Here is a 144,179-nt window from a genome sequence, read left to right on the forward strand (position 1 = left end):
ATATTAGCTCGACACTGATAAGTGTGCGGCAGTATCGGATACGTAATGACATGGGATTGCCAGCTTGTTACCATTGAGCGGTTTGGCATCTGGCGGCCCCCATACACTGTCAGTCACAACGCTTCTTACACACCTGATTTTGCTCCCTCTCTGCAATTAGGTAGTAACATGGCACTTACCTCAGCCTTCCTTTTGCATGATTCACTTATACCTCGGGCTTATCGCTTGTAATTGCACAATGTACCTTTGATGAGAGATGGTCTTTGTCGAATGATCATCTGTCAGTTGGAACAGAATGCATTAATATGCCAGGTGGTGGCTAGCTACCGTCTGACATTTTTACCAGTCGAAGAGACTGTATCTCCAGGATTGTGGCCGACCGTGAAGAAGTGGTCACTGGTACCTGCCTACACCACAGTAGAGATCCCTCGCTCTCCACCAGAGATAATAACACAATTCTTCACTCACAGCTCGAAGAAGATCGTAGCGTACGTTGTATTCAAGGACCAATATGAAGCAGTAACAAACAATCAATAATTCTACCAAGACCACGTGCTCTGAGATACACTGGGCAAAAAGATGAATAACGCATTTGTTTCTTTTAATGTATGTGGTACTCTATTAACTCACTTTCTTTCATTTAACGTTTTCCCAACACCACATACCTGATCGTTGTTAATTTACCTTCAGTGATCTGGCGTCCAGCAATTATTAACAACGGCTGATAGGAGAGGTGAGATACAGTATAAATAGTCCATGAAGTGGGACTATGCAAGTTGCTATCTACAAGATGAAGCTAATAAAATGGATTGAGGAAACCATTGGACTTGTGTAATATAAATTGTCACGATGCTGAGTTCTGTCTGGGAAAGTAATGAAAGCAATTTGATTGTTTTCAAAATTATGCAAACATTGTTGGGAAATTCGGTTTTGCATTTGATTTTGGTAATCATTCAAAATATGTGGCAACCTTTTGTGTTAATAATAAAATGGTGAAACCCTCATGTCTCTCTGTTTCTCCATTTAAACACGCTAATCTCCAAAACTATTAGACGAATTTTCGTAGGGTTTTCACAGGTAACACGAAAGTAGCTTGGTCCAATGCAAAGACTTTATTTCATCCATATCAGATAACGGAAAAAATATAGTGTGATTTAAAGTTTTATCTAAAACTGTCGTGTATGTATGTTTGTTTGTACATGCTAATTTTCAAAACTACTACACGAATTGTCATGGGGTTTTCACAGGTAACTTGAGCGTGACCTTTGGCAACATGTCGGCTTTATTTCATTAAAATCGGATCACGGAAAAAAGATATCGGAATTTAAAGTTTTATCCAAAATCGTCTGCTCACCTAAAAGGAGAGGAGGAGCAAACAATTGTTTAATGTACCATCGACAACCACACTCATGCTCATAAATTAAGGATAATTGCAGAATGTGGTGCCACACAACGTGGCACTACACAAAACTGCCGCTAACAGCATAGGCACATAGGGAACACACACGACACAGATCTGTAAGTCCACGGTATTGGTGATAAGTTGAGAAAACCGTCCCGAAACACATGTGCTACAAAACGTCACTGTTTCCTGCACGTGTACCCCTACATCAATATTGGATATGATCACCAACCACATGTACACAGGCCGCACAACGGGTTGACATACTCTGGATCAGGTGGTCTAGCAGCTGCTGGGATATAGCCTCTCATTCTTGCACCAGTGGCTGTTGGAGCTCCTGGGATGTCGCAGGGGTTTGAAGACGTGCAGCGATAAGTCGACCGAGAGCATCCCAGACGTGCTCGGTGGGGTTTAGGTCTGGAGAAAAGGCAGGCCACTCCATTCGCCTGATATCTTCTGTTTCAAGGTACTCTTCCATGATAGCAGCTCGGTGGGGCCATCCATTAGGAGGGAGGTGGGGCCCACTGCACCTCTGAAAAGGCGGACATACTGGTGCAATATGACGTCCCGATACACCTGACCTGTTACAGTTTCTCTGTCAAAGACACGCAGGAGTGTACGTGCACCAATCATAATCGCACCCCACACCATCAAACCACAATCTCCATACAGGTCCCTTTCAAGGACATTAAGGGGTTGGTATCTGGTTCCTGCTTCACGCCAGATGAAAACCTGGCGAGAATCACTATTCAGACTATACCTGGACTCCTCTGTGTTGGGACCACTGTTCCAATGACCATGTAATGTGTTCTTGACACCAGGCTTTACGGGCGCTCCTGCGACCGGAGGTCAGTGGAATGCACCTTGCAGGTCTCCAGCCGAATAAACCATGTCCGTTCAGTCGTCTGTAGACTGTGTGTCTGAAGACAACTGTTCCAGTGGCTGCGGTAAGGTCCTGAGCAAGGCTACCTGCAGTACTCCGTGGCCGTCTGCGGGCACTGATGGTGAGATATCGGTATTCTTGTGGTGTTGTACACTGTGGACGTCCCGTACTGTAGCGCCTGGACACGTTTCCTGTCTGCTGGAATCGTTGCCATAATCTTGAGATCACACTTTGTGGCACACGGAGGGCCTGTGCTACGATCTGCTGTGTTTGACCAGCCTCCAGTCGCCCTAGTATACTACCCCTCATAACGCCATCAATATGTGTTCTTTGAGCCATTTTCAACAACAGTCACCATTAGCGCGTCTGGAAACGTCTGCACAATTACTCACTGCACCGTACTCTGACATGCACCAACACACCTCTGTGTATGTGGACTGCTGCCAGCACCACCGTGCGACGACGGCAGGTCAAATGCAGACTGCCCAACAGAGCGTTGTTTCACCATGTATCAGCATTATCCTTAATTTATGAGCATGAGTGTAGATCACCAGAGACGGAGCAAGAATGGGGAAGGAAATCGGCTGTGCCGTTTCAAAGGAACTAGCGTGGCATTTTCTTGAAGCAATTTAGAGAAATCATGGAAAACTTAAACCAGGAAGGCTGGATGCGTGTTTGAACCGTCATCCTCCCGAATGTGAGGCCAGTGTGCTAACTGCTGCGCCACCTCGCTTGGTCCCACCCAGAGATCTCAATAAAAACAAGATACACAACTGCTGTGCTTTGGACCCTTGAAAATAGTGACGATCAATTTGTATCAGATTGGCAACTCTGTACGTACGGGTGTAGGTCGTGTTGTTTTGTGCTTTCTGTTGTTTGATAATCATTCATTCGAGAGCGATTTATTAAGTTTGTGAAGCTATAATGGTGAAATATTGAGTAGCTTATGGTTGTAAAGAACTCTAGAGGAAAGACAGCGGAGTTCATTTTCATAGGTAAGTTATGTTTTTGTTTAGAACTAGTGTTCCTGCCGCACTGTATTTCATGTATAAATTGCACTACTGAAGACGATATTTCTTGGATTTAGTTCTGTATTTGCCTCTTGTTTATACAGGTTTCCATTTTCGCGTTCGGAAATGCAGAAATTGTGGGCGCAAGCAATTCGTAGAGACAAGTGCTCACCTACTGCGTACAGTACAATATGCAGCAGACACGTTACCGAAAATTGCTATAAAGTGAGGCCAGGAGCATCATTAAGACTGTTAAAAGAAGATGCCGTCCCATCCATCTTTGATTTTCCGAAACATATTCAGAGAAAGATGACTGCAAGGCGACAATTGGTTCGTAAAGAACCTGCTAGTACTCAAGTAAGTGGAATATATTACAAGCTTTTATTTATAATAGTATAGGCCTGAACAAAATAAACGTCAATAGGCCTATATTTATAATTGTTGTTTTAAGCTTGCTTATGAAGGTTTTATAATTTTGAACTGTTGTGATGAATGCAAAATTACAATGACCTCCTTTCTTGCAGGATGTAAATCACACAGGTGTACAACTGGAAAAGTCTCCTGAAGCAGTTGCTGAAAATAAAGGAATTCAGGCAAACCTCCCTTCACTATCGAAAACAAATTTAAGAAAGAAGATAAGAAGATTGCAAATGACTGTAGGCCGACGAAACAAAAACATTTCGACAATGGCACAGCTGATTAATGAACTTAAAAAAAAGGACACCTGAACAATGATATAGAGAATCATTTAAATTTTAGATTTAGTGGTTTTCCTTTGCACTTCATCGTTAACGAATTGGAAAACTCCATGTGTGACAAACAAGTAAGAAGATACTGAGATATTATAAAACAGTTCGCTCCGACACTACATTTTTATTCACCTAAAGCATATAGATACGTTAGATCATTATTTAGTTTGCCCCATCCAAATTGCATCAGATCTTTGATCTCATCTGTCAGCTGTGAGCCTGCTTTCATCAGTGAAGTGTTCAGTTTCTTAAAAGAAAATATAGAGAAAAAACCCTGCTTAAAAGAATGTGCTTTAATTTTTGACAATATGATGATTCATAAACAATTCTTATGGGACAATATTAAAAAAGTTAACAGTGGTTATGTAAATTTTGGTGGCATTAAGCCAGTAGATTTGAATGAACTAGCTATAGAAGCATTAGTATTCCAAATTGTTTCGTACAGAAAAAATTTAAATGTCCAGTTGCATATTTTTTTGTAAATAGTATTCGAGCTGAACTTTCAGCTGAATTAATCCATACATGCCTCCTAAAATTACATGAAGTTGGTGTAGTCGTATGGTCCGTTACTTGTGACGGCCTAGTTGTAAACCTGCAAGCTTTGAAAAACATGGGCTGCAACGATGAACCTGATAATATTATTTAGTATTTTAAGCACCCTTAAGCTGAATGCAATGTTTATGTAGTTTTGGACCATTGCCACATGCGTAAATCAACAAGAAAGGCTGAGAAACAGATTTTGCAGATAGTTGATGGTGAAGCACAGTGGAGCTACATAGTTAATTTAAATGAACTACAGGAGAGTGAAGGCTTGAAGTTTGCTAATTGAGTCACCAACTAGCATGTTAAGTTCCACAATAAGACGATGAATGTCTCTCTTGCTGCTCAAACCCTGAGTTCAAGTGTAGCAGATGTACTGAATTTCTTGAGTCACATCAACATACAGGTTTTCGAGGATCAACTGCAACTGTTACTTTTATCTGAAAAGTAGACAAACTTGTTGAGTTGTTAAATAGCAGAAATATTTTTGCTAAAGGCTTAAAACCACCTTTACATAAGTTCAACATTAATTTCTGCCATAATTATTGCGAAGAGATGGAATATATTTTGAAGTCTATCTCCATTGAAGGTTTATCCATTCTACGGCATCCCCGTAAGATATTTGCTCTGGGTTTCTTGCTGTCTATTAAAAGTGTAGGAATGTTTGCTACAGTATGTCTTTCCCATGACACAGACCCATTTCAGCATTTTTTAACGTATAAAGTGTCTCAAGATCAACTGGAATTACTATTTTCATGTATTAGAGGTAAAAGAGGCTGGAACAATAATCCAAAATTTATTCAGTTCCAGTCAGTTCTCAAAGCCATTAAAAAATAGCATAAACTCTGGATGTAAGACTAATGTACTTGATTTTGAATCAAACAGTGTGTTTTCAATTGCTCACTTTAGGTACCGCCATGTTCAAACAGAAAATTTAGTGTAAAAGATGCTTCATTGAGACAGTGTTTAGATTATTGTAGTAGACTGAATGACATAAACCTCAGTAATTATGTTAATAATATTTTGTATTACGTAGAAGGATTTGTAGTTAAAAATGTTAAAAAATTTGAAGTGTTGTGAGTGTGCTAGTTTGTTAATTTTTGGTAATGACAAAGTAAGTGACCAGACATATTGTAGGAAGCCTTTGTCTGACCCAACTGCTTTCACTCAGCAGGTTTCTAGGAGAGGAATTAAGTTTGCAATTTACAAAATTATTGTTTATTGTGAGAAGAAGTTTCGTGTGTTTGCAAATGTGGAAGATTTCGGTAAAGTTTATTCCCAGTTCGTAAATTCGGTGTCTCACCATTTTTCTATTAATGAAAAAAATATTTTGGGACCTAATGCACATTCTGTAAATTCTGTATTTGACCTAGACGACATGCACGAAACAAAACTTATTAAAGAAATTGCGTCAGTATATATTGGAGTTAGATTAAGAGCAAATGCAAAAAAATGTAACAAATAAGGTCAATGGGAAAAACTGTTCTGTTCGACAGAAGCTGACAAAAATTATTTTGTTTTCAAATGTCTAACGTAAATGAAACATATAAATTAATGTTGAACTGAAAATTATTTACTTTTAAGTTTTTTTCACCCTTTCCACAAAAGCGAGATCAAAGTATCAGAGGTTTTATCATTCCAAAACTTTTGTTTAAATAGAGGAGAATGGGGATGGTAAAAGTGGACACAAAATAATTTTAATTAAGTGATCTTTTTGTTTTGGGAAAACTGGTCTTATTTATATATATAAAAACGGTATCAACTTTTACCCTATGCCATTTCAGTTAATGTCAACACTTTACAATGGAGTAAATGTGGACAGATTGCATTTGTTTAGGTTTTTCCATTTGGTGATCAAACTATTGAAGAAACATAGAATCACTTTAATGATTCTTTTAGTATGAAAACTGGTTAATCGAAATACATTAAATCTTAAAAATCTGCCTCAAATTGTTTCGAGATAAATCGTGAAATATAAAAACTATCTGTACTAGCCCCACCAACTCCCTACATAGTGCATTTTTTTTCGTATGAAGGTCGTCAGACTTTAACGAAACATGTAATAATAGTTACAATCAAATTAAAGAATTGCTGTGACTTCAAGGAAGTTTTGCTTTACAGTTTTTCAGCTGATAATGTGAAGAGGATATTTTTAAACAGTAGGCTACGGTTCTTTATTTTCTGTAGGTATTTAATGCTTCCTGGTCAATTAATTGCCAGACCCAGCAATCAGGGATGTCAAAAATACTTAATTCAGATAAAATGCGATGTTTTGTGCACATAATGATGGCAAAATAAAATTTTACTCGTTTACTTGCGGGACAGCTGTATACTGACAGTTGGATAGGGAGAGACAGATATACGTTCAGCAAAATGGCGGCTAAAGATGTCGAGCGTCAAGATTTCGTAACACATATAGTCCAGTAGAACTGTCAGAAAAAAGCCTGTTCCTTGCAAAAGGTGGGGTAGAAGATTTTATTTTTTTAACTCGTTCAAATTGTTAGAAAGGTTACAAAACTAAGTTTTGCCAACAAAATTTCTCGTGGGAAAACTTTCTGCAGTTAAAAAACTTCGAAAATTTCATACTTTTTCAGTTTTTTCAAAATACCTCAGTTTCATTTGCTCCTATCGCTTTAACGTCTATTTTCTTTTTTAAAGAGCACAAAATTCTCTACAAATTTGGTTCTTACCATTTTTTTCTACTCCCAGTATCTAAGGCGCTACAGCGCGTCAAAAATTACCAATTTTTCAAATTTTGAGCAAAGTGGCAAATTACCTAATTTTTGAACACTGTTATTTCAGTTTCTATATGTGTAGTATAAACATATTACTCATCATGTTATTCATTGGAATTTACCATCTCACTCTGCTGCAGGGCCAGGACAAACAGCATCATATTCAGTAACTACGAACACATTCACGTCGGATTGCGTGAAGTTTATTTATGTTACAATATGTAATACGATTGCATGCAGGTGCCGTACATTTTCTACAGTTGATTGACGTTAATGATCAGTTATAAGAAAAAGTATGTAGGAATTGTTCTTTAGCGGGCAAAAGCGTATTTATTCTTTGGCGGGCGGAAGGCAATTATCTCTGGTGATTGTTCACAGCGCGCTGACAGCTATTAGCATACAACAATAAGGGTCTTACAGTTTAGAGTCGCTTCCATTCAGTATATGTTGTGGTGCTGAAAATGAGTATGTCTGACATGAATTTGTGTTTCATTTGCGAAAAAACTGTGGTGAGTGGTGGACGCAATGTGAAAAAGAAGCCGGCCGGTGTGGCCGTGCGGTTCTAGGCGCTTCAGTCTGGAACCGCGCGACCGCTACGGTCGCAGGTTCGAATCATGCCTCGGGCATGGATGTGTGTGATGTCCTTAGGTTAGTTAGGTTTTAGTAGTTCTAAGTTCTAGGGGACTGATGTTAAGTCTCATAGTGCTCAGAGCCATTTGAACCATTTGTGAAAAAGAAAGGACTGAGCACACTTATCGATTGTAGTGCTAAACGCAGAGAGTCTGCCCACACCCGTTTTTGAAAACGCTCAGTGAAGTGATGTTGCGTGAAGCATGCTACAAGAAGTACATTAATGAGAGAATGATAGCAGCTAGCCTTCTACATCCTCAGGAACCAACAGGCGTGCTACGTCAGTCGCAGGAAAAAGGTCAGTTCAATTTCTAAGAGAAATGCTTCTTATTTGCAAAAGGCAATTCTGATGACTTTTTAACCAAGCAGTTAAGATTGCCATATGCCAAACGAAATTTTGTTTACAAAGTAATGAAATTGGAAGTGCAATCGACAGTATTAGAACAGGCTAAACGACGTGGTGATGAATTTGGTCAACAAGTGATAGAGCGGATTGAAAATGTAAATGATTTGGTTGCTGCAGATGGGCGAGACCACAGATTTTGCTACAGAAACTTCTTTCACCGTGTTTCAGCTACTGGACGGAATCGAGGTAACCGACCTGCAACACAAGTAGATGAAGGCATGGAGGCTATATTTGCCTACCTGGAAACCAGTACGGAAGAATGTCAGTTTTCTATGGACGATCTGTTAGAGCAAATACCCACATCATCTCGTCCTGATATTCGAACTGTCAAGGCTCGCCTTTTCCAGAAATATGGTGACGATTTGGTGATGGCTGAAACAGCTTCAAAGCCAGGCACAAGAAGATGCTGACGTTATGATTGTAACATCTGGCATTTCAAGAACCAAAGATTTTGGAAGTGTTGTCATTGTAGGAGATGATGTTGATCTGCTTTTGCTCATGACCGGTTTGGGGCAAGGCATTGAAAACTTATTTTTCTTAAAGCCCGGAAGAGGAAATGCAGAAGACAAGTGGTTTTCCACGGAATCTTACAAGTTTGACAGTGAATATATTCTGTTCACTCACGCCTTTAGCGGATGTGGTGCAACATCCGCTTTTTTTGGTCAAGGACAAATTCAGTGCTGCAATATTGTAGCGAAAAATGAACACCTAACCTCAGCACTTTGCACGTTCAATAAACCACATGCTACCAGTGAAGAAATAATAACAGCAGGAGAACAGGTTACTATCGCATTGTATAGTGGAGGTGTCAGCAGTTCCGACACACTAGACCATTTGCGGTACCAGCTATTCGCCAAGTCTGCCACAAAAAGCAAACTGAATCTTGCACGGTTGCCATCTACACAAGATGCTGCACAACATCATTCGTTGCGGACTTACCAACAAGTCCAAAGTTGGATGGGAAACTGGAAACCTCCTGAGAAATGGGGCTGGAATCACAGTGACCACGGTCCAATATTCGTTATAATGAGCCAAGATCCAGCACCTGAAGCACTTCTTCACATTGTTTCATGCTCATGCAAGCTGAACTGTGGCGAAGCGCGCTCCTGTAGAAAAGCGGGTTTGAAATGTTCTTCAATTTGCAAGAAGTGTATTGGGGTCCACTGCGAAAACGTGCCAAAATTTTTATATGAAGACAGTGAAGAAGATGTTGAGGATGTTGAGGAAACCGCTGACGAAATCAACGAACTTGCTGAGGCTGACTCGCTGTTTAAAGAAGAGGTCAATCTGGGATCAACTCTATGTACAGACCCTGAATCCGTAACTCAAAGTATTTCTGGTGACACTGAGGAACCTGGCCCATCAAAACGTTGGAAGTGATGCTCATACATGTGTTAAGTGCGTTAAAGTGCGATATTACAAGTATTACAAACCCAGAATTGTCAACATTTTTTAGTAACTGACAATGTATTTTAATTGTAATAAAGCTACTTATTTTTAATGTCAACTGTGTGGCCTTTATACAAAAGAATAATTACCTACCTAATTAGGTTGCCTATTGCACTAATAATAGTTCAGTTTCCTGAGACAATTTATTTTGTGTGTGTGTGTGTGTGTGTGTGTGTGTCTTTAATGATGCACATTTATATTTATAGTTTTACAAATACCAGGGCTGAGGTGGCCCATAGTGAACTTCAGGTAGTGATGTAAGAATCACAATAGTTGGTTGCCCAGCAATCCTCATGTTGCATACAGAGAAATTGAATACCTGAAAGTGAGGTGGTAAATTCCAACGTATAGCACGATGTATCGTGTATTTATACTACACAAACAGAAACTGAAAAAATAGTGTTCAAAAATAAGGTATGTTGGCACTATGCTCAAAATTTGAAAAGTTGGTATTTTTTGACGCGCTGTAGCGCCTTAGATACTGGGAGTAGAAAAAAATGGTAAGAATCAAATTTGTAGAGAATTTTGTGCTCTTTAAAAAAGAAAATAGACGTTAAAGCGATAGGAGCAAATGAAACTGAGATATTTTGAAAAAACTGAAAAAAGTCTGAAATTTTCGAAGTTTTTTGACTGCAGAAAGCTTTCCCAAGAGTAATTTTGTTGGCAACACTTGGTTTTGTAACCTTTCCAACAATATGAAGGAGTTAAAAAAATAAAATCTTTTACCCCACCTTTTGCAAGGTATATCTGCAATTTGACTGGATTAATTGTGCTGCCTCTAGATTTTTCTTCTTTGAGCTCACTTGTCTCACCTTAGGAGTTCGGATGTTAAATCATCACGGTTTAGTACACCACACAACAAATAGACTGCGCTGTTAGTTTGGTTGTACACCAAAGAACCAATAGATGGTGCTGTCAGTTTTTTTCTTTCTTTTTAACTGCGCGTAAAAATGCATGTAAGTTCTCGATGGCACACGACAAAATTAGGACTATAGTAGGTATCTTTTCAATTAAATATTGATTTCCCGTGGGCCCTGCACGGAGCCGAGTGTCGCGAAGTTTGGCAAGCAAGACTACTAGTGTGATGCCCAAGTTCGTTGCACGGCCCGTATATCTCGCTGGCTTTGATTTTCAGAAGTTCAGGTCAGTGACAGAGTTACGCGATACAGTCTCATCTTTACAAATACAAATCAACAGCGAATTTACTACGTATATATGGATTTACTGGTTTCCGTTTGTGAATTTAAAACTGAACGATATTGCTTTGCTTCTTTCGATAGGTTTGACTTACGTTCTTTGCTAGGAAAGACGAATTTATTAAATTTGCTATGTGATTTGGGTACTCATTACATTTTGCCGGCCGCGGTGGTCTGGCGGTTCTGGCGCTGCAGTCCGGAACCGCGGGACTGCTACGGTCGCAGGTTCGAATCCTGCCTCGGGCATGGGTGTGTGTGATGTCCTTAGGTTAGTTAGGTTTAAGTAGTTCTAAGTTCTAGGGGACTTATGACCTAAGGTGTTGAGTCCCATAGTGCTCAGAGTAATTTGAACCATTACATTTTGATTTCGTTTTGTTTACGAAAACGGTCGAGTCTTTCTGAAAACGGTCTCAAGAATCCAGTGAAGATTACGAAATGGGACTTGCTGCAGGATCTAGATTTTTCTTCTTTGAGCTCACTGGTCTCACCTTAGGGCCCCTCCCATCGGAGGTTCGAGTCCTCCCTCGGGCATGCGCGCACGCGCTCGCGCCCGCGCACGCGCGCGCGCGCGCGCGCGCGCCTGTGTGTGTGTGTGTGTGTGTATTTGAACATCATACTGTAACTCGTTCTCTGGAAGCTACTCTGCAGGTGAAGTGCAACATAACTCTGATGGAGAGCGTCATGCATTATCATCTCGCTCCTCAGAACTTTTCACTCGCAGAGGGTTAAAGTTACTTTTCTTCAACGTAACATTATAGAAGCGGAAATTTTGACGGGAAATAACACAGGCGAGTGAGTGTTCATACCCTGAATCTCACTTATTCCTGTCAATTCACGATTTCGCTTTAAACATGTACAATTCTTCGTAAGCTTATGTTATGCCATGACCGTAAACAAAGTACGAGGCCAGACGCTGTGTGTTGTGGGTATTGACCTTATTGTCAGCTGCTTTTTCATTGGCAACTCTATGTGACTCTCTCCTGTATTAGTCAAGTAAACAACCTCTCCGTTCATGTCTCGTATCATATTACTTCAAACAGTGTATACATCGAAGTCCTGCCGCGCGGAAAGGCCGCGTGGTTTAAGGCGCCATGCACAGATTGTGCGGCCCCTCCCGTCGGAGGTTCGAGTCCTCCCTCGGGCATGTGTGTGTGTGTGTGTGTGTGTGTGTGTGTGTGTGTGTGTGTGTGTGTGTGTGTGTGTATATTTGAACATCGAAACCTTATGCGACAAAAAATTCCGCACGTACGAAGTCTCGGGCACAGGTGTAAATGAATACCCAAGAAATGCTGGGTTTCTCAGCTAGCATTACATAAAGGTTGTCACAGTTTTCCACTGAAACTATAATCTCCACTTTTACACCATATACATATGAGGTAAAATATTTCATTCACCTTTCATTGCCAGTCTTCAAATTACACGTTATATGGATGTTTTCAACTGTGGTTCAGTTTCGATACATTAGATAATCTTTAGAAGTAGTATGGTCACGTTTGAATTCAGTCGTTTACTCCTGATCCCTTGAAAATGAAGAAACTCAGTCCTTATAAGCCTTCATCAATCTTAGACGAATTGCCACTGCCGAATTCTAAAATAGTAGGAAAGATTAACCCTATAATATTTACGGTGAACCAGTATTCCATTTCAACAACTGCAACAAAACATGTACGACTGCTATAAAAAGCTGCACAAAGAACAATTCTGCATATCAAGTTCATATTCAACTTACACGTATTAACATAAGAAATACAAAATGTCATTGATATGTAAGTCGTATTTGTGGTAGGCCGAGAAAATTTCACCTGTGATCACAGAGTAGAATGTCAGTTCACACAGCTGTACTTTAGCTCTGTTTAATGTAGTGTAGCCTAGATCTTAGAGCAGTGCAATAGAATTACAAGAAAATACCAGTCCAGGAAACATTTTGGCTGCAAATCTGGATCCCGTCTGCGAAGGGAGGCTACCCACTAGTCGGCTGGCATTCTATTGAACCCAGATGGCGCTTCACTTTTCTGTGTAGAGGTGTTTGAAGTATGACCTGTTTGAAGTCAAAGTACACCAACAAAGGACTTGTAATGAATTGTTACATAAACATATAATAGAGTTATGTTCTATGCAAATCAGAAAATTACAATACTTTCATTTAAACAGTGGTCCTGTTACTTTATTTATTAAATACTAGGGACGTTCAGTAAGTAAAGCAACTTATTTTTTTCTGAAAGCAGGTTGGTTTTATTCGGGATTCCAATACACCATATTATTTCTCCACTCTCTTGGCTATATAACCCTATTTTTTTAACATAATCTCCTTTCAATGCGGTAATCTTACGCCACCCTACTGGGAGGGCCTGTAAGCTCCCATGGTAGCACTCCACTGGTGTAAGTTAGGACCAACGTCTTGCTGTGTCATAACCTCCACATCACCCACGTATTGCTTCCTGTGGAGTGCATCCATCATTAGCCATAGATGGAAGCTCTTTATGGTCTTCTATTAGGTGACGCGAAACCCTGTGGGCACAAACCTCTGAGTACCCCAGATGGTGGACAACTGTGTCAGCACTACCAACAGAGACGTTCAGTTGAGTAGCGAAGTGTTTGTGATCCGTCGATAACCTCGAATGAGAATGTCTGCGTGTTCCAGTATTGTAGGAGTCACAGATGTGTGCGGTTAGCCGGTACGGATGAGATGAAACAGCTTTGCACGACCTCGTTGCGATGATGACAGATGCCTAGCTTAACAAGTCACCGTGCCTTAGTCACAGCCAGGTCTCCGTAGGCATACTGCAAGCACCTATGAGCATCTGCGATGCTCTGGTTTTCCGCCAAAAGAAACTCAGTGACAGCTTTCTGCTTAGAACGCGACTCACCAGGAAAGTACTTGGGCCCGAACAAACACAAATACACCAAAATCGTGTGAGAAATAATGTAAAGGTCTGTTGTTGCACTAGTGATACTCCCGCATCTGCAAAACTCTGCAGTCGTCCGTTAGAGGCCTCTGCGTATGCCATGCCGCATTGCACACTGACCTGCCGGTACGCCAGTCGGGACCAGTAGGGACGGTGCGGTGTACCTCTGAAGTTGCGTTTTGTGACATTATTTGTGTATTGAAGCGTCAGATGGCTCGGCGATTGGTAATCAATCCTGCTAATGTATTGCGATTGGTTGAGATGAAGTTACGAAGAACCCTTTTTCGTGAAGATGGTACTGGTGTAGAAGACGAATCAAATGGTTCAAATGGCTCTGAGCACTATGCGACTTAACTTCTGAGGTCATCAGTCCCCTAGAACTTAGAACTACTTAAACCCAACTAATCTAAGGACATCACACACATCCATGCCCGAGGCAGGATTCGAACCTGCGACCGTAGCGGTCGCGCGGTTCCAGACCGTAGCGCCTATAACCGCTCGGCTACCCCGGCCGGCAGAAGACGATCATTCGCATGTTTTCTGGTATCTGTTATAGTGCAGAAATATGAGCATAAGTTAAAAACAGATACTGTTGTAACACTAACACATAATGATGATGATAGGAATGATAATGACGAACAACTCATTGCAAACGGTAGTGCTACGGCAAGTGCGGGAAGAGGCGATGGAAGCAGTGACAGTGAATACCAACTGTCTCCCAAGCAGAAGGTTAAAGTTGCAAGTATCATCACGGCGTTTGATGACAACACACTGGAGAACATATACGATGATTATTACGTAAGAGCTTTCGACACATACGACAAGCTTCTGAAAAGATACCCTAAACTGAAGTCTAAAAGCAATATTAAAAACATACTGGATTACGTGGCAAAGAAAAGAGAAGGAAATACAGTTTTCAAAGGAAATCGTACACTGCTGTTCAAGACCATCAAGGAGCGTGTAATGGCGAAATTCGATGAAGCGCGAGAATGCGTTTCCGCCGTTCACTATTGGCATTTACAACATTGGGCATTGGACGTAGCCCGAAATCTCGGGTGTAGAAACTTTACAGTTTCACTAGGATTTATTACTAATTTGAAAAAGGAGTTTAGGATAACATCACGCCGTATCACTGTGCTCCAAGCACGAAAAGATAAGGATGACGAAGAAGAGCTGATTGAAAGAGCTCAAACGTTTGTTGCTGACGTCAATGAGCATATCACGAGAGAAAATATCGATATTAGTTCTGTATGGAACTGTGATCAGAGTCAGCTCAGCTATGAACTTTCTTGTGACAGAACACTATCCATGAAAGGGGAGAGAAACACTGTCGCGATGTTGCAATCAGTTAACTGTGCAACACATAGTTACACGATCGATATTGCTATATCAATGGACGGACGATTGGCAGACAAACTCTATATTTCCTTCCACGAATCCAGTGGAAAGTTTGGACCCCGCGTGTCAAGGGAAATAGAAACGCGGTGCCCTCCAAATGTCGTCGTCGGTGCAAGTGTGACTGGGAATATGACGAAACAACATCTGAAGACGTTTTTTCTGTCAGCTTTGAATCCACATTTGTCGAGAAAGTCATTAGTACTTTGTGACTCCTGGTCTGGACATAAGGATGAACGAGTACTACTGGAAGCACCTGGTGGAAAACATGTAGATTTAAAAATCATTCCGCCTAAAACTACAAAATGTGCACAACCTCTGGATGTGTATTTCTTCAGGCAATATAAAACATATGCCAAGACAATAACAGACTACATTAAACTACGTTCCAGTAATATGCAGCCGAAATTGCACAGCAGATTCTTTATCATGAATATGCATTCTGTCATTTACAATAACTTATCTGCGGGAGTATACAGACCAAAGCTTCGTTACACGTGGCAGAACGCTGGCTACGATATTGGTGAACCATCCAACAACTTCAAAAGTGTCACTGACGTGGCCTTCAACACTGATATTATAGAATGTGCAAATACGCCATGCGATCAACTTGCATTTCTTCACTGTGCGTTTTGCAGTCATTCGTATTGCTCGGAGCATTTTATTGACATTCCGCATTTACATTTATAGTTAAGATTGCTGCACTGCGTATGGCGTCTACAATTACATCTACAGTGATATCTAGAGCATGACTGCAGAGTTTTGCAGAAAAACGACACCCACCAGCACATTCAGTGGTACATAATGGTCCTGTAACCAAACGTTCATACAGATCTGTTTGTTCGAGCCCAAGTACTTTCCTGGTCAGTTACCGATATAGTTTAGAAGGTTGCGTACAGGGGCACCATCTATCGGAACGTCATGAACTATATGGGCTGAAGCGGGAATATTCCACAATGTCCCACAACAAATTCCACATTTTTTCATCTGAAATTGGCCGAAAAAAGTGTCGTATTGCTTATCTAACACCCCTCTTATGTTACAACTTATTAAAATAAACAAAGAAAGAGAACAAGATTCCACTTAGAATGAACTTTTCTGTCTCACTACCTCAGAGTAGCTAGAGCGAAATAAGGAAGACGAATGAAACAAATATTGCCATAATTAAAAATTTGTACTCACCCCCCGCCCATTGCCGCGCCTCTATCACTGTATCCCTCCTTCTCTCCACCTCCACAGCCTCCATCTCCTTCATCAGGGCAATTTCCAGCGCCTCCCCCTCCCGGATGATGAACTTCGCCGTAACATCTACCCTTCCTTCCAACTATAACCTGGCCTTGCCCCCACCCCTCCCCAGGGCCCCCTTTTTCCTCTTCCCTCCTTCTCCCAGAGCGGATTTTCCTCCTTCCGCCCCCCCCCCCTGAGACCCTGCACCCCATACTTGCCTCTTTCCTTCCCACATCCCTCCCTACCTGGCCCTCTTCGGCGCGCCCCCGTCGATCTCCCCCCCTCTCTTCCCCTCCCACCCTCCCGGTCTCCCTCATCTCCTTGCGCCTGGCAGATCCACCGTTTTGATCATCTTCAGAGTACCACGTCAGTGTTGTGTTTAGTGCTGTTTCTCCTGTGCGTCGAGAGGTGTGATTTTAATTGTGTGCTGGCATTGTACTTCGTGTCACTGTCAGTGTTTGTTTGTGCTACGCCATCCGGCGATACTTTTATGCTCTGGTCATACTATGCCTTGTGTTCTTTTAACTGTCCCAGTGTGTAGTTTTTTGTGTGCACTACTTTTTTACAGTTTTTATCTCCATTTTACAGTCGCCCCTTTTTTGTCTATTGTCTTCCATGATGTTCCCCCTTTTTTAAATCTATGTTCATCATGTTTTCTCCTTTTTATATTTTTAAATGTCTTCTATTGTTTGTTCTATGTCTTTCGGCTGAAGAGCAGTGCATATGCTGCTGCCAGCCCACCCCGATGGGGAATTGAAATACAACAAAGGGGGAAAAAAATTTGTACTCATTTCTCTGTCACCTGTAGTACCTTTAATGCATCCTTATACTGAGCTGAAAATGTACATTTTCTGTCAAAATAAGTTCAGATTTGATTTCTCTCCGCTGTTGTATTTTCATACGTGCTTTGTAGGAAAAAATGACAGCCTTCCAGTTTTCCGAGAAATTGATTTGTATGTGACAGCCCTGCGGTAACTTATATGATAAGTAATTTTCTATATTTGAAGCTATCCACAGCAAAGTACTAGAATAGCAGGTCAGAAATTAGATGTAGGCATTTGCAGCATGTTAGTGCAAGAAAAAATGCACAATGGAGTGACAGCACTAGGTGACTTTCGTAACATTACCTAGAAACAGTATCAGCGTTTGTTTGTGTGGCCATCTTCCGCAGCAAACATATAAATACTTGTTTTGCAAACCAAACTGCCTTTTCCTGCTGCTCTGACGTGAAGTGAGCTACAGAAACAGCACGTTTGACATTGCTAACACTAGTGGAATCCAATTGGTAATTCGGTTCTAGGAGAGTAACTGCTCTCCCAAGTACTAGTACTATGAAAACCAAGGAAAAGAGACTGTGAACACAGTTTTGTCGAGAGACAAAACTGCAGTTCGCCGCACGGGATTAGCCGAGTGGTCTGAGGCACTGCAGTCATGGACTGTGCGGCTGGTCCCGGCAGAGGTTCGAGTCCTCCCTCGGGCATGGGTGTGTGTGTTTATCCTTAGGATAATTTAGGTTACGTAATGTGTAAGCTTAGGGACTGATGCCCTTAACAGTAAAGTCCTATAAGACTTCACACACATCCAAACATTTTTGAGAACTGCAGTTCTAGGGACTAAGACACACTTCCTGAAAATAAAACAACAGTATCGAAAAGAAGGCACAGTGGAGCAGCCTCAGAGAGAACAAGAAGCAAGGCTTAGAGTTTAACGACCCATTGACGTTAAAGCCGTTAGAGACAGCGCAGTAAATCATTTAGAAAAGAATGAGGGTGAGAAATGTGACCTACTTGAGAATCCTGTCTCGGCATTTACCTAAAGGGAAACCAGCTAAAACTTAGACTAGGATGGCTGGAAAGGGGCTTGAGTTAAGGTTACTCACTGCACCACATTACCCATTCAACATGCATTGAAAGGCAAAGATCAGTAGCTTCCTGTGACTCGTGATGGTTTTCCATGACTAAGAAATGTATAGAGGTAGCGATGTAACTAAGAAATGCCACGAAGAGTGGTAGTGTAATGATTTCCGAGGAGTACTTTTGATCCTTGCAGTTCTACAGTCAGAGGGTGAAATTCATTGTGTTGCAGTAACTCACAAGCTTGACTATGTTTGAAGCGGTGATAAGATGGTTCAAATGGTTCAAATGGCTCTGAGCACTATGGGACTCAACTGCTGAGGTCATTAGTCCCCTAGAACTTAGAACTAGTTAAACCTAACTAACCTAAGGACATCACAAACATCCATGCCCGAGGCAGGATTCGAACCTGCGACCATAGCGGTCTTGCGGTTCCAGACTGCAGTGCCTTTAACCGCACGGCCACTTCGGCCGGCTCGGTGATAAGACACAGAGGTAAGTATGTACACTGATAAGCCAAAACATTAAGACCATTTGTTTACTTGCGTGTTGGTCCACCTGTAGATCGCAATACACCGCCGATTCTGCGTGTCATGGTTCGACAAGACTTGGTAGGTGTCTTGATGCATGTATCGACAGACGTCTATCCACAGGTGACGCAGTTCCTACAAATAACGGGATGGTGGTTTTTGGGCGAGGAGCTGATGCTCGACTGCATCCCAGATATTTTCCATCAGGTTCAGAGCAAGCTAATTTGCCGGTCAAGTTGCGTTGCGACAAGGACAGTTACAGAGCTCGAAGGTATCGTCGCCGTCAGTGAAGACATCAAACAAGAAGGAATACAGGTTTTCCATAACAATGTTCACGCATACCATACCTGTCACCGTGTGTTCGACTACTATCACAGATCCCGTGGAAGCCCAGGTGAATGTCCCCCATAGGATAATACTGCCTGCGACCATGGCCCATTGCTTGCTTCGTGCATACTAGCTGCCACAAGATAGTATGAGTCATCCGACCGGTCGACACGTTTCCAACGATCCACGGTCTAATTTCGATGATAACTTGCCCACAGTAATCATAACTGACGATGTTGTTGGATCAACATGGGAAGACGTAGGAGTCGTCTGCTGCAGAACCCTATGTTCAGCAATGTGCGCTCAACAGTGTGTTCTGAAGAACTTGAGCCTGCATCATCACTGTACTCTGTACTCAGATCTTCCACATGTTGTTGTTGTTGTGGTCCTCAGTCCTGAGACTGGTTTGATGCAGCTCTCCATGCTACTCTATCCTGTGCAAGCTTCTTCATCTCCCAGTACCTACTGCAACCTACATCCTTCTGAATCTGCTTAGTGTATTCATCTCTTGGTCTCCCTCTACGATTTTTACCCTCCACGCTGCCCTCCAATGCTAAATTTGTGATCCCTTGATGCCTCAAAACATGTCCTACCAACCGATCCCTTCTTCTAGTCAAGTTGTGCCACAAACTTCTCTTCTCCCCAATCCTATTCAATACCTCCTCATTACTTACGTGATCTACCCACCTTATCTTCAGCATTCTTCTGTAGCACCACATTTCGAAAGTTTCTATTCTCTTCTTGTCCATACTAGTTATCGTCCATGTTTCAATTCCATACAAGGCTACACTCCATACAAATACTTTCAGAAACGACTTCCTGACACTTAAATCTATACTCGATGTTAACAAATTTCTCTTCTTCAGAAACGATTTCCTTGCCATTGCCAGTCTACATTTTATATCCTCTCTACTTCGACCATCATCAGTTATTTTACTCCCTAAATAGCAGAACTCCTTTACTACTTTAAGTGTCTCATTTCCTAATCTAATTCCCTCAGCATCACCCGATTTAATTTGACTAAATTCCATTATCATCGTTTTGCTTTTGTTGATGTTCGTCTTATATCCTCCTTTCAAGACACTGTCCATTCCGTTCAACTGCTCTTCCAAGTCCTTTGCTGTCTCTGACAGAATTACAATGTCATCGGCGAACCTCAAAGTTTTTACTTCTTCTCCATGAATGTTAATACCTACTCCGAATTATTCTTTTGTTTCCTTTACTGCTTGCTCAATATACAGATTGAATAACATCAGGGAGAGGCTACAACCCTGTCTCACTCCTTTCCCAACCACTGCTTCCCTTTCATGCCCCTCGACTCTTAAAACTGCCATCTGGTTTCTGTACAAATTGTAAATAGCCTTTCGCTCCCTGTATTTTACCCCTGCCACCTTTAGAATTTGAAAGAGAGTATTCCAGTCAACATTGTCAAAAGCTTTCTCTAAGTCTACAAATGCTAGAAACGTAGGTTTGCCTTTTCTTAATCTTTCTTCTAAGATAAGTCGTAAGGTTAGTATTGCCTCACGTGTTCCAACATATCGTCTGCCACATATCGTCGGATATCGTGACATACAGAGCGAGCACGCCTCCGGCCATCATGTTCTATGATGTGGCGTAGACTACCGACACCTCATCATCTACTCGTGGCTTCACCATTCTTCAACCACTTTTCATACGCATATGCTAATAACATACCATAGAACCTGGCGACTAGCTCCGTTGTTTCCAAGATGCTCGTTTCCAGGCGACTTTCCATAACAGTTTGCCCTTTGTCGAAATCACTTACGTCACTGCATTTCTCCTTGCGGCTCATATCGTCGCTAGAATGGTTCCTCATTCGTATTCGCTATAATTATACATCGTTATTCTAAAGTACATCCGGGTTTTCAGAAGACATACAGAAAGTAGACACATATGAGTGGAGAGAGCATTTTCCCAAGTTTTAAATTCACTTTACAGATGCTAAATATGGGCACAGTTTGTGGCAAGGCAAATGTCAATACGTGCGTGCAGTGCACTTAGGTTGCTGCTGCCGTTGCTACTTGGGAAGGTGCAACGGTAGCAGTCCTCTTTGGAGATCTGTTCAGTGGGTTGCGTATCTGCAGGCGTAAACAAATTCGATGCAACAATCCGGAGTGAATGGTTTACGAGTATCTACACTGATGGAGAAAAACCGCAACACGAAGGAGTTGTGCTACTTAAAAGCAAGTTGGCAGGCCTGCAGCCAATCTGTCTGCGTGCTAGACACGCTGGACCTATACCTGGAGTTGTGGTCTCGGGTGCGATTTCGTATGACAACAGGAGCACTCTCACGGTTATATTACGCACCCAGACTGCAAAACTGTACGTCAATCTACGTTCATTATGTTTTGATGTTGCGATTTTTTCCATCATTTTATGTTCTGATTTGCCTACCCCCTGATACTGCACTCTGCACTCTGCAACTACTTCACGGCATGTTTTACTGATCGAAATTTGGAGGGATATTCTGATGCGTCATTTTATTGTGATGTCTTGTAGAGGTACGGAACTGCTTGTGAATAACTCTATATACTTTCATTACTGCGTCACATGAATGCGTCATTCTACATCTGTATCTACACTTCGCAAAACACTGTGAAGCGCATTGCAGAGGGCACGTCCCATTGTACTAGCTATTACCGCTTTTTCCCTTTCCATTCATGCGTGGAGCGTAAGAAGAACGATTGCTTAAATGCCTGTGTACATGATGTAAAAAGTCTAACACTGTCTTCGCAATATGTACGGGAGATATACGTAGGGGGTTGTAACATACTCCTCGATTCATCACTTTAAGTTGGTTCTAGAAACTTTCCAGACGGGTTTTCACAGGATAGTTTGCGTCCATCGCAAACGTGTGCCAGTTCAGTCTCCTTTGTGGATTGAATGCATTTCCCTAGAATCCTACCAGTGAACAGCGCAGTATTACGCCTGCTATACCTAGCCTGTGTGATCGGTTCATTTCATACCCCTATATACTGTTACATCCAGCTATTTGCATGAGATGACCAATTCAAACTGTGACTCTTTTATATTATAGTCATAGAAAACTAACTTTTTTCGTTTTTTGAAGTGCACAGTGTTTAATTTCGCACACTTTGAAATCTTATCAGTATTTGACTGAATGTTTGTGCGGATTCTTTCAGGTAGTACTTTATTATATAACTGTCATCTGCGAGGTTACTGTTAATATTAACCGCAGTGTTATTAATAAACAATATAAATAACAAGGGTCAAAACCCACTTTCCCAGAGCACAGCCGAAGTTACTTCTACATCTGTTGATGACTCTGCTTCCAAGATAACTGCTCCGTGCTCCCTCCAAAACATCCTCAATCCAGTCACTAATTTTGCTTGATACACAATACCCTCGAACTTTTGCTAATAAACGTACATCTACGTCTACATCTACGTGATTACTCTGTTATAAAGTGCCTGGCAGAGGGTACAATGAAACACTTTCAAGCTGTCTCTCTACCGTTCCACTCTCGAACGGCTCGCGGGAAAAACGAGCACTTAAATTTTTCTGTGCAGGCCCTGATTTCTCTTATTTTATCGTGACGATCATTTCTCCATATGCAGGTGGGTGCCAACAGAATGTTTTCGTAATCGGAGAAGAAAACTGGTGATTCAAATTTCATGAGAAGATCCCGTCGCAACGAAAAACGCCTTTGTTTTAATGACTGCCTCTCCAATTCGCGTAACATGTCTGTGGCAATATCTCCCCTATTTCGCGATAGTACAAAACGAGCCGCCCTTCTTTGAACTTTTTCGATGACATCCGTCAGTCTCACCTGATGCGGATCCCACACCGCACAGCAATACACCAAAATAGGGCGCACAAGCGTGGTGTAAGCCGTCTCTTTAGTAGACCTGTTGCGCCTTCTAAGTGTTCTGTCAGTGAATCGCAGTCTTTGGTTTGCTCTACCCACAACATGATCTATGTGATCGTTCCAGTTAAGGCTATTTGCAATTGTAATCCCTAAGCATTTAGTTGAATTTACAGTCTTAAGATTTGTGTCTTATCGCGTAATCGAAATTTAGCGGATTTCTTTTAGTACTCACGTGAATAAATTCACACTTCTCTTTATTCAGGGTCAGTTGCAACTTTTCGCACCGTGCAGATATTTCATCTATATTTTGCAATTCGTTTTGGTCATCTGATGGCTTTGCAATACGGTAAATGACAGCATCATCCGCAAACAATCAAAGAGGGCTACTCAGATTGTCTCCTATGTCGTTAATATAGATCAGGAACAATAGAGAGCCTATAACACTATCTTGGGAAACGCTCGATATACTTCTGTGTTACTCTATGGCTTTCCATCTATTACTACGAACTGTGACCTTTCTGACAAGAAATCACGAATCCAGTCGCACGACTGAGGTGATGTTCCATAGGCACGCAGTTTGGTTAGACGACGCTTGTGAGGAACGGCGTCGAAAGCCTTCTGGAAATCTAACTATGTGGAATCAATTTGACGTCCCCTGTCGATGTGGACTGTGGTGTGTCCAAAGCGATTCCGGCATCAATATGGGGAGTCTGGGGAGGACTGAGTATCTTAAAGTGGCGTCGATATTTTCATCAGGACGGTTTCGCCGCCACCTCAACGGCCATCGCGGTCGACCCGATGCAATGCGTGGTTATGGATGGTCACTCTGTCAGTGTCGGTCATGCGCGGCTCAGAAAGGCACGCTACATCATTTCCGTTGCGACGAAGCAAGTGCTCCAATTCGTACTTCTTGTCAGAAACGCTAGTGGATATCCAGTTTAGGGTATGGAATGCCCTCAGTCTAATCTGAGCCATCACTGAAGACAGTTATGACAGCGTCAGCCACAATGACGACCTAGGAAAACTTGTCAGTGAGGGCCCGTAGTTTCGCGATGGTTTGCGTCGTAACTCGTGGATACTAAATTCTTTAAACAAATCTTTGATTTATTTCAGGGTTCCTGCGAATTCTGAGGGTATTTGCAGCTGGTAATGGGCCCCGGAGTTGTGTCGTTTTGATAACGGTGGGGTGGGGAAGCAATTTCGGCGTTAAATCCGCTGCGGACCCGTTCTGGCCGCTGCTGCTGACTGGTGACAGTTCATTAAAGCGGGAAACTGTTCGGGGGTTGAGGTGTACATGGTTAGGCGTGTTGCAGTGGTGAGTGTGTCTTGCACGGAGCTGCAGTACCGGTATGTCGTCAACTTTCCAATATTTTAACGTAATTTGGCACTGGCTATAATGTGCTCGATGTGCTTCACCACATGGCACTCACGTTTGCTGAGTTATTCCTCAGTGTGACACATTTTCGAGACAGGTGATTCCCAGCGTACGTTACGCACGCTGGTTTCACGTGACACTGCTGTGCGTCATGATAAAATACCTCAGAGCGTTAGTACTGCGTGGGACCTTCAAATTCCTCGTAGTTCGTAACTGTCACCTTAAGGTGCAATAAGTTGGTAGGTCGACAAGTTCTTGTGTTTGTTCAATTAGGTCGCCAGGAACCGGAGCTGCCTAATCCTGCCTTCATTTGGACGTTCAGTGGTGGACACTTGGTCATGACTTTCACGCTGTCTACGGTGAAGTTCTCGGGAAGCGCTGCCACTATGGCTCTGTTTTCAGATCTGTCAGGCCGGATGTCACGGACGACCACCTGAATCTTGTATTTCTGTCCAGTAGGATATATGTAGAATTAGAAACTTTGTTTCCCAAAACCTTGGAGAAGGAATATATTGTCTTTCAAGGTGTCTGCCGGAAACCTAAACGTTTTAGGTTTGAACGCTGTCTTCAGCTGACCAGTGAGACCAGTGGGTAGCTCACTGAGTTCCTCGTAGTTGCTGGTCGTGCATCGACAGGTGGGGGTAGCCTCCCAATGGCCGTCTTTTATCATATCTCTTCGTTAATTCACTCCTCAGCAAGCAGTGATAACTAGTTGCTGGTCGGAACGTTGTCAGTCATCTGAGGAATGTCCTATGCGCCCATGTTGTCGTCAGAGTCTTTTGAGTCAGACTCTTCTATTCCCTGGGTGCCAGCATATCGATTTCACTCCACCCTCTGTTACTGAATAATTTCGCGCGCTTTGTGCTTAATGTGCTCACTAGTCCTGTAACGAACGCGGTAAACAAAGTTTCGGTAGTGTTCAGCGAGTGATTCAGCATGGGCGCTAAGCAGTTACGAGACCAATAATTTATCACCAGTTACCCTTAGAGCTACTTCAAGGTAGGTTTCATGTGTTTAATACACGCATAGTTCATTCTTTCTCACATGTTATTCGAGAGAGGAATGATCGTATTCGGAGAAAACGGCATGGAGTGCATGGAACAAACACCGCATCTAAAAAAGAAAATAGCGACAGCTCAAGGAATAAAAGTTATTTTGTCATCCTGCTACTGGATTGTCTGCAAAGAAAGAGGGCGGTAATGACGTAGTTAAAAAAAAAAACATGCATCTATCATTGCTTTGTAGTCCATATTTAAAAAAAGAAAATCATGACTGACAGTAGAAAAAAGTTTTTTGTAAAAAAATATTACATTTCTTTCCAAACACTGGAGTCTGTGTCTATCATTAACCCCCGTCACTGTTCCATGTGTTGACCTGTGATCTTGCAATGTAAATCACTTAAATATGTTAGCCGGTCGGTGTGAAAAAATGGTTCAAATGGCTCTGAGCACTATGGGACTTAACATCTATGGTCATCAGGCCCCTAGAACTTAGAACTACTTAAACTTAACTAACGTAAGGACATCACACAACACCCAGCCATCACGAGGCAGAGAAAATCCCTGACCCCGCCGGGAATCGAACCCGGGAACCCGGGCGTGGGAAGCGAGAACGCTACCGCACGACCACGAGATGCGGGCGGTCGGTGTGACCGAGCAGTTCTAGGCGCTACAGTTTGGAACCGCACGACCGCTACGGAAACACAGTGGAGTTTGAGTCTGACGGAATAACTACATTTAATGGTAGTTCACTTGAAAACGTTGTAAACTTACAGTTGTACATCAAAAAATACGTGGAGTGCATTAACAATATTTACTTGCACATCTATATGAGCAGACATTAATAAAGAGTGGAAGCCATCTTAAATTAATTCGAAATAAATTCACTGTTTGCAAATATCTTGGCATTGGCTGTGTTAGGTATAGACTTACTATCTGTTAGTGAGATATAAGAACTTGTGCCGGACAAGGACTCGAACCTGCTTATCGCGAAAAGTCGCCTTAACCACTATGGCCATCCACCCACGCCTCCCGAACGGACCCATACTTCCATATGTCCGCTATCTATATCCCTATGACATTGTCCAGTATATTCATCACTTAATGCCTACAGCTTTACTCAGTATTCCCGCACCGGTGAGGACGAGACTGTGAGGAATCGAGACCCTTGCGATCACAGTGGCATGTAATATTTACTTTCGTGTCTGGATGAATAGACGTTAATGACGACTTACAGCCGTCCGAAATTAATTAGAAAGCCTACCATCAGCTGTGCCTCATAGACCGACTCAAACTTTCACTGTATAGGGATGCAGACAGTGTGACATATGGAAGTTTATGTCGGTCCGGGAAGTGTGCATTGATAGCTGAAGCTGTTAAGGCGACCGCTCGTCATCATTGGGAAATTCGAGTACGAGTGCCGGTCCAGCATAAATTCTCTTACAGGAAAAAAATTAGATACGTATTACAATTCGGGATCTGATTACTGGTTGGAAAAAGAATGAGAAGATTCTGATGCAGATTAAATTGTAATTTAAAATTAGCTAGAAATTATCAAAATTACGCCAAAAAGATGAAGGAAGAAATGTATCTTGCATGTAAATATGTATGCAACAATTAATAAAGATTTTGTACAAGAATATTTGTTTTCATATTCAATACACTATCAAGAATGGGTTGGTTTCTTTGACACCGAGTTGAGATTCGGATTTCCCCACCAAAGTTGTGTACCTACAAAATATTTGCAAGAACACTCCTTCTTCTTCACCATTATCATTTTCTTCCAAATAACTGCTCAGGAAAACTTTAGTCAACACAATGCTAGCTGTCAAAGCTACCCCTTGCACACAATAAAAGTGCACATTACATCCACACGAACTTCCTGTCGCATTATACATTCCATCATGTCACTGAATGCTGACCAGTTATCTGACATATTCTGTCTATGGCAAAATACAAAGCTTCATATACCCTTCCCAGGTCACACTAAATTTTATTTAATCATATACAACGTTGGGCGACATGCATGCGATCGTTTAGTTGGCGTCATGGATTTTCTAAACAAACTCCAATGGTAGACATTACAAGAGTGGCGTTGTGTTTCACAGAAAGGTTTACTGTAGAAAATCCGACAGAGTATGTTCGGAGAAAGATGTATTATTTCCTGCCACATACATCTCGTAGGATGTTCACAAAGAGGAAATCAGAGGATTCAAATTCAAATTGCTCTGAGCACTATGGGACTTAACTTCTGAGGTCATCAGTCCCCTAGAACTTAGAACTACTTAAACCTAACTAACCTAAGGACATCACACACGTCCATGCCCGATGCAGGATTCGAACCTGCGACCGTAGTGTTGGCGCGGTTCCAGACTGTAGCGCCTAGAACCGCTCGGCCACTTCGGCCGGCGGAATCAGAGGAATTAGAGATAATACTAAGGCTTACCTACAATCATTCTTTTCATGCACCATTCACAAATGGAACGGGGATGGGGTTAAATGATAGAGGTAGCAGAAGTTCCGTTTCTGGAACGAAATGTAAGTAATGGATTTGTTTCTAGAATAACTGTATTCTAAAGTCAGTCACGATTTTATTTTTTAAACACCGCCCGTGTTTCGACCTGTCAGTGGTGATTGTGATGCATTCCATGCTGTCTTCTTCAAATATAACCATTCCACTCTTGAACAGTACACGAGAACAAATTAACAATGCATGATGGAATTGCTCTGCATCTCATGATTGCTTACTGTTATGGTCCCCTGTAATATATAATTGTTTAACATGTGTTGCACATTATGTGTGTTCAGTAATGATAAATTGTAATCGAATTACACATGACAGTGACCAAAGTTGGAGTCACTATGGTTGAACGCAGTGCTTGGCAACGATGTCTTCAGCAGAACCACTTTTTCAGCATCACTCGCTCATCGTTTCATTGTAATAATTATTAATTATTAGGAGAGCAGGTTACCAGGTTTGGCTGTAGGAGTTGGCTGTGTATTTAGCTTCTGTGATCCAGGGACCGAGGGACATGATTGGGGCGGATATAATGCACAACTGGTTCAGGGAGTGGGGTGGGGGGTGGAGGCGCTTCATGTGTTAATTCAGGCTACAACCAGCAGCAGCTACCCCCGCGATGTGTTTCCGCCAGTGCGCTCTTAGCTGCATAATATACATCTGCTGTAGGTCCTTCACACAATCAGTGATAGTTAAATACCACTGCTTGCATGTCCAAGGAGGGAGTGGTAACTGTTAAATCTAGAACCAGGGGACTATCAGTGTAATACTGCTACATATATGTTGAAGGGACTCGGAGAAACATTACGAATGTTTTAAATAAATAGATTATTCAATATGAAAAGTATGTTTCTCCGATTTTTTAAAAATTTCCTGCCTTTTTTACAGGACTGGCGTGTTTTGAACGTATCACTGCTACACACATATCTGGAGGGACCTAGAAACAATAAACAGTCCGTTTCATATTGAAGCTATCCCACTCGTATTTGTTTAATCTTCCGCTGTTTTTACATTCGGTGACGTCCATTTTGATGTCAAAATGTCAGACTTTTCTTGGGCAGCTGTGTTTGAATCCTACAGCCATATTGGGTAAGAAATTGTCGTGATAAGGACGATAAATTATAGGAGCAAGAAATGCAGTAGTTCTAATAAGGTAATAAATTATAGCAACAGCCATAGTAGTCTGTGCAATAAATTAAATCCTAAGTATACACCAACATATGCAGTCCAACTCATAGGATAACACACCATATTCGTAAGTTAGATCCTCAATAAACGCAGGATAACAGCACAAGCAACCTACAGGGAAAAGGGGAAGAAGGTGGAGGGGGGCAGGGGGAATAAGAGGGAGGCAGATAGTAATGATACGAGGGGCGTTTGAAAAGTCCTTGCAAAATCCGAGAGATGGCACCACCGGTGTATATCGAGGTCATGTTTAGCTAGTAGCATCTTTGGAAAGAACGCACACCAAGTTTCAGCCATATTGGTCTATTTCTGTGTGTTTGGCATTCGTGTGAATCAAGGAATTCGAGCGATTGTCAATAAATGGACGAAAAAGAATTTCGTGTGGTGATTAAACATTACAAAACGACACAGGAGACTAAGGAGAAGCTTGATAAACATTACGGTGTCTCTGCACCTTCAATTAGAACAGTTTATAAGTGGTTTCAAAATTTTCGGAGTGGCCATATGGGCACAAGTGACGTTGAACGCTCTGAACGCCTCATGGAGGTTACGACTCCAGAAATCATTGATAAAATCCATGATATAGTGATGGATGACAAAAGAGTTAAGGTGCCTGAGATTGCTAGTGCTGTGGGCATCTCGAATGAACGGGTACATAATATTTTTCATAAGCATTTGGACATGAGAAAGCTATCCGCAAGATGAGTTCTGCGACTGCTCACGCTTGACCAAAAACGGAATCGTGTGAAGTGTTGCAAGGATGGTTTGCAGCTGTTCAGGAAGAATCCGCGGGACTTTAAGTATGGTTTCGACAGTGTGGATGAGACCTCGTACTCCAGAGACCAAACAACAATCCAAACATTGGGTTTACCAAGGGAGAATCTGCACCAAAAAAGGCGAAGACAATTCCTTCGGCCAGAAAGATTATGGCTACTGTCTTTTGGGATTCACAAGGGATAATCCTCATCGACTATCTGGAAAAGGGTAAAACTATTACAGGTGCATATTATTCGTCATAATTGGACCGTTTGAAAACCGAGCTGAAAGAAAAACGCAGGCGATTGGACCGCAAAAAGTCCTTTTCCATCATGACAATGCATCAGCACACACCTCAGCAGTTGTGGTCGCAAAATTAATGGAAATAGGATTCTAACTCGTTTCACATCCCCCCTATTCTCCAGACTTGGCTCCATTGGACTACTATTTGTTCCCCAATTTGAAGAAATAGCTGGCGGGACAAAGATTTTATTCTAATGAGGAGGTGATTGCAGCAACTAATAGCTATTTTGCAGACTTGGACAATTTATATTATTCGGAAGGGATCAACAAATTAGAACAGCGTTGGACGAAGTGTATAAGTCTAAAAGGAGACTATGTCGAAAAATAGAAAAGGTTTACCCCAAACACGTAAGTAGTTTTTATTTTTGCATGGACTTTTCAAACGCCCCTTGTAGGTCATAATCATTGCCCAGGACCCTCTCAGTCAAGTTTGATTGTGATGTCATAGTGTTGGCCGTACTGCATCCGCCATATTGAGTCACAAATTATCCCAATTGGGTAATAAATATCAGCGATAAGGTAATAAACTGTAGTGATAAGGATAATTAATTGGATAATATATTACATTCTAAATAAACACCAACATTTGTCCTTCAACCCATAAGATCCACTCCAGGGTAATAAATTAGGTCCGAAATAAACAATGGATAACAGCCCAAGTGGCATAGAGGGGTGGTGGCGGGGATTTGGAGTAGGGAAGGAGTGAACTAAGGACAATAGTTCATAAATCTTTGCCTCAATTACGGTGGCTAAGAGGGTATGTGGCCAGAGTCACCAGCTTCAAAAGTGGAGGGGTTTGCTGCCAGTGAACCTGGTTGCCCTTTCGTTAGTACCTGCAAGGAGGTTTCCAGAGCAGAGCCAGTCCCTCAGAACTAACGACACAAGCGGGTAACGAGGTAGTGCCACGGGCTGTGGTATGCTGGTTTCCTACACTCAAACCCCATTTTACACCAGCGACTTTCTCGCCACAAACGACTACTCATTGTTGGTGCGCATTCTGTGCTTGCGTGTAAATCAGCAGCCAGCTAAGTAGGGAGCGGAACAGTGACGTCAGTGACCGACTGCCTGTGCCTAGTGTGGAGCTATGAAATCTTGAGCATGTTTCAGACTTTGCATGCGCAGAACAGATTATGTCGTCGTCTGCTATCATCAGAAGTTAAGGGAGGTAGACCAGGGTGACGCTCGATTTGGAACCGATGTACACGTTCCTTTTTTTTCCAACTAAAAACAAACAAATTACCAAACTGACTTTAGACATTTATTGTACACCCTTAAGATTGTTTTCTGTTTTTTTAAGTAAAAGATTTGCGCCCAGAAGACACTACACGACATCGACGAAAAATCTTCACAGAGTGCGAAGGCAGCTGGTGGGAGCTCTGAACGCCACAATTTTCGACCTAGAATAAAATTTCAAAAACTGCTTTGAAACTGATGATATTGTCTATCGTAATACGTACGGATATTTTAAATGGTTTTTAACAAAATGGCTTCACTCTGAAGTACAAGTCAATGTTTTGGGAAAAGAATCGTTATAAAAATGCTGGTGCCCGATAGCGTCCCAGTTGGGTTTAATCTGATTCAGATAAGCCGAATTTTATGACCAAGACATCAACGTGAGCTCACAATCATGCTCCTCAAACCATTGCAGCACGATTCTGGCCTTCTGACACGGACTGTTATCCTGCTGGAAGATGCCATCGCTGTTGAGGAAGACATCTAGCATAAGGAGTTACAGGTGGTTCCCAATAATGTTCATGGAGTCCAGATGTGTCATGGTGCCTTCGATTACTTCCGCAGGTCCCATGGAAGCCCAGGCGAATCTCCCCCATGCCATAATACTACTCAGACTGGCCTGCGTCCGTGGTGCGCTGCATGTTTCGAGCAGCAGAGCGCCTGGATGACAGCGTATCTGGACACGACCATCGACTTGGTTTATCAATAAATGGGATTCATCCGACCAGGCGACACAGTTCCACTGACCCGCTGCCCAGTCACGGTGATCCCGTGCCCACTGTAATTATAACCGACGATGTTGTTGGGTTAACGTGGGAGCACGTAGGGGTCCTCTGCTGCGGAACGTCACTGTGCGCCGAATGGTGTGCTCCAAAACACTTGTGCCTGCACCAGCACTGTACTCTGTAGTTAGATATGCCACAGATCGCCACCTATCCTGCTTTAGAGAGCGGGCAAGCCTCCGTTCCCTATGTTCCGTGATGAGGTATGGACGTTTATTCATTTACGTTATTATTTACGCATTGTCTAGGCTTTTACTTTGTACACATATTGTAAAACGTATTGTCATCTGCTCCTGGTTTCATCATTCTTCAACCACTTTCCATAGACGGTCACGACAGTAGCAAGCGAAAAGCCGACTAGCTTCGCCGTTTACTAGATGCTCGCTTACAGCCACTGGGCCAAAACAATCTGGTTTTTGTCAAAGTCGCTTAAGTCAGCGGATTTCCGCATTTGCGCTACTTATCGTCGCTAGAATGATTCCCCATTCGTTACTGCTCTGCTCATATACACTATGTGATCAAAAGTATCCGGACACCCCCAAAAACATACGTTTTTCATATTAGGTGCATTGTGCTGCCACCTACTGGCAGGTACTCCATATCAGAGACCTCAGTAGCCATTAGACATCGCGAGAGCGGAGAATGGGGCGCTCCGCGGACCTCGCGGACTTCGAGCGTGGTCAGGTGATTGGATGTCAGTTGTGCCATACGTCTGTACGCGAGATTTCCACACTCCTAAACATCCCTAGGTCTACTTTTTCAGATGTGATAGTGAAGAGGAAACGTGAAGCGACACGTACAGCACAAAGCCGTGAAAATGATGGTCCCTCGCAAAGTCACTGTCACCTTGCAGGTGCCAAACTGCACAGCAGACAGCTCTGACAACGCACGAATTTTGGTGCTGCCGTGTAAACGAAAATGGTCACTCGTGACGGACGAGACAGAGTACAGGATAAAACGTCCGAGTTGTTGCAGTAGACTCACTTGCCACGAGTTCTCAACTGAGACAAGAAGTTGTTCGTGTAAAATGGGCTCAAGGTGAAACAAGAAGGTTGCCTCACAGGGGCAGTGGACGAAAGCAGGTCGGTAAGATCGGAGCCAGTTGGCACCCTTGGCCCTGCAAATTGCGCAAATGGAACTACACTCATCAGGAAACCGCCAGAGACCAAAATTACACAACTGACAATTTAGAAAAACGCAACAGGCAAATAAAACAACCACGAAAGCATGACAGTCGTGCTCGAAAAATGTTACACAGCGTGGCAAACAAGCCCTACGGCAGCAACAACGACATCAAGCTCGTGAGGCCTCACAACACACACGCTTTGTACCACAGATGATGGGTATCTGGCGGCGGAATGCGTGTCCGGCACTCCTTGTGAAGCCAAGCCAAGTCCGCTGAAGCGGGCAGTGGCGCTGCGGTGGTCGTGAGCAGTGCACTCTGCACTCGTGCCGACGAACGCTTATCCGGGCCGCCGGGCTCTAGATGAACCGGCGCGGCGTTTCAATCTATCGCGCGGTAGAACACAGCAATGAGCATGTTTCAAACCGGTCGACACTAAAATGGGCTAGGGGGAGATTAGCAGTCGGATGTGCACAGTCGTGAGATTACGATGGAATCTCAAATACCACATTCATCTTCAGTCATGCAATGTAGTATAAGGGGCAGTTGTATGAAAATGAGGCAGATGGATAAAAGTAAGTAAAGTGTTCATTATTTCAGATGTTTTCGCCATAACTGTTGACACTTTGCCGTCCGCCCGTCTCTTATAAATTTATTCGCTTGGTGCCGGCAGCGCTAATTCGGATTGGCTTGTCGCCGGCCGCTTGTCGCCTTTGGGTTAATGACAAGCTTCAAACACATTGATTTTTGTGAGCTTTAATTTTTCCGGAAATCCTCCATTTTGCTGTATCGTTCCACAAACTCGAATTTTCTTTTCAAGTAACTTCTCTGCAAGTTCTACACTGTTATAATAATTATCTATGCAGAGGTGATGCCACTTTCCATAAGAAGGTGTCAATAGTTCCATCATTGTTTTTGCTAAAGGTTGTCCAGCGCCGGAACATATCTCGAATGAGGAAATGTATCCCTTACTCGAATCACACAGCTCCGAAAGCCATATTTGGTAATTTTCGACGGATTGTAAACTTTAAAATTTAACTGTCCACGCCATGGTTTCATTCCTTCATCAACTGAGATGTTTTGACTTAGATTAAACGTTTCTTTAAACTTTATGAAAAAATAATCAGTTACGAATTGCACTTTGAAAAGCCGGTCGGCATTATTCGGTTTATTGTTGATGTCGGAAAAATGTAAAAATGATAATATTTGTCTGAATCGTTTTGCGAAATATCGGTGTGTCTATCAACGAAGTTCGGGCCCCATAACGTCGACAAATTTGGCATTTTTTAAAATCCAGTTCCCTTCTATTGAAATTTTGACTGTAATACTTATTGGTTTCGTTGCTAATATATTCAAACAGATCGTTCCCAATACATAATTCTACGATATCCACCACGCTCTGTGTATCTTTGGGAAACATGTGTGGACCCGGAGATCCTTCAAATTTGTTATTGGTCCTCAGTAAATTCTTCCGAATCAGATGGCAACCGTAGCGTTCGCCGAGTTCTTCTTGGACGTATTTCACTATCTATCCTCTGACGGTTTTGCATCAGTCCCCTATAACTTAGAACTACTTAAACATAACTAACCTATGAACATCACACACATCCAAGCCCGAGGATGGATTCGAACCTGCGACCGTAGCGGTCGCGTGGTTCCAGACTGAAGCGCCTAGAACCGCTCGGCCACTTCGGCCGGCGGTTCCAAAAATCTGGAAATCGCATGGGGAGGGATCGGGACTGTATGGGGTACGTGTAAGGGATTCCCAGCGAAACGACTGCAATGTAGCCAACACAACCTGTCAACAAAATGCCCGCCCTCACGTTTCGACTACGCTGCAGAAGTTTCACTCGGATGCCCTTACACATACTCCATGGAGTCCCATTCTCTCCCCATGCGATATCCATAATTTTGGTGCCCTGAAGTAAGATACTAGTGGCAGTCGATTTGCTTCGGACGAAGAGGTACAAGCCTGGGTAAAATCACGGTTCCGTAAGCAACCGCAAACTTTTTCCGTGAAGCCACTGACCGTCTTGTCTCACAGTGGGATAAATGTATTAACAATTATGGCGATTACTTTTGAAATAATGAAGACTTTTCTTCCTTTTTTCCCATCTGTCTAGTTTTCATTTGTCTGCGCCTTATACAAATGAAGGAATGTGGTCAAACCCAAAGTTCTGTCAAGAATCCAGGAAAACTGACAAATAGTAATATCTGAGTCGTTCAATGTATGTTGAAATCCGACAGGAGACTTGTAAGATTCGTGGCAAACGCAGGCCACAGATTTGTCATTTGGAAGCGGAGCCAGCACTCCCACCACCCAGCCTGGTGTAAGTCCTTTCAGCCTGACTCAATTTCGGCGGCTCATGTGTCAATGTTGACACTTACTGATTCACGCAGCATGTCACGCGCCTTGGACCCAATTGCAGACCTCTCAATTCAAGAATAGTTACCGGAAATGAAGCTCCTACCTAACTTTCTAGTAACAATCAGCAACACTAACTATTAGAGATAGACGGTGACAGCACATAAAATAAGGCTCGTCAAACTAAAGAACTGCCGTGCATCAAAACTATCTAAACCGTAGCCTACGGAGTAGGCTGCGACTGGATTCGTGATTTCCTGTCAGAAAGGTCACATTCGTAGTAATAGACGGAAAGTCATCGAGTAAAACAGAAGTATATCCGGCGTTCCCCAAGGAAGTGTTATAGGCCCTCTATTGTTCCTGGTCTATATTAACGACATAGGGGACAATCTGAGTAGCCGTCTTAGATTGTTTCCAGATGATGCTGTCATTTACCGTCTTGTAAAGTCATCAGATGATCAAAAATACAAGCAAAATAATTTACATAAGATATCTGTATGGTGCGAAAAGTGGCAATTGACCCTGAATAAAGAAAAGTGTGAAGTTATTCACATGAGTGCTAAAAGAAATCCGCTAAATTTCGATTACCCGGTAAGTCACACAAATCTTAAGGCTGTAAATTCAGACAAATACTTAGGGATTACAATTATAAATAACCTAAATTGGAACGATCACATAGATAATATTGTGGGTAGAGCAAACCAAAGACTGCGATTCATAGGCAGAACACTTTGAAGGTGCAACAGGTGTACTAAAGAGACTGCTTACAACACGCTTGTCCACCCTATTCTGCAGTATTGCTGTGCTGGGTGGGATCCGCATCAGGTGGGACTGACGGATGAAATCGAAAAAGTTCAAAGAAGGGCAGCTCGTTTTGTATAACCGCGAAATAAGGGAGATAGTTTCACAGACATGATACGTGAATTGAAGTGGTAATCATGAAAACAAAGGCGTTTTTCGTTGCGACGGGATTTTCTCATGAAATGTGAATCACCAGTTTTCTCCTCCGATTGCGAAAACATTCTGTTGCCACCCACCTACATAGGGAGAAATGATCATCACGATAAAATAAGAAAAATCAGGGCTCACACAGAAAAATTTAAGTGCTCGTTTTTCCCACGTGCCGTTCGCGAGTGGAACGGTAGAGAGACAGCTTGAAGGTGGTTCATTGAACCCTCTGCCAGGTACTTTATTGTGAATAGCAGAGTAATCACGTAGATGTAGATGTAAATGACGTCAATGAAGGAGTATGGATTTTTCAGCTAGTACCAGTCCAACGATGGTTTTTAGTCAAGTTAGTTCTAGCTACTGGAGTATCTTGTTCGCTGAAAGAAATATCGTAGTTGAGACACTATGGTATGTCAATGCGTTCTGGTTTTTTTTCAGCTGATGATAACCCCTCGGATCCTGAATTATGAAGATTTTGAAGTAATACGGAACAGCTGTCTGCTTCTCACACTGTGTAAACCAAGTGGAAGTGGCTGATGCCCTCTTCACTGGACTGGTGGGTCGGAGGATCGAGTTAAAAGTCTCAGCTCAGATTTAGATTTTCCGTGGTTTCGTCCTAGCAAGTGGGATAGATGCTTCACTACGGCCGGAACAGCATCCCCCTCATGATACTGCCACAATTTTTGTGGTATCGATAGCTACGATGCGACGGCTTAGGTACAAGTTCTTAGGTTGGCACTACGAGAGCGGACGAACAACTCCGACCACAGCGCCCTCTAGCCGACGATGTGGAGCTCGACGAGCGCCGCTCCACGTTCAGCCCATTTGATTACGAGCAGACGACCTAGCAAGATTGTTTCTATTGCATAGTGGACGAGCCACTACAGATTTTGCCTTTGAAACTTCTAGTCGATGTTAGCTTTGATTGATGTACGGCATCGCATGAACGCCAAAGTTAAGTAACAATTTAAGTATTCATATTCTTCCTATAGTAAAGGTGCTTTAAATTTACACGCAGTACCGAAGTACTTCACCCTTTCCTGCTCCTACTCGCGTCCTTTACTCTCGGCCTTTTTTGCAGAAGCGGTTCACAGGAGCAGATCCACGCGCTGGAGCAGATACAAAATTTTTAATGAACTCGAAGACGGGGGATCACAAGCGCTCACCCTCTTCTCTTTTATTCCAGCATACTATCATTCATAGAGCGAAGGCTGTGACTGGAGATTTCATGAAAAATGTTCCAGGGAAAGCAAATGGCCAACTCATAGCTGTAGTATCAACATTCACTATTTGAGCAGAAGTATACGGTTACCCTTATATAATACGGAACTGACCACTGGATGTCACGTGAGGCGGATCCGCCAATAGAAACGGAGGTGTGGAGTGTGTTGTCAGTAGAGGAGTAGTAACGGCAGAATGGGTCGGTCAGGAGAGCTTAGTGACTTCGAACATGGACTGTATAGTCACTGCATGTCACCTAAGTAATGAATCCATCACGGATATTTCGGCCGTTCTAAAGCTTCACAAGTCGACTGGTGATGCGATTGTGAAGTGGAAATGCAAAGGAACAACAACAGCTAAACCAAGCACGTGAGGTGAATCCGCCAGTGGAAACGGAGTGTGTTGTCAGTAGAGGAGTAGTAACGGCAGAATGGGTCGGTCAGGAGAGCTTAGTGACTTCGAACATGGACTGTATAGTCACTGCATGTCACCTAAGTAATGAATCCATCACGGATATTTCGGCCGTTCTAAAGCTTCACAAGTCGACTGGTGATGCGATTGTGAAGTGGAAATGCAAAGGAACAACAACAGCTAAACCAAGACCATGCAGACTCAATGTATCGACCAACAGGGACCGTCGAGCACTGGGGTAGGCTGATTGTAAAAAGTCGTATGAAATCAGCGGTAAAAATTACTCATGAATCTCAGTCCATCTAGCATAATGACTGCATAAGGAGTCGAAAAGAATGGCGTACTCTTATGGAATAATTCCTGTTAAGTCACAAATTTCTGTAGTCAGCGCAAAGAGACACTTGTAGTGATGTAAAGTGCGACGCCACTGAAGAGTGAGTTGTTGGAAACGAGTGATTTTGAGTGATGAATCACGCTACACCCATCGAGAATCCGATAGAGAGGTTTTAGTTTGTTGAGTGCCTACAGAACGTTGCTTGCCATGATATATAGTGCCTACGGTGAAATACGGTTACAGATGGCCGTATGGGTGCATTTTTCGTGGCTAGGATGTGGTTTCCTTACTGCACTTAAGAAAGCGCTGTACTGCGTACAGCAGGGGAACACTTCGGGGACAATCCTGGTTTATACCAGCGGGACAATGTTCCCTGTCGTAAAGCAGCATCTGTGAGATAATGTTTTGTGGCCAATAATATGCCTAAAATGGAGTGGCCTGCTTAGAGTGCCGGCATGAACGCAAAGAAAAACCTTTAGCGTGAGTCAGAACGTCAACTTTACTCCAGACCCCAGCATCCAACATCACTACCATCTCTGGTTTCGACTCTCGAGGAAGAATGCCATTCCTCCACAGTCATTGAGACACGTCATTGAACGTGTCCCCAGCAGAACTGAAGTCGTTATAAAGGCGAAGGAAGCACGCACCCCTTATTAACGTCCACTAATAGGTGTCTGGATACTTTTGATCATATAGTGTATGTAAATATTGTACGGTACCCGTTGACAAACCGCCACAGCCACAAAGTGAGGGTAGGCGGTTTGCGAGCGACTGACCTGTGGCGGGTGACTTGTTCCTGTGCAGGCGGGCGCGTGGGCGGTGAGCGGGCTGCGGGTGCTGCTTGGCGGCTGTCCGGCGCTGTGGCTGCGGGGGCGGCGCGTGCGACTGCCAGCGCGTCGTCGTCATCTTGGTGAAGGCGAACGGCTCCAGCAGCGTCATCGCGTCCATCATCCGCGTCACCTGGTGCAGCACAGAGTGCGACGACCTCGGGCTGCAACACAGCACGCAGTCGGCTAAATGCGTTCTGCCGATCTCTGCCTATCATGTGTTAGCATTGCCAGGGGGAACATTTGCTGTATGCTCGGACAACGAATGCACAATAAAAATCTCTACCAGTTCCATTATTTATATGACTGAACATCTCCTGGAACAGAAGTAATATCGTATGGGAAAGACGTGGAATCTATTGTTTCTTGACGAGACCACAAGTTGCGGTAATAAGTTACACGTATAAAAGACAGAGCTATTTATCTCGAGATAATATAGACAAATGGTGATGCCAATTCGCACGGGTACAAAATGGAACTGTTGCTTTGAAATAAAAATACCCCACTTGGCGACAGTAAGTGATACGTACGCAAGACAATGTCTGTTGTTTGTATGGGGTGATCCAAACGTCAGTTAAAATTAGAAAATTCAATACTTCGCGGGGAAATGTAGACAGAGAGGTAAAAATATACACACATACTTGGAATTAGATGGGGTTTTCTTGAAACCAAAAAAGTTCAGCAAATCACCAGCGCATGGCGTTTCACATAATAAACACATCAAAAAAATTTTGCTTCACCTCGGTTCCGAGAGTTCCGGAACCTGTTCAGAAAATTGGTATACAGATAAACATAAACATCATTTCCGCCATTTTTATTGCTCATGAAACGCACACATTGCATATTGCACCACCATACAGCGAGGCCTTCAGAAGTGGTGGTCCAGATTACTGTACACGTCGGTACCCCTAATACCCAGTAGCACGTCCTCTTGCACTGATGCATGCCTGTATTCGTTGTGGCATACTATCCACAAGTTAATCAAGGCACTGTTGGTCCAGATTGTCCCACTCTTCAACGGCGATTCAGAGTAGATGCCTCAGAGTGCTTGTTGGGTCACGTCGTCCATAAACAGCCCTTTTCAATCTATCCCAGGTATGTTCGATAGGGTTCATGTCTGGAGAACATGCTGGTCACTCTAGTCGAGAGATGTTGTTATCCTGAAGGAAGTCATTCACAAGATGTGCACGACGGGGGCGCTAATCGTCGTCCATGAAGACGAATACCTCACCCATATACTGCTGATATAGTTGTACTATAGGTCGGAGGATGGCATTGACGTATCGTACTTCCGTTACGGTGCCTTCCATGACCACCAGCGGCGTACGTCGGTCCCACATAATGCCATCCCAAAACAGAAGGGAACCTCCACCTTGCTACAATCGCTGGACAGTGTGTCTAAGGCGTTTGGCGTGACCGAGTTGCCTCCAAACACGTCTCCGATGATTGTCTGGTTGAAGGCACATGCGACACTCATCGTTGAAGAGAACGCGATGCCGATCCTGAGCGGCTCTTTCGGAATGTTGTTGGGCAAATCTATACCGTACTGCATGGTGTCGTGGTTGCACAGATGGATCTCGCCTTGGACGTCGGGAGTGAAGTTACGCATGATGTAGCCTATTGCGCTCAGTTTGAGTCGTAACACGACGTCCTGTGGCTGCATTATTCAACATTCTGACGTTGCTGTCAGGATTCCTCCGAGCCATAATCCGTAGGTACCGATCATCCACTGCAGTAGTAGCCCTTGGGGGGCCTGAGCGAGGCATGTCATCGATAGTTCCTGTCTCTTTGTATCTCCTCTATGTTCAAACAACATCACTTTGGTTCACTCCGAGACGCTTGGACAGTTCCCTTGCTGAGAGCCCTTCCTGGCACAAAGTAACAATGCAGAAGCGATCGAACCGCGGTATTGACCGTCTAGGTACGGTTGAACTACAGACAACACGTGCTGTGTACCTCCTTCCTGGAGTAATGAGTGGAACTGATCGGCTGTCGGACCCCCTCCGTCTAATAGGCGCTGCTCATGCATGGTTGTTTACATCTTCGGGTGGGTTTAGTGACAGTCAAAGGGACTGTGTGTGTGATACAATAACCACAGTCAACGTCTATCTTCAGGAGTTCCTGGAATCGGGGTGATGCAAACCTTTTTTTGACGTGTATACAAAAGTAATAATTAGCATAAAAATTGATTTTTGGGAAAGACGGTGTTTTTTGTAACACATGCTCAACATATCGGCTGTCATTCATCAACAATACCTGTAGTGGAGCGACAATGTTGTGAACAGCACTGAACAGTAGGTATGGTGAGAAACTGCCGTCGGATGTTTTCTTTTAGCATTCCTAATGAAATCGGATGATCGTGGTAGGCTTGCGACTGCAGATGACCCCACAATCAATAATGACACGGATTAAGGGCTGGGGACTTGGGAGGTCAAGGATGACGGACGTGACAACGCAGCATTCGATCCTCACCAAGCGATGTACACAAGACGTCTTTCACAAGCATAGCAATATGGAGAGGAGCGCCATACTGAATAAAGGTCGTACCTTCCAGCACGTGTTTATAAACCTTCTCTCATTACAGCTCATTTTATACACGATTCTCATGCGGCGTCACCGACATTTTACTGTCCAGCATTGTCTGTTAGCCAGTTTTTGCACTCGTTTTTGGTTTAAGTGAAACACCATGTCATTTCAGGCATGTATATCAATTTTTACCTCCCTATCTACATTATTCCCTGAATTAGCGGGTTTTAAAATGTTAACAAACTTTTAGGTCACCCTGTATATTAAACGGAGTTACACAAATGCACCGTATAACACTGACCTAGTTTGTTAGACCTCACTACATTACGTGAAAAGCGGCAGGATTGATAACAAGCGTCAAGTGCATTTGGGATCATGGCAAGCGAGTGCGCGTTCTTTAAATATCTGTGACTGCATCGTTGTTACAACTGTAATGATATCAGTACGCTACATGGGACTCCAGGTAGCAGTAACTGAACATTTCAGTAGTAACTAACTTCTAGTACTAATTTGTTCGGATACTATAACGACGATGGAGAGAGGATATGAGAGCAGGTGAAAAATTAATTATTTAATGTTCTACCTATGTGTCGAAGCTGGAACTGCTATAATTCCGACTAAGAAGTAAGCATATATTTGAACTAACCGTGATTATCCTTAAATTAGAAGCCTATTCTCGCTCACTGCCTGTCATCACTCGCTCATACTTTTAAATATTTGCTGGCATTCAGGTTAGATTTGATGGGGGGCTAAAATTAACTACGCTACCACCAACAAAATTTGATAAATGGAGCACAAAATAACGTAAACGTAGATTCAATTCTGTTCAAAATAACTGCAACTTTCCTTCGCTCCGCTCTTTGTGATTCCGTGGCGTAGCGCGTAGTGTCAGGGGACTTGAAAGAGTTACACGCGTCGTCCCAGGCTAAGATCATTACGCAGCACGAGTGGCGCACTCTGAGAAGAGAGCACATGTTCATGGTCTGCTGCAGTGGCAGTGCTGCGGTGTGCATCACACTGTGGGAGCGGCAGTTGGAAACGAACTCCAGGGCGTAAGTGAGCGCCAGAATTTCACGTTGAAAACGTGTACAATTTAGATATACAATTCTTATAGGTGAAACATCTAAATGATTCACAGGGTCACCGTGAAATTCTGGCGGTATTTAAACTAAATGCGATGTCACGTCCAGCCATAGTGAAACAGAGCTGGTAATCTGACAACGGCGCACAGACATGGGTCATGCTGAACGGGAAGGAAGACCATCGATATGGGCCACAGACGGAAATTTTCAGTCAATCGAGAAAGTGATTCACAGCAGTTACAAATTTTCCGACGATGAGGACGTTCACACAGTGGTTCTCGAATGACTGCCTCAGCAAAGGATGGATCGTCGAGGCGCTGAACGATTGGTTGAACATCCGTTCGTTGTTTTACAAAGAGCTGGTGACTATGTCGAAAACAAGTGTCACGTATGTCTGCCATTTTAAAGAGTAGTACAGCATTCAATAAAAGTTTCTTTGCCTGCCATAATAACGTATAACTTACATTCTGAAGTCCTCTCGTATCATCTGGACCGAGCAAGATGGCGCAGTGATTAGCACAATGGACTCGCATTCTAGAGGACGACAGTTCAAATCCCCGTCCGCTCACCCAGATTTAGGTTTTTACTGATATCCCTAAACTTCTCCGGCAAAATGCCTAGCTAGTTCCTTTGAAATGGCCACGGCCGATTTCCTTCATCATCCTTTCGTATTCCGAGCTTGTGCTCTGTCTCATACCGCCACCACTAGTTTTCGGTGCTACTAAGCGGAATTGCCGCAGCTGTTGTAAGGAGGCCGCGACCGCCACTCGGCACGGAGCGAACCAAAACACCATTGCATGAGATGCGGCAGTAACACCCTCTGGTTTCCACATTGCGTGTCAGAGGCCAGTACTCGCAGTACTGTCGGCGCAGCAGAATGGCAGGGCGACCACGGAAGTCGCAGGCCAGTTGCCCACATTCTGGCCGCAACACTGTCTTGGGGTACGTGTTTAGAAGCAATGCCCCGGCACTATTGGACACCAAACCTGTATAGATACCCATTATTTCCAGTAGAGATAATCGGAGTCTCCCAGCACCTACTACGGCTGTAGGTTGATATCAGGCAACAGGGTGACATGGTCGACGAGCCGACTACTGGCTCTAAGTCTACTCCCGTGAAGTTGGCACCTTCCACTGGTGGACCACCTCGGGTTCACTTCGGCAGTAGCTGGATTTCTGCCTCGGAGGTCAGCCGTTCGTGACCGGAGTTGTACAGCCGACATCAGCCTGTACTTGCGCTGTACGCCTCCGCTAGGAATGGCGAACACTACCGATGTGAGCTGTCATCCGCTACAAGAACCATGGCGGACTACCCTGTCTACAGGCGCGCCCTGTGGTCAATGAAGGAAAATTACGAGAATAAAAACATAGACACAAAATTTTGTATAGTTGTATGAGGAAGTGTCATGAACGACATACTATAAATCCCCACCAGTTGGGTGTGAGCGTGGTGGTTGGGGGGGGGGGGGGGAGGGGTTTAAATGTAACTTTTTTTAGGTTTTGTTTGAATGACTCAAAAACCATAGCTTCTAGCAAGACTGTTTCCCAGTAAAAAATTAAAATAAAAAACGTACTATTCGTATTTCCTCTACGACCAATAGTTTCGGCGTTGCTGAGGGATGGAAAACCCGCAGTTTATTAAAAGTAGTGTTCTGATGGTATCAAATTAATGCCTGTTGTTAGATGAAGTAGATTAAGATGAAATGTTAAATGTCTGTACCACGTATAAGTATCTTAGAGCCTACTGAGGCATAAATTATACTCGAGTGTGTAACAGGGTGGAGAGGGTGAAGATAGAAGTGCGAGGGAAGATAGTTCGCCAGACTGTGGTCATGCCATTCCCTCCTGAAGACAGAACAGGTGATTTCCACTCGCTACATCACAAGAAGCAACTACTGGGTGTTTCACAAACTTATTTAGACCCTCTGCAGCCCGCCATACTAATCACTGGCAAAGCGTAAGCGTTTCTGCGTTAGTATTAGTGGCACAGTAACTCATAACTGTATCCCATGTAGTGCAACACACTTTTGTGGAAAATAAACACACCATCCTGTGGAGGGCAATTGTAGTATAACGTTGTGAAACACCCTATAGTTGCTTCTTGGGAGGTGGCGAGTTACATAGAGTGGTGGGAAGTCACCACTCGCTCTTCGTTTTGCAGACATATGAAGGAGAGAAGTGCATGACTACAATTCGGCAGCCTACTTCCCTTGCACTTCTGTCCTCTACCTATGCCTCCCCACTCTCTTACACCCATAGAACACAATTTATCCCTTATTGCATCGCTACTGCACTTAAACGTTGGACACAAATTTAATATTTTTGTTCTTACCCCACCTTATTTAACAGTAAACAGTAATTTTTTACCATGAAAACAGTATTTTTAATAATCTTCAGCTTTTCCATCCCCTGCAACGCCGAAAATGTTAGCTCTAAAGAAAAAACATATAATACCGTTTTTGTACGAAATTTAATGTAGTTTCAATTTGTACTGGGAATAATTTTCGCTAGAAGCTGCGGTTTATGAATTATTCGAGAAAAACTTAATAAAGTGACCTTTAAATGCCCCCCCACCCCCACCCTTACACGCCATTAATGTGGAGTTTTAGTACGTTGTCGTGAAACTCCTACCACCGTAAAAAATTGCGTCTACTTCACCTTGTTTGGTCTTCATTGTCTGGGCTACTGCCCTGACCTGCAGAGACGGTGTACGAGCTGCCGCAGGTTACCAGAGTCAGTCCTGCTCTGCTGTTGACGTTAAGCCGGCTGCTGATCGGCCACAGTATCAGTAACCGCCGGCAACTGTCGTCACACGACAAGCGGGTGTAACTGTTACGGAGCAACGCTAGGAGTGTTGTAACTTTTCTAATAAAATGAGTGAGTGTTAATGCTGTTTTCTTGGTCGACCACCGGTCAACAGCCTGGCTCAACCCACCACCTCGTCTCAACCCTGCTACTGTAGATGTCATCAACCTCGGGCCTCTACATTTGCGTGTCTGAAGCAACTCCGATACGGCTATCGGCAGCCCGACCCAGCATCTCATACCGGCTGCAGCAGTTAGCAGGAATAATTACAGTGGACTAACTGTTTTGTTTAGTTCTTCTACTTTAGCGTGCAGAGGATTTCTAAGCGGGAGTGTTATCGGAACTTTAGAGTAGTGTTTATGAGGTCGGAAGAACGGCTGATTTGTCAAAATTTCGTGGCAATTTCAGGGAGCACTCTTTATGACCAATAAGGTGCTTGTAGTGCAAACTATTAGGGCACAGTGTGTGTACCATGTACTGAGTCACTACTGTATCAATAGAGCATTTTAGGTGCCGACGTTATGACGATGGTGCTAGGCAGTGTAGGGAATTGAAGTCTCATGATTATGCGTAAGATGTAAGATAGTATTGTAGATTTGCGAGAGTCCACCTCCGTAGTTGAGTGGTCAACGCGGCTGACTGCCAGCTGGAGGACCCGTGTTCGACTCCTGGCACTGCCAGGATTTTTTCCTTGCAGGGAGGTTACGGGGTGCACTCAGCCTCACGTGGGTCAATTGAGGATCTACGCGACCGATTAGCAGCTATTCCAAGATCAGGAAATCCGACAACGACCGGGAGAGCGGAGGGATTAGCACATGCCCCTCCATCTCGCATCCAGTGACACCATTGGCAGAGGATGACACGGCGATGGGTCGGGCACGATTGGGCCAGAAGGCGGAACTTTATCTTACCTTAATCGATGATTGTGAGAGGATATTGTCCTGATGTTGTTGCTGTTTTGGCTGATTTGGGGAAGGGGACCAAACAGCGAGGTCATCGTCCCATTGGGTTAGGAAAGGATGGAAAGGAAGTTGGCCGTACCCTTCCAAAGGAGCTATCCCGGCATTTGCTTGAAGCGATTTATAGAAATCACGGAAAACCTAAATCAGGATGGTCGGAAACAGATTTGAACCGTTGTCCTCCCGAATGCGAGTCCAGTGTGTTAAGCACTGCACCATGTCACTCGGTGTGTTGCTGTTTTATTATACTTAATTGTGTATTGGGGTCAGTGACAGAGTCCAGGACGCATGGTATTTCCGGGCGGGAGGTTATTCGTACGTTAATAAATCAGGTAAAGCAGTTAACAATGGACTTGGCAGAGACGTATAGGCAAATGGTTGATGTGAAAGAAGATGGGCTATCGTCCAGTTTATCTACTACATCGGTGGATTCAGCCGCCGCTAATTTGATTTCTCCCTTTTCTGGCAAACCAACTGACGATGTGTTGTCCTTCTTGGGCCGGCCGGAGTGGCCGAGCGGTTCTAGTCGCTACAGTCTGGAACCGCGCGACTGCTACGGTCGCAGGTTCGAATCCTGCCTCGCGCATGGATGTGTGTGATGTCCTTAGGTTAGTTAGGTTTAAGTAGTTCTAAGTTCTAGGGGACTGATGACCTGAGATGTTAAGTCCCATAGTGCTCAGAGCCATTTGAACCATCTTTTGTCCTTCTTGGGTGGTTTGGAGGCAGTAGCAAAGATTGGCGTTTACACAGATGATTAGCTATTACAAATGGCTTAGTTGCGGCTGGCAGAGGACGCAAAAGCGTTTGATAGGTATAACTGGGAGTTGAAGAAGTACTGTCTTCTGAGCGGTTTGAACAGTGGATCAATAAACGCTGTAGAAAACAGAATAGCGCGAGGTTTTTACGGAAACAGTTGAGTGGAACGTCGGGGAAGCACAATGATTCAGTCGAAAGTTTCAGCGATGGGATAATAAAAGTCAATTGGCATACTTACGAATTAATGGGAAGAGATGAAGCAAATAAGATTATCTTCCAGGACGAGGAGTATAAAGGTCCAGACGCTTTCCTCAGAGGTCTGCCGTCCGATGTGTATAAAAGCGTTCTGTGATGTAGCCCGAAAGACATTAACGCTGCCGTTAGGTTAGCTACGGATCAGGAGATAGATATAGCGACAGGGGTATGCAATAGGCGAGTCATTTTGTCTGCTGACGTGCGATCCTACAGGTGTGGGCGCTCAGGGCACGTCCAGAGGCAGTGCCGTCAGTCACAACGTGAGAACTGTCGTGTGGTTGGGCACCACGGGAAGAACTGTACAAGCAAGGGGCGGAATGGACGGGGGCGAAATGTTCAAGCGTTAAAAGCAAACGGGAACCCCATTCAATATCAATGCTGCAGAACGTATGTGGAGGCGGAAAGTGGCGTTGTGGGAGTGGTAAGCGACTAGGGGCGTACATTTTATTGGGGACAGGGGCGCATGTGTCAGTGGCAAATCTTCACCTCGTTGGTAGGAAACAATTAAACGCCCTTCACTATAGTTTGCAGGGGGTAGGAGACGGTGACGAAGTAACTGGTTTCAGCAATATTATGTTTTAGGTGGGGGCAGAATGAGTTCATGAGTGCGTCGAATAGCTGTATAATGTAACTAAAGGTTGCTACGCAATTCTGAGTCTAGATTTTTTGCTCCACTGAACTTCTGTGACATATGGTGGACGTCAAGGTGACCATGTTCCAATTGGGATAAACTGCCACCAGCGAAATGCTATCGCAAGGTTCATCTACAAACCATTTTAACGACGGACAAAATCACTAAGGCTTAATACGTATGATATCTTCATCTATATCTAGATACATACCCCACAAGCCACCGTATGGTGCATGTCGAAAGGTAAAACATACAACATACCACTGATAGTCACCTCCTTTCCCGTTCCAGTAGCAAGCAGATCGAGGGAGAAACGACTGTCTGTAAGCCTCCTTACTAGTCCTACTTTCTGGTCCTTAGGCGAAATGTACGTTGGCGACTATGAAATCGTTCAGCAGTCAGCCTCAGAAGCTGATTCTTTAAATTTCCTCAGTATGGCATACGTCGCGAAATGAACGTCATCTTCCCTCAAAGGATTCCCATTTGAGTTCACGAAGCATCTCTGTGCTACTTGCTTGCTGATCGAACCTACTGGTAACGAATCTAGCAGCAAGGCTCTGAATTGCTTCAGTGTCTTCCATTAATACGACCTGGTGTGGATCCCAAACACTCTAGCAGTACTTAAAAATGGGTTGAACTAGTGCTCCACACACAGTCTCCTCTACAGGTGAAAAATTCTGCGATGAAACGAAGTCGACCTCTCGTCCTCCCTACTCCCAATCTGACGTTCTCGTTCCATTTCATGTCGCTTTGCAACGTTACACCTCGATATTTAATTCATATGGAGTGGCGAGCAGCACTACTAATTCTGTATTCGGAAGTCACAGGATTATTTTTCCTGCTCATCCACATTAACTTACATTTTTCTTCATTTAAAGCTAGTTGCCATTCATCACACCAACTAAAAATTCTGTGTAAATCATCCTGTTTCCTCCTATAGTCACTCAACGAGACACCATTCCGTACATCACAGCTTCATCAGCAAACAGCCTTAAATGGCTACTCACCCTGCCCGTCAGATCATTTATAGAATAAGAGCGGTCCTATCACACTTCCCTTAGGCACCCCTGACGATACTCTTGTTTCTGATGAACATTCACAGCCGAAGACAACTCACTGGGTTCTATTTCTTAAGAAGTCTTCTAGCCAGTCACACAACTGGAAACCTATTCCGTGTGATTGTACCTTTATTAGCAGTCTGCAGTGGGGCACCGGCTCAAACGCTTACCGGAAATCGAGGAATATGGAATCTGCCTGTTGCCCTTCATCTATGCTCAGCACGTGAAAAAAGGGCAATCCGTGCAACGAACTGAGGATATGTTAAAGAATTCTGCAGCAAATCGATGTTGAGGATAGTGGTCTGTAATTATGTGGGTCCGTACTTTTGCTTTTCTTGTATATAGGAGTCAACTGCGCTTTTTTCCAGTCGCTCGGAACTTTGCGCTGTGCGAGAGATTCGCGGAAAATGCAAGCACTCTCCCCGAAACCGAATTGGGATTCTATCTGGACCTGGCAACTTACTCGTTTGCAACTCTTTCAGTTATTCCCTACGCCAAGGATGTCTATTTCTATGCGCTCCATGCGGGAGTCTGTGCGACAGTCGAACGACGGTATATTTGTACCATCGTCCAGCGTGAATGATTTCTTAAACGCGAAATAAAAAACTTCACCTTTCCGTTTACTGTCTTTTATTGCCAACCCAGACTGGTCGACGAGTGACAGCATAGAAGCCTTCCATCCGCTTAGTGATTTTACATATGATCAGCAGTTTCCGGGGTTCTTGGCAAGATCTTTCGCTATGGTACGACGGTGGAAATTTTTGTATGCTTCGCGTATCCATCTTCTAACGGACGCACGAAGTTCTACTAATTTTTACCTGTCGATCGCTGGGCGTTCTTTTTTGAATCGAGAGTGCAACACTCTCTGCTTTCTCAACATTTTTCAAATTTTATTATTATCTGCGGTAGAACTTTTCGATTATTAATGCACTTACTTAGCACATACGTCTCCAGAGCGCGATTTACATTTACTTTGAATGCGAACATTAGATTAGGCTTTGCAATGACTTATTGATACCGAATAAAAAGAACATACATCAAAAGAGAAACAAATATCACTTTGTACTTCGAAATAGTGTTTCTGTTTTTCCTGTGTGTTTTTTGCACCTATCAGTTCTAGACACCATCTTCGTTTACAAAGTGGGAGAGTTTATATGTCATGTGTTACGACAGACAAAGTAGCTTGTAACCACATAACTGAAATTGTCGAGTTTTAATCACAGTCAGTTTGATGTAACATTGTAAGATAGATATGTCAAAGCAGTTTTTAGTATTCCCATAGGGAAGTGGGGTAGATGCAGTATGAACTACACTTGAACTTGACAGTCAACAAATTGTAACTAAGGTTATTGGTGTTAGAATACTGTAAATATTTTGATGTACTTGTAAATTTTGAGTTTTAATGTGTATTGGTTGAACCCACTAATAAGTATGTTATGTGACACAGAAACCAGACAGCCTGTGCAAACTGTATGAGATGGATGAGAACCACGAGCGACGCATGTGGCTTGACAAACTGCTGCAGTTCATGGAGGAGCGTGGAACACCTATCTCAGCATGTCCCACCATCTCCAAGAATCCTCTCGATCTCTATCGGTTGTATGCTTACGTCAAGGAAAGAGGGGGCTTCATGGAGGTATGCAAGGTGCAGTGTTTAGTTCCATGGTAGTTCCATAGACGTCCTAACTAGATGTACTGTAAATAGATTTTCCTACTAACATATTTTTTAAGAATATTTTGTGATTGGAATTTAATGTGTTTCAATAAATAATAGAGCCATTGTGCAAGTGTTAAGTTTTTTTCTGTGCGTTTGATAAGGAAAGAGAAATAACTGTTGCTTAAAAGAGGGTCAGTCAAAAAGAAATGCTTCTTGTGTGTGTGTGTGTGTGTGTGTGTGTGTGTGTGTGTGTGTTTGTTTGTGTGTGTGTGTGTGTGTGTGTCAAAGATTTCAAATGCAACTACATAGATTGGAAAGCACACATTGACAAGTAATCTACGACTTTTGAATATAATCTGTCCATTTCCATGGGTTTGGTCCATCTTTTTAACAAGGGCACGTAATCTGGATTGGTAAAATGCACAGTCCTGCTTCTGAAACCGTTGACACACTGATGTTTTCATGGCCTCCTCATCTTCAAAGTGAATCCCATGAAGAGCTGCTGTTAGTGGCCCGAACAGGTGGAAGCTTAATGATGCCAGGCCAGGGCTATATGAGGGATGAGGCAAAACTTCCTACCCAGTTTTCACAATCTCTTTAGTGATGTAATGACTGATGTGTGGTCTTGCATTGTCGTTCAGAACAACAGCATCCACCATAGCTTATGTTGTGCAAACTCACTGTAGATGTGCTTTAAGCTATTTGAGGGGTCTGACATGGTTGACAGAATTAATTGTGCATCTCTGCTCCAAAAAATCAACAATAATCTTGCCCCCTGCATTCCAGAATACTGTAGCTATAATGTTAGCTGCCAGGCACGAAGTTTTGAACTTTTTCTTCTTCAGTGAGTTCCTTTGATGCCATTCCATTGACTACCTCTTTGAGTATGCTTCAGAAAAATAACCCATGTGTGGTCTCCAATCACAAATTTTCCCAAAACTCCTCTCCCTCCAAACAGAAGGGCTGCAAGAGTTGGCAGGAAATTGTTTTTCTTGGCCTTTTATTCTGCTTTTATTTCTTGGCCTTTTATTCATCAGGTGCAGTTCTGAGACTCCTGTGTTCAGGCACAATGAGTGTAACAGGCAGAGATTTTGAAATCAGCTATTATTTCATATTTTCAACTTTAGTAACCTAAATGTGATAGGTGGCTTTCATGGGAAAGTGTAGTAACACAACATATGAAAATGGATGCTGAAAAAACATTTTATTAAACACAGAAGAAACAGAATATAAATGACCGAACTTTTGAATCCACCACTGAACAGTAACAGTTTTCAGCACATAAATTTTATCAAACAATAAATTTATGAAAAAAACTACCATTTTAAGTCACTGTTTTGATGCTGGTGCCTTTCAACTTCTCTCACAATTACCAGAGGAAATACATCGGTGCACAGATAAGCAAAGTTGGCAGACTATATTTGTGACAGTTTTTACATTCATAGTTTGACATCCTTCTGCGACCCATTTCTGTAGTGCAGGTGATGCGTCTACGTATATTGGGATGTGGGAGAGGAGGTGATTTCTGTGTCTTTTTTGTGAATAAATCTTTTGAGTGAGCTTCGCAAGCTGGAGGGGATTCTAATCTTTTTCATACTTCCTTTGTGTAGCTCTCCAAGCACAAGTTGATGTGCCAGAGATTTTAGGTACACTCTTCTCTGCAATTTCTCCAATTGACTTTCAAGGTACATAACCTGGGAGTTGAGACCACCTACATTCAACATTGTGAATAAAAAACGATCACTGGCCAGCGCTTTGTGTTTCTGCTCATTTAATAAGTAACACACATTTGATATGCACTATCAATGCCACCGTCTGTTGAATTCTAGAAAGTGACTATCTCTGTTTTTTTTTCCATTTCTCCAGATTCAGGACCAGTGACATCATCATTGTGAAGCAAATGTACAAGAATCTAATTTTTTGTTATGGCGCAGTGTGTAGGAAACGAAAACCTTCCCATCATTAAAGCCAAACATACTGCTGTATTGTGTGTTCCCTTTTATGTTAAGAAAATCTGGTGGCAGTTGTCTTTCATTTTTTCAGACAGTTCCAACATACGACAGCTTTTTTGTCTTCAAATAGTCAAAAGATGAGAATCTGAATACCAGTTATCAGCAGTGATATTTTGGCTAGCTCCAAATATGGGCTTAACCATTCTCTTGACAACTCCAGTAGGTTTGTTGCTGACACAGAAACCACTTCCAGACTGTAGTCCAATTTAGATCTCCATGTTCACTGTGTATATCATTTTAGCATCAAGAAGACCAAAATGGTTTATTCCATATTTGTTAGGTTTTGAGGGTATATACTGCCAAAAAACGACATAAATCATGTAAACCAGGAAGCATTTCATCTGTTGTGATGCTATCCTCAGGACAATAGCTCTTCTGACAATTTTTCATGAACTCTTCGAAAACTTCATGAATAGGAGCTAGCTGCTCAAGTTCCTTCTGTTGGGCTCTGGTAATTCAGGTGTCAAAATGAAGCCAACATATCAGACTGTTAAACTGTTTGATATTCATCACAAGACTTAATTTTTCAGTCTGTCACCTTCAGTCTCCCAAAGTTCCTCCAGACTTTGACCATTCCCTCCGTATGCACCTGCTGGGTACAACGAACCAATAAATGCTATTAGGTCAATTACATCTGTGTATCTGATGTCTCTCTCACTAGTGAAATGATCCTTGATAGTGTCAGTGTATTGATTTGCATATGTGATAATGGTGGCAAGGATATCATCGGCTAATAAATTATTCCAACACTCAACTGCACTTGTAGCATTCTAAGCATTTCCTATGACTCCAGGGAGGTGAGAGGTGATGATGTAAGATCCCGTTACGATGTCTTTCCTCAGGTGCCTTTTTGGCCCACATGGTCTTCTTATCTCTTCCCAAATAAAAGTTCCTTGTTTTGTTGTCTCTTCTTTCTTCATCTTGAGCAGTATCCTCACCATCTCGCTGCTTTAAAGAATCACCTTCACATTCTTCCATCTCATCTTGTGAATCAATGTCACTTTCATCACCAAGATCCTCAGACAGTATGGAGTCTTCCTCATCATTGTACATCAGCAAATCCTGTATTTCTTCGAGATGACAGGGGTTAGACAATTTGTAATAATTCTGAGCTGTATCTTTGAAGAATCTAGAGTCTAAAAGAGAGAACTTGAGGATAATTATGTACTCAGTCGGAATGTGCCTGAAAGGCCAAGCTTACTGAACTGTATATTTTTACAAGATATTCACAAAATTCACATTACTCATCCATTAAGTGAGCAAAATAACAACTCTTAAAAAGAACCAAAAATACAAACCTCCAAAAGCAAAGATGTATTAAAGTGCAATGAGCATGAGAGGCCACTAACGTCACATCTGCTCTCTACAAAGGTCACGCAAAAATTTGTGGAGGGTGTTGTAAACACTGCCTGAAGATAGGAAGGTACTAATGGCAGGCAAATCCCACGCTGACTTATTTGGGAGAGAGGGAACAAAAACATTTCAGTTGTGCCTGTCGGGCCAATTACGCCCGACAGAGTGTTAATATTCTTGATACTCGAGTCGCACAAAGCTTTGAGTATCACATTTGCAGAAAAAATCATCATCATCACAATGCCATTACTGTGGGAGGTAATGTAACACAAATCATCCACAGTCACCTGGTGATCACCATGAATAATGTCATCGACTCACTTCATGTTGGGTGGAGTCACCTGCTGCTCTGCTTTTCATGAGCCAATGATCTGTCTTCAGCGTTGTTACGCCGACAAACAGTGCTGGTATCCACTGTTCCATCACTTTACACGTTTTTCTGTCTTTCATGAATGCCAATGGGCATTTTTACTTCTACATTTCAGGCTTCTATCACAGAACGCTGTTTAATACGAACATAGACTTTGACCACGTTGCAAGCAACTGCAGTACTGGCATCTGTTGATGCAGGAAGTTACCACTGCAGTAGATTAGAGAAGAAGCTTTGTAGAATAGTGCCAAATTCAAATTTTTAAATTAATAAGCATTACTGAAGAAAAAAAAAGAGGCACTGCTTGTTGACTGATCCTCAAAAGATTTTTCCGTATACCATGAGAGGTGGCTTGCAGGGTGTAAATCTAAGTTTGGATGTGTTAGGTTATGCGTGTGCTTGATCAGTTACACCCTTCTTCAGTACGAGTGTGGGAATGAGGTAAGATATCACAAGGAGCCATGTAGCTTTACTATGTAATGAATTGTTCTCTTTCCTCTTAATCTGAAACATCCATTTCCTGTAGTTTTATTGTAACCAGTTTTATGATAATTTGCAGTCTAATGTCTGCAATAAAGAAATCCTGTTTTGTTTGTAGTGGTTAGCAATAAGATAAAAAATGAGTTTTGACGTATCTGACTTGTTCTGCACCAAAATATTCCCCATCTTGTTCATCGCAGATATTGAAATTTATGAACTCGTAACAAAACAAAACAAAACAAAACAATGCTTTACATTTTCTCTGTGTTTTTGTAGTTCATTAAACAGAGTAAGTAATTTGAAGACTGGTTACATTTCGTTAATCTTCAGCTTCACATACTGTGCTGGATAACCATTAGTAAAGAATTAATACAGTTCAGAATGAAGATAAAGAGGAGTGGCTGTTTGTCGTTTTAAGCCCTTCTTCAGTTGCTTCTTAATTGCTGAGCAGTATTTGCTCCTTTTTTTTTTGTCTCGGATATTGAGATAGTAGGATTTTGTGGTCATTTGTGTGTGTGTGTGTGTGGGGGGGGGGGGGGGGGGGGGGGTGTGGGGGGGGGGTTGTCTGTGTGCAAGCTGTTTTCCATAAACAGTAGCAGTTAGTTTTTTACTGTGTGAAATTCGACCAGTGCACAACATATTTCTATTTCATGTGTGTTCCAATAATAAGTGAAAGTTAATGTTGACCACCTCCTGAATTTTATGAATTACTTTGGAAATTACTTCCATTACTTTGGAAATACAGATTACAAAGGAATAAGGCTCTCACCTAAACCACTGAAGGTGGTGAATTACCTTCAGTTTCAGATTATTGTGTATGTAGTAAATGTTAAAGCTGAACTTTGAAATTTATTAAAAATGAATGCACATTAAACAGTAATGTAGTTAAGATTAGCTATAAAATTTGATGTCATAAATAGATAGTTGCTAGTGTTTTCTATTATTTGTTAATATCTTTGAGTTCAGATCTGTCAGTAGCATAAAAAATATTTAAATAACAGTTACCTTAAAGGGAAATTTTTAATTGTTAACCTGTAGCATAAGAAAGCTTATTACTTACAATGATTCTTCACTAGCAACCTACCCCTGGTTTGCATTGGTAACACTAAGTATCTATGGTCAGACAACTTGTCTGGCACACGGGTAATGAATTATCTACACAAACCTTCCTCATCAATCGACCTATCTATTAGTGAAAGCTGTATCAGTATCTGTACACTATTTCCTGAGATTATCCTTCACATTCAGACAGAAAAACATGACAGGTGAATTTAATTCATAGTATGTATATTTTATAACAGCTATTTGTGTTTCAGCAAACACAGTTTTCTCATTTGTGTTTGATTACAAACTTAAATTCACAGGTCACAAAAAACAAAACCTGGAAAGACATTGCAGGGCTTTTAGGCATCGGAGCATCTTCAAGTGCTGCATATACACTTCGGAAGCATTACACGAAAAACCTTTTGGCCTTCGAATGTCACTTTGACCGTGGAGGTATAGACCCACAACCAATTGTAAATCAAGTGGAATCTACTTCGAAGAAGAAGATGACCAAGACATCATCAGTTCCATCTCCAGGTAGTCCATAACACTGTACTGTTGAAATCCTTACAGAAAATTTTAATTTTATGTACTTAATTGATTTGATTTGTGCCTCTACAAAGCTGCTCTGAAGTGATTACTGACATGGGCTCTACATTGCTTTTGGCCCTTAAATTATGTAGAATATTGTGATCACATGCCATCTGATGCAAAAGAGTGGACAGAGGAATTGCAAGTTCTACTCTTCTCTCTTTCAGAAAAGCTTGCAGAATCTTATAACTTATGTACTCATATCCTGTTCATAACATATATTGTGTTAAAGTGAGTTGTTGAAAAAGGGCCAAAATGGCATATTTGGAAGCGAATCTGTAATAGAATATATTATCACAGTGAAGTGGGCAATGGACATTTTTCCATTGTAAGATAACGGAAACAAGTGACAGTAGCATCATTCACGCTTTTGGTGCTGGTGGTGTGAAGTAAAAAAGATTTTTATTAGTTGTTGATAATAGGATTGGTATGTGTTGATGCATGAAATAAGTATTATACAAGGGAATAAATTTTAACTCTTGTGCATTGCTAAAAAGCACAGTTAAAAATACACATTTATATGTTGTTGAGGCTGTGTACTGTCAGTACTTACTGATGGTACACATTGTACAATATACGCATCAAATCATATAACAAAATTGAAGATACTAGTCAGTGAGAAGCCATTAGCGTGTTTAATATTACTGGAGTTAAATTCCGTGAGATAATGTATGATCCAGTCACATCAATGCAACCACCTGTGAGAAGCATGAACAACCACCTTTTGCAGTGTGGGTGGGCAGAGAGATAGTCAGTGAGGTTCTGAAAGGAACCAACAGGGATGAAGAGCCATGCCAACTCCAGTGCCATGGCCAGCTGCACTGGGTTCCTAGGCTGTGGACGCATTACGCAGACAGGCCGATTGAGATAGTCCCACGGATTCTTGATTGGATTTAACTGTTGAATTTGGTGGCCAGGGTAGTGTGGTAAATGCATCCTGGCACTCTTCAAAGCATGCAGCTACACTCAGAGTTGTGTGACATGTTGCATTGTCATGCTGGTAGATGACTGTGCTGAGGAAAAAAAACAAACTGTGTATTGGGGTGGACATGGTTCCCAAGGGTATTTGCATAGTTGTGGTGATCCATTGTACCATCCAGAATGACAAGATCATCAAGGGAATGCCACAAAAATGTACCCCAGACAATAACGCTCCCTCCTCTGGCCTGGGCCCTTCACTTTTAGACGTTTCACGCCATCCGTGCCAACTACCATCTGCATGATGAAGCGTAAAACATGATTCATCAGAAAAGGCCACCTGACACCATTCAGTAGACTTCCAGTAGTAGCATTGGTGTGCAAAATACAGCCTACTGTGAAGCCGCATGCACAGCAATGTATACTAAAAGGTTGTTGAGACACTGTTGGTAATCCCTTGGTTCATCAGAGCAGTCAGTTGCTCAGCAGTTGCAGATCTATTCAATCCTACACTTTCTACAACCATTGTTCACCTCTGTCATCTATGGCCTGTGTTGAACCACAGTTCCTTGGTGCCGGTTTTGAATAGCGCCATTTTGCTATGCATGGTATACTTTAACCACGGTGACGTGTGAACAATTTACAAACTTAGCCATTTCAGAATGCTTCCGCCATTGGCCTGAAAACCAATAAACATGCTCTTTTGGGAGTCAGATAAATTGCTCCATTTTCAAATTAGGACAATGACTGCACTGTTTCCCATGTGCCCCCTGACACACCTTATATACCCTCTGCTGCCATCTGCTGTCTGTGAGTGGTTACTGTATGTTGACATCGAACATAGGTGGTGGTCACATCACTGTAACTGGACTTGTGCATATTCAGTGTAAGGATTTTTAAATTGATCCTTCACGGAATAATTTAATTTCCTCTGAGTGAACATCAAATGTAGCACACATGTTCATCTAAATTGCTCAAAAAGAAAAAAAAAAGTTTCACATCACCCACATATCTGTGATCGTGTTCACTCGTAGATTCGAGGGGAACAGGGAGTAAAAGAATTAACATTATGAAAATAAAAATGGTAAATATTGTGAAACAAAATAACAACAAAATAAAGGCAATCTGTTTATAAACATACATTTTAGCTTTGTAAATGCACATTTTAGCGAGTGTGAATTAAAATCTGTTTCTGGATAACATTCAGTATGCAGTTGCTCCACTACGTGTATTATAACATACTTTGATCCTCCTTGACAAGCTGTCCGTAAGGTGGTAGCCACATTACAGCTCAGATTAGCCTCTCTCTGATGAGGTAGGAGATTCCTTCCTCAGTACTGCGCAATGTTCAAATTACCCTCAGTAGCAGTGAGAGGTGCCTGACATTTATACATGGTACCAGTCCACAGCGTGACTGAGCCACCTCCGCGCTGAACCTATCGGTTGGCATGCCCGAGATGTGTGTTGGTACCTGGTAGTCTCTACAATCTTCTGTGATGACAATTGTCAGGTGTCAGACAAATTCTGCATCTACTGGCAAAGAGATCCGAATGCTTTTGGTAGAAGTTTCATTCTAGATGATCCCTTACCAAACCTGTCAATGTACAGAGTTGATTTAAGGTCTACTGTTGTCAATAACATATGTCTAGAGATGAAACTGACTATACAGAGACAGTCATGTGGCATCTGATTTGACACAGTTCTCTCAGTTGCCTTTGGAAAGTCATTAAGCAGCTCTCTTGCTTTCTCCTTGGATATACAGAGTGAGTCACTAACTATTGCCACCTGGAATAACTCTGGAAGAATGAGAGTAGCTGAAAAGTTTGTGGGACAAATGTTGCATGGGACAACGGGGGCCATGATATGGCATTAGTTTTTTGTTTCTAGGTGGGGTGCTTCAGAGATATGAAGGTCAACTTTGTTTCTTTAAATGGGACGCTATAGATTGGTACTTATTTTCTGATAGTGGCTATCGAGACGAATCCAATGATGTGTAACACTATGGCCTTTGAAGTTCAACAAAGGTCAAAAAGGTGGCATGAACATCGGTTTACAGAATGTGTTTGAAGTGATGACCATTTGTATCAGTGCAGTGCTGCAATCTTATCATCATGGATTTAGTGGTATTCCTTATCACTTTGGCACTGATTGAAACACAAGCTCTGATAATTCTCTCTTGTATATCGTGCAAATAATAAATATTCACCGAATATGCGTATCCATCTAATGTACCATTGACATGTAAACACCATTCGACGGTTTCACAATAAAACACTAACAGAAACTGTAAGACTAGTAATGTCAAATCAAGCGAATGTTAATGATGTATTCCTTCGAAGAACAAATCGATATGCTTCTCATTTACAGAGAATGCCAACGAAATTCAGTGAGAGCTAGATACTTATACACCGAAAGATATCCTCCATGTACCCACCCTACATGTCATACACTTAAATGTGTGTATAATAAATTGAGAACAACTGGGTCTTTAACGCATGGGAAACATATCCGGCAAAGCAAAGTTACTAACAAGGAAATGGAAATTGGTACTCTTGCCACTGTGGCTCGAGATCCTTGTGTTAGTTCACATCAAATCACAAGGGAATCTGGCATGAGCCAGAGTAGTGTTGTTCGTGTTCTGCATAAATATCATCCTTACCATATCAGTCTCCACCAACAATTAACTGGTACGGATTGTATGGGTGACATTGAATTCTGCCAATGGGCTCAATTTCAGATTCAGAGTGATGACACATTTTTGAATTTGATTTTATTTAATGACAAGGCCTCATTCACGAACCGTGGAAATGTTAATTTGTATAACATGCATTATTGGGCAACTGAAAACCCATGTTGGCTGCAGCAAGTTGCACACCAAAAACTGTGGTCGCTGAATGTGTGGTGTGGGATTCTAGAGGCCAGAATTACAGGCACCTATTTCATCAAAGGAAATCTTAATGGTAGGAAGTACACCACATTCGTGCAAGGAACATTAAGTCTGTTGTTGGAAGAAATACCTTCAGGAACAAAGAACAGAATGTGGTATCGACACTATTGGTGTCCGACACATTTTTCGCTGATGGCTAGAAATGAGTTGCAGAGAGAATTCCCAAATCATTGGATTGGACATGGAGGAAATGTGTCGTGGTAGCCTCGTTCGCCAAACTTGACGCCTCTGGATTTTTTCTTGTGGGGATTCGTAAAAGACATAGTTTATAAAGACATTCCAACTACACTGAAGATATGCGAGAGAGAATTGTCAGAGCATGTGCTGCGATAAGTGCCAAAGTGTTAAGGAATACCACTAAATCCATGATAAGAATATTGCAGCACTGCATTGATACCAATGGTCATCACTTACAACATCTTCTGTAAATGGACGTTCATGCCACCTTTGTGACCTTCGTTGACCTTCAAAGACCTTACTATTACACATCATTGGATTCATCTTGATAGCCACTGTCAGAAAATAAGTACCAAACTATGGCATTCCATTTGAAAAAACAAAGTTGACCTTCATATCTCTGAAGTGACCCCACATAGCAACAAAAAACCAACGTCATATTATGGTCCCTGTTTTTCCCATGCAACTTTTGTCCCACAAACTTTTCGGCTTCTATCATACTTTTGGAGTTATTTTAGGTGGCAATAGTTAGTGACTCACCCTGTATATTAGCCATAATGTATATGTTAGACACATTAGCTAGAACTGTTAACTGTCAATGACAACTACAAGGCATATCTCTCTCTCTCCTGTCTCGTGACAGATGTACAAATGACATTACTGTGATGTATGTTAGCAGGTGGGCATCTTCCCACTTAGACATCCTGCCTTGCCCTAAGATGATAAAGTGCACACAGTTTACTTTTGAAGTGACTCTTTGAGACATATCGACAAGCTAAATAGTGTACACAGACTAAATTATCATTCCATGTGCTCTACTAAATGACACAGAGAATGTAGTTTTATGTTTAACACATCTACACAGTCATTGTCGTATGAGAGCTGAGAAAGAGGTTGTGTGTGTGTGTGTGTGTGGTGGTGGTGGGGGGGATTATAATAAACAGAAATTTTGTCTCACAAACATAATTTCGTTATTCTTGTGTTTAAAGTGAAATGGATATTTTATTTTTTGCCCCAATCTCAAAATACACACATCAAAAAAAGTTTTGCATCACCTCGGTTCTGGAACCTGTATAGAAAATTGGAATAGATATCAACATAAACATCATTTCCACCTTTTTTTATTGCTCATGAAAACCACACATTGCGTGTTGTACCAACATACAGTGCGACCTTCAGAGGTGGTGGTCCAGATTGCTGTATACACCGGTACCTCTAATATGCAGTAGCACATCCTCTTGCAATGATGCATACCTGTATTCATCATGGCATATTGTCCACAAGTTCAGCAAGGCACTGTTGGTCCAGATTGTCCCAGTCCTCAATGGCGATTCAGCGTAGATCCCTCAGAGCGGTTGGTGGGTCACGTTGTCCAGAAACAGCCCTTTTCAATCTGTCCCAGGTATGTTCGATAGGGTTCATGTCTGGAGAAAATTCTGGCAACTGTTGTCGAGTGATGTTGTTATTCTGAAGGAAGTCATTCACAAGATGACAAGGGGGCATGAATTGTCGTCCATGAAGACGAATGCCTCGCCAATATGCTGCCGATATGGTTGCAATATTGGTGGGAGGATGGCATTCACGTATTGTACAGTCGTTACGGCCCCTTCCATGACCACCAGCGACGTACGTTGGCCCCACATAATGCCATCCCAAAACGTCACGGAACCTCCACATTGCAGCACTCGCTGGACAGTGTGTCTAAGGCGTTCAGCCTGACCGGTTGCCTCCAAACATGTCGCCGATGATTGTCTGATTGAAGGCATATGTGACACTCATGGGTGAAGAGAACGTGATACCAATCCTGAGAGGTCCATTCGGCATGTTGTTGGGCCCATCTGTACCGCACTGCATGGTGTTGTGGTTGCAAAGATGGGCCTCGCCATGGACGTCAGAGGTGAAGTTGCACACTGTTTGAGTCATAACATGACGTCTTGTGGCTGCACAAAAAGCTTTGTGCATCATGGTGGACTTACTGTCATGGTTCCTCTGAGCCATATTCCATAGGCAGCGGTCATCCACTGCAGTAGTAGCCCTTGTGCGGCCTGTGCGTGGCGTGTCATCAACAGTTCCTGTCTCTCTGTATCTCCTCCATGTTCGAACAACATCGCTTTGGTTCACTCTTTGACTCCTGGACACTTCTCTTGTTGAGAGCCCTTCCTGGCATAAAGTAACAATGCAGATGTGATTGAATCACGGTATTGGCTGTCTAGGCATGGTTGAACTACAGAAAACTTGAGCTGTGTACCTCCGTCCTGGTTGGATGACTGGAATTGATCGGCTGCCGGACACCCTCCATCTAATAGGTGGTGTCCATGCATGGTTGTTTACATCTTTGGGCGTGTTTAGTGGCATCTCTGAACAGTCAAAGGGACTGTGTCTATGATACAATATCCCCATTCACCATCTGTCTTCAGGAGTTCTGGGAACCGGGGTGATGCAAAACTTTTTTTGATGTGTGTACCAGTAAACGATTGATGATACATTTTGGAAGTTAGTATCAGTTGATACATTTGACTTATGTAGGCATTGGTTGTCTCATTCTTTCTCTACAAATAACACATTCTGCAAACTCTTGTGAAATGACAAGATAAACCATATGCTTCCCTTCATTATTCTGTTATTTTAGTTACTTCTGATGTGATAGTAAATCTATAAAGATTTTAAAGAAAATTGAGAGATTGATTGTGCAGTAATTTAGCAGAGTTGAGAGTAGGTCAGTATTCATAACGTTCAATGATAGCATACGGAAAGTTGGTTTTAATCATTGGCAGAGTGGTTCATTGACAGGTTTATCACTCACAGTGATGTAACACAGTGTAAGAACAGTGGTCATAAAAAGCTCTTAACATACAGGGTCCAGAGGTGAGTGTTGTGCCTTTTCAATGATGATAGGTTTCAAATTTAACATGGCTTGGTGCCGTGGGTGAGTGGTGGTCCATCTCAATCAGTTTCAAAGAAAACTATATGAAGGGAAGTGTGTGCAAAGAATGTTTGGAATTGTGTAACTCATGAGAGGCCATTGCTCAGAGCGGTACATAAAGCTGCACTTCTTCAGTGGACCAAACACACACAAAAAATGGAAATGATCGTATGGTGTCAGTGGCCAGGAGTTCCCAGTTGGGAAGTTCTGCCGCCAAGTGCAGGTCTTATTGAGTGTGACGCAACATTGGGCGACCTTCGTGTTGAGAATGGGGATGAAATGATGATGACAGCACAACACCCAGTCGCTGAGGGGAGAAAATCTTCTGCCCCAGTAGGGAATCGAACCCGGGCCCCTGTGTGTGGCAATCCAATGCACTGACCATTCAGCTAATGGGGCAGACAACACACACAAACTGGACATCAGCGGGATGGAGGTGAGTAGTGTGGTCTGTCGAGTTGCGATTTGACCTCTTTTACACAGTGCAAGGCATTGGGAGCAGTGACACCCTGATGAGACAGTGTGTGGAGGCAAGAGGTAGTTCTGTGATGTTTTGGTGGTATTTTTTCGTACCATTACTTGGAATCCCCCATTCGGGTTACTGTGAACATGAGCTGGGATGTTGATTTCAACACTGTGAGTGACTAAATGTCACCCTTTCCTCATAGCCATGATGAGAATGCTGTGGACACTCCCCTCTTTCAACACAATAACAGTTGTGTTCACTGGGTTTCACGCATATGTGCTTTGTTTGATGAAGACTTGGGGCCTTACTGCATTTCAGTTGGTGTACTAAATCATCTGATGGTAATCCCATAGAAACTGTGTGGGAAGGTTTGGAATAATGGGTGAAATGACAGTCAGCCTCCCCACATTTTGGTAGCTATACAGGATTTAACCATAACTGAGTGGCTTCAGTTAGGTATGTCACACCTGAAGAAACTTACAGGTTCTCTTCCTTGCAAAACTGGAGTGATTGTGAAAGCTAGAAATGTTGTGCAGTATTAGCATTGTACTGTTTTGGGGGGTGACTAATTTTTTCCCCAGTATGCTAATGTAACATAAAGATGTGCCACATTCTCTTCATGACATCATTTTCATCATCTGCCAGTGCCATTATCAATTATGTAATTAAATCATTTTTAAGTATGCAGCACTTGACAAGAAAAAAGTGAGAGATCATCCATATAAGTGTTAAAAGGAATCCATGAAACTTTGGTTACACTATAAGTCAGTTAGCTCTAAAGGCCATAATTGAACTAAATACCTAAGAATTACAATAACGAACAACTTAAATTGGAAGAAAATACATAGGAAATGTTGTGGGGAAGACAAACCAAAGGCTGTGTTTTATTGGCAGAAAACTTAGAAGATGCAGCAGATCTAGTAAAGAGACTGCCTGCACTGCATTTGTCCATCCTCTTCTGAAGAACTGCTGCACGGTGTCGGATCGTTACATGGTTCGATTAATGGAGCACATTGAGAAAGTTCAAAGAAGGGCAGCAAATTTTGTAGTATCGAGAAATATGGGAGAGAGTCATGGACATGATACAGGATTGGGGTGGACATCATTAAAACAAAGGTGTTTTTCACAGTCACAGTAACTTCTCACGAAATTTCAATCACCAACTTTCTCCTCTGAATGTGAAAATGTTTTGTTGACACTGACCTACATAGGGAGAAATGATCATCACAATAAAGTAAGGGAAATCAGAGCTTGCACGGAAAGGTATAGTTGTTGGTTTTTTCCATGCATTGTTTTAGAATGGAATAACAGTTAATAATAGAGATATTATTCCTCTACTTGCAATGATTCATCAGCATGAAATTGAAGGCCTTGGTGGTGTTCTTCTAGTTTTGGAAAAAGATTAAAGTTAGATGGGACCAAGTCAGAACAGTGTGGAGGACGATCGACCGACAGTGATTTCCCTAAGCATCGGATTACAGCAGATTTCACTGTGCTCGTGTGTGATTTGGCATTGTCATGCTAAAGAAGAGGTTGGACGAACTCTTCAAATTCAAAAATCGATTACAGCATTCAGTTTCTCACACACCGACATAGTTACATTACATACTGCCATGCTGTACACTACAATCCGGAGCCCTCTAGTGGCACACAGTTACATTACATACTGCCATGCTGTACACTACAATTCGGAGCCCTCTAGTGGCAGAGGGTTGCAAATATGTAGACACAAAGAATAAAAGTGTAGAATGGTAACAACATTAATTTTATTTAAAAAATCATTGCAGGCGTACTTTTCAGTAAGCCCTTGTACAGCATTGCTCCAAATATGTTATAAAGTTCCCTCCAGAATTATAATTCCAAACAGAATGGAAAAGAACAGCTTTTGTATAGTGGAGCAATTCCTGCCACATAACAAACTGATTTTTATTCAATAGCTCAGCACGTGCAGACAGTCCCAGTATTTGATGAACATCTTAATATGCAGGTCCTGGTCTGAATGTCTTGTAGAATTTTGTGTCCACTGTGACTGCTAAATATGCAGCAGTACCCGCGATGTAGCCCCTTTCCCCTCTCTTTGTATATATACTAATGCTGATCATCGTGAATCTTTGTTAGCACTGAGTGATAAGATTCATACATTGGACCCACTTTATGTTGGGGCTGCTGATATTCAAGTCTACAATCCAAACTTCTTGATTTAGCGCTGTTTGAGTTACCATTGTCTTCTTTCCCTAAGCTCCTTAAACAAGGCCACAGCTGAATCCTTTCCCCGTCTGCTCCTCAACACCTCCCCTTTTTTCAGCAAGTTCATGTTGATGGTTAATTTAATTGTCCTCTTTGACTTGTTGACAGGTCTCTATGTGCATGTGCATGAATCAGTGATGATTCCAAGACAAAACGTTGTTAGTTATTTTGCTGTGCTAATGATTTGGTGTGAAATTTCTGAAAAATGTACTTCCCTGTATAACACCTTCGACATTTTCACATACTGACTGAATGTATGTTCCTATAATTTACACACAGTTTTTTTTTCTGTTCCTTGCTGAGAAAAGGTAATACTTTACTGTAATATGAAATCTTTTTGAGAGACTATTAAGCAGATTGTTATAAAAAGCAATTTGACACTTCTGTAGTTTGTGAATACTTGGAGCAATTACTGATTCAGATTTCGACTATTGTACTTCACTTGTTGAAGCATTTGTGTGTGATAAAGGATTCTTTCAATTACAGGCTCATCAAATTCACAGGATTCATTTCCAGCAGCTGGTTCAAGTGGAGAAAATATTTTGATATTACAGTTAAGAGACTATTTCCCATATCTTCTGAGGAGTCCAGTTTGCACTGCTTTTGTACAATTTCCAGAGGCAAAAATCTGAAATTCTGATAAATTTGTAATGCACAATCTTCATTTTTTATAAACTCAGTATCAAAATACTATGTCACATGTAGATATCTGCTTCAGATTGCTGGATAAATATTTCTCCCCTGCTGAGGTAGACCAGCAAGTTCTGGCAGGAATTGTTGCTTTTATATTTGTTATTTTAGGTGTGTGACCACTCTTTGGTGCCATTGAAGGGGGAGAAAGATAGGGTTATCATAATCTGAAAGTAAAGTGCTCCTCATGGGTAGGCATTTATTGATACTTTATTTTGTATTACATCTGTGCCTCATTTTGAGCTTAATTTGTAAAATATAGTATGATGTAAGAGATTGCTTTGCATTTTTGTGTTTATAATTTGATTTGTTAGTAGCTATGGAGGCCATGAGAAAACATACTTTTAAGTTTGATCTTCCTTCTCTGCTTTTATCTGTAAAACTCATAACTTGATTTTGACTGCAACCTGTTGGGGGAATTTGTGACAGCAGTTGCTTATTGTGCTAGGTGTGGGGGTGCCGATGCAAGGTGTGGGGGATAGCATTAGCGTTTCCAACCCTTTTGACAACGTGGCGACTGGGCAGAGGCCCAATCCTTACTGCCCTTCTGGAGGCCCCTCTCGTCCCCAAGGTAACCCTCCCTAGATGTTCTTGGTCGCATGCTTCAGTGTGAGTTTTCCTTTTGCTTTCTGTTTATTACTTTTTGTTCCATTTCACATGTCAGCATGAACTGACACTTTAGTCTTCTAAGAAAACTAATTTCCTTGTTAATTTGCCTATATATGTTAGCTTGAGTGGCAAAAATTCATAAAGGGAATTGTGTTGTTTCCTAAAACATGGGAGGGAATGGGTGGCTAACTGTAGAATGGTTTCTGTGTGATTCTGTCCAGTGTTGTTGCTTGCTTGCTGGTTTACCTCTTTTTGTACTGTTTCTTCCCATAGATTTATTTCTTTGCACTTTTTTGAAAAATTTTTAATATGCTGAGCTGTTGTTGTTGTATTGAGTAATGATGTTTTAAATCCATGCATTTTGTATTTGTTTTTCTTCACTAATTTGTCTTTAAGTCTGTATACCCAGTCTGTGTGAAGTAAAGTAATTGTTGCATTGTTTGTTATTGATATTCAGTAAGTTGCTCATCTCAGTAATTCTTTTAATTTGCAATATATAGAATATCCAAATTACACTGATTACAATTTACTACAAATATAGTACAGTTTTGGAATGGTACTCTGGTTAATATGAATTTTTGCAGGAATTCAGCAAGGCTATAAAGGCCAGTCCGGGTACTCTCAGTATCCGGATCAGTATCCCCATAGTCGTGGACAACCAACGAATATGGGGCAGGAATTCAATCAGCAGTACTCTTCCAGCAGCTCATATCCACCTGCTCGGCCTATGTATCCTCCCTACGCTTCTGAGACTGAAAGGTTGGCTTTGAGTTCCTCAGTATATAAACCCATGTGCATGTATTTTATCATGGAGTGATCTGATATTGACTTCTTGTAATGTGTTGTCAGGATATGTATTGTTCTGTATTGTTCACTGACATGCATTTGTGACTAATTTTTGCTTCAGAATAATAGAAAAGAGAAGTACCACAGATCTCTGAAAGGTAAACATCCCTTAGTTGGAAACAACGAAGTATATGAGAGGACAGTGTAGTGAGGCAGCAGTCGTGAAACAATAGTGAGGGAGGGGGGGGGGGGGATAGAATGGTAATAAAATTGCCCCATATTTGGAGGAGAGAAAGTCAGATATTTTTGTTTGTGTTTATTTATTACTCTGGAGAACAGCCAGAGTGGTTCTTCCTGGAAAATGTTTATGTTTGGAGAAAGAAACTGCAGGTAATGTGTAATATTAATGAATGACTCTTGTGCAAGCTCCTGTGCAATGGTGTAGTCATTCTCACCGGAGGATTACAAGTGTACTATTTGTGCTCTGTTCCTCTGCCATTTTCGCAGGGGAATGAAAAATGTGAACTCCACCACAACACATTTAAGCTGTGGTAAGTGGCTTACATAGAATTACCAACAAATGGAATATTGTCTGCACTGTTTGGTCTATGCTGAGGAAAAGTTGATGTTAAAATATTTCACATAATCAAAATTTGAATTGTTGCTGTAAGATGCTGCTTATATTTTACCATCTACTGTTTCTTCCCATAGATTTATTTCTTTGCACTTTTTTGAAATTTTTTTAGTATGTTGAGCTGTTGTTGTTGTATTGAGTAATGATGTTTTAACTCCATGCATTTTGTATTTGTTTTTCTTCACTAATTTGTATTTAAGTCTGTATACCCAGTCTGTGTGAAGTTAAGTAATTGTTGCATTGTTTTTTCTCCACTACAAATTTTTGCTTACAACATTCAAACTGTAATGTAACAACTGTAATATGAAGAGCAATCAAAGGAGCTGTCTCTGTTTACTGCTCTACAGTATTGTTTGATGTTCTTTTATTTCTGTATGGGGGAAGGGGGGGGGGGGGGGGAGAGGGAGAGAACTAGTGTGCAGATGGCATAAATGAATTTTGCATGAGAGTTCAGACTGACTGACATGAACCATGTAACAAAGGTTAAAAAAAGTATTTTATTTATGGTGCCGCAACATGAATTTTCTATTGACTCCCACTAGAAATAAAAATGTGACAAGCATTACATTGCAGACGTGGATTGAAAATACCACCACCACCACCACCACCAGGACCAGGACCATTCCTCTCCACAAGATAAGTTATGACTACATATTCTGGGATACAACAGTTGTGGCAGTCGCCAGGAGAATGTCAGTTCCCCCAACCCTTGTACTTTCTTCTTCTGTAATTGCCAATGCCAATTAGAATTCAGTCCATGGCAGTAAATGCATACAGTTAACACAGTGTCAATTATGACATGGCTGTCATTCAGGCAGCACCATAAAAAACAACAGTTACTCAGGTGATACCTATCACTGACATGTATTATTTAGTAATACTATGCTTGATTCATTCAGTTGCTGTTAGTATGGCTTTCAAACTGTGTTGTGACTTTGAGTCACTTATGTAGTCACTGGATTAAATAATTGGCAAGGAGAATGTAGATTCCTCTTGAGTACTTCCTTGCTCATGTTTGTTAGCTAATGCTACTAAATTCCAGTACGCACAGAGGAAAATGAAAGGATCACATACGAGGTATTTAAGAATTTCATGCAATTTTAAAGAGAGTCCCAGAGGAGAAGAAATCGTGACCAGACAGCAGATTGCCACAGCAAAAGCATGTGCCTTTTCACCTTAGATACTATATAGAATATGTGCAGAAGTATACTGAATGGAAACGTATGATTGATATGGAACTTTGTCTCAGAATAAGGATATTATCAGGTACTGCCAGAAGTGAAGCTTTGAGGGCCGATCGTGATTCATGTTCAAGTAGTTCAGTTGCTAGAACACTTGGCCACAAAAGGTGACGGTTCAAGTCCTGGTTTAGTGTATGGCTCTAAACTGCCAAGAAGTTTCAAGTATATTAAGGAAAGAAGACTTGTGTTCATAATTTGCACAATTTCTAGAAAAAAACGTTTTTGATCTCGCTTTTTTAGAATTGTGTGATTGTTGTCCATATCCTATAAGCCACAAATCGCATATGTCTTAATGTCTTAAATGCATGAAATGATTTCACAGGGGGCCTTCATTTGATAGACAGAATTGTAAAATTTTTGGGATTAAAATACATAAAGTGTGTTGATAAGGCTTACAATCCAAAGAAGAATCCAATGTTGGATCAAAAATTTTGTGTGTGTTGAAAACCTGACGTAACGACAGTCACATTTGGTAAGATTTGAAAGACAGTAGTAGTTTACAAGTGTTTTCCATGAAAGGAAACAGACATTTTTGCAGTCTTTGTTATTTCAGTTGCACTTAGACAATAAATGTATATTGTTATTTGTATTTATTATTGAAGTGTGATTGAAATAAATGAGACTTTGAACAAATTGTCAATAAGTGCTTTGCAAGATACAACTAACTGAAGAAATGTGCAAAATTAATACTCCTTTCCAACAAATTCAATCTTTATCATGAGGAGGTGAGTGCAAGAAGAGGTTACATCCAGAAATTACACATGCGGGATGAATTTAAAATGTGCAGAGTTTGCTCCAGGAAGTGATTGATCTTGTAACTGTGGGAGATGTGTTCAAGTGAAAGGCTTACACCACACTGAAAATTTGCACAGTCAGAAGAAAGTTCTGTAGACAGTGTTACCACTGATCTGAATGATTTCTCTGATACTGAATTTTAAGATATGTTCTAAAGTTAATCAAAACATGGTAATTGCTGTTATATTATTTATTCCCTTTCTTGCTACAAAGCTGTAAAACCTTATCTCTTGCATCTTTGCTGTCCAGAAATTTTCAGAGAAATACATTTTATCTGTTGACATGTAATGTATACAGAAATTAGAGGACTTCTATCCTTTGTTGGTATGTCATCTCATTGCAAATGGATAATTGTGTACTGTAATCCCACATAGTTAATGTTAAACTCTTGCCTTTGTTTTTGCCTCTGAGCAGTAATCTTGATAGGTGTATCTCAGAACAGGGAGCCACTGTAAAGTACAGGGTAATTACCATTTGAATTCCATTTTCGAAATGATGTAAATTTAAAAAAAAAAAAAAAAAAATGAACCATTGCTCAGAATGACATCTTATATCAATAAAACATTATTGAAGAAGGGGGAAACGTTTTTTTTTTTTGGGGGGGTTGAAAATTTTACCACTAGGCAGCACCTTAAGCGTCATAATGTAAGTGATTTTGGCTACTAACAAAAGATGAATCGCAATATGACAGCCATGATGTTAGTTGCATATGAAACCAACCATACTATGTAATGATGGCAGAAGTTTGGCATTCAATAGTTGTGGTACTTTAAGTTAGCAAAGCCCATCCACTGTGACATGGTTGTACTACGTCGGATGGGAAAAATTGGTTTTTAACTGTCCAGAGACCAGAAACTGCATAAAAAGCAACAACGACATCTGGTTTTAGTTTTCACAAGGCCAAGAAATGGCATAAAAAGCATGTCTTAAGACTGGCGCAAATGTGTTCAATTTGCTGTCCACCGTTTCCTGCCACAAGTTGAAATCTAAAAATGGCATGTTGCACAACAGATTGGAGTGTCTCATGGTTCACGTTCAGAATGTGGTGCTCAATGTGTGCATTCATATCAGTTGTGTTTGTTATCAGAGCACTAAACACTATCTTTCAGGTTACTCCACAGACAGAAGTCACATAGATAAAGATCAAATTATCCGAACATCCAGGCTGTAGGGAAATGACAGCTGATAATTCTAGCATTTCCAAAGTGCCTCTGCAGCATCTTCATCACTGACTGTGCAATATGCAGAGGAGCACCACCTTGCATTCAGTGTTTAACTGTGGTGGCACAGGTAACAGGCCCTGCAGGACCCATCTCCTCAGAAAATATGGTCTTTATATTATCAACCTGCACCATGCAGTTACTGTTGCAGATTGAAGCAGTAACGGATGTGTGAGCAGATTTCCCGTCGACCATATTCTGCAATTCTGTGTATTTTCATGTCCTTGTAGTTGGAAATGGGTTTTGTCTGTGTGCAGAATGTTCTATGGCCATTCATTGTCCACTTTCGTGCAAGTAAGAACACTAGAGAAAACGTTTTTGTTATTGGTAAGTCAGCATGAAGCAACTCCTGAAGATTGGTAAAATTGTGGATAGCAATGCAGGATGTTTTGTAAAAATTTATTCACCATGCTCACATTCATGTCCAAAGTTTGGGCAATTCCCCATGCACTGCATGTTTACACACCACCTTGTGACCTCTCCTGCAATGCTGTGGTCACTTCTACTGATGTTTGATCAGTTGTTTTTCTCCCTGTGCCACACTTTACTACAGAAGAACCTGTCTTTTTGAATTTTATAATAATTTTCTCCAGAACCTTGGCAAAAATTGGACCAATGCCTACTTTTGTACCCTTCAGCACCTGGAACTTTCTGCAAAGCAGCTGACACACCAAGCGAGATGGCAAAATGGCTAGCACACTGGACTCTCATTTGGGAGGACAATGGTTAAATCCCGCATCTGGCCATCCAGATTTAGGTTTTCTGTGATTTCTCCAAATCGCTACAGGCAAATGCCGGGATGTTTCCTTTGAAAGGACATGGCCGACTTCCTTCCCCATCCTTCCCTAATCCAATGAGACCGAAGACCTCGCTGTCTGGTCTCCTCCCCCAAACAACCCAACTCAGCCCAACTGGCACACATCACTGTTCTTGTAGAAGAGCTTTACCAGTATCATGCAATACTGCTTTGAGACATGCATGCCGAGCATCTCAGGTTCAAAATTAGGAACAGCTGTTACCCTGTGTCTTTTATTTTGCTTATTCTGCCACTTTCAGTCCCATCTAGTCATAATTTTTTATTCATAACATTTTCCCCTTGTTCAATAATAATCTGTACAAATTTGGTTAGGTTTTTACTGAGTTTTGAAACTGGTACTTCAATCATTATCACCCTGCATATACTCTTTGAGGCTTCTGAATTAATACATACATTTATAGCAAACTAGGAAAACAGTCAGTGCCATTTTGATGATGATTTGTGAAAATGATGAAATTGTCTGTATGTATGGGAAAATCCAAACCTAATGACAACTCTACAATCAGTTGCATGAAACCAAGTTGCATTGTGAAGGGTACTTTCATTTATATGCTTCAGTTGTTAAAGATGGCAATGTGAATCCCGGTGAATTGAGCAAAATGGTCACACTACTGGCCACATTTATAGGTAGTCCACAGCACATGCATGGGTACGCACAAGATGCAATAACGCATGTTTGTGCATAGGCCCACACAGATCTTTTTAAATCACATGCACATGAAATCCTACACAAGATAAAATAAAAGAACTTTTGTTAACTAGTCAATTGTCATTGGATCATCATTATATTTCTCCAAGGCTGTAAACAAAAATTGAAATCTTCAGTGGATTTCATTTCCAAGCATCACGGTTTTGAAGAGAAATGCTGTTGGTTGTTTTCCATTTAATGGCAAAATATAATTGTCACATGTAAACATTTTGCCTTAGTTGACAGAAAAGATCTCTCAATGTCAGGTTGATAGTGTCATCTCTGCAGAAACAGCAGGTATCACCAGTGATCAGGACTTCTTTGAAGTTGTCACCAAAATGTTATTTATGGTCCATGTGGCTTATTCAACAACCATTCTCCATGCAATTGCATGGAAATGAATGAGATGATACCTAGGAGCATTACTTGCTGAGACTGACTACCAGTGGCAGTGAAGGATATCCACTGTAACACGACACTCCACTGAAGATGGCTGCAAATCCATCACTTAAAAAGTATGAAACAATGATGCTGAACTCTGTAATTGTTGGGCGTTTCTGTACTCGCCATTACTCTCAAAAACATACAAAGCACTCATCAGTGTCGAGTATTGCAATTCAGGGAAACTGATAAAGTACATTTGCAAATATCTCAATGGAGGAAATGATATGGCAATTTTTGGAGCAGTAAATGCAACAGCACCTATAAATGGAATCGACCACTATCAACTGGAATGGTACATTAGTAGGAATGAAATAGTATGGTGCATTTTATCATTTCCAATCCATGAACAATGTCAAATAGTTACTCATTTGACAGTGCACCTTGAAAATTGACAGTGTGTGTACTTCACAATGGAAAATGCATGTGCAAGAGCATTGTCATGTTTGCCAACAATGTTAACTGTGTTTTTTTCAATGTGTGAGGATGTTACATGCATAAGACAGTAATCTGAAGTGCCGACATGTTATTCACAGAATGCATCAGAAAACAAGTTTAAACAATACAAACAGTGCAAAGCAGTTTCAAGACATCCCAATTTAGGTTTGATTGACATCTTAGGCCATCAGTACACCATTCACCAGACAATGCAGCATGCTGTTACTTGCAATTACTGTCAATTAGTCTACATGGCCCGACAACCTTCCAAAAACTGGGAATAGTAATTGGTCACGTATGTGTGTGTTTCAAGTGTGCAATGCTTGCCAGGAACTAAATTTTGGAAAATCCACCAGTTATCCCATGTAAAACAGCCATTGATGACATTAACTCATGTCTCAAATCATCAGTTTTATTACAACATTTACAGACATTGATTTCTGAAGACCAATTAACATGTGCAATTACGACATGAAGCATCTGCTGGACATTTGCAAAACAGTTCTTGGATACTAGAATGTTTAAATAGCAATTGATGAATTTGCACAACTTTATGCATTGTCAACAAACTTCTATAAAATCACAGCAGCTACAGATGAACTGATTCACTAAGTTCTACCAAATATCACACAGAATCACAAAAATCACTAGTTGCTCATGCAAGTGCTACATTAACAGACAATACCAATGATGTCAGTGCCATCAATTCCTGCATCTAAAATGAAACACCAGGTAGAGTGACAACATATGAGTCCATTGATACCGTAATGAATCAAGAAAAAGCTCTTAATTATTCAACTCGATTTGCCAGGCATTCCACGACACATTTCAACATTGAAAAGTGGCATGCCTATCATTCTTCTGTGGAACATAAATCCACCACTACTTTGCAACAGCACCAGGGTTGCAGTGAAAAAGATGTTGAACAATATCATCAAAGCTTCAGTTTGAAGTGGAAAATTTACAGGAGAAGATGCACTGTTGCCACACATCCCAATGATTCTCTAATGGACATGCCATTCAAACTGAAATGTTTGTGTTGTGACTTGCATTTTCTGTGACCATCAACAAAATACAGGGAAAATTGCTATGAGTGTATGGACTAAATTTGGGAAATTCGTGCTTCTTATGCATACAGCTGTATGTGACATGCCCACACTTTTGGAAACCTTGTGATTTATTTGTTCATACATCAGACGCAAAAGGCAGAGATCCAGCACACAGTTCTAAGGATCAGTGCATAGTCTGTTGCAGAGTGAAAATTCATTCTGAAAGTAACTGGCTTGTTTTATATAATATTCCATTTGTTTTGTGGTGAAAAATTGTCATGGATTTGGTACTCACTTTTTTTGCCTGTATTCATTTGATTGACCTGAGGGCTTTAAATAAGAAAATTCATTATTAGTTGCTTTGCTTTAGGGTATTTTGAGTCTGTAACTTACCAAGTTCAGATAGCAGACATAATTTCAGTGGGACAGTTATTCTGTGTATAGTTATTTAGTTTTGTTCTGCACTTAAGTACTTGTTTATGTGATATGTTTATGTGTATGCTACAGTTGCTGATCAACCCTGTGTTCACTATGTTGTTTGTGACACCTTTTAGTTACAGATTATCATGCCTGCAACCTTCGACCTTGCTCAAAGAACTTCTTGCAATTTCTGCCATCTCTCTCATGTGTCTGTTAACAAACATTTTAAATCATTTTGTGGATGTTATATTTATGATGTAATAATTAATGGCTCTGGACCTTAAAATTCTTTTTATTGGAACTTAAAGCCTTACAGTGGAACATTTGCTGTGGGCACTTTAACATTCAAATTCTGAGCTGTTCACTTGGACACTTGCTTGCAACTTAAGGAGATAGTTAAGGACAATACATTGTGACAAATAGATCATTATTAACACTTTCAAGATTGGTCTCTCAGGTCTATCTCAGACTATCCACACTATCATTTTTAGAGGATTTCTGAAAACTTGCTTCTTTGGAACAATAAAATAAATACGTTGAATTATTCCATAAAAATCTAGACATTTGTTTATTGAAATATATGTAAAGATTTATTGTATTCTATCTTATCAAATGAAAACATGGATTATCTGTATTAAAATACCATGTTTATGTCATCTGAAAAAAGAAACGCATCATACACATTACATGTATTTTGTCTGTGTGTGATACATTTTGAAACAGTTTAGCATCTAGAGAGCTCCACAACTCAGACAACATACCACAAGAAAGTCTCTCTCCATGGGGATTTACACCTCTGTTGTCTGATTACTTTGTTACACTCTATAAAATCAAGGTTTGGATTCACCTTCTTTTGGGATAAAACTGACTGCTAGTTCCAGAAGAAAATTTGCTAATTTGTATTTTTTCCTTTCAACATTGATTCCTGGTTTCCTAATACCAGATAAAAAGTACTAGCAGCACTGATCATAAAAAGGTGAAAGAATAATTTTTCCCAACATTTCAGCTGTTTTCTTTTGAATGGCTAATGTGCTGTTATCTGGTCTGATCTGTCAACACCTTTCTTGTAAATATTATAGTGTAGCAAACTGTTGAATCTGCTGGAAGTAGCACAACTACTCAAGTGAACGCTGTGTGACAGGTTAGCAGCTTCAATGTGTCTCCTTTATTAGTCCCGTTTTACATACAACAGGCGTTTCCTTCTGCTTGGAATTATTTCAGCTCTTTTTCGGTTTTTGTTTGATAGTGCTTTGCGGAAACTTGCTGTTTACCGTACAAGTAACAACTGGTGTTACATCTTTATTTGTACAGAAACATTGAAGCTGCTGGCACAATATAAAAGGAAGAACATACAGAGTGAATATGAATGTGTAAAGTTTCACCTGCAAGTAATATTTCAACATAGTAGCATACTGATTATGTGCTTGCTTTCTGACTGACTCATAGCAGCAGACCCAGTTATTATCTGTATATATTAGTTACTGAATATGTAAATGAGCCATTTATTGGTAAATGAATGTAAGTGTATGGTATGTACTTATGTGGGGGATGGCTGGATGTAATTTATACGTTACTGCTGGCATACCAATTTTCACTTTGTTTATGCAGCTTTATTTTTATCACATGGATGGCTGATACATTTCTGTACAGATGCAATTTGGAGTTTATATTCATTTTTGTAACTTGACTTGTACACTCTTATAGCTGATGATATCTGTATCTTATCACATGATAATTAAAACACAAAACAGTGTCAAGGTTTTTCTCCTTTTTATGTCAGTCTCTTGGCTTCCTTAATAATGGCCATCTAGAGGCTGACATCAGCCTTTTGTGAAAGGCCCTCAGGGGCTCAGGATTCGTTTCCTGGGTACAGGCTTGGTGACCCTAAGGTTCCTGAGCTGGGGACTGGTAAGTGTCACCAGTCGCCTGTCACCATAAGCTCTGGGCATGCTGCAGCAACCACTGTGCAGCATGATGGTGGAATGTTGTGTGTCATGGGCTTTACCACCCGGATCACATGGATGGTACAAACTGCTGTTAGAAACCCCTCAGTCTCAAGGTGTGCTGTGCGCTGATGAGGTGGAACAGTCATTTGCGGGCAACTTCTGAAGAACCTGGTGTGCCTCTGTTGTATAAGGCTTACTTTGTTATGTGGGGCTCTGTCTAGGTGAACTTTTATTCCCCTAGCTGTTCATGGGACCAAAATGGATCCTTCGAAATTTTCCCTTCCTCCTCTCAGTGGAAAAGGTAGACTGCTGGAAGGTACCCAATCTAACAAACGGGCTCATGTAGCCAGTCCTTCTGATTCATTCTAAAAGTATTGTCTTGAGTAATAGAACACGTGCTGATTATCAGAAAGTGGTTTTAATAGTGAGAAGAAAAGAGTGTAGTTTTGAGAAGGTTTCCCCATCCTATATCCCAAAGGGTTTTGAGGGAACCTGTGGCTCTTTAAAAACAGTAAAGTGCTTGTGCAATGCGACATTGTTAGTGTAAACTTCTAGTTCCCAACCGTCAGCTAACCTCCAAGAAGGTAGCTGCTTCGGGGAGTGTGCAATAGACACTGAACTGTGCAACACGTTGAACTACAGCAAAGGTGTTGTGACTTGCAGGGATCTCGTTCACATTCCCAAGGAGGTATTGTGATGTGAGTGGGCTCCAGAAGGTGTAGTCGATGTGAAAGACATTGTGAAGAGGGTAGATGGGATCTTGTAAATTCAGATTCCTTTATCTTGATATTCAATAGTATGGAAGTCACTGAGTACATTAAGGCAGATTTCTTTCATCTAAACATGCGGCCTTATGTCACCAACCCAATGCCTTCTTTCAAATGCCAGCACTTTGGACATACTAATTGTGGGAGTCGTGGAGAAGCCACTTCGGGAAAATGTGGTAAGGCTGCCCATGAAGAGTCGCTTTTACATCTCCTTTGAAGTGTATGAACTGCTCTGGGGCTCACTGTGTCTGGAGTCAGGATTGTAGTGTATACCTTGAAGAACAAAAGGTGCGAAAGCATAAGACTCTGTAATGCATTCCATATAATGAGGCCAAAAAAATAATAAAGCTATGCCGCCCACCAATGTTCATTACTTGTACCTCCTTTGTTTCAGTTCCTAAACAGCTGATGTTGCTATGCAAACAGAGGTTGCTACTATCAGCACTAGTACCTGCGTTGGTCAATGTACTTGTGCTGCTGCAGTCATTTTGAAGCCTGTCCCTCCCTCCAAAACTTCAGAAAAAGCGTGGTTGCTGACAATGCAGAAGTCCTGCCCCTCCAAAGACTCAGTCTGGTCCACTGTCCAGTACTGACACTACCACTTCTGCAGTTGCCTCCTCGGACCAAAAAATCAAAGTTGAAGGCAAAGAATTGTCCACTGGTGGGGATGGGAAGTACACAGTCTGACAGTATTGATGTCATCCTTTCAGACACCTGTTTTGACTCTTCTTTGGAGGCTATGGACCTTGATGTGAGACAGGGACATCCATCTCAACCAAAGACTGAGCTCCACCCATTGTGGGCTCCCCTCCCAGGCCAAAAGTTAGGGTGAAAGTGTTACCTCATGATAGACGGCTCCCATCTAAAAGTGGAACATTAATGGGTTCATATAATGTTATAAAATGTGACACCTGCAGTCGTCCTTTTGATGTTATTTATTATACAGTTACCAGTTTTGGTGACTCAATATATGATCTTCAGGCCTTAACTGATGCCAAGGGGGTTAACTCCAATCGTATACACAATCCCATCAGTGGCAGACATCTCTGAACTGGTTTCCATAGACTATAACATTGATGTGTCTCCAACCCAAAAATGCCAACATAGCTTCTGAGGTGTTCCATTTTATTACATAAGTGGATGACCAAAGTCCCTCCAACCTTCAGTCAGAAGGATGGACATACGAAAACTTAATGTGTTCAGGACACACATGGAGGAACCGAAATTCCTTACAAAGGCACACTCCCTGTGCTTGTGTTTAAGGAAACACATTTCAAGGCCACTGGTGCCCCTGTGCTACTGGGCTGTACCCTCACCTGACATGGGAAAGAGCCAAGATTGGGGTTACTGTCTTTGTCAGTAACGCACATCAATCCTATCAATCCTCTGCTCTCTCCTTGGTTACCAGTCTAGAAGCAGTAGCTGTTGCTCTTCACATGGGTGATAAGATCACTGTCTTGCTCCCTGTATCTACCTCTACAGGATGTGATAGACTCTGAGGCTTATATGTCTTATTGCACAACTCCCCTGCCTGTTTCTGCTACTGATTAATTTCAATGCCCATAATGTATTATAGGGCTTGAACTATACTTGTCCCTGGGGTCGAAACTTGGAGAACCTCATGATATCTCAGGAGCTGTGCATCCTCAACACAGGCAGTCTTACTCTTCTATCAGCTGCTACTGGCTTGTCCTCAGACAATGACCTCTTTTTCTGCTCTCCAGCCATTGCAGTCTCAAAACAGTGGGAAGTAACTGATGACCTTTGTTCCGGTGACCACTTCTCAGCGTGGATTCACCCACTGGAAATGGATTGCTTGAACAGAAATCACCGAAATGGATGGGCAGCAGGGCTAACTGTACACTGTTCAGTCAGCTGGTTGTGTTTGAACACCATGACAGTGTCCAGAAATGAGTGGATCACACATCAGACGAGTGATCCTGCTGACTTTCCGTTCCAAAGTCTTCAGGTCATCTTAGGAGGCAGCCTGTGTGCTGGTAGACTGATGAGTGTTGTTCAGCAGTCTGGGTGTGGCATGCTGTTCTTCGATGGTTTAAATGCCTCACAACAGCAAGCAACCTCACAGCCTTTCAAGTTGCAGGAGCCAAGGCTCAACACGTAATTAAGGAGAGCAAGGAAAGGTCATGGCAAATGTTCCCGGGCTCCATCAACAGTTCCACATATTCTACAGAGGTATGGACAGCCATCGGGAGGATTTTCTGGGGCACAGTTGTTTACCAATAGCAGCAGTGCTGAAATGAGGGTGTTTTCCAAACAATGCCTGGTGTCATCACTCAGACAATGGCAGAGCATTTTACAGCAACTACTACCAATTCCAGCTGGGATCCAGTGATCTACCGTTACTGTGTGACTGCAGAGAGGGACAATATGGACTTCAGATTCCACAATTTTGAGGCTTTCAACTGGCCTCTTGCCATGTGGGACCTGGAATTAGCACTGCCTGAAACTCAAGATACTGCACCCGGTCACAACCAAATCTAGTGCTGCATACTTCGACATTTGCCAGCAGCATCAAAGGAAATCCTTCTCGAATGTTTCAATCTTATATGGCAGACAGGAAACTTTCCCAACTCCTAGAGAGAAGCAATTCTGCTACCTCTCCTCAAACTAGTAAAAGACCACACATGTACCAGTAGTTATCAGAGTGTCGCCTTAATGAGCTGTGTAGGAAAGACCCTGGAGCAAATGGTTAACTGTCGGCAGGTCTGATTGTTAGAGACCAGGTAATTCCTTAATCACGCTTGGTGTGAATTCCAGATTTCAGTCCACTGTTGACAACCTTGCCGTACTGGAGACGGCTATTCAGCAGGCTTACTTACAGTACATCACTGACTTGATATCTTCTTTGATATAAGTAAGATGTATGATACTACTTGGAGAAAGTATTGTCATGCAGCTCCATCAATGAGGCGTTTGTAGCCATCTCCAGATCTCCATGCAGTCTTTACTGTCTTAAGTGCTTTTTTTAGATCCCAAGTTGGTGACATGCTGTTGGATCATTTTGTGCAGGATAATGGTGTTCCTAAGGACAGTGTTTCAAGTGTTACTCTCTTTGCTGTACTTTAAACAGAATCATGTCTATGGTAAGGAGTCCTGTATGTGCTCCTTATTTGTGGATGATTTTGCTATTTATTTGTTACTCCTCCAGTGTTGCAGTCGTGCCCTGTCAGATGTAACTAGCTGGCCCTTGTGGCCAAATGGTTCTAGGTGCTTCAGTCTGGAACCACGCGACCGCTACGGTTGCAGGTTCAAATCGTGCGTTGGGCATGGATGTGTGAGATGTCCTTAGGTTAGTTAGGTTTAAGTAGTTCTAAGTTGTAGGAGTGGTCTGCACAGAGAGGTTTTCAGGTTTCTGCAGAAAAGTGTGTATGTGTTTTCATTTTAGTCATTATCATAGTATTTTTAATTTACCTAACTTGCATATGGCAGACACCATTTTACATTTGAAAGACTCAGTCAGGTTTCTGGGCCTCATTTTTGACTCCAAACTGTTATGGTTACCACACCTGAGAGAGCTGAAACCCAGAACCCAGAAAGCACTCAATATCATAAAGTGCATTAGCTACAGGTGTTGGGGAGCAGACAGGGCACATCTGTTTAGTTTTATAGGGCTTTTGTGTGTTCACGCTTTGACTGTGGATGCACATTGTACAGCTCAGTGAGGCCTTCTTATCTGAATATCATTGATGCTATCCATCTTGAGGGGATTAGACTGGCCACAGGTGCTTGCAGGACCAGCCTCATACTCCAAATTCACTTGCATACAATACTGTTGCTCGTCCACCTTTGGAACACCTTTTCTCTAATCGTCTATGAGCAACAGTGCCATTTGCAATCTGCGTGCAGTGTGTGCTGGAGTCACTTAATATGGGAAACGTAAGTCCTCAAATCCAGGATTTTAACTACCTGCCACTGTCATCATTGCATAGTCCCAGGGTAATTTTAGAATTAGTGCAGTACAGGAGAGATTGCACTCCTGCATATGTTTAAATACTATATTTTCTGCCATTTTAACTGAGCGCCACAGCTCTACAGCTGTCTTTCTGGATGGGTTGAAACAGGGGCCCCATTGTTTGCTCTGTTGTTTTCCCTGATAGTGTCCTCAAGGTTTAACTGCCTTGAGACTCTACTGTCTTTGATGCGGAACTGTACACGATCTTGTGGGCACTGGAGCAGATGAGGTGTGCTTAGTTTGCTAAGTTCCTTGTTTGTTCAGATTCTCTGAATGCTCTGGACTCTCTACAATGCTCGTATCCAGCAGATAAAGTAGGCCAAATTATCCAGGACATCCTCCATCAATTACAATGGCTGGGTGGGGAAGGAGGTGTCCTGCTGGGTACCAGGACACATGGGTATTGAGGGGACCAAAAGGGCAGATGTAGCAGTCAAGGAGGCATGGAGCGATCTTCAGTTATTTCAGTGTGCTATCCCCCTGCATGCCATCACCTCGCTGTTTAAGTAGAGTTGTGTGTGTGGTGTCACCGCCAGAAACCACACTTGCTAGGTGGTAGCCTTTAAATCGGCCGCGGTCCGTTAGTATACGTCGGACCCGCGTGTCGCCACTATCAGTGATTGCAGACCGAGCGCTGCCACACGGCAGGTCTAGAGAGACTCCCTAGCACTCGCCCAGTTGTACAGCCGACTTTGCTAGTGATGGTTCACTGAAAAATTACGCTCTCATTTGCCGAGACGATAGTTAGCATAGCCTTCAGCTACGTCATTTGCTACAACCTAGCAAAGCGCCATTACCAGTTACTATTGATGCTGTAAGACATGTACCGTCAAGAGTGATGTTCACCATTTATGGATTAAAGTTAAGTATTCCAGCAGCTACGTTCATTTTTTGTTAGTCTCATTTCCTTGACCTGTTCCAGACCTCATGCCAGCCTGCGTGAGCTAAAACGTGTGCCTTTCGGCTTCCTCTCATAGTGGGTTGGCTGTCTTGCCAATCCACAACAGTGTGTCAATGGGAAGATGATTGGGTGGGTGGAAGTGATTGGTAATAAGCTTTGGCCACAAAGATGGGATGAAGTCCTGCTTACTTGTCTTCACATAGGCCAATCCTCTGATGCATGGCTTCTTGCTCTGCCAAGAGGATCCTCCAGTGTGTGCTGCCTGTAGCATACAGATGACTGTGCACCACATTTTACTAGATTATGTTTTATTTTTAGACCAGAGGGCGGCAGCAGCAGATGTCCCCTTTGTTTCAAGTGACATTGAAAGGAATGTGTTTGAGAGTTTTAAGATGTTGTGATATCTCCAATGTGTTTCCAAAAATTTTAGGATGATGTTCCTAATCTGTTAACAGGATGACTGGGTCACTCATGTTTTTGTAAGTGGTCGACCAGTCACTTTTCCCTGTGCCTTTCCTTTAGCTCTTCTGTGGTTTTACTTCTATTTTAATCCCAGGAATGGTGCCTTTCACCCTTCTCCATTGTATTAATTCCTGTGAGACATGGTGATTGTGTGGTTCCATGTGAGTGGCATGGGAGTGAGTGAATGAGTGTCATTTTATAGGTTTCCTTCACACTGTTAGACAACAATTTTGGACATTTTAATCATATTTGTTTCTTTCAAAATATGTAAGGGCACTGATAGCCTCAACACTGAGCACCCGTAAGCTCCAAAAAGAAAAAAAAAAGAAAAAAAAAAAAACACACACACCTACCTTTGTGTGAAAGTAAAAACAAGAGAATATTAAATTTTCATTTGGGTCTATTGCATATTGTCTTTGGCTTAGCAAGAACATTTGTTCTATCAGAGAATAGGCTGGCAGTAGTCTAAAATTGAGCAAATGTGAGAATCTATATTGAGGTAACAGTTGGTGGCATTGTAATTAGGAAAATAATGTGTTGCAATTAGTCTTTTATTATTTTCAGGAGTTATGGACAAGGTAGAGGGACGCAGCAGTCGGCTGGTGGTCAAGATCCCTTTGGACACAACCGGTACGGGGGGCCCAGACAGCCACCTGGCTATCCTTCACGTACTGGCTCTCCTGCTCCACCTATGGGACCACCAGCACAGCAACCCACAGGGTATCCACCACAGCAAGACTATTACCGTCAAGATCCGGTAATTATAGTCATTTGTATAAAAGTAAATCATACTTCTTCATTAAAATGTGAAAGAAATAACAATGCTGATATTCATTTACATTTTCTGGATCAATGCGATGTATTTTTGAATACCTACAACTGTAAAGAAGATGACAGAAGATAAATATGGAAATGGAGTGGGATGTTTCTTTTCAAGTAAATCATCCCTCCATTTACTGTAAGCTTTTTACGGCAACCATGTGTAACCAATATTTGGGTGGATGAATGTACCTGTGGTACACTAATCACTGTGTCATGTTAGTCAGTGATTATAACTGTAGGAAGCAATGCAATTTTAAATATTTTGTTACATCACATAAGGTTTTACAGCTCCAAATGCTATGCCACAGAAATTGTAAATGCATGAGTGTGTCATACCATTTCTTAAGTATATGTGTAATTATGTTCTATGTTGAGTGAGATATCTAAATTATATGGTTTCCCTTTTCATCCATACATAATTGTACCATTTGTGTTACTGTGCCTTGTAACTTTCTCATTGAGGACATAGACAATTAAGGGATTGTATATTCTTTCTTGAGTAGTTCTATTTAAGCCTTGTAAATGTTGTTACAGCCTGTATTGCAGTTACTGAAAATTTTTAACTTCCAAACAGTCTTACCGCAAGTTCAACAGCCCACAATTTTTCAGATCTCTAAAAGGTTTACTGCAATGTTTGTCTAGATGTACGTGGTGCCCAAAACTTTTAATTTTGAGACTTCCGAGATTTCCATCCACATTTTCTTAATAAGTGTTTCATGATTGGTTAATTTAGACACGAGTATAACCCATTATAAAATATATGTAGCTACAGTTTTATAACAGCCTCGGCTGGTTTCATAGGACAGCATTGTAACATTAACAGTTTCAGTTTTTATTAGCTGCCTTTCTTTTAAATTCTTTAATTCTGTGATATGATTTGCTCCCTCGTTTGTCACATTCTTTAGACTGATATCCTGTGTGTCAAACTACTGACTTTGTATTTGAGTGCCTCATTGCCAAATCAGTATTGTATATTAAAATTGCATCTAATTGTGCTTCATTAAGTTTTCACTGACTAACCACAGATCATGAAGTGAATTCACATTTCAACCAAGAGGAAGGTGGATCTTCATGACTGTAATCACTTGGTGCACGTGTGAAACTGTGCGTCTTCTGTAATTTGTTTTTCTTGTCATTATAAATATTGTATGTGTTGGGCCTGATTGTACCAATACCACATCATGCAATACTGTTCACACCTGTTTGTATGGTATGCTACAGATACTGCACAGTGCATAACAATATAGTACAGCTGGTATGTACATAGACACATTATTATATATTTATGTTATAGAAGTACTGTGCATGGCATTTTATCAATAGAGTTCATGTAGTGTTACATTACTCAGTGCATATTCAATCATTTCTTATCAAAACATCAGTGATACATGGCATACACTTTTCTCGAAGTTTTAGCTTCCCTTTGAAGTTCACTCATTTGAGATTTTCCAGCCCCTTTCAGATGTAATGGTAATACTGGCAGGTTTCTTTAACATTTTACAGAACAAAGTTGAATGGTACAAAGAGAGCAAATCAAAAGAAGGTTGTAGAGGAGCAGTGATGATGTCTACCAAAATGCTGACTTTGCCTGTGGCATTCCAAAACTCTGAGCACACCCATTACTTATTCAAGACTCTTACAAATAAATGTCAATGATACATTGAAGCTACTTAAGCTAAATTAGTGCTCAGCCTGAGAGGTCTACATTTTTAAAAACTCAGAGGGGAGATAAAAAAAAAAAATCTACATTTCTTGAAGTTGCTTCTAATGCAGTGTCGGATGGACTGTTGGCAGAAGATTTTAAAATTGGAGAGAAAATAAGACAGTAGTTGGGAATGTATTATCATCCCCCCCCCCCCCCCCCCCCCCTCTGCCCACCATGTGCATATGGAACTAAATACAACATGTCAACAGAAAATTTCTGTTGTCCATTGAAAGGTAATTTTCTAATTATGTTGAATAGAATAATTTCTCTGTAGTAAGCTCTTTGAAAGTCACACATTTACATTATCATTACAGGTAAACTTACTGTAAGAATGAAGAAGAATAGTGTGTGTACTTGTCATTGAACAGATAACTTTCCACACAGTGTGTCTCAACATAGTTGAAATTTTATTATAAAAAATGTGTATTTGCAGTTGATAATTTACTGTTTAATGTACTCGTCATTGGTACATAATAATAATTAAGGGTAGTTAGTATATACAGTAAAAATCATGAAAACACGTCAACCTTCTACAGATCATAGGTTTTTTAAAAAATCGAATTTCACAACTTGTTTTAGTTTTGCTCCTTCTACACAGTTATTTCTGGGTAATCAAAAGTTGCCGTAGTTCTGTTGATATTCTGATGGAACTCTACTGTGGCATAAGTTCATTAGTTTTGTTCTTTTTATAGATGAGAGAAGCAAAAATGTTTACATTTACAGTTATTAGGGCTTCATGGTAAAGAATGTTCTTCTTAGGATGTAATCTGACTTGCATGTTACCTCATGAGTAAACTACACAGAATATGTCACTTGATATGATAGAAGTATACGATACAAAAACAATCACTTTGGACACAAATTTCTATTTGCACTTGATGTAGGAAACACTATGTGAAATCTTTTACATACATACCTGATGTTACCATCAGTCTGCATTTTTAAAACTGTCAATAAACAGTGTAATAATAATATGTAATGGGATAGGTCAGTATTCACTACATAGAGGAGGCTTTGAAGTGCAGAGACATACACTGAAAGAGGCCTACTATATACGAGGGTACTTGAAATAGTAAGTTACACTGGTTGTCCCATGTTAAGACTATTGTGCAACAAGAATGGCACATTGTCAAAAGAGAGTACATGTTCTAGATGTCCTGCAGACACTGTTCTACTGGGGTATGGATAACAACTGCATCACAGTGTGGAAGTGAAATGGCACGGAAACTGTAAACATACTCCAAAGCTGCAAAGTCTTAGTACTTGAGTCTGTAAAAATCTTATGGATAAAAGTCTAATTTTCTCACAAATGCAATTTGAAATTCTGGTAGTATATGGACAAAATGCAGTGTTGCATCCAGCCATAGCAAAATGGTGCTTACAATGTGACCAAGGCCGCATGGGTGTCAATGGTGCTGATAGGGCAGGATGACCAGTGGCATCTACTACAGATGACAATGTCCAAGCAATTGACAAACTTATTTGAAACGGTCACAGATTTTCCGATGATGAGGATGTTCACACAATAATGCTCAAATGGCTTCATAACAGAGGAGCAGATATCTGTTGTCGAGGGACTGACTGACTGACAGACAGAACATTCTGATCATTATTTACAGAGAATTGATGATGTTGAAAAATATCGTGTATCTGTGTCACTTTGAAGTGTAGTGGAACATTCAAGAAAATATACTTAGACTGCAATTATATTATGAAACATACTTTTTGAGTCTCTTTGTAATATCAGCTATCAAACTATTCCCTTTGTCAGATGTAGGCAACAAATTCTCCTCCTCCCCATCCCCCACAGACACACACACACACTGCCACTGCCCCCTCTGGGCATTCACTGATAGTATGTAGCAGTCTTCTTTCAATGTGCTTGTCTTCCACTCACCACCACCATTGTGTAGTGAGTAGCTATCTATCATAACTCTTTATTTGTTATCATCTCATCCTAGGTTTTCCGTTATTTGAATAAACAGTGTAATGTACTCTGCCTTAAGGAGGACAATATGCCTGCAACACTTCCACCCTCGAGATTAATAATACAGTATTCTCAGTTGAAACCAACAATATTATTATCTAGTTAGGCTTCATTATGTGCAAAAACCTCAGTTGAAATGTAAAAATTAACAGTCTTAATATTCTAAAACAAAGTTCTTGGGATTTGATCACTTGAATTCATGTGATTCCTACTTTGAAATTGTTGCAGATAACAACACTTCATATAAATTTTATGATTTCTTGAACACCAATTTGAATTTCTTCCCAATATGAATTTCTTCCCAATATGAATTTATAACACATTCTGGGACACACAAAGCATACTTGTTACTTTTCTGCCAACAAGTTTTAAGCTAAAAGCCCACCCCTACCTAATTCTGAACAGAGTTTGAAAATTTCAAGTCGTCATAAACAAATGTGTATTTTAATTTTTTTTATTTTATACATACACTGTCTGTACATTATGTATAATTGGGGATCATTTATATCTTTTTAGCTTCCTCATAGTTATTATTCAGGTAGATATGAGATCACATTCTCACTGATACAAAAATGTTATGATTATGATGTACTGTTTCTAATAAGGGGAAAGTGTGAAAACGTACAGCACAATTGCAGGTCATTACCAGGAATAATTAGTGCAGTTAACAGCAAGGAGCTTGTGAACAGTAATGTATAAACACTTTTTTTTTTTTAAATGTTATTCATGAAGAAACAGAAGTTATAGTTTTGTTACAGTTTGTGTTGTTATTTGATATTTGTTTGTGAAAAATAGTTACAATTGAAAGTAAATACTGCCAACAGGTATATTCTGGTCAACAAGCAGCTACTGCAAGTGGCCCAGGTGGTCAGATGTATCCTGGAAGCCCTCATAGTAAATCAATGCCACCTCCAGCTCCACAGACCCCTAGAAGGCAGCCAGATTTTGCAAAAGACCCACAGCAGTCTCCCTATCCACCATATAGTCAACAAAGGCTTTCTATATACGGTAAGTGGTAAGCACTGTAATTTGGAGGGTTCTTAAAAGTTTAAAGATTGGGGACAGGAAAAAGAAGCTAAGTCACATAGTTCTTGGTGCTGTTAGGGGTCTCTTCCCAGCTTATGAGGACAATATGAACTTTCTCCCTCTGTTTAGCTATTTTATGTGATATTCCTCATGTTTTAAAGTGACAGTAAAGTTTCATAATTTGATATTGTGGACATATCATCATCATCTTTGTTTTTCCCTTTACTTTGTGGTGTAACAGTCAGGAATTATTTGTTTCTGGGATTTTTTTGTGCCATGTATATTAGACTTAATTTTTGATAACCACAGTTTGTCAGTTGTATTGATTCAACCCAAACATCTTCTATTTGTTGTATGTAATGAAAATAATTCATTAGTTACAAATGAGAAACTATAGAGAGGCAATACTTGATTTCAAATATTTAACACTTTAACATAAAGCCAGAGTTAGTTTTTATTATTCTGACAAAAACTTAAAATCCCAAGTGTATTCCAGCAACTTAAGAACAGACCTCTGAAAAAGTAAAGCCTTGCTTACATCCGTTTCAGCATGGGTTGTTAAGTGTTCGGCCACTAGGGGGCATCCAGTCCCGTATTTGTAGCCTAGATATTGTGTTCTGGTTCAGTTGTTTGCCAATGGATATCACCTTTACTGTTTGTAGCTTTGGGTACTTCAAAATGGATGGCTGTACAGTGATCCTAAGTTTGACATTGAGTTTAGCACCCCAGAAAGTGAAGTAGTATGTGATGTTATTTCGTTGGAGACTGAAAGTGATAAAAGTTGAACAGATGACTGACAAGTACTCACCAGTGGTACGAGATAAATACTTATACTGTACTGTGACTAGCTCCACCAATATTTCCATTCAGAGGGACACACTGTGAAACACATGATTTGATTCCATATCTACACACAAACTACAAAATGACTTTATGATTCAGGATACTTCAGTGAAAGTCCAGTGCACAAGTATATTCTGGATTTTATTAACAGTGATCTTCAAAAATTTGTAAGTCACACTTACTTCAAAAGCTATTTTCATTAATAATAAAATACATTTTTGGAACAGTTTGTGAAGAAAAGTCAATATATCAAGGGATTAATTTTCTAATTTTGGAAATATGAAATACTATACGTTACAGTTACACCAGTTTATTGCCGCATTATATGGAACTGCATAGAAAGTAAATAGAATTGAGTAACACGGGTAATTACAGTACTCAGTGATAATTTTTTCTGGTTCTGTATAGAAGGGCAAAATGGATGGGCGCAAGATACCTTGCAGAAAGCTGAGCATCCATCATCTCTGACTTATGCTTAGAACCATACAGATATATGTTTTGTGTTCGTGTGTCCCTGTGCCACCATTAACTATTTGTTGAAGGGCTCGTGTATTGTTAAGCATGGAATTTAAGAGGAAACCTTTCCAAAATGTCTTGACATCCAGCTTCTCAGAGCTCTAAAAAACATTCCAAGTAAATAACTATTGACCATTTCTTGCTTGCTTGATGAATTCCGACGTAGCATTGGTCCATTGCTGCTTTTACTTCATGTTAATGATGTGCCATTTTATTTGCATTGGGAAGCAGAATTGATTCTATTTGCAGATAATACAAGCATTTTTGTGAAGTTGAGCAATGAACCATCAACAAAGAAAGCAATGAACCATCAACAAAGAAAATGGTAAATGATGTTTCTGTGAAAGTTACTGAATGGTTTTGCACAAATGGGCTTACTGTAAACTTTCAAAAAATGCATTTAACCCGCTCTTGTACTGTTGAGAATATCCTCCCTTCTATTAACTGAGTACACCAACAGTAAATAATAAACTGGGATGGAAATTGCAAAGTGTTTGGTGTGAATGTGATGAAAACATAAACTGGAAAAACCATACTGTAGACCTGCTAAGATGTTTAAGATTTGCTACTTTTGTCATAATAGTAATTGCCAACTTTGTGAATGTAGAAGTCAGCAAGCTAAAATATTTTGCTTGTTCATTGATGTCATATGGGATAATACTCTGGGCTAACTTCTCGCCTAGGCAAAAAGTGGTTGTGGCCCATTATAAATTAAACAGAGTTATGTATGGAGTGTGCACATGTAAATCTTGCAGATATCTCTTTAAGCAGCTGGAAATATTAACCACAGCCTCACAGCACATTTATTCACTTACGAAACTTATAATCAGTAATCAGTCCAAATTTTACAGTTACGTTGATCTTCACAAATACAACACTAGAAGTAAAAATTACCCTTTAATGAATCTAACTTCGGCATAGAAAGAGATTAAATATGCAACTGTACAGCTCTTTAAAAGTCTACGTACGGGAATAAAATGTTTAACAAATAGCAGAAGTGTTTCCAAAAGTAGATTAAAGAGCTTTCCGCTTAATAACTCCCTATACACCATAGAGCAATTCTTGAGTAGAGATAATTAGTCATTAAAAGAAGCAGAAGAAGATCAAGAAGAACTGTAAATGGCAAACATGCAGCCATTATTTTCAATTTTTTATTTAGTTGTAGATAAAAATTATGTGTTTGTTGTCACATTCCACATCATAATAATTATCATGAATTTTATGTGTGGAGCAATTAACAAACTTTATGGAACAAGCAACAAACCAACTGATAGCTTTAGTGTGCATGAGGGGGATCAGGTAACATATACAAAAATAAGTGTTTCTCACTTAATAGTTTTTGAAAAAAGATTTCATAGAACACTGTGTCTCGGCACAGGCACCAACATCTGGAGAGCAGTAAAGCCTTAACAAAAGCCACCTCAACACAGAATGCAAAGAGCACCTCTGTAGCAATGAAAGGGTTAAGTAACCTTCCACAATAGCTCACCGAGACTAGTTATGCTAACAAATGTGTCTTCAGGTTGAGTTTAATGTAGGTTCATTTGGGAAACAAATACATTACAACATTTATATATCTTCCAGAGTATGGTACATTAGTTTGCCTTTGATATAAGGATTGTGTACCAGTTGTCTTCAAAACTAATGCCTAGAAATTACATTTTACTGTTGCACTCATGTAGATAGAGTTCTCTCTTAGGAGAGAAATGATGCTTAACAAGTTTGACTTCATAATGAATATAATTTCTGGCATCATTTGTATTTCTACCTATGACATGTTCTTCATGAACTATTTTTCAGTACAACTACCAGTTTGTCTCAATATTTTTCAAACCATTACCTACAAATCAGGATATGGATTCCAGCAACAACAAAATAATGAAATAGACCCTAAGAAATGAGATTTGATCAAGGTATAATTGATGTTTGGTACATTTCACCACTACCTCATCTGTAGGAGCAAGAAATACCATCTCCTACAGCAGAAAAGACTGTATTTATCATATTGTTTAAAACACACACATAATCAGTGCTATTATTTCAGCATCACATAAAATTAATTTTACTTTACTTCCCTGTGCAGGAAGTTTAGTTAGCAATACTGAATTCAATGTATCGAAGTAGTGTAGAATCGAGTGTCATCAATATTTGTATTTCATTGCCATAACTTTAATTGAATTTACTCCATTAACTTCAAATGATTTGATTCCACACAATTTCATCATTTATTTTGTGATTTTTCTTAAAGATAAACAGTTACTCATTTTGAACAAAATTTGTAAAATTTTGTGATTTTGCACTTTGCAGAAAATAGGTACCTTTAATAATGAGTCATTACTTGGGACTGGAATAATTCACATTTTCCGATAAATCCAAAATAAATGTGAATTCTCTCTCAAAATGCGAAATTACTTAATAGATGCCATTTCATAGCGAACTGTATCCAGATGAGCTATTTGTTAGCGAAAGTTTGAAATGGCTGTATTTTCTGCATAGAATATCGAAAATGTAAGCAGTCACTGGCATTATACACCATATGACGAAACCCAATTTGGACAGATAATGTGCACAAGGACCTATGTGCAAAACAAAGTGTACAAATGCAAGGATGTATCAATACACTCAATGATCTGGTGTGATGCCAATTGTGGATGATTGAGTGGTCTGTTTAACACACACTGCAATGTACCGCTAGAGTTCCGGCCTGTATCATTAACAATACTCTGCAACTTCAACAAGCAATTGTGTGGTAGCTACCCCGAATGTTTTGTGTTGTGTGTTACTCATTGTTTTCTTTTCTTATTTTGAAATATGTGAAGTGACTAATCCTGCTCCATCACAGATTTCAATTATGACTCTTACAACACCAGAAGAGATCGGCAATCCCTGTGACAGTGTGTCAGTTCTGCTGTAGGCTGCTGCCCAATGAAATGGATGCGGGGTTTGTTTCCCCACACTGCTCCTTCCCCTGTGGTGGTCAAAATTCTAGTCTGTTTACACTTGCTGCTGTCTGTGACTATAGCCTATAATGCCCTCTGTGCTATAGTGATTGGAAAACAGTCTTTAATGTTTTTTGATGGTGCAGAAATAATTCTTCTAATGTTAAAACCAAGCTAACGTATGATTGATTTACTTTATGCTAAGTGTCTTGTCAGTTCTATCTGTAGTGTTGTCAAGCATGGGTTGTAGGGCTATGAATGCCCACGGAAGGTCGAAATTAATAGTCTGCAGATTTTTTAATCTTCAGATTGGGCAAGAAAAGACAAATAATGTCCAGAAACACCTTAATCTGAGAGGAATTCAGTTAACTGGTGAGAAAATGCTGGTGCTTTGCAACAGAACAATCTTTTTTGAAAGTATAAATACAGCCAAATGAAGAAAACAAAAGCCATTTTGGTAGAAAAAGTTGTTGAAGTGTTTTCAAAAACAAACATGCCAGTCAAAAGCCCCCAATCAGCACTCTTTTTAACAGTTGATTTCAAAGAACTAATAATTTGTCTATTTGCACTCATGTAGTGTGTCAACCTTTAAAATTTGTGTGTCTAGTCATTTACAAACTAAGAAACTGGACACGAATTTTGCCAAAAATAGGTGCTACATTTTCCAGTCCCTAGTCATTACACATGCTTGTCCAACACCCTTTGCTGTGTCTAATGTCCTATTCCACTTCCTGCTACTTGCTGTTTTCTGTGTATGTTCCTCTGTACCAACAACTCTGATTGATACCTTAACCAAGGAGGCAAATTGGTGTCTGTGCATGTGACTAGGTGACTGACTGGGTAAATGTTCATACATGCCTGAAGGAAAAGACACTGTTGTGACTACAGCTGTTATGAAATACATTAAATGTATTTGCAGCTGCAAATATGGACAGCCATTGCTGTTTAACGGAGTGACAACAGTGAAAATTTGTGCCAGACCAGGACTCGAACCTGGATTTCCCGATTACCACAAGTGGTCGCCTTATCATTGTATGCATGTCCAAAGGAACAGTGCATTGTAATTCTGAATAACACAGGTACTGAAATATAATATTTATCTACTGACACCGGGCAAAGTGACTTTTGCCTAAAATGTCTCCCCTGTACGAGAATATACATATGAATGTACGAGTGCAGGTTGTAGACACGTGGTTGGAAACATGTGGAAGTTTGGGTCTGGCCATGAGTCGTGCTTATATAGCTTAATGGTAAGGCAACTGCTCACGATAAGCTGGAAATCTGGTTTGAGTCCTGGTTCGACACAAATTTTCTCTGTTGTCATTCCGTTATACTGCTGATGGTTGTCCATATTCACAACTGTGAATACATTTAATGTATCCGGTTAAATTATAGCTGCCCAATAACTGATTGGTTGAGTTAGTTCACAGATTGTAGGAAGTCGGTGACATTACCACCATTAAAAGTTCTGTATTTATTAAAGCACTGTAATGTTCAAACCCATCTTAAGCTTGAGCACAGATTTTTCATGTGCTGTTTTGTCTGTGGTGCCTCCTTATATCCCAAAATCTACAGCCTGAGTAATTTCGGGGGAAAAGCCCCTTTTCAAACTTACTAGAGCATATCGTAATCATGATCTAGAAGAAAAGGCGATATCCACTTTTGGCATGCAAACTTGGCATTAGTTTGGAAGGAGATGCACTTCAGTGGCTGTTAGGTTTTTAGTGCCCTTTCTTCACAAATTAGGTTTGGCAGATGGCAAGATGAGCTCTTGTTTAAAGAAATTTAAGTCAGTTCCTGTTGTGTGTGTCATTTTAGACCATAGAGTGTTTATGATCCTGTCTATTTATTGTTGTAAATGTATTTATTTTTATATTATATATGTACTGTAATATTTACATTTTCTGTAATATTTATTTAACTGCAAAATTTGTTTTTTAGTGTTAGAACCTGAGCTTTAGATATTAAAAATGAATAGTAGTACTACTTTTATAATACCATAACACATCAGTAAAACTGACATGTTCAGTACCCTGTGATATATCTACAACACAGCTCTCCGGAACACAAAATATATAAATAAATTGTACAGCTCATGGTTCATTGTGGTTTTGCAAGTGTTTTCAGATGTATTGTATCAATGAAATGTACTTACAATTCTCCATTTCAGTACTTATAAATGAGAATTAGTGTTTTATGGAATGTTACAAAAATGTTTTCTTGTGTTTGGGATGACTGAATGAATTGGCAACTGAAAAAATGTTGATCTGTGTAGGTTCGTCAAACTTGATTTGTTGGACAGTAATATGTTAACTGGAAGTGTAAGAATGTATAAAAAAAATTAGTGCCTTGGAGACTTTTATTTACTTAGTTTTTAACTTTGCGTTGGTTTTCAAAAGATTTAAACCTGTAATCAGTTTCAGATTAATAAAGTTAACAGTGAACATTTAAGAGAGCTAAGTTATGCAATTCTGTTTTTATAATTTCCTCAGATCCAGACACTTTGTTGTTCCATTCGAAATACATTGCATCAGGATTAATAACGAGCCTCTTAGGTTAAACTCTCATATTCTTGGTTGTATGTAGTTATTGGAGGGATTCACATTAGAGTGAGATGTTCTAGTATTTGATGAGACATAAATGCATCTCATGAGATTGATTTAAATGTGGTGTGATTAAAATAGAGAATTTGTTGTATTGTAGGCTGGAGTAGTGGTAACACTCAGTATCGGGCACAGTACCCTCCACAAGGACCTGTTCCACAAGGGCCTCCACAGTGGAACCAAAATGCTCAACGAGCTGGTGGTCCTGAGCCTGGTCAGCCAGCTAACAGCCAGTGGGACCAGCACCGCTACCAAGCTAGTGGACAGTCACCGTATCAGCCTCCACAACAGGTATTGTGTTACAGTTTGAATTACGATGTTCTCTGTCACTTTTGCCCATATAGGGTTGGTTGTTTATGGTTGAAGACATCCGTGACCATAATTTTTGTGTGAATTTTCTACACACATCATGAGTCTACTTATGGTGTTGCTTTTTGTACCATGTCGAGATACTGAAAGACATTTAGAGAAGCCTTTGTTTCGTGTGCTAACAACTTGAGGACAACCTGTGTTATAAAAAAAAAATTAAGAGGCTTGTACATTACAGTATGTCAAAGTCTTTGCTTCGTATTGAAAAATAAACACATTCAGTGTTTTGTAGACACTGTTCCAAACCATTGTGTTAAACTCGGGTCATGTCGTGAAATGATTTTGCAGCACATTGTGAAGTCGATGTACTTTTATTTCATTAAATGAAGTGCCCATAATAAAGAGTATGTGCATTTGGTCTTACATCACATATGGCTCGTTTTGTCTGTTCTATTAATAAATAGTCATAAATTGATTCCGAAGCACGCATTTGAAGTCAGCATTTAACAAATATTAACACTGTCGAGGGCGTGTGTCTCTATGGTAGGCATATCTGGCAAACACATAAAGCTTTCATGTTTGTACTGTGTTATGACCAATAAATAAACCTGTTACAGATATTTAGTAGGGTGCCCTCAGCCTCGTGAACACTAATGGGGAGCTTTGTTATGGCATAGTGGTAGCTCTAATTCAGAAACTTGACACTAGCAGCTGACAAGGTCATGTGCTGCCTGTGAGTCTTCGTAATACTACTGCACAGTGCTGATTGAGTGGATTTTCAGAAGATGGTGTCCCACAGCTCTAATGTATTTGAAAAATGTCATATTACCACCTTGAAGTGCTGGTAAAATTCTGTATTTACCCAGCTAGTTTGTCATCCCACATCATCAGGTTCATAAAAGTACTCACAACCTAAGATTAGGTGAAATATAAAATAATCATCATCAGATGATAAAACGGTGGAATATTCACTGTTATTACACCATAATATAAATTACATCCTCAGTCTATAAAAACTGTGCTATGTAGTGTGCTCATTCATGTTATAACTGTAACCAACATTAAAACTTTGAACAGATTAGTACTGCACATCTGGTATGCGGTATGAATCTGTTCACAGCATTAATGAGGATTACAGTTATAACATGAACAAATACACTACTTAGCATAGTTTTTATAAGCTTACAATGTAGCTTATATTACCTTGTGATAGCAGTCAATAATTTGTGGTTTTATCGTCTAACGATAATGATTTTTAATTTCACTTAACATGATGCCATAAATATTTTGATGAACCTGCTGATGACCAGACAACTGAAACTGGTTGATAAGGAATTTTACCAGCAGCTCAAGGAGGTAATATGCAATTTTTCAGATGAAGTAGCGGTCAGACAGCAGGTCAATGTTATATAGTGTGATAGTGCCATAGAGTTTTAGTTCTTATGATGTGTAAGTGTGAGAATAATTCTGCATAGTGCTTCAGCTGCAGTCCAAGATTTCTTAAGTTCAACCATGAGTAAGCTGCATGGTTAATAAGTGAGCCATTTAGTAGGTTGTAAATGAGGCATTTAAAATTTGAGAAAGGAACAAATAGTGCAGTGTCAGGATGCTCAAATGTAGTTGCTTCATTTTTGCCCCATTAAAGCAGCTTGTACAGTTGGTATTCTGTATTGGCTTTTGACTGAAGCACAGAGTGACTGAATGGGATTGCCATCAGATGTACATGGCTATAGGTAAGAGAGCAACTCAGCCGCTGCTAGGACCATGAGGTAAACTGCAGATACAGAGATTTCAAAGATCATATAAGGTTTGTGAATCTGTATCACTATTGAGATTTCATTTAAAACAATAGGCCCTGATCTCCCACTCCACACACACATACTTTCTGGTTCCATCAGGAAACAGGTTAAGATGAGTAAAATTAAAGAAAAGTAATAACAAATCATATTTTCTTAAAGCGTTTATTAATGATTCTGTCAACAGTTGCGGTATTTATGTTAGGCGGCTAGTTTCAAACCTTACAGGTTCATTTTAAAGTCTGGCCTACTGAGGCTGCACTGACAGTGCCTGATATTAATAATAAACATCAAAGAGGCAACATAAGCTGTATAAATGTTTCCAGAAAAAGTGCTACAATCCACACATGCCTTTTACTAAGTCAAAATCAGACTCATGCATTGCCTCTTTGATGTTTATTATTATTGTTCAGGTACTGTCAGTGCAGCCTCAGTAGCCCAGGCATGAAAAAGAACCTATAACATTTGAAACTAATTGCCTAATATAAATACAGCAACTGCTGACAGAATCATTAATAAATGCTTTAAGAAACTTAATAAAGTTACTGTTTCCTTGGCAACAAAATGTTGAAACTGGAAAAAAAAGGTCATCTTGATTAAGGCACTACTTAGTTTGCTGTGTTAGAAATCAGTATGCTTGTTGACAGTAGGTTTTGAGTATTTTTTTATGGGACTATATACACTGCTGAAAAAAGCAACAGCCTCAAGGACAGTCGTTTTACTGACCATTGAGGTGACAGGTTGTTCATCATTCAGATAAAACGAAACTCCCATCACAGTAAATAGTGCCCAGTCGCATCAATACACAGTGTATTCCCCTCTGGTGGTGATGCAGGTGTGTTTTCTCACATGCAAACTATCATAAAGGTGTCAAATGGCATCCTGTGATAGATTGTCCCAAGCATCTTGTGCCTTTTATAGTAATTTGGTCGTGGTTCTTGCAGGCCCCCAGAGAACAAGTGAGTTCCCACTTCATCATGTCCCGTACATGTTCAGTAGCCGAGAGATCAGTTGATCTTGCTGGCCAGGGCAGTTTCTGTACACCACAAAGAGCTTGTGTTGCAGCAGCTGTATGAGGATGTGCATTATCCCATTGAAAAAGCACATCCCTTTCTATGAAGAAATGGCAGTAGTGTGGGGATAATAGCCTGTGTAAGGCAACGGGCACTGTTTGCTTTGGTTACTTTAACCTGCAGAAACACCAAATATGACCATGACTGCTCCCCCCCCCCCCCTCCCCCAATGAGACCTGGGATGTGACCAGCGTGTTCAGGGCAAATACACTCTGGAGTAGGCAGCTCACCAGGTCTACACCATACAGGTGTGTACATCCATCACTAGTGATGCTTGACAGTGTTGTGGTATCAGTAATAGTCTGGACAGAGCCACATGTGATCTTATGCCTGCTGCAAGCAGATGATTCCCAGTGCTCCATGATGACACAACAGGTGCAACATATGCACAGATTTTGGCCCTGGATGATAATCGATCAGACACCAATGCTCGCACAGTGCACCTATCTCATCGTGCATCTGTACTGTGAGGATGTCCAGAGCCTGGTATCCAGGTATGGGAATGTTCCACAAACCTTTGTTGAAAGCAGCAACACGCCACTGATATATTGTGTCCAACATGTGCAGCAATCCGTTAATACGTCCGCCGCTTCCCCCAGGACCCCAATGTGACACCATTCAAATGGCTGAATCTGTTCAACAGGAGTGCTGACTCATCAGTAGGGCGTGGTTGTACCCTAAAATGATTATGGCAAACTTGGTATAGTTACTGCCTGCAGAGTCAAAACAGAGGGTGCACAGACAGGCCTTCAGACTGCCATCTGATCACTAATGACTGTGACAAATAAAGCAATAACACAACCACCCCTCTGTATATGCACATACTATACAGTGGTGCCACCAAACCCAGTCCTTCGAGGATATTTTTTGATATTCATTGAGTTTGTTCATGTTCAGTTTTTATTCAGGTATACACAGTTAATTCTTTTCCATTCTCTCTCTTAAATATGAGCACATTAATTTACAAAAATGTGGCTCTGATCCTATTATAGCCATCCTTAATGTGGAACAGAAGTGACAGTGGTTTGGTTCAGTTAATAGTAGTGCAAAGTCCAATTTATTTATTATTTCTCATTGTAGAAAAGAATGAATTAAAAGAATAAAGGACATAAATTATCATCTTCAGCTAAGAATTGTCGTTTTAAAAAATCTTGCACGCTTGTGCTCCACTTTGAATGCTTATGTTCTGCAGCTTCTCAATCTTTGTTAAAAGCCATCTACAATGTTCATATTAAAGATGAAAATAGATTTGCACCCATCATGTATGCTACCTACAAAAAATAACAGAATTTTCCTATTGGATAATATATTGCATTACACAACTTACTTCTTCCTACTTCATATCACTTTACCCCAACCTTATTATGTACCACACTAAACTTATAAATTTTGTGGTCTGATAGGTGGAGAATGATAATGAGAAATAGTGAACCCGGCTTGTGGAAGAATAACTCTTTCGAGTCGCGAATATTAAAAAAATCATTGGTGGAGTTATTGAATCCCTACTGGCATTGTGGTGTTGAAGCTTCACTACAGACTCTGAATGAAAAGAGTTCATCTATAGATTGCTGAATGAGAATACCATCAACAGGTACCAAAAGTAGTTACGTGGAATGATCGTGCTGGTAACATTAAAGAAAATGGAAATTCAGTGAACTACATGACTTTATGAAACAATTGCAGTCACCAACTGTTTCGGTACACATTATACAAGTAGAATTGGAGAGGCTTTATTGTTTATCAGGCATAACCATTGGAGACTGTCAGAATTTTCAGATACCTGCCTAGACTGTACATCCCCACAAAATATGATACATGCCATAAAAATAAGAACCTGGCTAACCACTAGTAAGATCAGTAGTCAGAAGTTCATAACTTACCCTCCACTATGCAAATAGTCTGTGAAATAACTTAATGCTGTAGTTATATAGATTTCAAAAGTTGCGTGTCTCTTCATTTTCTGTTATCCTTGTAGCAGCTCCACATGACCACACCACTTACCGAGACAGTTATAAGGAACAAGCCCCCCTCCCCTGTCCCTTCCCCAGCATTACAGTCAGAATATTTCTTCTCCTTTGTCTGTTTCTCTTTCTTGTGCAGACTTTGAATCATGAATGCTTTTTATGCACTTTTTAAAAGTTATATTGCGTATATTCATTTTGATCACTTCATCCGAAGTCAGCTCTCATATTTTTTTGGTGGAGTATACAGGATGTTGTACTGTTATGACTCATTATGGCATATCGTTCTAACCCATTACACTGTATTAAAGTACCGTAGGTTGCCACTTGTACATAATGGCTGACGTTACATATACTTGCCATATCCTTTTTAATGTTCAAACTGGACTGCTATATGCAAGTTACTTGCACTTTGTGCAGAGATGCCACAGTGCCACCATACCAGCAGAACAGCTTGCCTCTAGCTGTTATTTAGTAATGACTGGGTAAAACAAAGGAACAAATTGCCAATCATTCCCAAAACATGAATCACTTCATTCCACAGAGAAGCATGACTAATAAATTTTGCAAGGTAACTTGGAGGCTATTATAATACAGTATTTGTTACAGTGTTTAATTTTTTTTGCCTCATCCCTTTTCAACTTGCTTAATGATTGTGCAGTAAGTTATGTAGACTTTAGATGACACCAAGATAGGGGTTTTATTAGTTTCTGTAGAGGCATTTTCTCTCCTCCTGAGTATTTCATACAGGTAGATGATCTTGCATTACTCTTAATCTACCAATTTCTTTAATTCTCAATGCATGGGCCACTTACTCAAAGGCTTGCAATTTTTTAAGTATTAAGTCTGTTCTTCAACAAAGCATGATAATCCTGGTGAGTATAAATTTTGCACATGTTTAAACTTTTTGAATTTGATTTTCTCCCATAGCCCATTTCATAGTATAAAGTAAAACTTATTAAAAAAAAAATCCAAATTGAAGTAGAAAAAATTACATGTGTTAAGTTTTGTCAGTTTTGCTGACCATGTTTCGTACCAATATTTATTTCCTACTGGTGTCTTATTTCAGGCGCAGCCACCTGGGATGAATAATGCGCAGGTCTACCAACAACAGAGTGCCCCAAAGCGAGAGATCGTTTTCCCTCCAGAAAGTGTGGAAGCAATATTGCCTGTTTTGTATAAACGCAAGCGAATGACACGAGGGGATGTAGCACCTGTAGAAGCATGGAGGCTTATGATGAGTCTGCGCTCTGGCCTACTGGCAGAGAGTGCTTGGGCTCTGGATATTCTCAACATCCTTTTGTTTGATGATAGCACAGTTGCATATTTTGGACTAGCCCACATGCCAGGACTACTTGATGTGCTGTTGGAGCATTTCAGACGCAGTTTAGCTGACATGTTTGACTCGCCTCTTCCAGATTCTGGGAAGAAGTGGTTCCAGGCACCAAAGGTGGAAACACCGGAAGTGGACCTAGGGCAAGTTAGAGTGCCAGTTGATCCTGCAGATCACATCACATTAATGAAATCGACACCAAATTATACTCTTGTGACTAGAAACGGTGAGGTAGTTCGAATTGTGAACAGAGATAATGAGATTTTTGTTGTGGATAATCGGAAGAGCTGGGACATTGAAGGTGACTTGGCAGAAAACTATGATGTGGTTCAAGACCCGTGGCAGTTGACCTCTTCAGACATCAGTTCGACGAAGTACATTGTGTCATGTTTCCAAGGAGAGTTCGGTAATGTTCCATTTGCGAGACTGCTCGATGACAGTAAAACTGTAGGTGCCGAAGAGGAAGAAGACTGTCGGACAAAAGTAAGTGAAGAAGAATCGTATCCCATTGAAAACTTGAGTGTAACTCCTCCTATAGTGCTAAAAGTGGAATGTAGTGATGACAACGGTGTTATTGATAGTTCGAGCAGTGCATCTAATGTGATACTTAATGAGGAACATTTGAGTAAAGACAGCTCCTTCGTTGATGTGCAGGATAGTGATGAAGTGAAATGGACTAAAACTATTTTGAGTGATGTGTTTTCGTGGATAAAAACGGAAAATACGGAAGAAAATTCATTGCTGCCTGAACACTGTGTAGACCCCTTAGAGCCTCCTAAAGAAACTGTAGAAGTGAAAAAGGAAGCAAACTGTGTCGAAAGTGAGAGCAGTAGTAATTATGAAAGGGAGTTGCCGCATTCTCCAAATGTACCAAAGGATATTGAAACAAAGAGTGATAATGCTGTATCAGAAACTAGTGACACAAATAATTTTAGCAGCAGTAACATAAAAACAGAACATACAAACAATGACAATAGTTCTAATAGCAATGAGAGTAGTATATTCAACATAAGCAAAGGTGATAACTGTAACAGCACAACACCGAATGAATCCAGTTGCGATTATAAGATCAAAGAAGGTGTTGAAAGTGAAATTATTGCCAGTGAAGAAAACAGTGAAGGTAATGAAAGTGCTGGAAATGCTGTTGGAGGAACTAGCCTTAACAATTGCGAATGTTTAGAAAGCAATGAAAGTAGTAATGGCAACAACAGTTGTGACGAAACTGTAAAAGAACACGAAGAAATGGAAACAGAAATGGAACAAGATGTGTTCCTCGAAGGTTCTGAACATGAAGGAAAAGACATAAACATGGAAGATGACTATGGTGACGAAGCTGAAGAAAAGTCAAAAGTAACAGATGTGAGACCAGAGATAAAGGGAGAAAACAGGGGTGGCATACAAATAAGGGATCCTGCGGGAACATTGAAAAGAAGACGTATGTCAGATTATGAAGACGAATGTTACGCGAGAGATGAAGCGAGCCTTTACCTTGTTACTGATACACAGGATGCAAAGGCAAGGCGTTGTGTTTGTATTTCAACTATTTTGAGGAATCTGACATTTGTCCCGGGCAATGAAGCAGAGTTTGCCAAAAATGTTACATTCCTTGATTTGTTGGGGAAGCTTTTACTCTTACACCACGAACATCCTCCTCGTGCACAGAAACAGCGCAATTATGACCATGAAGAAGATGCTGACTTTGCAGATTCTTGTAGCAGTTTACAAGGTGAGGCGGAATGGTGGTGGGACTTCTTGCACCATGTGCGCGAAAATGTGTTGGTGACAGCGGCTAATATTGCCGGTCATATGGACCTCGGTCAACATCCTGAGGAAGTGTCGCGGCCCGTAATTGATGGACTTCTTCACTGGGCAGTTTGTCCAGCTGCTCATGGTCAGGACCCATTTCCCGGATCTTCAGGCTCGTTGTCACCCCAGCGCCTCGCACTGGAAGCTCTGTGCAAATTGTGCGTAACGGACTCTAATGTAGATCTGGTTGTAGCTACGCCACCCTACTCCCGTTTGGAACGTCTGTGTGCTGTGCTGACACGACTTCTGTGCTGGTCAGAAGAGCAAGTGCTACGAGAGTTTGCAGTGAATATGCTGCACTACCTGGCCGCTGCGGACAGTGGTGTGGCACGTACTGTTGCACTGCAGAGCCCGTGTGTGTCCTTGCTAGTAGCATTCATCGAGCAGGCAGAAGCTACTGCATTAGGGGTAGCCTATCAGCACGGTATCGGTGCACTTATAGACAATCCAGATGCTATGGGAACCAGTCTGGATATGCTGAGGCGTGCGGCTGGTACATTACTTCATCTGGCACGACATCCTGAAAACCGGCCGCTCTTCCTGCAGCAAGAACAGCGTCTGCTATCCCTCGTCATGAGCCAGATCCTCGATCAGCAAGTGGCAGCTGTAATCTCCAGTGTTCTTTTCCAGTGCTCATGGCCCTCTTCGTAGCATGCACAGCAGTTGTAGACAACTAAGTGGTGAAACTAGCACGGATGTTTCCTTCTCTTGTGATTTTTGCTGGAACATATTGTGAGAGATGACTTTTAAGTCTGAATGTAATGAGGACTGAGTTTCCGGTTCGTCAGTCCTTTATTCCTTTCTTTTATGCCTTAAACAGTCAGACTGTCTTTGATTAGATTTAATAGATATAAATAAATAAATAAATATATATATATATATATATATATATATATATATATATATATATATATATATGTGTGTGTGTGTGTGTGTGTGTATATATATATATATATATATATATATATATATATATATATATATATATATATATATATATATATATATATATATATATATATATATATGTATACTTATACATATAACTATACATGAAATATAGATACAGTAAATACCAAACAGTTACGTAGTCTTGCAGCGAAACGGTTGCTACAGCAGTAACACGAGTGGGGCAGTAACTCAGAATTACCAGATGAGACTGATGGTGCCACTTCCAGCATTCACCAATATCTGTTATGAGTCGGAAATTTATTTTGTATTTATCATCAGATGTGGTTGGATGTGAATGAATGTGGAAGTTCTGTTATCTAGAGCTATGTGTCGACTGTCTTATTAGTGTAGGGCCATTGCTACAAATGCTGTTGAGGGACAGTGGAATAATATTAAATACCAGAATACACATTAAGTAATCATGCATATAGTTAAGTAAACTGAATTAGATTCTTTAGAATACAACACAAAATTGAGTCTAAGCAACATGACTTGGAGTGCAGGAAGTTAAGGTGCCACCACTGCCGTGTTACTTGTGGAACAGGTGAAAGTAAGTGTGTCTAATTATTTACTTTGATGTGTGGAAGTGACGTGGGGTGTAACATAATTGAGAAAAGATTGTTATAAACATTTTCTTTCTAAACACGCCCTTGAAATCTGTTCATTGATACCCACTGGATAAAAAATGTATAGCCCATTTTATCCTACTGATGGCTGATTTTCATCCCTCATACTAAGACCTCTTGTGGTCATGCTAAGTACCTTTCCCTTTCCTTACTTTCATATTGGTATTACTCTGCAAATGCTTTATATATGTCGAACAAGTCAGAAATAAATGTACATAAGGAGTACTAAGGCAATTGTTATCATTCCTCCTTGGTGTGCCTGTTGGGTGGATGGCTGGTAAATGTAGTAGACTGAGGGACCTATCACATTATTTATAATTTATTTCTTTTACACTGTTATCTACATGTTAAAGTGTGCTTCAAAATTTCTTTTGCTTACTTGTAAGCTCCCTTTTCTACAAATAATTGAGATACATAGTATCCATTTGTGGTGGTCTCATTGTATTATCTATTCATTCTGTTTGTTTCTCACTGGCTACAAAATTAGATTGTCTTGAGTGTACTTACTCTCCACAATTTCTTCTCTCTGATTAGTTGTACTTGGTTTCTAATACTTCAGTTTGCTCAGTATTAAAAGCAGAAGCAGAATGTGCTGTATTGATTCAAAAAATAAAAACTGAAGTATTAAAATGACCCTTAGTAAGTATTTTCTACGTTTTTGAGAGTATTGTTTCCTTCTGTGCATCTTGTCTTAACTGTTTCCTTTGTCTGATGCTTCTCCCATGTCCCCTTTATGCATGTGTTGCATCTGTTGAATATTTCAGAATGAGTGGTGGTTTGACACACTTTTAAGATGAAAATTGTTAGCACAAAATTTGTACATTATTTATTTAATGTTTTCATTAGTTAATGTATCTGTGGTCTCGTGTTCATTTTATTAGTTGTATGTATGTGTATATATTGGACGTTTCTCTGGAAGGCTTCCTCTATACAATTGCAGAACTTCATAGAGACATCTTCCGTGTGATGTGTTGAGAGTAAACAGTGGAAAAGTTATATGCTTGTCATTTTAAGTTGCTGTGATTTTTTTTTTTTTTTGTCATCCTACTACCCTTATAATCTCCTCCACATGATTGAGTATTTTGTCATTTGTATACTTTTTTAAAAAATGAAGAAAAGGAAGAAACATGTTTGATATGAGATACTCAAGTTCTTGACAAGGTTGTTGTCAAAAATATTTGCTACAAATTTTATATTTATGGCTTCTGATATACTCATAATTGTTGTCTTGGTAGTAATTCCCTGGCACCTTGTATTAAAAGGCTATGCTATTATTTTGTTAAAATGGTTTCTGCATCGCTGCTCCTGTATCAAATTGTTGGCTGACAACTGTTGCATCTCATGTGAGAGCAAGACATTTATAGTTTTATTTTAATTGAATTTACATAAACACAACAGTGTTCTGTGCATGGCATTCTTCTCGATTTGTTGCAGATAAATAAAAGTTCTGTTTTGCTATGTTTATGCTTTGGCTGTGGAAAGTTTGCTGTTGCAAAAATTTAGTGTGTTACAGAGGGTTAAGTTCTATGTTTTTTGCATGTACACCATCTGATCAAAAGTATCTGGATACCTGTTAGTGAACATTAATATGGGATGTGTCCACCCTTCACCTTTATGTCTTGAACTCCACTGGGAACACCTACAGTGTGGTGTCAGACTGTCTGTGGAGAGGACTGGCAGCATGTTCTACCTCAAGAGTAAAAACCAGAGGATGTAGTGGTGTTGGATGCTGAGGTCTTGTGTGAATTTGACATTCTAACTCACCCTAAAGGTTCACTGGTGGGTCCAGGTCAGGACTCTTGGGTAAGCCAGTCCATTTCAGATGAGTTATTATCCTCAGACCATTGCCTCACGGGTGCTTTATCACTGTAGACTGTCATGCTGGTGCAAGTGATAATTGTCTCTGAACTGTTCCTCTGTTGTGGGTAATACACAATGCTGTAAATTATCCTTCCACACCTAGCATTTCCTTAACTACAATAAGGGACCACACTCTAAACGCATAAGTCTCCCTTACCTTAGCACCACCTCCTGTGTAATTCACTGTTGGCACTACACATGACCATAGGTAATGTTCTCCAGCCATTAGCCAAACCTAAACTCTTCCCTCAGTTTGCCACAGGGTATAGTGTGATTCATCACTCGAAATCACTCATTTACAGTCATCCACTGTCCTGTGGCATGGCTCTCTGCACCACCTCCAGTGTCACTTTGTACTGACTACAAAAACATGGGGCTTCTAGGGAGCTGCTCATCATTGTTCCACATTCTTTTTAACTCCTTATGCACAGTCATTGTGCTAGCTGGGCTACTGGTGGCACTTCGGAACTATCACTAATAGTCAACATGGACAGTTATAGAAGGTTTGAAATGCCCTCAATGGATTTGTTACTCATATGACATCCAGTGACTAGTCCATGTTCCAAGTCAATGAGTTTCCATTCTGTTGTTACTGCTTCTTTACTGACAGTATTCTTCATCTCCTCTTATATTAGCGGGTCTGTCTCTAGAGATATCTAGTTGCCAGTTCCACATTATACAGGGATGTTCAGATATTTTGATCAGATAGTGTATGTAGTAGTAGTCATGGTGCATTGAGAAGTGAAGCTTGTCTACAAAAACCTGGAATACCTTCTACAATGTGCTAAAAGAACACAGTTGGGCAAAGTTATTGTTGGAGGAGAGCAGATATTTGTTTCTCCACATACGTCCTTCAGTGTTCTGCATTTAGAGTTTTCAGCTCCTTTACACTATAAACAATATCCAGTTCAACAATATAGTGATGGATATGGCCTATTTCTACAAAACATTCTCCTTTCACAAATAAAAGATTGCAATAAACGAAAGACAACTTTGAGACCACTTCATGTAAAGCAGTTGTAATATTGTGCCATGAAGGAAATAATCAAACTGCTGTAACTGAAATGCGCACTCCTGTGAGTGTGCCCTCCCCCCCCCCCCCCCCCCCCTCCCCTCGTATTTTAAAGCATGCACTGTGACCTGTGCTTGATCTCTTACAGCATCAAATGTGGCTTTTTATGAAGTTTCTTGCATCTGGTGTTGACGACAACAACAATGCTATATGGAGTGGATACAAAAAATATCGTATTATTGGTAGGAATAGATATATTTCTTACCATTGTAATAGTCTAAAATAGCTCCAGAAAGACAATCTTCTGTTAACACTGGAGACAAGAAGCCACATAAAAGGGCATGTGAAGATGCTGTAAGAGCCAAAGCAGTTGAAGGTAATATCATAGTGTATAATTTAAAATGAAGTACATGAAGGCTGAATTTAAATCTAAATACAACAAAACAGTTTTATTGTTGTAACAATTGACTGAAGGCAATTGATTATGTATAGGATAATGCTTCCTGCCACCCTCCACCCCATTCTGCATAATTTCTATTTTCTTTGAGCCTGTTATTGCCAGCTGGTAAATTCGTGATATTTGATGCATTTTTCCAGTTGGCCAATGTTATTGCACAGTTTTATAAGATTTCAACCAGTATTTTGTCAGTGAAGATAATTGTCTTCTCTCCTAGCAGAGTTACGTTAATTTCATGCTGGCACAATTTCTATCAAAGTCAACACACTATCCCCTTCTATGCATTATTTTTTGTTTTCTGATTAATCTTACATATCATTATAAGGAACTCAACTAATTGTTATTTTGGTCCAGTCCTTGAATAACATGGTCAGTGATATTTTAATTAGATGCCACACCACTTTGACAGTTTTTTGATTGATGATAAAAGTTACGACTTGCCGACTGCATAATCCCGATAGAACTCGAGCTACACTGTCACATTTAAAGGTAGCCTTTGCATTTGAAATTATTTTTTAAATATACGGCTTTAGTGGTTTTTAAATCAAAATTTCCTGCAATTTATTGAGTAATTGAGCTTGTAAAAATGGAGAGAGAGTGTGAAGAAGGGGCGGGGCAGGTGGGGGGGGGGGAGGGGGGGGGGGGGGGAAAGAGGGGCAATTAGGAAGCATTACTGTCTGTTGCGGTAAGTAACTGAATGTATGTGCTACGCTCTTTTTTGTACATGAAAAGCTATGTAAAAAGTTTTCTTTGCAATTCTTTTACTTGATATTCGCAATGCTAGTAATTTTCTTTAATACTACTAGACAGTGGATGTTTAGAAGAGTACGCTACTGGCTGCCAATGGCTGGGCTTTAACTATTTTCACCCTGTTGTGTGGAGGGAAGAAAGATACATGGGCTGGTGTAGTGGCAATAACTTCTTTTTTTCTGAAACAATAATTCAGTTCTGTTTGGCAATACAGATTCTTCATAGAACAGTGATCTTATCTATTACTGCTTAGGACAGATGTATTTCTGACCAGTGTGGTAATGTAAAATAGCTCCAGAAACACAGTCTGTATTTTTGTTGATACCAGGCATAATTCAGACGCAGTGTGTTCAGAAAGTAGCTTTGCAGTTACATATATATTCAGGAAATGATGATCAGAGATATCTATACAAGTCTTTGCGATCACACTCTTAATTCTATTGGAAAACCCTTTCTACAGACAAGTGGGGGGGGCTGGTTTATTGAGGTGATGCATTTCTCAAAACACTCTTCCAGAAGATGCACAGAATTGTTAACTGTGTATACAGTGCCATCTTGTTGAAACAATGAGTACTTGATTTTGTCTTCATTTAGCTGGCCAATGGAATTGTGGATCATTAAACAATAACATTTACTGTTCATGGTTTCTTTAAAAAAAATAAAGGTCCAAAAATGAGCTGCCTGGGTATTGCTACCCACACTCCAAATTTTTTGATTGAGCAATTGTGTTTCAAGCACAGCACGAGGATTCTCCATTGATCATAATCATGTGATTTTGTATGTTAATGTGACGAGAGGTGAAATGAGGCCTCTTCAGCACAGAAGGTGACAGCAAGAATTTGGTGTTATTCCTCTCAATAAAAGATGAAAACTATCTTCAGTAGCAGATTTGCTTTTCATGATATGCATCCTTCAGTTTTTGTATTGCTGCCATTTTATACATGAACAATTTCACTGTTTGCCTAATTGCTTTACATGAGGTTGCAAGCCTCTCTCTGGAAATTTCTCAATAAGTCAACAAACTGTATTATGGTGAAGTGCAGCTCTTTTCAGAAACTGTTCTGCGAATGCCTCCTGCACTAAATCTGTGTATTTATTGCCTTGTCGAAATGTGTTCAGTGGAAAAAATAAGTTCGTCAGTTGAAAGCACTGTAATTTTCAAACTTACAGAACATCGAAGCACTTAACATTGCATTCAATAGCTTTTGTAAACTGACCCAAACTGTTAAACGTTCCACATCAGTAGAACAAATTAATAAATAGTCATGTATCTATTGAAAAAACATCTGCCAACTTGCGTTCTTCCAACTTGTGTTCTGCCAACTTGCATTCTGCCAACTTTGTTTCAAACTTATAGTTTAATGTCGGCCCATAGTCCAATATGTAGCGAATTTCTAAATAAACTATGTTTCGGTTATTCTCCTGTAGCAAGACAAATCTGGGCTTAGAAGACATTATTTGACAACTGCAGGAGGTATGAAGAAAGCTAAGGCCCCTCTTTGTTAAAGATTTTATTAGATAATGAAACTCATGTGATTGCCAGTTGTGAAACACCTATTACAGCTGACAAATAAATTCAATTAAAGTGTTCATTATGATGCACAATCTACGATCATTTGCACAAGCAACCTGAAATGACTTAAAAAAGCTGCTAAAATATCTCAACTGCTAGTATGCACGAGTAGTCACTATTGCATGGTTTTCATGAACATGGTTGATACTACCACCACCAATAAACCTACAAGCTATCTACAATTTCTCTGTGGGTGTATGATAGCTACTACTTGTATTTTCCTGTTGAAATCTACTGTTTTGGCTGAGTACCTGTAATAAATGCAGAGGTACAGTATCCTCATATCAGATGAACAGATGTTAAAAATCAGGTGGTTGGTGCATACTGGGAATACTGAATGGAAACAGTAGAACAAGTAATGTCTTTGCTTTTTATTCAGTAGTAAATCGCCACCCCAATTTTTCCATTACTCAGAATGGACATATTTCCCAGGCAACACAAGTTTTTAGTAAATTATGTAATATCAGTGGTCACTGGAAATTTACATATGTGAACTGAAAAAAGTTTGATATCAAAGTGTGTGAAATAATTTGTGGGCACTTAAAAGCTACAGCACAAGTATGTATGTATCTGAATAACTTTACATGTGGTGACTTTGTGTGCTACAAAAGAAAGTAAAAATGAATACCTTATGTGTGCAGAAGTGTGTTTGCTCAACATTGTGATGAGGAGATAACTCAAAGAATGTATTGTTGTTGTTGTTGTTGTTGTCGTCATCGAAGGTAGTGGTGGTGGTGCTGGTGGTACCATTGTCCGTTTATGTTGGAGAACTGTGGCAGATTAAGGTTCGTTGTTTTGAATAAACTGAAGTAATATTAATGTAAATGTGAAACTGCCAAGGTAAGATACAATCAGTTTATTGTTAGACTGACCTTATCTCATGGCATTATTTTAGAATTGCTCATGTAAAGTGAAAAGGAATTTTCCATCCACACTAAAAACTCTGGTGTGTCAGTGATTTAAGGGTCAGACAATATAACCAAAGGTCTGGGATTTAATTGTCAGTTGGTCCTAGGAATTTTTTCCTATCACTTCTCGCTTCTTTCACCTCTGGCAATAATATCAAAAATTGCCAAGCTGCACCACTGTTTGGAGTGCACACCAAACTGTACATCACCCCCTCCCCTCTGTCTGTAAATCTACAAGTCACTTCAAAAGTTGGAGGAAAGCAAGGACATGATATCTGCAATAGGACTGCGCCTAGTAAAGCACTGTAGCTTTCAAACCAGCTTTTGGTTGATGACGAGTCTACCTTTTTAGCACAAACTCCAGCTTAGAAAATGGTTTTTAGAAATCTGTGATCAGTTGCAATGTGTACTACTACTACTACTACTACTCTATTACTAATACTTGATAGGAAAATCATTTGTATAATCTGAATGTTGTAACTGGAGTGGGGAGGGGGTCCATATCGGAATCCAGCCACCATTGTGCTTACTGACCACAGTGTCAGCAGGGCATTAAATCATAACAGAAAGGAAGGACAAGAGAGAGTGCCATTGTGTTCATTGATTCTTTTTTTCTTTTGACTGCGCATTGGAATTTATTGTGGCTGCATTTAAGTCCAGAATGTTGCAAGTCCAGAATGATGCAACCCATGCAAGGTAATACTGTTTATCTGCTCAACACTATGATGATATTATCAATATCTTGAAGCAACATGCTGTCAGGATTAAGAAAAAATTATATTTCACTACTGTATAAACTGCTTCACAAATGTAGAGTGCATAGCCACATATTAAGATCATTTATACATAGTCTAGTCACATTAATGTGACCACGACCCACGTTCAAAATCATTGTGCGGTAACCATTCACAAACAATATGTTGTAGCACTAGCAGTGGAGGGTATATAAAGCATTTTGGAGGGACGCAAAAAACAGTGCAGTCGTTGTCGTAATGCAGGAACAGAGCGATTTATCTGCCATCCGAAAGAGGATCATCATGGTGTTCAGGGCAAGGGTGGAAGAAATGGCTATGTTTATAAACTGTTCAAGTGTAACCATTGTTAAAGTATACTGTGCATGGCAAAATGGCACTATTCGAATCTGGCACTGAGGCATGCACCACAGGCCCTAGATGACAGGGGTGAATGGTGGCTGCAGAGATGTGTAGAGGGGTTTAGATGTGCAACTGTTGAGCAACTGGCCACTCACATGAACCAAGGGGCCACCAACAGTCTGTGCAATGACTACTGAGCAAGCGTTGCTGTGTACGGATTTCCACAGTAGGCGCCTGCTTCGTGCACTCGTGCCGACTGCTGTTAATTGGCAACAAAGGCTGAAATTTGCATGGCAATACTGCAACCAGATATCCACTGAGTGGTCACAGGTGGCCTGTTCAGGTGAATTACATTTCATGCTCCATCGGATAGATGGCTGTTGGTAGGGACAGTGTGAAATGCCTGAAAGCAAAGGGTCCAGGCCAGAGGACAGAGCGTTGTGGTCTGGGGAATGTTTTTGTGGCATTCCTTGGTGATCTTGTCATTCCGGAAGGCAAAGTGGATCAACGCAAGTGTGCATCTATCCATGGAGACCATGTCCACCCCCGCTCATTGTTTGCTTCCTCAGCACGATGTCATCTACCAGCAGGATAATGCTACATGTCAGACAGCTCACAGTGTATGTGTGTGGTTCAGAGAACACCAGGATGGGTTTACTGTAATCCCCTGCCCACCAAACTCATGAGAGCTAAACCCAATCTAGAATCTGTGGGACCATGTCAATCGGGCTGTATGTGTCATGGAGCCTCAGCCTAGAAACCTAGTGCAGCTGGCCATGGCACTGGAGTCAGCATGGCTCAACATCCCTGTCATTACCTTCCAGGACCTCTTTGACTGTCTTCCTGAACATATCACAGTGGTCTGTGCTGCAAAAATTGTTAACAGCCCGTAAACAGACTGTCTCCCCATAGTTAGCAAACACCTAACAAGCAAATTGTTTAGAGCTAAGATTTCAGAGGGAGTTCACATAATCTGTTGTGTAAGCTGAGAAGTCCATGAACAATACAACACATTGAGCAAGTGGTAACTATATATTATTGTGTTGTGTGCAAGATTACTGAATCTTGTAAAAGACAGACAAAATGAGAAATTATAATGAATGAGTGTGGACATGTGAGTGGCAGATTTGTTATAAAAGTCATATAATTGAAAAGTGGACAGATAGTGCTAAAATTGCCAGTGAAAGCCAAAGCCCCAAGCTGCTATAATTAAAATGAGATTTCTGATGTTTAGCTGAGTAACAGTGAGATAGTAAATGGGATGTGCTACAGTAGGAGTTCTGTTTACAGCAAATATGCTAAGTACTTAGGTATAATAACTGATAAAACACTGCCATTCAAGGAGAGTCCTAAAGATACAGCTATCTCTTAAATAATCATTGAATGGCGTCTCACAAAAAATTACACATTACAGAAGTGCTGTTGCTCAGCCAGTACTTACCATAATCCACAGATTTGAAGGAGTGGTCCATATGAATTGAGTAGATGTGCAACTGATTGACAACATACTGATGACTACACAGTCTGATTGTGCAGGGGAAGGTACATTGAAATTCCTGCTCAGTCATTCAGTTTCCTTCAACAAGTCCAATAACCTTATTCAACTTGGTACCGCTCCTCCTGTTAAGATGTTGCAAAAATGTTAAAACTGATGTTGTGTGTGCTCCCTTTCCGAACACATCATCACTTTTATCTCCATGTCTCACGATGCAAAGTTAGAACCTGTTTTCACCATGCATATGAGATGTTTTGAAGAAATTTCTGGAACTTACAGTTAATACAGTTATGAGCACAACCACTGTGTAAGGTCTTCATAAGTGAATGCATCTGCTGTGGCTAATCAATTGACAGATGCTTTACCTGTCCCACTTGTAATATATCTATGCTTTAAACTGACAAGAAACTACAAGGAGGAAGATAAGAGGATGTTAATATTTGGTAATGATGGGTTTGGCATATAGAAGACGGTGAAATCTATAAAATTTCATTTGTATTATGTTGCTACACTATTATTATTATTTATTTTAAAATTCAGGTTATATGTAATTTGTCCATATATGGGTAAATTGAAAAATGATGTCTTCATAAAGATTTTTGTTTGAGAACATATTCCTAATTGAAATTCATCAAAATTTGGTGTATGATCCTTCATTTTTGATGGGTAAGAATTGTGTGACTGAATTCAAATATGGATGTACATTCCTTGAAGGTAACTCATGTGAAGGTTGCGTCAAAAGTTGAAAACAATATAGTATTGGAAAATTATTAAAGAATTGAAAGGATATGGCCTCAGTTAAAACTTCTAGTTTAAGGGACCATGGTCAAAGAATTTATCAGGTGGATATATACGTTTTATTTAGACATTGTGTTACAACAATTATGTGCAGTACAACATTGAACTTTATAATAAAATTGATGGGTTTGCCATTGGCACCCATCTTCGTCCATTTGTTGCCAACTTCTTTTTGGAGATATTTTACCATGTACATCATACAGAACAGATCAACTAAGTGGTACTGCTATATGAATGATAACTTCATAGGGTGCACCCAAAGCAAGAGGAGTTGGATGTCTTCTGGTACATCTCATTAGCATCAACCCAAAAATGCAATTTACAGTAGAGAAAGTGAGCAATGGGAACTTAATTGTCTAGATGCATTAAGAATCAAATAGGTAGATGGTAACTTAGTGCCATAAATTGTACAGGAAAGTAAAAACACAGATTGATACTTCCATGAGCAATGTAACCCTCATCCAAGACAAAAATTGATGGATGGAGCTGGTAAAATATGTGAGCAGGTTTATTTACAAGAATAACTGTCCAGTTACTTTTTTTGAAAAAAAAAAAAAAAAAGGTTATTCCAGTAAGGACGTGGAACAAGCACTACACCAAAAAAGTATAAAAATTAATTCCAGTATGTATCAGGAACAATGGCTGCCCACTGGAAAAGTTTTCCTGTCTGTTATTAATGAAGTTTTCAATCGAATAAGTAAATATTTGGCCAAGAACTGGCTTCAAATGATTTGCAAGTCCAACAGGAAAAATAAAAGAATGCTTAATAGTAGTCCAAGATGTCTGTCACTAATGAATGCTGGTGTGTATAAAATTCTGTGTAGTTGTGGCCAAGTACACAAAGAAGTACTACTACTCAGCTGAACTATCGTTTTGGACAAAGTGTTAAATCAATTGGAGTGGGAATGCCTTTTAGATTGCAGGCCATGAAGTAAAATTTAATGATAGCAACATTTTAGCTAAGATAACACATTATGATGTATATTTTAATAGAGAGGTGATTTAAATTCATGAACACCATGATAACATTACGAGAAAAGAGGAGGGAGCTACACAAAATATGGATGCAAACGTTGTGACGAGAGTAATCAACATTATTTTTAAACAAGAATGATGCCACCAGCCAAGGATAATACCATAGTCAGTTCTTCAGACATCCATGGATCTTGGAATATTAAATTCCCTAATGATTTCCAAAATGGGATATCCCATGTGTCTAGCTCCAATTACCATTCTGTGTTCAGAGGCTGTTAATTCCCATCCTGCGACCATAATCATACCGTAACTGTTTCACATAAATCATCTGGGTACAAATGACAACCCAACCAATGCACATAACTAATGAGGAGGTATTGAATAGGATTGGAGAGAAGAGAAATTTGTGCCACAACTTGATTAGAAGAAGGGATCGGTTGGTAGGGCATATTCTGAGGCATCAAGGGATCTCCAATTTAGCATTGGAGGGCAGTGTGGAGTGTAAAAATCGTAGAGGGAGACCAAGAGATGAATACACTGAACAGATTCAGAAGGATGTAGGTTGCAGTAGGTATTGGGAGATGAAGAAGCCTGCACAGGATAGAGTTGCATGAAGAGCTGCATCAAACCAGTCTCTGGACTGAAGACCACAACAACAACCACCACCACCAATGCACTCCCTTTTATACTGCGTGCGCATGATAGTATTGCCATCTGTATATGTGCATACCGCTAATCCATGACTCTTTTTGTCACTGCAGCATAAAAAGCTGTCCAGTGTTTGCAACAGAGTTGGTATATGACATTACTGATTTCACAGGTGACCTGACCTCTGTTATGTTGCTTAAGCCTGTGACAGGACTGGAGTAGGAGGTGCTGGGTGGGTGAATGGGCAGGTCTTGCACATTGGTCGGGGTTGAGAGTGGCAGAAGGACAGATGAGATGTTGGGTGGGGGATGGAACACCACTTTAGTGGGGATGGGAAGAATCTTGGGTAGGATGCACTTCATTTAAAGGCAGGATGAGAGGTAGTCAGAGCATTAGCGAAGGATATGGTTCAGCTGTTTCAGTGCAGGGTGATATTGCATGAAGAGGAAGGGCCCTCCTTTATAGCTGTTTCTTGGGGTGGTGGGAGATTTGGGGGTGTGTGTAAGGATGTCATGGGAAATCTGTGTGTGGACTAGGTTTGGAGTGTATTGACTGTGAAAACCTTCATCATGCCTTCAGTATACTGGGCTTTGGGGTTCTTTCACTGAAGATACATTGCCCCTAGATGGCTAGGCTGTGTGGAAGGGATTTTTTTGGTGTGGAAAGGATAACAGCTGTCTTTTGTTTGTGCATATTGGCAACTCAGTGCTACATTTTACAAGAAATTTCGTACAACAGATGCATACTTTAACTTATTTAAATACTAAAGGAGTAAGGTAGACCACTCACTGAAAAGCAGAAGCATGGAGTCATCAACAGGCACACACAGAAGGGAAACAGGCCTTGCTAGCTTATGGTATAAATTCTTTTTATGCATGAGCTAGGCATGTTTCCTCCTGTAAACATACCAGCCTCAGTCTCCATTAGCCCACTGTCCCCATACCCTCTACCTGACAGCTCTCCCTTCCCAATCCATGTCTCAGCATAACCATCACCATGTGCCGCAATCCATGGATTCTGGTACACATGTATCACATGCCTAGCCCATGCACATGCCACCACTTTCCTCCATCCCAAATTCCTAGTCAACAATCCTGTTACCTCCCTTGATACTGCTAGATTCCCACCCAAAACCCTCTTCCTGCCTCTCCCTTATCCACCACACACAGCACAACCCTCACTAACTCTAGCCCACCTTCTGAAACGCAATCCTGCAACTGTGTTTCTAGTAACTGGCACAGATGTGTGTGCATGCGTCTATGTACTGTATGTTGGCAAAGGATTTATACCGAATGCTAGGAAGTTTACTTTCTCTTTTGTATGTTTCTGTCAATGACTCAACAATTCTGCTATTTTGTGGGTGGTCTCCCTTACTCCTAAAGTATGTAAGTTGTGCCAGAACTTTCCATATTTGAGGACTACTTTGATGAAATTCAACAAGTGCCATTTACAAAATTTTACAGGAGAGGTATTTTTTTGTTTTACTTAACGTCACTGATTCAAAAAATTTCAAAACTCTACCATAGCTATACATTCTAGGCATTTAAAATCAGTGAGCTCTTATGTACATTGTATTTTGTAGACAATATCAGAATAAGAAGTTAACAATAGATTTGTAAATTGAACAGAAGTTTCCACAGTAACGAAATCTGTTTCTCACATCCTAAACTTATAGTCATACGTTCAAATGACTTCTAAAGAAAGAGTACATATTTTAATATAATAGCTAGATTTACTTTGTTTCCAAATTAAAAAAAGAATGCTGCAACATGGTCGTCTTTAATGTAAAGATTCTTCATTATACAGAATTTTTTCTTCAGTATCATTAGCATTCCCTTATACAACTTTTGAAGAGAACTCTTTACTCTCCTATTGGTAATTATCAAAATAAGACATCAATTTCTTCACATTAAAAGCTTTATTACTGCTCCCATGTGATCACTGATGGAAGTTGAGGTGCTTCAAATATTATTGAAACGCTTCTCTCCCCAGGTTTCCGCACCTCAACATCTATTTCTGAAGTAAGTAAGTATTCTGAAAAGGCATTGTGTCCCGGTTTTAGGTCTTATTACATAATGCACTACTCTTGTCTTAGGCACCATAAAAGACAATTTGGCTTTCATTACATGTTTGGAGATTGATTTCATGTTGTGACTATAGCAGTCTTATCCCAAACTCTAACCTCCCTGCACTTTCCCCAATATATCATGATATTCTGGGACAAAGTGATTGTTTCATGTTTTATTAGGCCTTTTTCAATAAGACCAAAAACCCCACCATGAGACAAATAGCTATGCCCACTTATTGGGAAGTAAACTGAATTCCTCCAAATGTCTTTGAGCTTTTAGTGTAACTCATAAGCATTGCCATGATTGTATAATTTCTGTTTAGAATTGGAAAACATCCCAAGACTTAAGATTTTGTGCACCTCCTTTAATTAGCTATTTTGTTTAAGGGAGTTAAGCGATCTCTCCTGCAGATGCAATTTTATTTGCCCCCCCCCCCCCTCCAATCCCATCCTGAGTCACTCTCAACCCATGTGCAGTTAACTACATTGTGTGCTTTCTTTTGTGAATACTTTAAGATTGTGCAGTTATAAAGCCAAGCTAGTCTGGAGTAAAATACTTCTCCAACAGACAGTTCAGGTACGGGTTGATTCTGCTGGCAGTTGAAACAGGCTGTCAGTGTTGTTTTGATTTTCATTTAAAATATCAGAAAATATTTTTGCCCCTATTTTGTGCAACATATAATCTGTTCTTATGTTATTTTTTAATTCCAAATCTTGAGCTGATGTACAACAAGAACTGCGCAAAGTTTGAGAAACTATCACTATGAGGATTTCCGAAGCCTAAGTTGAAACATTTGCAGAATACCTTTTCATACTTTGAAAGAGAGCAGCCCAACAAACCTTGTATAATGTGAGAACTACGGTACCCATCATGCATTTTTTTAAAGATTTAACTCTGTTGGAAGATACAACTGCCTAATTTTATTTCTAGAGTAATGAGATGATCTGCATTTATGCTTTAAATATATCATTCTTAATTAACTCTGTGCATTCTTTGTCTCTTTCCTGCAGCTTGTGAGCTTGTCCATCTCGATTATCCTGAGTTTGTACACTGTCCAGTTTATATATTTTGCTAATAGGCCTGAGTGTCTCCTACAGACGTTTTGCTTAGGCTATAAATAAAATCACTCTTACCTGTCAGTTTATTGACTGTTGAGGCACATACATGAATGCTTTGGCCTTCTTCTTCTCTTATATAATATGAGACTGAGGCAGATCTTTGTTTATTTGTATTGTCTTCCTTCCCCGTGTGTTGTTTAGATGAGTCCATTCATGTACTGTAGAAACAAATTATCCAGTTAAACTTTTGTCTTATATGTGTACAGGCACTCTCTAAATTGAATATGATCATTGAAACGTGAACATCTTTCTTTGCATGTTGTTTCCTTTGTTGTTTCAATGTGGTTACAGTCTATATTCAGATCTTCATTTGAAGGTGCAGTCATGCTCTTCTTACTCTTTGGCATTGTCGACTCCTAGTGTGTGTTCCACTTTTCATCTCCTGAATTGTTTCAGAATATTCTGAATCTTCTAACACCTTACTAATGATGATCCAACAAATGTGTTGTACAACAGCTGCTAATATTATAGTAAAAGACTGGCTGAATATGAAAGAGAAATATGCGGAACAATATGCATTTTGTCCAACAACTGCTTAGCAAACATTTGCTTTATGTTGTGGAATTGCCTGACAACAAAAGCATGGAAGTGTAAGGCTATTAAATATAACTTTTGAATTTTATGTTCTAAGTTTCAACTGTATAGTAAAATATAATGATTCATTGGGTTTTTTTTTGGAATATTGAAAAATGGAGATGTCGAGATTCTTGGAAATTGCTGTATTCAGGCACTTTTTACAATGGATAACACTCAGTTTTGTCATATTTTCTATTATACATTGTGTGAGGCTCATATTAAAGTACTGGAATGTTGAAAACAATGTTAAAATCGTTCTCATTGGTACTTTAACTTGTTTGAGAGGGCTTCACATTGTCACAAAGTTGGATGACTTTTGCACTTTACAAGAATTCATTGTCATATTGGCATTACTGTGGTGCAATTTCTTCTTGTGTACACATTCACATTTGTGCACTACAGAGCCCAAAGGTTACTTCCACCTGATATGGATGGTGTGTGTGTCATGTGTGTATATTCACTTGTAGTCAGACTTCCATTATTATATCTAGATACTCCCTGATTAGTGATATTTCAACCAAAATGCAAATCCTAGGGGCTGTTGAGTGTTTCATGATTCACAGATTGAGGTTTTTAGATTTTGAATGCTATTCTGCCCAAATCAGCAGCAGTTTGTTCCAGCTGCACCACCTTTCTTGGATTCAGATCTCAGTGTGAAGTGATTTGGTGGTATTAAAACAGGTAGTTGGAAACAATCTAACTGTATTTCAGCAAGGTCCTCTCCCATACTTTATCCTGTTTTGTTATAATGTAAGAAGGTTTAATCTGCTGCAAAGTAACAATTATTCCAGTAGAATTGAATCTACTAACAGTCTGTATCTCCCATTCAGGCATAGCAGGTTTCAAGTCGTCATCTAGATATCCTGACTTAAGTTTTCTGTTTTTACTGTAATTCATTCAAGTGAAGTTTCAGGATCATTGCATCAATAAAGCCATTGTGTATATCCTTCCTCTGTCTGGCAATTTTAATATTTCTCTGCAACTGGTCAGTGAGGTGATTAAGTAATGTGTAAATTGGATTTTATAATAAAATTTCTCCCTCTGGTTTTCTTCTTTTTGGTATAACTTGGAGTGGGAGCAAAGGGTGGTAGGTGGGTGGGGGGGGGGGGGGAGAGGGTGGGGGGAGGAAATTGGAGGCTGCCCAAATGAAATATAGTAATCAGTTGATCAGAAGCAGCACACACAGTTTTTTACTGAATGATTCCAATACAAGTCTAACACAGAGAAGCACACATGTAAATATTTGGCAGCTCAATTGTTCTTCACGTTACTTCATTTGAGAATATTAGTATATTTTTTAGTGGAAAGCTGAACTATTTTTAGACATCTCAAAATCAAAATTGATACTAAGTAATTTTTAAAGCAGAATTATCATACTGATTACTCATGAACATTCTAGTTATATTGAAATAATAATAAATGTTTAGTGAGTTTTCTCTCATGCTAATTTTGTTCTAGTCTTACATAGACCAGTCAGGTGGCTGTTTACTGAAAATTATTTTTCTGCACTAGACATAACCTACTCACCTGTGGCAGGGCAAGAAAACTTATTTTCTTTGTGCATCTGACAATTCTTTGAAGTTGGTCCTCTTTTTGAATGACTGTATAAAAAAGCACACCATTATTATTATTATTATTATTATTATTATTATTATTATTATTATTTAGGAAGACACTAAAACTAAAGAAAAATACTTATTACTTGGAATAAAATGTATTTTGTAATGCTTTTAATTCCTGCATTTTAGCTATTTAAAAAAGTTCACACTGTCTTTACCTAAACAAACTGCATGACTGTTGATTACTTTTAAAGGTGACAAGCATTGGTAAAAGGGACCAGCTTTTCAACTTTTTCATCTACATTTGAGCTTATGGTATCAAATAAAATTGACTTGTTATGTGAAGTAGGAGGGGAGAGCCTCAGCCTGCTGTCGGTCACAGTAGGTTACAGCAGACTTACAAAAAAGGAACTAAGTGTAGATTTGTGTAAGCCAGATGGGGAGACAAACTAGGAACAGGATGACAGGTCACAGATATTGTGAAGCCAAGTGCTAGGCTTAGCCAGGTGACAGAGGATATACAGTATTTATACAAAGATTTTAGCATACAGGGTCATATTACTGTAGTATGTATACTGAGGAACAGCTTGGCTAAGGATAGAAATTAGAGCATTAGGGGTGACCTGGATGAAATTAGGAGCAGCAATTACACACACAAATGTGAGTCTTCTGGAGCTTCTACAGTGACATGACCAGACTTGAATTAACTCTGTTGTGCGTGTTGTGAACAGTTGAGAGGGCTGCTGCTGACTAAAATGGTATCTCATATGAATGCAGTGCCTGTTGCTACAATTGGGAGATGAGGATGTAAAAGACATGGCCTACATATGAGTAGCGGAAGTGAAGTGGCTGAGTTTTTTGTAGAAAATGTATGGGGAGGCCACCATCGGACAATGCAAGGGAGAGTATACGGAAAAACTGTTCAAGGTAAAATTTGCAGCAATATTTGAAACAGCAACCAGCATAGAATTCAATCAAATGAATGTATCACCAACTTCTCCTTTTGAAATTAAGAAAATTATACATTCACTCAAAAATAAAAACTTATTTGGATTTCATGGTATTTCCAATAGGGTACTAAGGATTTGTTCCCATATCATACATCCAGTCTTAGCTGAAATATGCAATGCATGACTATTGCAAGACATTTTTGCAGAGAAACTGCAATATCCACTGCTGCCATTTTCCAAAATTTCTGAGAAGGTGGTGTATTCGAGACTAGTATCCCACCTGAGCAACAATAATATCTTCAGCAAATCACAGTTTGGATTATATAAGAGTTGCTCTTCTGAGAATCCCATTACGTGTTCACTTACCAAATTTTACAAACATTAAATAATAAAACAGTACCAGTTGCTATTTTCCATGATTTATCTAATGCATTTGATTGCAGAATCAATATTCTTCTACATAAAAATGGATAGCAACATATCTAACCAAAAGCATGCAAAAGTTGTACTTGGTAACCCAACTGATGTAGTTGAGGGACCTTATTCTGACTGGGGAGAAATCACATATGATGGTCGCCAAGGCTCAATCTTAGGCCTGATATTGTTACTCGTGTATCTAAATGATGTTTCATGTAATATACATCAAGCAGAATCAGTTCTTTAGGAAGATGACAGTGGTATTGTTATTAATCCAAGCATACATTCAGCAAGATAAGAAGTAGTAAACAATGTTGTTGAAAGGGTCATTGACTGGTTTTCTGTGAATGGTCTCGCCCTCAATTTTTGAAGACACAACATATTCAGTTCTGCACATCTAGGGACATTATACAATGATAAGTATAACACATGCTGAGGAAACATAAATAGGGTGGAAATTCAAAATTCTTAGATGTCCATATTGATGAGAATTTAAAGTAGAAAAAGCACATTTCAGAACTCCTAAAACAAGTTACTTCAGGCACATTTAGTTAGTTAGTTAGTCTTATGTTCCATGGATCAATTGCACAGTAAATTGTGATGACATGGAATGAATAATATTGCATGCACAGCACAACTTAATTTTTAAATATGGCTATATGCTGAACAGTTGTAAACTGCTTTTTTAATTCTTTATAAACATCTACAAATGTGAGCTACTAATTCCTCCCATCACCTTTTACACATTACGGTAATAGAAATTATTCTACAGAACAAGAGAAGTTGCCAAGGATAAACTTTTTTAGTTTGTTTTCAAATTTTACTTTTCTGTCTGTCAGACATTTTGTATCACTAGGTAAGTTACCAAAAATTTTTGTTGCAGCATTGTGCACACCTTAATTTGCTGAAAACAACCTTAATGTGTAGTGATGAATGCCAATTTTCATTCTGGTATTGTAATTATGTACATATTGTTCCTGTTGAACTACAGTGGATTATTTACAACAAATTTCATGAGATAGTAAATGTGAGGTGAACAGTTCCCAGCCCTTTCGATAGATGTCTACAAGATGATCATGGGTGTGTGACACATATTACTCTTACAGCTTGTTTTAGAACAATAAAGACTTTTTACTTAAAGATGACTTTCCCCAGAACATTATTCCATATGATATTACTGAATGAAGATATGCAGAATGTCAACTTACAGATTCGTCTCTCTGTAAGATCTGCAGAGATTCTAAATACAAACTAAGTTGTTTTGGTGTTCCAAAATGTGCGTTTTCTTGTTTAAATTCTCATCAATATGAACATCTAAGAATTTTGAAGTTTCTACCTTTTTTATTATTACCTCACCACACGTTACACTTGTCAGTGGTGCAGTACCCCTAGACCTGCAGAACTGAATATGTTATGTCTTTTTAAAATTGGGGCTGAGACCATTTGCAGAAAACCAGTCAATGATACTTTTATGAACATTGTTTGCTATTTTTTCTGTTTCTGTGTGTATGCTTGGACTGCATCTGCAAAAGAACTAATTCTGCTTCTTCTCTATCAGACGGAAGATCATTTACCTATATGAGGAACACTAGTGGGCTTAAGGCTGAGCCTTGGGGAACCCCGTGCATGATTTCTCCTCGGTTAGAGTAATGTACCTGGACTACATGGGTTGACTTACTAAGTAAAACTTACTGCATGTGTTTTGTCAGATATGACATTATCCATTTGTTGCTTATACCATCATCCCCATAAGACATCAGTTTATCTAAGAGAATATTGTTATTAACATAGACAAATGCCTTAGATAGGTTGCAGAAAATACCAACTGACACTGTTTTATTATTTAATGCCTGTAAAATTTGATGAGTGACCATGTAAATGGCATTTTCAGTGAAGCAGATCTTCTAAAATCCAAATTCATGTTTGCTGTGGATATTATTGTCGATTAGGTAAGATACTATTCTGGAATACACCACCTTCTCCAAAATTTTGGAAAATGGCAGCAGTGGACCAAGTCATTAACTACTGACATCTGTTCTATCACCTTTCTTACAGAGAGGTTTGTCAGTGGAATATTTCAGTTTCTTTGGAAAAGTGCCTTTCAATAGTCATGCATTACATATTTCAGATAAGATGGGGCTTATGATATGGGAACAAATCTATAGCACTCTATTGTAATGATCATCAAATCCAAATGAATTTTTAATTTTGAGTGAATGTATAATTTTGTTAATTTCAGAAGGAGAAGTTGGTGATACATCCATTTGATAGAATTCTATGTGGGTTGCTTTTTCAAATACTGGTGTGAATTTTCCCTTGAACTGTTTGTCCCTGTACTTTCTACTGTATTTAATAAGTTAGTATTAAACATATTTTCTACCTGTGACTCATCGTTTATAGTCTTTCCATTTACTTCAGTAGTGATGATGTACAATTCTGTGACTGGTTGTCCAGTCTCGTTTCACTACATTCCATATAGCCTTAACTCTGTTGTCAGAATTACCAATTTCCAACATAATGTGCATGTTCTTTGAATTTTTAATAACTTTTCTTAGTAATTTTGAGTAGTTTTTGTATTGTGCAAATATTGAATGAAATCTCTTTGTTCTTGCCAATGGGTACATTTCCCTTTTCCTTTCACAAGATACTTTAATTCATCTTGTCATCCACAGTTTTTTACATGGCTGTTTAATGTTCTTTCTGGCTATGTGGAAAGCTATTTTGAAATAATTATATGACTTTATTGTGGAATGGATTAAACTTTATGTCAGCATTTGGTTCATTATAAATTACATCCCAAGTCATCTCTTGTAAATCATTCTTAAAAACATTTGGTCTGGAGTCATGAATTATTCCAACTGATTGTCACTGAATATCGATGCTGTAAGGCACTATCTTATTCATCCTAACTAACTGAGCGTCATTATCTAAAAGAGCATTTGTTAAGACGTACACAGTTATTTTCTTGCTTTAAAGAAAATATTATCAATTAAGGTCCAACTGTCTTCTGTTTCTTGTGCTGGAATGTTAGTTACTGAGATAAAATTTTAGGCTCCAAGTAAGGTTTCCAGATCATTTTTCCTTTCAGAATCCTTTAGAAAATCTACACTGAAGTCGCTGGAGACTATTAACTGTTTGCTGCTGTCTTATAGCATAGTAAGGAATCCAGATTCCTCATAAACAGTTAGAAATTTCCCAATATGGATTTATATACAGTTGCAGTTGAAAGCAAACTATTTTTCAGTATTAATTCACAAGCACACACTTCTTTGTGCTGATCACCACAAAATCTTATCTCATTGTTTCTGAATTTGTGTTATGTTTTATAATACGTAACAACTCAATCTTTTCCTAAATTAATTCTGCATGATGAAGCTGATAGTGTAATGTTTTATATGTAACTTACTTACATAACCCTGTGGTCATTGTAAATTTTTGGGAGAGACGAATCAGTAAGTCGACATATTTTTTTATATTTTCATTCAATAATGTCATATGGAATAACCTTCTGGAGTAACTCATCATTAAGAAAGGAAGTCTGCATTGCTAAAAAATGTGCTTTAGGAATAGTGTGTGGTGCTCACTCATGATCATCTTGTGGACATCTGTTTAAGGAGTGGCACATACTGGCTCTCACTTCACCGTGTATTTATTCTCTCATGCAGTTCATTATAAATAGTCCATTGCAGTTTAAAGGGAATGATATTGTACATAATTATAATACCAGAAGGAAAAGTTTCCTTCATTACTACACTTTAAGGTTGTCTTCAGCACAAAAAGGTGTGTACAATGCTGCAACTAAAATATTTGATCACTTACCCAGTGATTTAAAATATCTGACTGACAGCAAAAGAAAATTTGAAAACAAAATAAGGAAGTTTCTCCTTGACAACACCTGTTCTGCAAAAAAATTTCTTTTAATGTAATGTGTAAAAGGTGGAGGGTAGGTATTACTAACTCACATCTGTAGATGTTTAAAAATGTAATAAAAAGTTTAAAAAGAGTTCAGCATGTAGTCATATTTACAAATTAATTTGTGATGGGAATGTGAAATACCACATTCCATATCACTACAAGTTTATCATGCAAATTATCCTTGGAACATGAAACTAATGAACTTTACTTGTACTTAATTGTAATAAACCTTTCCATCAATGTGTGACAATTCGGTCGTGTAAAAAACAAAAATATCAGATTACAATATTATGGAAAGGATAGTTGCTACTCACTATATAGTGGGGATGCTGCTTCACTCTATGGTGAGTAGCAACTATCCTTTCATAATATCGTTACGTTCCATCCTGGATTTTCCATTGCTAAAACATCAAGTTACTTTTATACATTGTTCTTTATTCTGGAACTGGAATTCCTAGCCTTGTGGAATTAAAGATACAGTATTAGATTTCCAACATACTTTTGTGCAAATATGTTAAACTTATGTCAAACAATAAATAGTAGTTCCACACAAATTTATTGGTGTTCCCCTCGTCATCCTCAGGTGGAAAAATTGTGTGGCACCTCTGATTGGAGGTACAAGTCCATTACTAGTTCTATGTTTTAATGTCTGAAATGTCAGTGCTTCATACAAGAATTTTTCTTCTTTGTGTATAAGTCTTCTTATAGTGCATATCTGGTATTCACTACTTCCAGATTCCCCCACAAATTTTCCAGGTAACAGTTATCCTTATATTAACCTTCAACATCTTTGGTTCTTCAGGTGTCTGTAATATTTATAACAAATTACCTACTACAAACAAGCCCTTCATGTTGCATAATTTTATTTTGTCCTTACAGATTGTGGCTTCTACTCATCTGCAGGTATTTTTATTACTAGATTACAACTCTCTCTCTCTCTCTCTCTCTCTCTCTCTCTCTCTCTCTCTCCCTCTCCCTCTCCCTCTCTCCCCCTCTCCCACCCTCTCCCCCACTCTCTCTCTCTCTCTCTCTCTCTCTCTCTCTCTCCCCCACCTCTCCCCCCTCTCCCTCCCCTCTCCCCCTCCCCCCCCTCTCTCTCTCCCCCCCCTCTCCCCCACTCTCTCTCCCCCCCCTCCCTCTCTCTCTCTCTCTCTCTCTCTCTCTCTCTCAGCACTTCATGCAACAAATTGTCAACAAAATTTCTCTCATAGTCGATGATCAAATGAAACATACGTGTTGAAGATGATACAGAAATGTGAACTGCCCATGTAGTATCCTCTATTCAGTACTGAGAGAGGTATTTACATATTGCAGAAACATCTCATGTGGTGATATTTGGACCTTCTTCAGTGTTATGTAGAATGTGTCCATCATGATTAGACAGTATGAGTGAATATTGGTCTACCTCAAACCATCATTTGTGGGTGCTACTTATCCTGTCTCAGTTACATCATGATAAACAGCAGAAAAGGTTAGATGACTCTGCTGTATTCTGGTTGGAAATGCAACCAAATTGCCTCATGTCCATTACCAGTTACAACTGAAAAAATTTGCTACTAATGGGTCAAGGAAATTTTTCAGTTTTCTGTAATAGTACCGTACCTCTTGAGTAAAGTAAGCTGTATCCTTAGAGACACTGTGTTGTTACAGTCAGTCCCATGGATTGTACCATTCCTGTAGATTTCGTAGCTCTGCTGTACTTCATTTTGATATAGACATGGTATGCAAAACTTACAGACAAAAATAACTATCACATGATATGTCACTGCCACATAGTATAGCTTGATGAAATTTGGACCCTGCACACACCTTGTATCAGAGTTGTGTTACAGCTGTGGCTGTGAAAAATAAAAGTAATGGATTATGTTCACAAATTCACTGTATTTATTCAAAATTTTCTCATCCTTTATCAATACATGATGACATTGTTTTAAAAGTGATTTCAAATGGTCATTGTAGTCCTTTTGTGGAACTGCATGTAGTACAGCAGTACAATTATCTGGAGCTTCCATAAATGTGTTGTAGTATTGTCCTCTCAACTTCAATTTGGGGAATATCAAGAAGTTGGCTGGGGTCAAATCCAGCAAATATGGTGGGTGATCCAGGACTGTGATCCATTTGCTGGCCAAAAAATCATAGGCAGTCTTTGCTTTGTGGGTTGGGGTGTTGTCATGGAAGAGTGAGCAGGAACCTGGCTCTCTCTATTCGGGTCAAATACAGCGTGTTCAAAAGAAAGTGTTGAATATAAACTTGGGTCTGGAAATCCATACTTTCCAAGGTAAACACATGTTTAAAGGAAGGGCTTGCGTGATGCGTGGTTACGGATGTTAGCACAGTCATTGCATTGGCGCTCTGTCAAATGTGTCTGCATGGTATTATGATATCTCACTCACAGTGCTCTACCTACAATTAGGTGGTCAAAAGTCAGTTGTGTGGTTTGAGTTATATTGTAGCCTACATTAGTTTTCATTGTGTTTTTGAGCCGTGTTGTACAGTACTGTCAACTCTGGGAACGTATCATGGTCTTTTTACCTTCTTCCAGATGTGGATTCAGTCATATGTTTACTGTTATTACTCTGTCTGTATGTACAAATGGTTTAGTAGATTTACATTTCCTCTCTTCCATTACTTGTTAGCAATGGAAGCCTACTACTGGGCAAGTGAAATGGTGCATATGCTATTCTGCTATGGTCTAGCAAATGGACATAGTCTGTGAGCCCACACTGAAAAATATTCACAGTGCAGAGTGCCCTCTGATAAGCTGTTTGGTAGACTTTTCAGCATCTGAGGGACACACATACCCCTGCACCTTGGAAGACTGGCAGCGGAAGGCCCGCACAGTCTGCACATCTGACATGGAGGAGTGTGTGTTACCTTTGGTGGAAGAAACATCTGGGAGCTATGTGCGATGATCAGCAGCAGCAGAAAGTGTGTGTCATTCTCTTATCTGGCAGGTGGTTCATGATCAATTGCTGTACGTGTATCATCTAAAGTGTGTTCAGCCCTAAGGCCACAGGATCATCATGGCAGATGGCGGTTCTGTCAATGGCTGTTGCAGAAGTGTGGTGCAGACCGCTGTTAACATCCAAGATTTTATTTACTGACGAGGCATGGTTGTCAGGAGATGGTGTTGTGAATTTCCACAACCAGCATGTATGGGTAGATATAAGTCCCCAAGCATTTAAGGAAAGAGGGCATCAACACTGATTCTCTATCAACATATGACCATATGTACTTGGCAAAAGATTAATAGGACCATACATGCTACCACAAAGGTTAACTGGGTGCATTGTCTGGACTTTCTCATTGATGTATTGCCTATGTTGCTAGAGGCTGCATGATTTTAGCGACAAATACAGATGTGGGTCATGCATGATTGTGCACCAGGACTGCTGGATTGATCAGGGGGCCCCATACCTTGGTATGCTCATTCCTCAGACCTCAGTCCCCTAGACTTTTGGTTATGGGGACACCTGAAGGAATTGATCTACACTACACCAATCAATGATGTGCAGACACTACAGGGTTGTCTCTTCTATACGTGCATGCATGTACAACAGCAACCAGATATACTTGAAAGGGTGCATCATTCCTTACTTGGAGGGCAGAGGGGTGCATTGTCATGAATGGATGCCACATTGAACACCACCTGTAAACATGTGTTTATTGCAAAAAGTATACATTTCAGGACCCATGTTTACTGGAGTTATTTTTCTTGTTTTGAAGCCGACTGGAGTGGCCGAGCGGTTCTAGGCGCTACAGTCTGGAACCGTGTGACTGCTGCGGTTGCAGGTTCGAATCCTGCCTCAGGCATGGATGTGTGTGATGTCCTTAGGTTAGTTAGGTTTAAGTAGCTCTAAGTTCTAGGGAACTGATGACCTCAGACATTAAGTGCCATAGTGCTCAGAGCCATTTGTATCATTTTTTCTTGTTTTGATGCATACTACCACTTCTCGCAGTATTTAACACTGTTTTTGAACACCCTGTATAATAAAATTTTTCGCCCACAAATACTAAAATTAATATAAAACTTGATGCTGCATCACAGCTCCACCTCCACCTCTATGCACTGTTACTTTAGCAGCCAAAAAGTCTGCCACAGCAACACTAGCAATTTGTCCTTTGACACGGCTGTTGCTGAAACTTCAAGAATCATACCTTACCAAGAGATAACATTGCGGTGTGGAATTTCACACAAGCAGTCCTAATGAAACAGGGACTTGCTGTGTAGAAAGAACTGCTGCAGTATAGTATGGAAGGTAACTGAATGGTTATATTATTCTGAAATATCAGGTAGGCCACAATTGCTTATAAATCTTTTTATTACTTACCGGACTGGACAGATCTAGGCTGTTGTCATGGGACCTTGTAACACATTAACAGAAGTTCATGATCTTTACAAACTTGCAAGTCACATAGTGACATTGTGTCTCTTAGAATAAAAGATAGCAAGGAACGTCAGCACATCAAACATAAACCAGCACAAATATAAAACATACATCATGTTGTGCTGATGTATTTTAGCAGACATTCATTTAACATTACAATGTTGACCAGGCTAGTAATGTTAATGTTTTACAAGATGCAATGATAACAGCACAGATCTGTCAAAACTGGTAATCAATAAAAAGATTTAAAAGTGATCTTGGCATACCTGATATTTCAGACTAATATAATGATTCAGACTGTCACCTGCAGTTGGTACAACGTCAAACATATTTAACTGAAAGAAATATGCAGTAAAATAAACAGAAATAACACTTTTACTCAAAGACAATAATTACACTGAAGTCACTGCTATTCGTGATGCTCCCCTGGATGTTACAAGAAAAGATGAAACATGATTCTTAATAGGATGTGTGATCACCATAGACAGCGGTGCACACTCTGCAGTGTGTTCCCATGCTGACCACAAGGTTGTTAAAGGGTTCTCACTGTAGGACATTCCATTCATCCACCAGCACAGTTGACAAATGCTGGATGGTCGTTGGTGCATGTGGACGTGCTGCAATGTGTGTCTCCGATGCATCCTATATGCACTTGATGGGAATGGGCAGGCCATTTGATTCACCGAATATCCTCTCATTCAGAGAGCAGCTCCACACGCAGAGTTTGATGTGGTTGTTAACTGTGATCCATAAAAATGAAGTTGGGGCAGAACAGTTGCATGTGGGGAAAGAGTCCAAAAACTAAATTGTGCTTATTGCATCTGTGATTGGGAGTCCTCATTTGAGGAGTCTGGCCACCTGGTGCAAGTCTTTTTTTTTTTTTTTTTAAATTGGATGCCACTTTGGTGACCCATGCATCAATGACAATGATGAAATACTGATGATGACAACATACACATCCTGTCCTGAGCAAACAAGACCTTGAGCTGCTGACGTAAGCATACAAAGCCACAATAATGTTGACGGGTGAATGTACTTTGTCCAACGTTTTGGAGTTCTGCATTGTTATGCCTTCATACACCATAACACATGGACTGCCAAAATGATCATGTTTGACTATGTTTTTGGGTGCATTACATCTTCCCACCTCTCTCCACATTAGGATACATTCAGCATTGTCGAACATGATCATTTAGGTGGTCGATTTGGTGATTTATTTCAAAAATCATAATTTTTACTGCAAAGAAGAGATCCAAGTGAAGTTTCAACCACTAAAACATGCTCCTACTGACTAACTTGTAACAAAGTTTACAAAATGTAAAATTCATTGGAATAGTTATTTGAAAGCATAAAGTGGTTACAGTAGAGGAGATGATGGAAATTATAATGTGAAATGTGCTTTCTGAGTTTTATTGAGATATTCTCAGATATATTTTAAAACACCACTGTTAAAAATGTCCAGAATAAGGATGGAACAGGACACTCTTCAGCATCAACATGTAGCAAAATTTTGTGAAATTTGATTGTCTCAATTATTTATTCCTGCAATTGTGAAAAATTTTGATGCAATAAACAATAAAAATTGACAGATAGATAATTTTTAGACACATTTCTTGGACATAATTAATTCTTGTAATTTTCCAGATCCCATTCCCAGTCTTCTCCGTAATATGGCTGAAGCCACGTGTATCAGGAGTGTTTTGAGGAAGTGATTGTTTTGCAGTGATTCTTCATTTGGACTGACAAAATTCATTGCACAAATGAATTAGATTAGAATTGTGTGTTGAATCCACAAATTTTGTAGGCCTTTGTTTGTTTGAGCAATTAGTAATAATGACAGGAGTATCACAGTACATTTATTCCGTAGTAAATCTGCTATTAACAATCTTTTCAAATCTGAATATAATACTGAAACAAATAAGGTATTGTAAAGAAGCTGATTCTTCTCATTTCCCTTTTCCTGTTTTTCTATGGCGTCATCATTGCTATAAAGGCTGAAACAAAGTTAGTGACAGTTGTTCCCTGGATGGAGTCTGGGTACCCCATCTCTCTGTATCTAGTGCAAATCTCATGTTCAAGTGTGGGAACATTTTCTAAATGTTTACGTAGCATGTATCTGATGTGGGATGTGGGTACCAGCCCAGTATTTACCTAGGTGGATACTGGGAACTGCCAAAAAACTGTATCCAGGTTGGCTGGCTTGCCACAAGGTGGATTCAATCTTCGGCAGACTCATCTTCCCGAACCCTGCAAATGATATGCTAATGCCCTCAGCTACCCGAGTGGGTCAAGTGCTCTAAAGGAACATGGTCTTGACTGTTATCTAACTTTTGTGACAGTAAGTAGTGACTTGTACAGCTATTAAAGTCTTCTCAAAAATGTATGGTAAATAACAAAGATATTTTCAAAAGCAAGTGAAAATTGTTTCTACCTGACAGCTGCTACTGTATGCTGAGTGAGTTCTTGAGTAGAAGTAGGTAAAATAGTAGTTATATCTTTGTAAATATACAGCTTTATGCCACAAACATACGTATGGCAAAAATGTATTACCATGTATTACCATCCAGCTCATAATTCTTGCGATTATCAACCACAAAGCCAACCACCCCTTCCACTCTTTCACACAGCTTTGTTTTATAATCTCTGCATATGCAGCATTAATGTTGCAGTCTGCCTGTTTGACACTTTCATTCTCTGGGTATTAACAATTAATGCTTCCCATATAATGTTGCTTAGAGGTTTTGCTGTGTCAAGTAATGTCCATATTGATACTGGTACTTTATATAGCATATATTTTATTACAAAAAGGATTATGTCTTACCAGTTTAACAATTTTCTTGTGCAGCAGTCTATTGGAATTATGAAGTTCAGCTTCTTTTACATGAGCACTGATGTGTGTTCAGTTTTATGGCAGGCTGTAGTCAGGCAGCAATAATTATTAATATTTTGTATGTAACATAACTATCATTTTAAATGGTGGTTATACCACACAGTCTTTGATACTCTTTTATGTCATCCATATAATCAAGAAAATTCATTTTTGGCTTGAGCATTTTGAAGACAATTTTACAAATTCACAAACTATGTCACAATTGTACACTGCACATTGGAAGAAGTCGGCTATGCTATATTCTCCTTAAATTCATGCACCAACTGACAGCTGTTGACAGCGAAGACAGATTAGTTTCGCTAAGAGCTTTGAAAGTTGTCTAAACATGTTCATGACTGCCTTTCTGATGCTTCGATTCTTACTGAGGTACAAAATCCATAAACAGTAAATATATGGAAAAAACCTTAGTTTAGATTAATGACAGATGAATGATGTAACTGACTTTTCTTTACAGCTTAGCTTAAGGTGATTGAATGGAAGGAGGAAGGTGTACATTTACAGAAATAAATACAAAATCAACAATGAGTGGAGATTTATTATAATGTGGCTTCTGCACACTTTCATGTTAAATGGCAAGGAGAAAGATTATGAATTCATAAATTTCAGTTATGGTACACTCTTCTTACCTGGTTTCTGATGCTGCTTAATTTGTGTCCCTTTACTCACTTAAAGTTTTCATGTGTCAGAAATAACAAGTTAACTATCCTGCAAAGGGAATGTTGTGACATACAATAAATTTATATGTTGAAAACCATAATGGAATATTTTCCTATACCAGTACTTGTAAACTTTATTCCTGTTATGCTGATGGTGAATGTAGAAGGGATTGGTGAACCCATTATGGAAAAACAGTCAGTATCAGATTAGTCAAACCTGATCCATTGTGCAGAACTGAGATTTTCTTTGGTAATCAGAGTGATCCTCATGTTGCGGGTACTTAAGCTATTAAAATTCTTTTTTGGGGTTACTTTGAGGTCACTTAAACATACTCTCAGCTTGGTTGTCAGGGTCATCAGTCTGAAGATGGGTGTGATACAGTTTCACCACCCTACTCTATTCTGTCTGAGCCTCCTTACCTCTGCATAACTACTGTAACCTATGTCCATTTAATTTATTTAACTGCTGAAGTGAAAGGAAACAGGAGGAACCTGTATTGTGGTCTGCAATCAAAATGTCAACTTAGTTGGTGTTAATCCACCTCACTTTAGTGAGCTATACTAGAATAAACCACATCAATTGTGTGAACTTCGCATCCATAAAACACTTCCTGTATCCTGCACTGTGGTTCTTGTGTTTTTGAATAGAGTAATTAAAATACAACAAGGGTATCTTCATTATTCTCATTTGTATAAACTAGGAAAAATTTGCAGCACCATCACTAAAGGTGCTGATATTTATCATTTCTCGAACTGTGAGTGCCGAACAGGGAACATTAGGGTTTAATTTCTTGTGCAGGATAAAGTCTTCATGCAAACTTAACTATGTCCTTTTCATAGGAAGCATCCCAGTATTCATCTTAAGTGATTTAGGAACACTTAAATCTATAAGACCAGAAGGGAGTTTCAGACCCACTGATTTGAAATGCAAGTCCAGTGTCTGTGGGATTGAATCAATGTGATGATGAGGAAAGTAGGGGTGGGATGTAAATGCTTATCACATTAATATTATTCCTTAACTTAAACATGCTGTGTGGATGGTTGTTGTCATCATCAGTCTGAAGGTTGGTTTGATGCAGTTTCACCACCCATCTCTATTCTGTGCAAGCCTCTTTCTGTCTGTGAAACTTCTGCAAATTATGTTCATTTGAACCTTCATACTTCACTCACACCTTGGTCTCTTTCTGCAATTTATTCCCCTCTCCTCCTTCCTCCCAACTCCAAAATTCCTTCTTTTAGTCTAGTTGTGCCACAAATTTCTTTTTCTTGCAATTCAGTTCAATACCTCCTAATTAGTTATTTGAAGGAAGGAAGGAAGGAAGGAAGGAAGGAAGGAAGGAAGGAAGGAAGAAAGAAAGAGTATGGTTTAATGTCCTATTTACAGCTCGATTATTAGACACTGTACAAAGCTTAGACTGAGGAAGGATAGGGAAGGAAATAAGCTGTGCCCTTTCAAAATAACCATCCTGGCATTTGCTTCAAACAATCAAGGGAAATCAAGGAAAACTTCAATGTGTACAGTCTGATGGGGTTCGATCTGTCATCCTCCCAAATGCAAGTTCATTGTGCCAACTGATGCATCACTATGCATCAGCATACCCATATAATTTGAGCATTCTTCTGTAGCACCACATTTCAGAAGCTTCTCTTCTCTTCTCTTGTCTGAATGTTTATTCTCCGCATTTCACTTCCATACATGGTTATACTTCATACAAATACCTTCAGAAAAAAGGTTCAGATATTTCAGTTTATATTCAGCGTTAACAAATTCATCTTTTTTAGAAATGCTTTTCTTACTATTGCCAATGTCTGCATTAAATTCAGCCATCATCAGTTACTATGCTAACAAATTAGCAAAACTCATCTGGTGCTGTTAGTGTCTCATTTCTTAATCTAATTCCCTGAATATCATGTGATTTAATAAGAGTACATTCCATTACTCATGTTTGACTTTTGTGGTTGTTCATTTTATAATCTCTTTTCAAGACTATTTTGTTTAACTAATCTTTAAAGTACTTTCCTGTCTTTGTCAGAATTACAGTTTCATTGTTAAATCTCAAAGTTTTATTTCTTCTCCCTGAACTTTAATTCTTTTTCACAAAAAATCCATTGTAGATGGTAAGTATGTAGCCATATTTACATGCCAGTGTGTGATATGGGTATAAAGTGACTGACTCCACATCATTATTATTAATCACACAAATGATCCATTGAACATCAAACTAACTTCACATCTCACTCAATATACAGTTTGAATAACATAAGGGATAAATTACAAAGCTGTCTTACTTCCATCTGAACTACTGCGTCCATTCCTCACTTTGTAATCGGTTTACTTGCTTCAGCAAAACTGCTGTGTATAGTAGACCTAAACTCTGTTTTACAGGGGTACTTAACATGGCTCGTAGTAAGAAGGGGCAATTAATCATTACTTTGTTGCCCGTATTATAAAGAAAGTAAAACAATATTTAAAATGATCAGTGTGTTGCAAAAGTGAATAGGTATGTTGATGAAACATGCATTACCACATAACTTCTGTAACATCTGCTACACTTTAGTCTATTAGGAAGATGCAGTACTCTGTCTGGGTGTTGTGGACAGTTTACTTGCTGCCTGGAAACAAAATTATCTAATAATAATAATAATAATAATAATAATATAGTACTTTCTGTGCTTTACTACATTATGTGATCTGCAAGGTGGAATAGCACACATCATCCATGAACCAAGGACCTTGCCGTCGGTGGGGAGGCTTGCATGCCTCAGCGATACAGATAGCCGTACCGTAGGTGCAACCACATCAGAGGGGTATCTGTTGAGAGGCCAGACAAATGTGTGATTCCTGAAGAGGGGCAGCAGCCTTTTCAGTAGTTGCAGGGGCAACAGTCTGGATGATTGACTGGTCTGGCCTTGTAACACTAACCAAAACAGCCTTGCTGTGCTGGTACTGCGAACGGCTGAATGCAAGGGGAAACTACAGCCATAATTTTTCCCGAGGGCATGCAGCTTTACTGTTTGGTTAAATGATGATGGCGTCCTCTTGGGTAAAATATTCCGGAGGTAAAATAGTCCCCCATTCGGTTCTCCGGGTGGGGACTACGCAGGAGGACGTCATTATCAGGAGAAAGAAAACTGGCGTTCTACAGATCGGAGTGTGGAATGTCATATCCCTTAATCGGACAGGTAGGTTAGAAAATTTAAAAAGGGAAATGGATAGGTTAAAGTTAGATATAGTGGGAATTAGTGAAGTTTGGTGGCAGGAGGAACAAGACTTTTGGCCAGGTGAATACAGGACTATAAATACGAAATCAAATAGGGGTAAAGCAGGAGTAGGTTTAATAATGAATAAAAAAAAAAATAGGGGTGCGGGTAAGCTACTACAAACAGCATAGTGTATGCATTATTGTGGCCAAGATAGACATGAAGCCCACGCCTGCCACAGTAGTACAAGTTTATATGCCAACTAGCTCTGCAGATGACGAAGAAATTGAAGAAATGTATGATGAAATAAAAGAAATTATTCAGATAGTGAAGGGAGACGAAAACTTAATAGTCATGGGTGACTGGAATTCGGTATTAGGAAAAGGGAGAGAAGGAAACGTAGTAGTTGAATATGGATTGGGGGGAAGAAATGAAAGAGGAACCTGCCTGGTAGAATTTTGCACAGAGCACAACTTAATCATTGCTAACACTTGGTTCAAGAACAATAAAAGAAGGTTGTATACACGGAAGAACCCTGGAGACACTAAAAGGTATCAGATAGATTATATAATGGTAAGACAGAGATTTAGGAACCAGGTTTTAAATTGTAAGACATTTCCAGGGGCAGATGTGGACTCTGACCACAATCTATTGGTTATGAACTGTAGATTAAAACTGAAGAAACTGCAAAAAGGTGGGAATTTAAGGAGATGAGACCTGGATAAACTGAAAGAACCAGAGGTTGTACAGAGTTTCAAGGAGAGCATAAGGGAACAATTGACAGGAATGGGGGAAAGAAATACAGTAGAAGAAGAATGGGTAGCTTTGAGGGATCAAGTAGTGAAGGCAGCAGACGATAAAGTAGGTAAAAAGACGAGGGTTGCCAGAAATCCTTGGGTAACAGAAGAGATAATGAATTTAATTGATGAAAGGAGAAAATACAAAAATGCAGTAAATGAAGCAGGCAAAAAAGAATACAAACGTCTGAAAAATGAGATCGACAGGAAGTGCAAAACGGCTAAGCAGGGATGGCTAGAGGACAAATGTAAGGATGTAGAGGCTTATCTCATGAGGGGTAAGATAGATACTGCCTACAGGAAAATTAAAGAGACCTTTGGAGAAAAGAGAACCACTTGTATGAATATCAAGAGCTCAGATGGAAACCCAGTTCTAAGCAAAGAAGGGAAAGCAGAAAGGTGGAAGGAGTATATAGAGAGTCTATACAAGGGCGATGTACTTGAGGACAATATTATGGAGAGGGAAGAGGATGTAGATGAAGATGAAATGGGAGATATGATACTGCGTGAAGAGTTTGACAGAGCACTGAAAGACCTAAGTTGAAACAAGGCCCCGGGAGTAGACAACATTCCATTAGAACTACTGACAGCCTTGGGAGAGCCAGTCCTGACAAAACTCTACCATCTGGTGAGCAAGATATATGAGACATGTGAAATACCCTCTGACTTAAAGAAGAATATAATATTTCCAATGCCAAAGAAAGCAGGTGTTGACAGATGTGAAAATTACCGAACTATCAGTTTAATAAGTCACGGCTGCAAAATACTAACGCGAATTCTTTACAGATGAATGAAAAAACTAGTAGAAGCTGACCTCGGGGAAGATCAGTTTGGATTCCGTAGAAATATTGGAACACATGAGGCAATACTGACCCTTCGACTTATCTTAGAAGCTAGATTAAGAAAAGGCAAACCTACGTTTCTAGCATTTGCAGACTTAGAGAAAGCTTTTGACAATGTTGACTGGAATATTCTCTTTCAAATTCTGAAGGTAGCAGGGGTAAAATACAAGGAGCGAAAGGCTATTTACAATTTGTACAGAAACCAGATGGCAGTTATAAGAGTTGAGGGACAGGAAAGGGAAGCAGTGGTTGGGAAGGGAGTGAGACAGGGTTGTAGTCTCTCCCCAATGTTATTCAATCTGTATATTGAGCAAGCAGTAAAGGAAACAAAAGAGAAATTCGGAGTAGGTATTAAAATCCGTGGAGAAGAAATAAAAACTTTGAGGTTTGCCGATGACATTGTAATTCTGTCAGAGACAGCAAAGGACTTGGAAGAGCAGTTGAACGGAATGGATAGTGTCTTGAAAGGAGGATATAAGATGAACATCAATAAAAGCAAAACGAGGATCATAGAATGCAGTCAAATTAAGTTGGGTGATGCTGAGGGAATTAGATTAGGTAATGAGACACTTAAAGTAGTAAAGGAGTTTTGCTATTTGGGGAGCAAAATAACTGATGATGGTCGGAGTAGACAGGACATAAAATGTAGACTGGCAATGGCAAGGAAAGCATTTCTGAAGTAGAGAAATTTGTTAACATCGAGTATAGATTTAAGTGTCAGGAAGTCGTTTATGAAAGTATTTGTATGGAGTGTAGCCATGTATGGAAGTGAAACATGGATGATAAATAGTTTGGACAAGAAGAGAATAGAAGCTTTTGAAATGTGGTGCTGCAGAAGAACGCTGAAGATTAGATGGGTAGATCACATAACTAATGAGGAGGTATTGAATAGGATTGGGGAGAAGAGAAATTTGTGGCACAACTTGACTAGAAGAAGGGATCAGTTGGTAGGACATGGTCTGAGGCATCAAGGGATCATCAATTTAGTATTGGAGGGCAGCGTGGAGGGTAAAAATCGTAGAGGGAGGCCAAGAGATGAATATACTAAGCAGATTCAGAAGGATGTAGGTTGCAGTAGTTACTGGGAGATGAAGAAGCTTGCACAGGTTCGAGTAGCATGGAGAGCTGCATGAAACCAGTCTCAGGACTGAAGACCACAACAACAACAACATATCAAGAAAGACAGTTGTGCCATGCACCCTGTAGATAGATGAATTCTATGAATAGTAATGAGGCAAAAGTGTGTTCTTTTAGTAGAAGAAAGATAAACAAGGATCCTTCTGAAACTGTCTTCTATGTATAACTGCATGTGTATTAAGATGGTTGTATAAATGTCGTTAAGATAACTATAATAAACCTACTGTGTAGACACATCCATTAAGAATCTTCCTAATGAAAGCCTTCATCACAGTTGTACTAAGACAGTCTTCAAACGCTGCACACAGTGCTGAAAAATGAAATATTCATTCCAAAAGACCATGTTTTGCTTAGTTTGAAATGTAACCTCCTCCTCCTCCTCCTCCTCCTCCTCCTCCTCCTTTTAAAAATACACGCTGTATTGATGTGAAAATGGTGAAAACTGGATTTTGTTCTAATTATTTAGTTAAAGTGAAATATTTTTAAAATATACAGTTTTGTGCATGTCATAGTAGTTTATCAACATTTGTATTTCAAAAGCGGCTATAATAATGTTTCCAAGATGAACACAACAACTCAGTTACGTTCCTTAGAGGATTCCTTTGAATGAAATTAACTAATATCTGGAAGACATTTCTGTGTGTTAACTGATCCACTGCCATGAGGGAACTGGTGGAATGAAGATCTTAATTATATTTTACCTGACACTTTATTATGTGTTGAAGTAATATAATAGTACCGATTATCATTATACACAGCTTCCCCTAATGTGAGATGTCAGTGGTAAATGCACAGAGTTTAAAATGTAAATTGAAATGCTTGCTTCTAACACACTTCTCTAACTCTGTACATGAGTGCTCCAGAATAGTTTTAGAGTGTTAGTGTGACAGATTATATATATCTACATCTACATGGTTACTCTGCAATTCACACTTAAGTGCCTGGCAGAGAGTTCATTGAACCATTTTCTCTACCATTCCACTCTTGGAACGTGCATGGGAAAAAGGAACACCTAAATCTTCCCGTTCGAGGTCTGATTTCTCTTATTTTATTATGATGATCATTTCTCCCTATGTAGGTGGGTGTCAACAAAATATTTTTGGACTCAGAAGAGAAAGATGGTGATTGAAATTTTGTAAATAGATCTCGCCGCAAAGTAAACCACCTTCATTTCAGTGACTGCCACCCCAATTTGCG

General features: G+C 40.1%; 1 protein-coding gene across 1 annotated transcript; it reads left to right on the plus strand.

The window, feature by feature from the left end:
* The first annotated feature begins 6,957 nt into the window (after positions 1 to 6,957).
* On the plus strand, positions 6,958 to 105,971 carry LOC126470851 (trithorax group protein osa-like). Its single transcript, XM_050098866.1, has 10 exons — positions 6,958 to 6,990; positions 50,987 to 51,175; positions 56,776 to 56,992; positions 67,211 to 67,314; positions 67,405 to 67,525; positions 68,608 to 68,782; positions 85,166 to 85,358; positions 89,940 to 90,123; positions 97,143 to 97,333; positions 103,251 to 105,971. Exons 1-10 carry the CDS (start codon positions 6,958 to 6,960, stop codon positions 105,969 to 105,971), a joined length of 4,128 nt encoding a protein of 1,375 aa, XP_049954823.1.
* Positions 105,972 to 144,179: the final 38,208 nt, after the last annotated feature.

The sequence above is a fragment of the Schistocerca serialis genome, chromosome 3 (assembly GCF_023864345.2).
Source record: "Schistocerca serialis cubense isolate TAMUIC-IGC-003099 chromosome 3, iqSchSeri2.2, whole genome shotgun sequence".
In the NCBI taxonomy this organism is placed as follows: domain Eukaryota; kingdom Metazoa; phylum Arthropoda; class Insecta; order Orthoptera; family Acrididae; genus Schistocerca; species Schistocerca serialis.

Coding starts and splice junctions, on each gene's coding strand:
- LOC126470851 (XM_050098866.1), top strand. CDS start 6,958: ATGGCGGCTAAAGATGTCGAGCGTCAAGATTTC. Junction 67,526..68,607: donor TTTTATATTTGTTATTTTAG/GTGTGTGACCAC, acceptor GAATTTTTGCAG/GAATTCAGCAAGGCTATAAA. Junction 97,334..103,250: donor CGTATCAGCCTCCACAACAG/GTATTGTGTTAC, acceptor GTCTTATTTCAG/GCGCAGCCACCTGGGATGAA.